General features: G+C 31.6%; 2 protein-coding genes across 5 annotated transcripts; both read right to left on the reverse strand.

The window, feature by feature from the left end:
- Nucleotides 1-10,830: 10,830 nt before the first annotated feature.
- LOC132716108 (interferon-induced protein 44-like) lies at nucleotides 10,831-73,858 on the reverse strand. 4 transcript variants are annotated; one of them, XM_060699284.1, is made up of 7 exons: nucleotides 73,672-73,858; nucleotides 49,829-49,945; nucleotides 24,076-24,191; nucleotides 20,143-20,319; nucleotides 14,516-14,644; nucleotides 12,816-13,002; nucleotides 10,831-11,546 (listed from the first exon to the last, which is right to left on the reverse strand). In XM_060699284.1, exons 3-7 carry the CDS (start codon nucleotides 24,151-24,153, stop codon nucleotides 11,263-11,265), a joined length of 855 nt encoding a protein of 284 aa, XP_060555267.1. In that variant the 5' UTR covers nucleotides 24,154-24,191; nucleotides 49,829-49,945; nucleotides 73,672-73,858; the 3' UTR covers nucleotides 10,831-11,262. The 4 variants fall into 4 exon arrangements, with proteins under 4 accessions (XP_060555267.1, XP_060555268.1, XP_060555269.1 ...); XM_060699286.1 differs by lacking the exons at nucleotides 10,831-11,546; nucleotides 12,816-13,002; nucleotides 14,516-14,644; nucleotides 20,143-20,319; nucleotides 24,076-24,191 and adding exons at nucleotides 30,911-31,173; nucleotides 31,604-31,846; nucleotides 36,329-36,520; nucleotides 39,172-39,318; nucleotides 44,127-44,180; XM_060699285.1 differs by lacking the exon at nucleotides 49,829-49,945.
- Nucleotides 73,859-101,209: 27,351 nt separating this feature from the next.
- Nucleotides 101,210-106,162, reverse strand: LOC132716110 (uncharacterized). Its single transcript, XM_060699289.1, has 4 exons — nucleotides 106,078-106,162; nucleotides 105,145-105,290; nucleotides 103,018-103,260; nucleotides 101,210-102,476 (listed from the first exon to the last, which is right to left on the reverse strand). Exons 2-4 carry the CDS (start codon nucleotides 105,257-105,259, stop codon nucleotides 102,256-102,258), a joined length of 579 nt encoding a protein of 192 aa, XP_060555272.1. The 5' UTR covers nucleotides 105,260-105,290; nucleotides 106,078-106,162; the 3' UTR covers nucleotides 101,210-102,255.
- Nucleotides 106,163-123,330: the final 17,168 nt, after the last annotated feature.

Here is a 123,330-nt window from a genome sequence, read left to right on the forward strand (position 1 = left end):
TGATAATCTTATTTTATCTACATAATTGATAATGTGAAAAATGAGCCAGTTTATAGTCGATTGTTCTTAAACTTAACCGTTGAGAGAGGTAACGACTGAGACAGTGTCACTTACTTCATTTGCTTCGCCTCTGTTAAAGTTCAACTCCGCCTTAAATTGTCGCAAAATTTGATATTTGCTCCGTATGCTAGCTGACGGGGTGGAAGGAAACTAGGACAACTTGATCAATATCACTAGTCGAATCATTAAATTACAAGTTACAAAGACTAAACCACACCCATTTTCAGAGAGGCGGTTCCCCTCAACGGTTTTAAAAAAAAGTACCCAAAACTCTTCGTACTGGTTACGCTATGGCCAGTTAGGGGAGATCACTCAAAATCATTCGAAGATTATGCAAGTCGTTCCAATATTTAAATTGACATATTCTTGGCAAATATAGTCTTGAATTTATTTTAAATATACCAGTCATTTCAATTTTACTTGTTATCCAATTTATTTTGCTTCGACAAAACGTTTCAATCTTTGTCGCAAGAGACATCATTTCAGAATTTCAGACATGGCATTACTTTGTGAATCTATGCATTAGGTTCTACTTTTTCACAAAAATATGCAACTTAATTATTAAACAACGAGCACATACCTAGAACATGGAAAAGTTGATTTGTGCTTCGGATATTCAACTGTAATTGTAATAGAAAAAGATTTTCAATGCTGAAGTGAATGCAATAAATGTTTTTATCTTTAAACATCGAAACAATTACTGTATACCAATTGAATTAGAGTGTAGTTTATAGTAATACTGTATGCATAAACCTGATATTTCTAAACATGAATTAAGATATTTTCAAAATCATTTTTGTAAAACTTGGTTAACGAGTTGAGGGTATGTTTCTGACTTACGTTAGGAAACGTAACTGGATTGTAACAGTAACAGTAACAATGACATTTATCTTTTCTACTTTTGTACGCATCTACAATTCTACATGCCAAATATGAAAAATATATAAGATCTTGGTATTGTCCCTGTTCATAAGAAAACTTAAATATGTTTTATGCCCCCGTCATATAATGGCTGGGGCATATAGTGTTACCCTGTTCCGTCATTCCGTCCTTCCGTCATCCTTCATTCCGTCATAATCAGTTTCGTTCATTATCTTAGTACTGGTTGCACACAATCAACTCAAATTGGGCATATGGATATGTCATGAGAAAACACAGGTCAAATTTGAATTTGGTCATGGTTCGATGATTCTCGACAGAGTTATGCCCCTTTTACTTGAAAATAATATGAAATTGTCAATTTCCGTTCATTAACTCCCCAACGGTATTACACAGTCAACTCAAATTTGACATATGGATACGTTAAAGAAATGCGCAGGCTAAAATTGAATTTGGTCACGGTTCAATGATTTTTTGCAGAGTAATGACCCTTTTACTTTGAAAATAATATAAAATTTTCAGTTTCTGTTCATTATCTCCCCAACAGTGTTGCATATTCAGCTCAAATTTGATGTATGAATATTTCAAAGAAAGGAGCAGGTCAAGTTCAAATTTGGTTATGATTCGATGATTTTTGGCAGACTTATTCCCTTTCACTTTGAAATAATATGAAATTTTCAGTTTCCGTTCATTATCTTCTCTAGAATATTACACATTCAACTCAAATTTGACATATGGGTACATCAAAGAAATACGCAGGTCAAGATAAAATTAGAGTTATGCCTCTTTAACTTTGGAAAAAAGGAAATTTTCAGTTCCAATTCATTATCTCCCCAACAGTTGTACATATTCAACTCAAATTAAAGATATGGATATGTCATAAGAATGCATTGGTCAGTTTCCAATTTTGTCAGGGTTTGATGATAGCTGACAAAGTTATCCCTCTTGAACGTTGAAAAAAAATCAGAAATTGTATGTTTCAGTTCATTATCTCCCCAATGGTTGTAAACATTCAACTCAAATTTAGATACATTTTAGGAATAAGAAGTTCAAGTTTGAATTTGGACAAAGTTATCTCCTATGAATTTTGAATTTTCAGTTTCGGCAGTCATACTTTTGTGCAAATGTATGTAGCTATTAATTTGGCTAGAAATATGCAATATGCAATATGCAATTTACAAATTTTAGTAAAACACTGAATAGTGAAAATGGTTTCTGTTTACATTGAATAGTTTTAAGGGCTTTGAACTTAGAATGAAAAAAAATTGTGCAAACAAATTTGGAACTAAATATTATAATATCTGAATTTTTGGCTGCATACGGGGGCATCCGTGGCGTGACGACACATTTCTAGTTAATGTAAGATTTACTGTTTTATTGTTTACTTGTATTTACATAAAAGTTTGTATTTAGCTAGTCAATAGGTTAAGAAATATTCCAAGTATTGAAACAAAGTGATCCCTCCGAAGCATTAATGACAACAAAATTACATGAAAATTACAGACTCGGTTTGATTCTGGTCATGAGGGATAATGCATAAGTGCAGCATTCCTCACGGCCCCTTGTACCATTAGTTTTGAGAAATGTCAAATTATCTTTTCGTGAAAGTATTCAAGAATGTGGTCAGAGTTATGTAAGTATTAATCGGAAATATATCCCAGAAATTCAATCGATACGTATATATCAATTTGAACAATTCTGGTCAATTCTATAAAATATGACCAGATTGTATGTCCGGAAATATTGCAGTGTTTCCAGTTTCATATTTACCCATTTTTTATTTAAAATTGACCTACAAATACAGTAGTTTGACTTCAATTCATAAAACTAAACAACGGTTTCTTTCCATGCATAATATAGGCATTGGAAATGACATATATGTCCAATCTGTTTCATTTTAGGGCTGAAAAAAAAAGATTACAAGATAAGGGGCTAATTGTGTAATTCTAGTATGAATTTGACAATCAATGTCTCTAAAAATCGATATTTAACTGTAAAAATCTACTATCAGACTTTCATATTCAGAAAGCAATAGTCAAACATAACCTTCTGTATCGCAGTATTAGAAAGTTAAATAATAATGTAAATTATCAGTTTCCAGTTTCAAACGTGTACGTTTAAATTGAATAGAATAATACATTTTTCATTTAAATCTTATATAACTAAAGTGCCTTTGAAATAGCTTAGTTTTTCCTATTTTGTTATTGTTTCTAGATGGGTTGTTCTTATTTGAATACTGTCTTATCACTCAAACGATTTTTTGCTGCTTGTTTAAGTTTGTCTGTTGACATTTTTTTTCTGACAAATACAGGCTTCTTATCCTCTTACATTTTACACAGTTTCTTTTTAATTAGATTTTTACCATTTGTTTGCTAGTAAGGGACAAACATAATATCCCTAATGTTCTACATTGGCGACCTTCACCATTGTGATCATCATTTAAGCATTCTTTGAAAAAGACTTGTGGTCTTTTTCACCCTTTAAACATCAATTTGAATCCATTATCTTTTAAGTGGCACTATGCTCATTAAATGTTAAAGTGAGTAAACACTCTGGTAAAAGTCAAAATAAGTTTACATTTTGCCATAATTCCTTAAAATTTTATAATATACGTCGCATGAGCTATAGATATATATATCATGTGGTCAAAGGAAAGTTTTGAAAATATCCATCCAAATTTATCTATAACGTACAAAGTATAAAAAGAATGGGGCAGTCTTTATATTTTAGGAAGACTTATATTTTATCCAACACATTTCTACAATATCAGCTGTTGGTCACTCACTCAGTCAATCGTATGAAACAGTTGTTAATTCATCTAAAATTGACCATAATGCCACTTTAAGTTATGTACGTGTAAAATGATATAAGAAGATAATTATGAAAAGTAGTTAGATATATAAGGCACGATTCAACAAACGAATGGGACCCAAGGATCGGAAAATGTGTTGATCATACATGTAATATTAATTATAAATAACCCTAAATAAACCTCCACTATGAGTGATAGTGACCTATTATGTATCATTTTGTTTTATACTTGTATAATGTGCTGACTGCTAAGAATAATATGTTTATAAAAAAGCTTTTATTAAATATATAACACTACATGGTATAAGTTTGTTTTAATGTTTTATGGTATTTTATTATGATAATGTGATGGTTTGTTTAAATGAATAAAACAACATCATATTTGTCGTGTTATGTTATGTTCATGGTTGCAACGACTTTATGTGTTATCGATGATGCTTATGTTACTTTACTTATTAACACATATATCTTCAATCGCACTCAGAGTTCTTTGGAAAACTTATGGTCTATCTAAAAACATAAACGGTAACATGACTCGTCAGTTTGCCATTTTATTCATGGACAAAAATGGTCTTTGTGAAGTTTTTTTTTTTTACAAATCAAATTAATGCTACGTTCCGAGCATTAATTGTAACACATATTTCCAAAGATATAAACTTCGGTTATATGAAGTCTAAATACAACACCTGTTCCAAAAATGTATTTAACATGAAGATGTTAAGAAATAATTTGCATGAATCCGGGACCATTATGACTGAGTAGTTAAGGTTGCTGGTCTCTCCTTGGGCGTTGGTCAGCTATTTTCAAATTCAGGAAGATACTCAACTCGTAATCATAATCATTTTCATGTTTAAATATTTAATTTTGCTAAAGCTTGCACTTTGAGGTGGGGATTTTGACAAGTTGCACATATTTTTATTGTCTATGAACAGATTCAACCAAACATAACCTGTAGTTTTTAAAGGTGTTTTAATATTCTTATGCTGCCTATTTGCTGCTTTAAAAAATCATCTAGAAGAAAAAAATAAAATGAAGCAGCTTTTTTGGTAACTATTCTTCTGTCATTGTGTTGTAACATAACACACACGTATTTATCGAGATACAAAAGAGAACAGTAATTCAGGGAAATCAGTATATAAAGTATAGTCTAGATCAGTCTTCTGTGTTTCAAAATAAAGAGTAAGAATCTAAACAGGACTTAATGATTAAGAAAATGACCTAAAATTTATCAACTAAACATGTAATTGTAAAACCATGTATTGTCATTTAATGAAGTCATTGTAGAGAATTTTTGTTGCCGTTGGTTTAGGGGTTTCAACATTTAACATATCGAGAAAGGAAATGGCTGAAATTTAGCTCAAACACTATACAATTAAATAATGTTGACCAATAATGATGCAAAACATATATACATCCCCTTGTCCGGACATTTCGTTACTGGCAAAGGACTTATGAAAATATAATATATATTTTTAAAGTAACCATGTAATATTTATCACCTCAATGTAATGCTGTCATTAGTGTATGTATTGAACACCTCAAATAAACTTAAATAACACCGAATTTTATATTGACTAGTATACAGATGAAAGACAACAGGTATGATTGGTGACGAATGCGGCTGCGAGGTAGACAAGGGAGGGATAGTTTCTCATCCAGAAAGCGGTTACAGGTGCCTCGCCTCCCTCTTACATAAAGGACAATATTGGTGCAAATGGAGGATTTTGTTGTATGCGGACAAGGGAGTGACAGTTTCCCTTCTATCCAGAAAGTGGACACGGGTGCCTCCCTCTAAAATAATGGACAATATTGGTGCAAAAGGAGGATTTTTTTGTCTTCGGATACACAAAATATTGTTTTTAATTAATTGAAAATATAATCCATATAACCTGAGAATAGTATTCAGAACCAGCGTTGTCCCTACGTCCTAAATGTATTCCATTTTATTAGTATCAATATGAAGTTGGCTCCTTGTGTAAGCGAGATATTAACATATCAAATATTTAACATATAGGACCGTTATAAGTCAGAATTAGAGTTTCTTTAAAATATTATGTATTCTTTATTCATTTAAAATTGACATGAAAAAAGTAAAGTTTTAAAGCTGATCCAAGTTTAAAATTTTTTATGTATTGAACCGCAGAATTTTTGTACTTTAAATATCAAATGTACAAGGTCGGTGCAGAAACTGGTCTTAAGAGAAAAGGTTTTTATCAGAGCCATTCTTTGTTTTTAATTCATTTTTACAGCCTCGAACTGAAAATAATTCTTGACGAAAATCAAAAGAGCATTATGATAAGATAGTTACGGAACTAATAATAAGTTTGCACATTATCTACAGACCGTTTGGCCTTCTAAAAAACATAAGCCTGTGCAGGCTACGTTCGTTCATATATTTATGACATAAAACCATACAAAATGTGTAACAGGATCTTTAAAGTGTTAAAAATTAAGTGATACATTACTTTAACTTAAGTTTACGGACATCATTATCTATAACTCCTTTTTATTCATTTCAAAATTTGTTTATCACTAAATGTTACATTTTATCTATCTTCCACAAAAATGAATTTGTAGTTCAGTTAATTTCAGGGGTACTTACAGTTTGTTGTTGTTATTCATATCTCTAGTTAAGTATTTTTGGATATAAAATACCAGCAGGTTCAAAACTAGGTTACATGAAAATGCATTATATTGTCAAATTCATTGAAAAAAAAAGAAACTTAATAGCTTATTACTTTCATACGATTAGCAAGGTTAATACAATTTAAATATGATTTAAAAATTGATTCTATTTGAAATCAGATAATCGACCATAAAAAACATTTTATTTTGTTGAAACTAATTTTATTTTTACAGAAAATGAATTTTTCTGTCAAGCATAATAATCTGAAGAAAATATAATCCTCATAAGCTGTCTACGTATGGTTATTGTTAATGTTGGTAGGTAGGTAACGACTTTTTAAAATGATGAATACTGCTTACTGCTTTAGCCGGAGATGCAAGGAGATGGAGTGTAATTTGCACTTACAAATACCGTCAATGAACAAGCTCAATCAAACCGAGCTTGCAACGTTTTCAATTTTGTCATTTTGGTCAATCTTTAGCGATAACGTTTGCTCTCCTTTTTACACATTCAGTTTCCCGATCTTTTATGTGCGCCTCAATATTAGTGGTTTTACTTTATGGAATGTTACCCAAAGTAAAAGTTAATAGCTTCTATCAAACAAAAGTGACATCATCTGTAAAATATGGACGATAGCTACTGCTACTACTGCTAGGCATAATGATTGACTTACTAAAGTAGAAAGAACGAAATAATTAATATGTTCGTTTACTATACACAGTAACTCCTAAACTTTTGTACGGTGTGGAAATAACGGGAACACGTCGCAAAAAATCTATATATATATATATATATATATATATATATATATATATATATATATATATATATATATATATATTTATATATATATATATATATATATATATATATATATATATATATATATATATATATATATATATATATATATATATATATATATATATATATGTATGTGTGTAAAACAGAGAGCAAGCAATATGGCTGTCCTAGATGATTGTGGAAGGCACACTCTGTTCAAAGCAGCAGCAAAAATGTATTGAGTACTAGATCAAGATTGTAATTCTCTTGCAATTTTGCTTTCGAGGGATCACTTTGTTTCCAGATTTTTAATAATGCTTTGATAATAGATTTAGACGTTTTAGATGTTAATCAACTGAAGAACGTAGGGATAACGTGCCGTGTTTTGTCGCAAAGGTAGGAAAATGTTGACTGAGTAACAGTTTGACTTCTATATAAAATACTCATTCTAACAACATGCCAAGTTTAAAATAATTCTATTGAACAGGTTTAATTTTGCCTATATGTCTATATGAAAACTTCCGAAAACGTCCTAATGAACTTTAGCAAAAATAATTTTTAATATTACATCATATGGCGAGTAATAAGATTAATAATCGTCAGGCGATGTGTAATAATCTAACCTGTTTTAAGAATGTTATAGGACTTACTGTTTAATTAATTAATTAATTAATTAATTAATATTATAAAAAATATTTTGAGACAACCTCGAAATATTCTCTCTGTTGTTTGACTCAGTCAATCGTTATCCGTACAAGATTATCCACCTATTTAGGGCAACATTTACAATGATTGGTTTCTTTGTAAAATAAAGTACACCAAATATATTACGTTCAAAGAAATGATCAAAATAAAAAAACATATTGCAAAATTTCTTGTTGCTGCTATGATAGAACATTTCTAAACGGAAATTGAAAAACTTAAGCTAGAGAGCAAATACATATAGTCAATTTTTACAATAAATCGATCATTTTTTACGACATGTATTTCACGTTTACTCAAGGATGGCGCTGACCACTTTTCTTCATAAAAATTGTAAGTGCCAGGGAGCTGTTACAAGTATGATTGAAAAATGCTTCAAGGTTTTAGCAAAAGGCTTAAAACAACGTTTAATATATAGCTAAGTGTCTACATGTATAAACACAGGTCCTACATTTGATTAAAATACACCAAATTCAGAAGTGTGCTTCATAAAACTTAGATAAAAAATTAAATTTTTACTGTTGCATGTCAAGATGCAATGAATAAAGCAGACATAAAAGTATAGCAAATCTTATTATGATTAAGTCTTCATCTAACAACAGTTCTATATTTATAATATTTCGTATTTTAGTATATCGCATTACACAGGGGACCATATTGATAAAGATAAAATGGAAACAATTAGAGGTGTATGGACAAGGCCTGCTCTGATTATTATTTTCAGGTTAAATGGATTACATTTTCTGCAAGTTATGAAAAATATTTTGTGTGTCCGAATATATTAAAAATGCTTCTTTTGCACCATCAGTGTTCATTGGTTTAGAGGGAGGTGCCCGTACCCACTTTTTGAATGGGAAACTACCCCACTCCTGTCTATTTCGCAGCTGCATGCGTCATCAGCCAAACCTGTTTTTACCTGTATGTGTCTGTATGAAATCTGGTATTATTCAATTTTTATGAAGTATATGAAGTAACCATCACATACACTGATGATGGTTAAACATTGAAGACATTAATTTCCATAATTACTGGTACAAATATAATTTTTTACAACTCCCGTGCTTATAATCTATCTATTTCATTAAAATCTAATGCTTAATAATGGATCTAATATCCGCATATGGACGACTGTATGCATTTGACCTTTGGTGATTTCGAAAGAACTTACCGAACAAGAGGTTGTGTGTATGTTTTATATTTTTACTGGTCATTATTGTTTGATTGTGTTTGAGCCTATTTTCAGCCATTTCCTTTCTTGATATATTAGATATTGAAACCCGTGGACAAACGACAACAAAAATTCGCTAAAACGACTTCATTAAATGACAATGCATGGATTTGAAGCTAACAACGAACTATATAAGGGAGGAATAGCATTTTGTTTTAGCTTAAATGATACAGATTTATATTCCTGAGTTTACTGTTATTTTGTTTACTTTATATCGATTAATTCTTGTATATTATATAACAAGACAAAGGCAAAAGAATAGTTACCAAGAAAGCTTTTGTCTTTATTGTTTTACTGCTGGATCATTTTTGTTGCGTGTGTATAATAGGCAACATTGACATATTGAAAAATCTTAAAAATACTGCAGGCTAAGTTTGATTGAACCTGTTTATACTGTTAATAGACATTAGAAACAAGTGTATGCTTTTAATTTTCCGCCATATTTTGAAATTTTTAGCGGAATTTAATATTTAAACATGAAAATGATCACGGTCAAACCGAGTTGGATAGCTTCCTGAATTGCAAAAAGAAAAAGAAAGACGAATTAGCTGCCCAACGCCAAAGGACAGAAAGCAACATTGACTACTTAGTCATTTGACTACTTACTTCATTTCTTACTGGTTTTAAAAGTCTTAAATATCCATTTTGAAAAAGAAACACATGTTTAACACAACTAGGGCATTACCTGATACAAGTACAGATCGGAACGTAGCACACACACGCACGCACGCACGGACACACACACACACAGGCACACATGCACGTACACTGCACAAAGGACATTTTGTTTTATATGTGTAAAATGATGAGTCATGTAACATTCTGTTTGACTATTGTTTTCTGAATATGGAAGACTGACAGTAGTTCTTTGTAAGTAAAATATTGATTAGACTGCCAAATTTATAATTGGAGACGTATAAGCTCTTCATAATCAGAAGTGTACACGATGAGCCTCTATTTATGAAATAATTCAGCCCTAAATTGAAACAAACTGTACATACCATTTCCAATGCCTGATTGTTGCCTTAAAACTACTTAAAACAAAAAGTTGATTAGAATTATTAATGGAAGTCAAAACACTGGCTATTTACGTGTTGCAAGCAGCCTGTTTATCCGTTATGCATCGTAGCGTTTATAAGTCAGTTTTTAACGGAATAGAAGTATCTTAAGATCGACTGCGATACTAACTTACAGAAATTAACAATTGTCAAAATATAAGCGCTGAATTAATTTAACAGAATAACTAATTTATAAAAAGTATGAAATGCTTTTTGACTGTATTACATGTCTGCGTTTGTGTGTTTGTTTATTGAGCTCCCTGGAAACACTACACTATTCCAAAAGTACAATCTTGTTGTGTTTTGTAACCAATGGTGAGAACTGTACTCATTATTATTTACGCAATGGCACGTCTGGGATGTATTTCGGATTAATAGTTTCATTATAATGTAACCTATTCTTGAATACGTTTACGAAAATTTATGTTGACATTTCGCGAAAGTAACTGGACCTTTAATATATTTCTTAAGCCAATTACTAGCTAAATACATAATTACATGTAAATTAAAGTAAACAATGAAACTGTCAATCTTACAAAGAAAAACAAATTTAAGTTTTTTATGAACAATGTCAATACCAAGTCCTTTTATCTTATGCATATTGAGCAAGTAGCATTGTAGACTCGCACAAAATATCATGGAACATAAGATAGAAACATACTCTAGACATACTCTAAACATGCTTTATTCAATCCTTTCTGAAAAAAAACCCCAACAAATTTTATTCTTTGTTAGCGTGTCCACGTTTGTGCAATTAACTATAAAAAGCACTCTCATTCAATTGATTTACAGTGATTGAAAGATATGTTTCGATGTTTTAAGATAACAAATATTTATCACATTCATTTGTAAGTATAGTCAATAACTATTCGAAAATATAATGAAACAATAATACAGACTTGATCGTTACCATTCATACTCTCTTTGATTAACAACATGATGTGTTATCGCATGTACTTATAGTAATAACTATTTGTCAAGAACATTTATATCACAATCTACAAAAGTGTATAAACTAATATGCTAAAAATAAAAAAAAACCACACCATGATACAATAACCAATGTGTGACGTTTTAGCAATTTATAAGCTATGTAAATATTTCATGAAATATTCTCATTGTCCTTCCTTGTGCTGAAGAAAATATTCAATTCTATCTTCTGCATAGTTCTTCGCCTGCCTTAGGGCAATCAAGAGCGGGATATTCATCTCATTTAGTATGTCAAAGTCATCCACATAGTTTTTGACTGGATGAATGGATGCCTCTTCAATCCCAAACTTCTCAGATGCTGTTTTCACGATTTGTTGAACGGCTCTGCTCCTAAACACATTCTTTATGTTGTTAGCCACCATATCACAAAGTTTATCAACCTTTGTCAAAATCAAGATCCTGGGAATATCTAAACAACATATAAGTAATACTATTCATTAAACAAATACACTGTCCGTCTATCTGTCAGTAAACGAATGAACACAGGGAGACCTAGATTTTGTCTCATTAATCCGAAACTAGAAAAGTACGTTCTGATACTCTCTCTCTAAAAAGTAAAATACAGTGGTATATAAAGTTCTATCATTCCCGGGCCTATGTAGTCTACTATTTTGTACTTTATTGATATCGAATGTACTGTTTTTTGACAATTATGTACTTAATTAATATATCGGAAAGATATCATGCTTAAAAACATCGCACCTGATCTTGACAATTAATGCTGGCTTAAAAGACAAGATTTTCTGTTTAATCAAGCATTATTATTTTTTATTTCAGCAACATAGTTGTTGTTTCACAAATCTTAAAAAAAAAAAAACATTTTCTAGCCGAAGCTAACTGCCATGTTTTGTATGTTATATTATTGTGATTGTACATAATTCACATATTTAGTGTATATATACAATACTAAATGTATAACAAGTGCACAGACAAAACTGCAGATAATTATTATATAAAAGCAATTTTAATTGTAGTGAGCACAGGTACTTGGAACAAATTATCTTCAATGCTCTATATGCCCTATATACTACAGTCTTATCATAGCATATTGCCCATATAGAACACCGAAGACAGTCTGCCTCAAGTACCACCTGTAGTAATGAGAAAGTGAACACTCTTTCTAGTATGCTTAGGAGTTGTCGCCCTTAAACCAATTATCTAGTAAATTGACTATTTATGTTTCAGATAAGATATAATAGTAATGCATAATTGCTAGAAAGAAAAAGACTTTTAAATGTTAATATGAACAAGTTCTTTTATCGTGTGAATTCTTAAGTTGTTTTTTTTTTTTCATTGATTTTAATACTTCAGGTCTAACCTGGACAGGTGAATTTCATACTTTTCATAGTCAAAGACTATTTAAGTTAAATAAAGTATTTGTTATGTGTTTTTAAACTTGTGTATGCCATGAAACGGTAAGAGTGAATGCACGAAGTCATATTGAAGTTTATCATTACTAAGCCTTTCTTGATTAATTGTAACTGTAGAAACAGGTCAACTGTATTTAAATTTAGAGTAAGTATATTAATAAAAACATAACTGTTTCGAATCTGTAATGATTAACATCAATGAAAACGTATACGTTTACCTAATAGTGATTACAACTATTGAAATTACAACCTGTAACATATGCAATTTTTATGAAAAAAGATATCGTTATTGTAAAAGGAATCCTTACGCTCATCACAAAGTTTGACTTGCAGGTTATCAATTTTTTCTACCAATTCGTCTGAAATAGTTGAATTGATTGATGTTGAATCAACAATAAAAATAACGCAATGCATCTGATCATTCAAACCCGGCTCGTCTTTAAAAAAGCGTTTGCCTTCCTCTCCGTTTTGTTTTATTGACTTGACTGGATCAAACTGTAAATTTAAAAAAAAAGTTGAATTAATTAATTTTAGGAAATTCATCAATGGAAATTGAAATGAAGACTCAAATAAAATAAAGGAATATTTTAAGTGACTAAAATCATTTTTATCAGATTAATAACTGTGTCTTTGTTATAGTAATTGAACACAATTTGATTTAAAACTATATAAAGTTTTGGATTGTATCTGTTTATTTGCGACCAGGAAAGCAGTGGATCAGGGAAATAGATGAATATATGTCAATTATATACGGGCACAAAATTGTATTTATTAAAATCAGTACATTTTAATAGAATTTCATCATTGAGCATTTATAAATTAAACACATTTTTTTAATATACTGGGATCCTTCATATTACTGGACAAAATATGATTTTTTTTTTCGCTATAACTTTTAATTAAAACCATAAAAAGCAATGAAATTTAACCCAATTGATGTTTGGTTCTTAATACTCGCAAACGTTACCTAATCAAGCACAAAATTTTACATACTGTCCATAAAAATGTGTCTACAAAGTCGGGAATTATAGGAGAAAATAATCGCGTAGACAACTCAATTTACCGGTCATAGTGTATAATAATATCTTGAAGTTGTGAATTGAAATTAATATTTAGATAATCAGCAAGGGAACTACTACTGTTGAATGTTAAATGTTAAGATATAGAAAAACCCAAAGGATGTCACTAAAAACATTAACGGAAGCCATGCTTATTACGAAGAGGCCTATATATAGGGTGTAATGAAAATTCACATAATTAACTCAATTATCGCATTGATTCATCATTAATCAGTAAACGAAAATTTTGATATTCATTTGTAATTCTGTTCTTTGTCATACAGTTTCATTTTGGTCATCATGAAGCCAGTAAAATCAAGACAATATATTTTATTTACATTTCAAGTAGAGTTTCCTCCCTTGGTTTTAACAATTGGGCGTGAACCGTTTCCTGATTGGATTTTACTTTGCAGTTCCCTATAACATACTACAAAGAAATACTGTCTGGATTGAATTTAGATATACTTTTTACTATTTAAATATGTTATGATTGTCTGCTGAGATAATGTAAAGAAAATATATAAATGAAACCTGTCTAAAATAACCCATTAAGGGCCTCAATATTCGGGCATACGCAAAACACATAATTCACTGGCATGCCCAGGTATGAAATAAAATAACAAAACGGCATGTAAATAAATAAAAAACTGAATCAACAATGTTTACATGAGAGTGGTCTTGTTGTTATTTACTTTGAAATTGAAAGTGTGTGTGTAATTCAGACCGGATGACTTGAATTGGAACAAAAATAAAGCCTTATTCGAAATGAATATATTTCGTCCGGTAAACTGATTGTCCGGTAAATATGTAGGTTCCCAGTAAAGATACATGTGTACATGTAGATGAAGTTTCACATCATTTGTGATTCTATGAATGAATTGATATTTGGATATTAAGAAATTATATTATAGACTATTTTTGTGTCGCAATTAGAAATAAATTGTACTTGCCACGTATCCTTCCATGATATTCCCTTTGATCAAGAACAATAAATCATCTATGAGAAACCCTTCTTCTTCAGTTTGTGCCACGCCAACACAATCAAATAAACGTAAGTTCCTACATCGATATTCATCCAACTGTTAAAATAAGTAAATAGCTTATTTATTTTTGGATCAAAGATACTATATATCCTGAAACAACATTACGTGTATATCATTTCGCCGGTAAATATTCTATTAAACACCTCTTGTATTGAAAAAATAAGGGAGAATTAGCCTCTACCATTCATTGAAACATGAAATTGGACATGATGACTGTATTTGAAAAGAATTCTTCCGTTTAAAGTTTCGTCTTGAATTACAACATGAAATATTGACCTGTTTTAGTAGCTATTACGTGAAAATCTATCATTGTACTTACAAAAGATGCTTTAGGATATCCAACAAATAAAATCATTGATCATAAGGATCAGTCTTCTTAAGCAATTGATTGAATTGAAGAGAATGAAGTATTCAGACTCAATTGTATGCGATGCTAATATCTGAACAATAAACCCCAAAAACATAAAAAAATACAGAAAAGATAAAAGAGAATGTGTCTGTGAACTGAAAAAAGAGACATTCAAAACCGAACCATTTACCATAAAAAATCATGAATGAAGTCGTTGCTATTTTTAAATGTTCTACCTTATTATGTGATTTAGATAAAAGCATTTATCATAAGTTGCTCATGTTGCGCATAACTAAAGCGTTTTAGAAAAGACAAAATTTCTATTAAAGAACAAAATGATTAAAGCATAAAGGAGTGTGAGGGGGGCGAAACGAATTCATTTAAAGTAAGTAACTAAAATTATAATATCTCTGTTGTTTTTTTTTCTCTTCAGAAACGTTTAAACTTCAAACTTTGCATATTATACACACATTAAAACTCATGCGTCGGTGTATTTACATGTCTGACTAATTAAGATCATTGCAAACAATATGTTATGTTTACCAGTAAGATTTTGCAAGAGATAAAATAGCAAAAACAGTCCGCAACCATATCCAGCATCACATAATAAGTTAATAGGCATATAGTATGGTATCTAAGGAATATAGTGCAAAATAAGAGCCTACATAGGTTTCAATGAGGAGTAGGAGTTGATTTGATGTCGGACACATTTGTATTCATTTGATGTAGTTACGAAATGCCAATACTAATGTATCATCCTTGTTGTGATCTGTATGCATTTGTTGCGCAAACAAATTTCTTACCAATTATTAAAAGATAGCATTTTTTACGACTTCAATAGATATGCTGAAACTTTTTCTGGCAAATACATATTGCTTACCCATGACTTTTTAACTTCCATGTTTTCCCACTTTATCATTTATGTATATAAACAAACCTCCTTACTTAACATTCCTCAAAATATATTTAGATAAAGTACCGAAATTCCCTCAATAAATCAACAAAAGCTGGCTTTCAATGTAATTTGAACTTTACAAAAAACTTAAAAAATCCTCATAAGGATTGAAAAATAACCCATGATACACAACGTGTTCAATTAAAAATGGATCTTGAACAAAATTCAATATTGCTTAAAATGCGGAAATCAATGTAACCGGCTGGATATGCATGCTAGCTTTACATTGATACATTGATACATTCAATATAATCCGTTCACTTAAGCTGTATTTATATCGTGCTATTTATTATTTATTCCCATGCATAAATGCAGAAACTGTCTACAATGTCCTGAAATATAACAATTTGTATGTTATGTTAGTAAAATATGGTCATATTTTAATAATTGTTGACTTTTTGGCATTGGGTATAAAGACATTTCTGATGAAATCTGTTCTATGTATGCACAAAATGAAATGTCATTTTGATCACGTATTCGTTGCTTTAATAAATCTAATTGCGGGTTAATTACGACTGAAGATTAATGCCTGGCGACCTCAAGCAGCTTAGTATGTCAAGATTGTTGTTAAAATAAGTGTTGCTAGAAATCGAAATGAAATAGTTGATACTGATGCAAGTAAACCACTAGGCAAATAGCTAGTACTGTTAACACTTTATTAGGAGCAGCTTATATCATTCTCAAACGTGTTTTGTGCTACCTTATTGCCTAAAAAAGAAATGTCCGAATCACAATGCACTGTCTTTTCAAAATGTCGTCACTGCTGATGAAACTTTGGTTAATTTGAGTGACTCCAAACGCGAACATCAAAACAAGATTTGGGCTACAAAATCTGGCAAAAGACCATGCATTGTAAAAACAGTATTTAATTGATCGGGTCAAATAATTTTACACTGAAAAATTGCAGTAGTGTAGTTTTAAAGAGTTTAAAGGGTAAAAGAGATGGTACAAAACTAAACCGTCATTCTAGGTTGAAAAGGGTCACAATTTTGTCAAAACCCTAGACATAGTTTTGTCCTCTTGTCTGGAAATCGGAAAACTTGTAAGTAACACAATGAACACAACCGTCCATAAAAGGCTATACAATCCGAGCCTTAAACCTTTTTTTAAATTTTTCGTTTCTAACGATCCTTTGGGATTCTGGTTGTTTATATTCTCTTTAAATAGTTTTAAATAATTTCATTATTAATCATTATTTATCTAGTGAGATCCTTAATTTAATACCTGTAAACGTGACAAAAAGTTTCTAATATTGACGATTTTTTATCGTTTTTAAACTCAAAAGTACTGTTAGAAAAAGAAATTGTAATTAACTAAAACATGGTTGAGTGTCATCATATGAAATTGTTGAATTCAATTTAATTAAGGTATAATAAATACAAGAACTGTCATTGTAAACAAACAAATGTACCCGTTCACTCCTTAAGTAGGACTGCCATGTAAAATAACCTTAACCTTGACTTGAATCACAGGTACGGTTCAAATATCTTCTCACTCAAATAATTTAACAAAACATATTTGTCAATTATTTACAAAACAATTACTAGACACAGCCATCAATGTAGTATTTCGACAGTGTTAAACTGTCGACAACAACTTTGAATGTGACAATATTTCTTTATGTTCTACATGCGCATTGCTAGTCATTTAAAAATTTATGGATGACAGAATGTATGACAGGATGTACTTTTATGAAACTATAACCATTTGTGTCCTATCGTGACCTTAATCTACAAGCTAAATTTCATCACAAAATGTTTTAAAGACGATTATCTTTAAACCAAGTTATAACAAAATCTGTCACTGAATGACAAAAATACATGGACTCAACATGAATATCATAACACTGGTATATCATGACTTCCGACATTAAAGTAAGAACTTGAACTTTAGGATGCTGAGCTACATTTATTTATTAAATATCATCTTAATAAGCTGCATAATAATGCATAACTACATGTATCCCAAATAAACGGAGAGGTTATACAAAAGAGGAAAACCTGTTCATAATCATCAAGTCTTACATACAAGTTGGACCTTTACCTTTGACTTTTATCCCAGTATTATCCTCATAACTTGTTAAACATTTTAGCAAAATGGTTTCCAGATCCACACAGGAATGACATAAGTTTTAACCAGACACAACCATAAATGCACTTGTAAAAACAAATTCATATCATGACTTTGGAATTCATGTGAGACTTTGACATTTGATGCAGGGACCTGATTCATGCCTAAACCACGTTGTAATTATTTCAAACACATTTATGTTTAATTATTTTTGAACGCATCCAGGAATAATAGAATTGTTGACCAGACAAGAAAAACAGTGTACTTTCATAACAATTATATCATGATATTTTATCACGACAATTGTGACCTATTCCTTGCAGGTAGGGACCATATATTGTCATAATGTCTAATGTATCTATGTATAAAAATGTTAAGTTCCATCTGGGACTGTCAATTTTGTTGACCGGCCACTAACATTAGTATTTCTTTATCAAAATTCATATCATGACATTTAGTCTGCAAGTGTGCTCTGCACGTTGACATATGCATAATTATTCCTAAATCAATCCATCAATGACATAATAATTGATCGGGCACGAACATAAGTGCATTTTTATAAAACATTGCAGTCGGAGTGTGACCTTCACCTTTGAACTTAGCTGTTGCACGTAACACATTGCCCCAAATTGCTCCACATTTATACAAAATTGTTTTGAAATCCATCAATAAATGACAACTTGATGAACCAAATACTTTTGGACGGACGGGAGGATGGACGCTACTTAAACAATATGCTTCCACATTTTGGAGGCATACACTGTTAAGCATTAAATATTAAATATGCGTTTAAGACACATGGCAATGATCTCTTGCCTCAATCCTATCCTTTATTGATATCATTATTTATATCTTCTCTTATACGACCGTGTTCAAAAGTAAATTATCTTACGTAGTTTCCAATATATATTTATTTTCATTTTTGATAGCATAATGTCTCAGATTTTTTTTATTTGTGCAGCAGCATTATTCAATTTACAATACAACAATTTTTTTAAATTATAAAACAGCAACGTAAATTCAACAAAAATTCGACACAAAAAGATTACAGTCTCTTTTGTGTTAATTTGATTTTTACCGTTACTTTGATACCGATTTCATTTTAGAAACTTAATTACTGACTTAAATACAATAGCATATTTCAAATATGAGAAACAAAAGTTTACTTGATTGACCTGAGGCGTAGCGCTAACCTGGCATCTTGCATTATCCTATGTGGTATGCAGTAAATAACAACTGTAATGTATTCCTTTATGTATTGTCTAATATTTTCTCTATAATACCATAGATCATGAGCTAAAGGAGATATATTTGTAAAAAACTATGAGGGGCGTTTGGTTATTTTGCCCTCCATATCCAACAATCGACTAGCTTTTGTTATAATCGTTGATGTGCTTTTCATGTTGATGTGCTTGTCATCGTTTCAGCGAAATTTCTGTCGCTGCACATTTTTGGTTTACACATTGAATGTTATGAAAACCTTAGATTTGTGGACGATTCCCTTAATGTTTTCAACGGGGAAATTATATGTTATAATTTTGGTTTGGTTTGAAAATTATATTCCATAATCATCCATCATCAGAACTTTAAAAATAGTTTTTAATTGTTCACCGTCCCAAAATAACTTCAATGAGGAAATGCCTTATTCAACAGCATTCGTGTAAGCGTCTTATGGCCACCATGTTATTGTGAATCATCTTTAGAAATACACCAATATTAGATTCGTCATTATATGGACGTTATTGTCTTTTTTCGTGTGGGTAATAATACTAAATTGTCAGCATATAATAATCTGGGAGTCATTATTATTCTAAAATTTGCTTCGATATTACAAGTTGGTAAATTGTTTATATTTCACAAGTTTTGAAATTATAGGACAGTTTTGTACGTAATGGTCTAAATGACTCTGTCACAGTATCACAAATTACCAGGCACCAACCAAATATCATTCTCTACACAGTGTTATAGATAATACAATCAGGGTTTTCATATAGAATGGTCTGTTGACGGGTCGCAGTATAGGTCTCAGTTGCTCACATGACTTCGCTAAAGCATTCAAAAGAATGGCAACCATACAATGACATGCCCACTTTAAACACATCCTCCCTTCGTTCATTACATCATAACTATTCATAACAATATATATCAAAACAACCTTACTGTTTTTGTCCAGGACTTTGTGAATTTTCCATGTGCTGCTGCCATGCCATATTGTCGATTTTTAACAATGCTTATAATAGAATTGATAAAACTGGATTTTCCTGCTCCAACTGGACCTAGAATCAACACATTTATCTGCTTTTCTTCTTCTTCTTTCATTACTTCCTTTTTCATAGTCTGTTGAGTTAAAAATAAAAAAAATAAATCAGTTTTATCTTTTATCATTTCATTATCAATTCGTGTTCATCAACTGAAGCAATCAGTTTTATGTTTTATTTGACTATTTTTTATGTTATGTGATATATAAGATATAGACTTCAGTATTCTAAAAGAACTGGTGTCATCTATTTTGTCTCAATGCACTTTTGCATTTCAGTATTTCAGATTCTATAATGATGTGTCTCAATATGACTAATTATTACACAAGTCATGTAGTGCGGGGGGGGACTATTGATTATTAGAGTCAAAATAGGATTCTATTTTGTTTTTCAAACAGTGATCAATTCAAACTTAGTAAAGTATCATTCAACTACATGGAAATACTGCCTACATATTCAAACATTTTGAATGTCATGTTTTACCGAGTGTTACATTTTCATATGTTTTAACAGATCTTTTAAACATTGTGCATATAAGGTTCGTCCCACGATATTAAGCCTACAACAATGCATAACATATAATTATACAGAACTCTACAAGCTAACGCTTCATGCCCATAATTTAGGCTTTGGGTAGTGTAGGTTCCAACGAGAAAATTTAAATTGCATTTTCGTTTTAGGTTTACATTAACAAAATGACATAGGAAGAAGAACGATGGGTGGGGACTGACTGACGGACATGTTTATAATTTGAATTTATTTTGCTAACCATTTTGTTCTTGCTTTAATTTACTTAATCACAAAACTTAATTATTTTGATACCTAAACGGCCGAAATATTTGGTATGTTATTCCTCAGTTCATCCTTTTTAAAACGTTATGGGATCAAAGAGCTGCCTTTTATAAATTCAGTCTCGCTCTCTACTTGAAGAACTGAGACTTGGCTTCGCAAACTATTTGTTCGAGTATCAATTGGCCTACTCTCTCAAGAACAGCATTCCACTGTTTTCATTCACATGTATATACGTATCAAAGTTATGAAGTTACACCTCAGAATTTCATTAATTATATCCCTAATCTTCTGATACTGTTTAATAAAAACAGTAGTAAAAAAGTAAAAACATCTAAATAGTTACATTCATTTACTTTAGTAAGATCTATTGAATGAAGAAATTATGTCAGAATGGTTTCCGCTCATTATCTTGAGAACCATTTGTCATTATAATTCACATACTGATTTGTCATAATAAATACAATTAAAAGATGACCCCTACTGATTTAAGGATCACTAGCTCAAAGGTTAAATCACAGAGGCATTAAATGTTAGAAAGATTTTTGCTAATTATCTTGAAAACCATGTATCACAAATTCTTAATTATTTCCATATTAATTTGACCTATGTAGTAAATGGTGTCCGCTCCTTATCTTGAAAACTATTTATTATTATTTCACATTTTTCACATACTGATTAGTCGTAACTATTAGATGGCCCCTATTTCATTTTGGGGCTACAAGCTCAAAGGTCATGGTCACAAGGGCTTTAAATGACAGAATGGTTTTCGTTCCTAATACTTATGAAAGCTCTTTTTCAGTTTCAAATCATATAGTGGATGGTTTCCTCTCATTATCTTGAAAACAATATATATCACAAAGTCTTCATATTTCACATATTGATTAATCATATGCTGTTAGACCACGTGGTTTCTGCTGATAATCTTAAAAACTGTTTATCACAAACTGAAAGTATTCATATTTCTCATTCTGAATGGTCATAACTAGTTGATGACCCCTATTAATTTTCGGGTCACTAGGTAAAAGGTTAAGATCACAGGTGCATAAAATGTCAGAATGGTTTCCGCTCATAATACTTATGATGGCTTTCATTCATAGCAGTATGCACATGTCAGATAATGAGTTGACTATTATCTGTGTACTTAAAGTATCATGTGCACACGTGTTTAATAATATGCTATCTATATATAGTAAAATTTATATATTTTGTGTACTAATCAGCTTCCATATTTACACTGTGTAACACCCTTCATTGCTGAAACTGTTTTAGCAGTGACTGTTATTATACAAATGTTTAAATTATTTCTGTTTGGGTACATCATTATTTGTGCAAAGTGATCAGTAAATATAAAATAAAAAATATGTTAAATATATTAAACTTTTCTAACCGGTATAAATAGGTATGTTTATAATTTTGACAGTATCTGTGACTGTAAACGTATCTACTATAATGTTTGCTTCGGCCTCTTGCGACATATTTTTGTATAATTTGGTTATTTGTGGTAGGTATCGGCGGTTGATTGTATGAATCAGGAATAACAATTTATAGAAAATCACGCGTTTGGAAAGCAAAGCTCATGTGTAAGGTATGTTTTGACCCATTCATCAAGAAATATCCTTAGTTATATTTTCGTCTATTTGATTAGGAATTGCATGATTTTTATCTAAGGGAAAATCAAAAGAGCAGTCAGACTATATTTTATATTACTGCGGTTGGATCTTTGTTATTGAAAACAAAACTGTTGCCGTTAAGTTTGGAGAATTTTTGTTTGTGCGAATAAACAGCTGATCGAGGCTACAGGTCAGTCTTAGAATATCTGCATACAGTACAGATATCTAGTACTATATTGAGTATCAAAATTTTGCAAAAGACGAAGAGTGATTCTTATTTTAAGGTTCTTATGTGTATTTGAGTACACATTGCAAAAGTCATATTGTAAAAACAACTTTATTTACAGTAATCATTCTACACCATGATACATCCCAATTAAATTCTCCGAATCTGCATTAAGATCTACAGTCATTATGTTTTTGTTAATAATTTTGTTTCGGGTGAATAAATTGGTCAACTTCTAGTTTTTTGTGAAAGACAGCTTAAATGAATTGTATCTTTGCTTTGATAAACGTGATAGGTTGGTCTATTTAGATTTCACTTATATAGTTTATCTGAGGGCAGTTAAGGTTTCAAAAAGTTGGAGGTCAATAGATCTTGTTGTTTACATAATGAATTGCATGTCCTTAAGCAGTCCTTTATTATTTTACTTATGCTAATACAAGTAAAGATATGTCTTTAAATGAAAATGACGTGCTTCTATTGCACTTTATTATTTTCTTTTCATTCTCACTTGGAATTTACCTCTTCTCATTCGGTCATTGTGTTGTTCTGTACATTGCGAAGTCTTCGGTATTTTGGGATTATCATTTTGTTATTAAATAGTTTACGGAACGTTAATCAATTTAACGCCTCGTTAACTAAAGAAATTTAAAATATAGCTTTGAATAAAAATAAATTGAACATTTCGTTAGCAAACGAAAATTTTAATTTTAAACAACAGTTAAGCTAACTTGCCACTACAGATAACAACAAATTTAAACGACTGGACCATGATTGTTATTAACCTAATTTGATTGGGGCGTAATCGTTTACAAAAAAGCTAAACTTGTTAAATCCGTGATCGATAAAAAAAGATGACTGCTGTTTTTCGTTGCCAGGACTACCAAATATAATTAAAGCATTAAATAATGATTATTTATTCTAAATTTTTCTAATTGATCTTTTATTATTTAAGCAATGCACAATTTAGCACTACCCTTCCTATTTCTATTCATTGCTTAGTCAACTACTCACAAACACTTTCACACACACACACACACACACACACACACACGCACACGCACGCACACATACGCACGCATGCACGCACGCACGCACACACACCTATACACACTCACACAAACACGCTGTACTGGATAGGCAGTTAGCTAATAAGCATTTATCACTGGAAAGATTAATTGTTAAGTATCTGATATGCTTAAAACGATACCTCTATGTCCCAGGTTGAAGATTGCCGCCATGGTTGTGGAAAAGCCCATCTCCACAAATAACCAAAAATTCGGAACATGTTTGCTATCGCCTTCGCGTGGATTCAGATGTTTGACGCTGAAAAAGATTAAGTTTAAAACGATACTCTTCAGGTAATTTATATTTTTGTGTTTCTTTGTAATTGTATCTTTTTATATCAAGTGTCACAGGATAAGACAAATATGCAGCTCGAACCCGAACTGCGGCTCTACCAATTGAGCTATCCGGTGCCTTACACACTATCACCGCTTATAAGTGAACAGTTCATTGCCATGACATACTCGCCCAATTCATTTAAAATCTTCCTTGAGTTTTAATGGGTAAAGAGAACAATATAAAATTAGACTCGGAGCTTTATACCACTTGAGTGCCCCGTTGGGCTCAAAATGTCACAGTCTGAGGAAATTGTGATGTAAGACCAGGACTTGAAACAAGGGTACCGTTCCGCAGGTCTACCGATTGAACTATCTCTATCCGCTCACATACTAGTTTACCTAATTAGTGAACACATTAATAGCGGGACCGAGAACTTTTTTCATTACTGTTTATCCAACAACACAGTCAGCTTTAAAGAATTATTAAAGCTTGTAAATAAACTGACCTGTGATGTATATGTTGTCAAAGAATCAACATAAAATTGCAAACAAGTAATTCATTTTCGCAATAATAAAAAATATCGTTATGATTTATCTGTAAACATGCAATCTGAAAGAATAAAAATGTATAGCTCTTCAAAAAATAATAGACGATATCCCAATAGAATAGAGAAATACAGAATCCCTAAAGGAAGCCAAACACGACAAAATTGATGATGTTCCAGGCTTAGTTTGATTGAGCCTGTTCATGGACGGTAATGGAAAGTGCAAGTTACCGTCCACGCCCCCTAGCACCGGCTTAGGCAAAATTCAGCATTTAACACGAAAATGGTGAAATTTTGAATTTAGAAACATCTGCAGATGTGTTCATAACACATGTGTCCAAAACATTTATCCACTTTTATACAAGTTCATATTAAGGAACTGTAAAGGATATTTTCCATTAATATGTGCATACAATTGAACTAATATTGTCCTTGAAACATGTCATATTATTATATTACGAGGCAATATATATACAAGCATGTAGCATAGATTATGTGAGGAATTAAAAATAATTTTGTCATCTTATGGAGAAACATTTTATTGAAATTTATCCGAGACATGATTAATTTTAATTATCTTTACTATGGGTATGTATAACTGGCTAATAATGTCTAGGAATATATATTGTATTACAAGTTATTTCGGGCTTATTACTAACAGTTATAAATTAAATACAGTGCGTAGTATTCATTTCTAGAATGACTCCCCGTCAATGCATATTACCTTCACTTTACAGAGTATTCAAATAGATTTTAACTTAAGGGACATGGGTACAACCTCCCCCCCCCCCAATGGTCAACTTTTTTTTCTTTCTTTCTTTTTCTGTTTTTCATAATTTGTGTATCTCTCAAACCCTCTCTGAAAAAAGTGTTTCATTTTCATTATATTATAATAGATATTGATTGGCAGATTTACAGTTTTGGTACTTAATATTTTCATAGTGAAATAAAATCAAAACTACACGGTTAAAAAAAAATTAAATATTTGACAAGATCAACCAATATACGTTTAAAACAATTTAAGCAAATTACAATTAAATGAGTACAGCCCCTCATTTTTGTAAATTTAATCTATGATTTGAATAAGGCTCTCTAAGTAGGAAAATATTTAAAAAGTGTTAAAAATGGGTGGGGTATGGTAACATTTTACAACACATATAAAATATTTTGAGTAGAAACAATTATTTTGCTTTTGTGCATTTTCGCCTGAATTTCTTTTTAACAATAATCAATAGAAACACATTTATCATGATGTAAATATTATCGATAAATAGATTATTAAGGGTATCCTCATTTCTGTAAAAAAAATTCTTACAGCTTTAGTTTAGAACAATGTCCATAACTTGTTTACCGTACGGTATATTGTGTTTAAATTTTTCTTACATGTGTGCCTTTTAAAGCAAAGGCATATAACTGATCTATATTGCAAGTTTAAAAAATCAGTACTGTGCCCACAAGAATTCATACAAAAAGGAACCTTTTTGGCATCATTCGATTAACGTGTTTGTTCAGTTATTAAACAAACACATTTTATGATCTTAAATAGCTTCAATCTTATTGGTTCAAATAATAGCCCATAAAACAAATTATAAAAACATATTAAATGAGTGTGGTATCATATTCACTGGTCGAATTGGAAGTTACAAATCCACAAATAGAATCAGGCTTATATTCAATAACCATACAGCAAAGACATTTAATTGAGTGTGCGTAAATATAAATTCACTGATTACATCTAGTACCCTATTCACTGATTTTGATGTTTTTCATCTACAATAGAATAAGATTCAAATTCAATGACCATACAGCATACTCTAAAATTGTTCCATTTTGTTCTTTCTGGTATATTTCTCGATTAAGAAATTATGTATACTCAACAAAAAAGTAAAAGTAACACCACAAAAGTAATAAACTTATGACTTGTTTAAAATATTCAGTTTAACCTTTTGGGTGTGTTCTTTTCATCTAAGGGTTTATTATGTAATTATGTGATATATGAACTGATTGAGTGGAAATTGGAACTTTTTTTTCATTAAGAATACACAATTGTATTCAGAAAAAATAGACATGTGTTTTAAAGTAAATGTAGTCAATACGAACAGATATATCCAGATGCAAACATTGTCCGATAAGACAAAGTGTATGCCCAGTCCCTTTACATTAGCGTGCAAAAACAATCAAGCCAAATGTAATTGTCGTAGTCAATAATGATTTTGTCTACAAACTACGGTGGCACAAAGGAGACATGTGTGTGTTTTTATTTATCTCGTGGCCACGAGATAGCTAAGTCGTGGCCACGAGTTACTAAGTCGTGGCCACGAGATACTATGTCGTGGCCACGAGTTACTAAGTCGTGGCAACGAGTTACTAAGTCGTGGCCACGAGATACTATGTCGTGGTAACTTAGTAACTCTTGGCCATGACATAGTATCTCGTGGCCACGAGATAAATAAAAACACACACATGTAACCTGTGTGCCACCGTAGCAAACAAAACAAGTGCAATTGGATAAAACTTTTATTCCATTAATATAATATAATTTTGGACATTTTAGTTATCTTAAAATAAATAGAAAAAAAAATTAAGATAATTTATAATTGCTTTTTTTTAATTAAAAAGTTCATAATTGGCTTTGACTATTAAGTACGAAAATGCGTCAGCATGTAATACAAAACAAAATATATATTTTCTACTTTAGCTCGCGATTCTTGTCTATTTATATACAATGATACGCTCCAAAGCATCTGATTTCAAATGCTATCATGTCAATATCATGTGTGTAGTCAACTATTTAAGAATTTGAATCACTCATTTAAAGGTACGAGTAACTTTGTGTAAAATATGGCTTAAAATTTTGAAATACATAAAACATTGACCAACAATATAATGCTACTAGTATGTCAACGGCAATTATAAAGTATCAGCCTAAACTGTTTCGAGATGGACGCATAAAACAAAATAAAATTGGAACGAGTCGATTAAAGGTTCCTGTATGTCTGGTAGAAAACGCATCATAATTACTGACAAAAACAATTATAAAGTCAAGCTTATCATTGACAAAAAACAAGACTAACACTTACCCAATATTGCACGGATATAAAAAGGATCAACGTACTCGATTCTGAAGAATAATTTGAAAGTTAAGGGTATAACTGAAAACCCTTTTTGCTAAAAGTCTGCTAACACAGAAAAATGAAAGGAATTAACTCACTTGTGATACACACATCAAACTGAAATATGCTTATGCAAATAAATTTTATTACAAATTAAAGGCATGAAAAAACTGTCTCTAAATATTTTAACGGACACATAGAAAGTTTAGTAAGTTAAAGTGTATATACATTCATTAGTGTTTTTCAGTTTGACGTGTTTATCAAAGAAGAGGGCCAAGATGGCCCTAGATCGCTCCCCTGACTCATCAAGCACATCCGAGCAATGTCTTAGACAACCATAAAAGTTGACCTAGAAATCATCAAAACAAACTTGCAGACCAATTTCCAGGATATTTGGATAACAACAGTAGCCACTAGAGAGTTCAAAAGATTTTCTATTTTAAGCTCCTGTGACCTAGTTTTCATCAGATATACTCATATTCAAACTCCCCCAAGCAATTGACTAGACAAGCATCCTGACCAAGTTTGATGAGAGTTGAAGCAAAATGTTACCATTAGAGTATTAGCAAGGTTTTTCCATATTTTGGCAGTGTGAAGTTGTTTTTGACCGCATGTGACCCATAATCAAACTAGAAATCATAAAAAACAACCTTTCTGATCAATTTCTAGGATATTTGGATCAAACTGCACCCACTAGAGTGTTAACAAGTTTTTTTCTTTTTTTAGCCCCTGCAACCTTGTTTTTGACCGGAGACTACCATAATCGAACTTGACCTAGAAATCATCAAACCAACTTTCCTGACACATTTCCAAAATATTTTATATATCTTTAGCTTATGTGTCCTAGCTTTTGGCCGGAGATGAACCTTGTTAAAACTTGACCTAGTAATCATCAAAACAACCTTCCTGACAAATTTCGAGGATATTTGGATCAAAACTGCAGTCACTAGAGTGTTAACAAGCTGTTTCTATTTTTAGCTTCTGTGACCTAGTTTTTGACCCGAGAAGACCCACTAATGTCAGGATATTTGAGAAGACAAACGATATTATTTCGTCTAATTAGGTCTTGATTTTACTCTTTATAAATCATGCATGTATATCATGCAAGTATGAATTTCATTTTACCATTTCGACTGTATTTAAGTCAATATGGAAATAAATATGTGTATAGAGAAAAATGTTGATACGATATAATTCTTAAATCGTTGATGCATACTATATATTTATACATGTTTTGTTTAAAACAGGATGAAAACGCGAGGAATATCATTATGTTATAAGTTATTGGAGAGGTCATCAGACCTCTCCACAGTGTTGAGGTTGATTGCTGTTGGCATCCATTTTTGCGTATAAAATTGAGTTTAATGAATCTCATTTACAGACTAAATTCATTAGAACCAGTCTACAAACATTGTTATGCGCATGATTCACTTCAAAATACGACTTTACTTAAACAAAAAATTAACTTTAGACCGACTGTAGTAAATTGTGTATTGTTTTGTGACCAGCGAATTCGAAAATATGTGACAGTAAACATTTTTTATAGCTACAGTACTGTTAAATTTTAAAAGGAGTATTGTTGTTAGGATAGTATATCTGGCTAACATTTTTTACTTATTTCGTTGTAAAACAATCGGGTCATTAACAGTCCAGGTCATTGGCACAGCTCAGTTATATTTAGATATGATCATCCCTCATCACGCAACCAGTAGAGGTCGCGTAGAGGCACGGTTGTTCTAATTATGCCAAAGTTGCGCAACAAAAGTCGCAAACTTAAAGTACTATTTTTCAGAAAAAAATCTTATATACCATAAAGATTTAAAATATATATACTTTTTACAAGTTTATGCTGCCCTAAGTTGCACAATTTTATGCAAAATTGAAATGACTTCTTTAGCGACGAATGACTGCAAAATCAAAACGTGCAAAAGGTCAGATTTAAATTTTGAATAAAAAACAAGTTAATCGTTGATTGGGTTTTTAAGTTGAGCTAGAATACTGAAAAACAAAGCATTTATAAGCTTCGTACTCAATCCTTTTTCAGCAATTCATGTTTGTATTAAGTACATTGTTACTTGTAGTATCTGTATATATACTGCTATTTTTTTTTCAGATGCAATGTTGAACAAATGTTTTGCTATTGTGTAAACATGTATATTTATGTATTTTTGTACTTATGTTTGTATTGCATAACAGTCAGTACATCTGAACTATTTGTGCGCCATTTTGAACATTGATAAGGCATGTCAGCACGCGCAGCATTCTGCAAGTGGGTCGCGCGCCAGTCCACTTTTGCAAATAAAAACGCAAGCTGTAAGCGCTTTTTTTAGATTATTGGAGTTGAAGTGTGGTTGTTGTTTGTTTGAGTTGTTGTAGTTTAGGTCATGAAGCTAAATATAGATCTGTATTTAAATGTAAAATTTGCTTTTAGACTGTTGCTAGTATATGATTATGGTTCATTTTATTTGAATTGATTTTATAATTATGCTTTCACTTGGACTTAATCTATACAAGTATAGAGTTCTAAACGAAAACGTGTTTAGACAGGTTTCTGTTAAAACAGAGTAATTTCGAGCACTTTTTATGGAAATTTTGCTGCTTCTTAAACTTCTGGACACCTCGCCGATTATTCCTACTCCTAGAGACTGACGGAAATAGTCGGTATGTTGCTTTTGTTTGCAAATGCAATTCGACTAATTAGAAGTTCTTACTTTCCTGTCATTTGAATAATTTAATAAATCTTCAACAGCTGTAAAAAGACCCCTACGCATGCATGCAAGCAAACTTGTTTAAATACTGCTTAAAAATGAATCTATTTATTTGATAAAGCGTTTTTAAAAAAACAAAAACATCTTATGAAGACATTAATTTCAAATGTGTTTGAAAGAGTAAAAAATAAATAAATAAAGAAACGTTTTTGTTCGATTGTATTTCGATTATTTATATATTCGCATAATAAAATATATATTATTTTCACAAGCGGTTACAATTATGTTACAAGTGTCTCTCTTATTGTTGCATTTTCATTACATTTAATCTTCAAATTTAACAGTGCAACATGAATTTAAAAAGTAGACAGTCAAGGTAAATTAAGTATTGTTAAAATGTTTGATAAAACGTTCCAACTGAATTCTTGCATCTTCATTATCCTGGCATCGGTGAAGTTTTGCGTCCATGTCAACAGCTATATCAATAAATTTGATGTGCCGATACTTGTCTGTTTTTGGTAGTTTCTGACTTGTTTTAAATATAGGTAAAGACCCTTCCGAACAGGAATGAAGAAGAGCAACAGCGAACCTGACGTTCCCTGAAATCAAAGTTCATCTTTGAATAAGACTCAGATATTAGTATTACAATACAATAAATGCATATAACTACAAGAATTTTGTCTTTTGTGAATATGACAAAGGTGATTATCGATACAAATCCGTGATTCCTTTTCAATATGTTTGAGGACAATTGAACTAGATAAATATCCCCATTATAATCAGACTATTAACAATTTCATATGATTATAACATTTGACTATACAGGCTTGCTTATAGCATTTTAATAGAAGCAAATATTACAAAAGAGAAAATAGATTAAGTAAGAATGCTAAATCGGAAAACTTTGGCATGGTCTATGATCGGTTAAATGGACGGTATTTGACAATGCAAACTAACATCCCACCTTTACCACCGATCTAACAGAATGCAATATTAAGCATGCATAATTTTATGATGAAATTTACAAACCAGGCATGTTTCGAATTGCAGCGTCAATGCTATCTTCGGGCCTGGAACATATTGGGCACACAACAATCAAAGGGGAATCCTTGAGTAAACTTCCAACATCTTCGCATAGTTCACATTCGTATATGTTGTTTCTTACAATACCTTTGAAAAGGCCATTAACCCACAAGGCGAAAAAAGTAAAGATGTGAGAACAAAAACCTTTGTCTTTGTTTTTTACCGCTTGAGAGAACAACTTCCTAAGTACTGGAATAAAAAAATGAAGTAGCCATACATAAATATACATTTTTTATCATTTTTCTAACGTTTAACATGAAAACTAAACTACGATGAACACACATATTTTTAACCGGAAGAACATTGATAAGGTTATTGTCAAAGCGAAAGAAAGCAAGTCGATTGCTTAAATTCAATAATAATCGAAAGTTAAACTTTAAATATCAAGCTTAAACAAGAGCCGGTTGAACCGGGTGATGCTCCCCGAAAAAGTTTTGGACACATGAAGGTATACATCTTGTAGTGTCAGGGTTATGTCACAGACAAAGTTCAAAGTATAAAAACAACACAAATGTTGCGCGCGACATTTTGTCCAAATATGATGATCGTTTCTGTGAAAAAGTTGTAAAATCCCAAATAGCGAAGTTATGAGCTGTGACCTTGACCTTCAAGTTAGCGACCCAAATGTTGCGCGTGACACATCGTCTCAATATGGTGATCATTTCTGTGAAACAGTTTTAAAATCCGACTTCAAATAATGAAGTAATGAGCCAGACACGATTTTGCTGCAAGGTCATGCTGTGATCTTGACCTTCAAGGTAGCGACCCAAATGTTGCGCGCGACACGTCGTCTCAATGTGATGATCATTTCTTTTAAATAATTTTAAAATCCCACTTCAAATAATGAAGTTATGGACCTGGCACGATTTTGCTGCAAGGTCATGCTGTGACCTTGACCTTCAAGGTAGCGACCAAAATGTTTCGCGTGACATATCGTCTCAATACGGTGATCATTTCTGTGAAATAGTTTTAAAATCATGCTTCAAATAATGAAGTTATGAGCCAGACACGATTTTGCTGCAAGGTCATGCTGTGATCTTGACCTTCAAGGTAGCGACCCAAATTTTGCGCGTGACACATCTTCTCATTATGGTGATCACTTCTTTGAAAAAGTTTTAAAATCCGACTTCAAATAATGGAGCTATGGGCCGGACACGATTTTGCTGCAAGGTCATGCTGTGACCTTAACATTCAAGGTAGCCACCTAAATGTTGAATGCAACACGTCAATTCAATATGGTGATCATCTTTGTGAAATATTTGTTAAAGCCGACTTCAAGTAACGAAGTTATTGGCCGGACACGATTTTGCTGCAAGGTCATGCTGTGACCTTGACCTTCAAGGTAGCGACCCAAATGTTTCGCGTGACACATCGTCTCAATACGTTGATCACTTCTTTGAAAAAAGTTTCAAAATCCGACTTCAAATAATGAAGTTATGGGCCGGACACGATTTTGCTGCAAGGTCATGCTGTGACCTTAACATTCAAGGTAGCGACCCAAATGTTGCATGCAACACGTCAATTCAATATGGTGATAATCTTTGTGAAATATTTGTTAAATCTGACTTCAAGTAACTAAGTTATTGGCCGAACACGATTTTGCTGCAAGGTCATGCTGTGATCTTGACCTTCAAGGTAGCGACCGAAATGTTGCGCGTTACACGTCATCTTAATATGGTGATCATTTATGTTAAATTGTTTTAAAATCTGGCTTCAAATTATGAGGTTATGGGCCGGACACGTTTTTGCTGAAGGTCATGCTGTGACCTTGACCTTCAAGGTAGCGACCAAAATGTTGCGCGTGGCACGTCGTCTCAATATGGTTATTTTTTTCTGTGAAAAAGTTGTAAAATCCCACTTCAAATAATGAAGTTATGGACCTGACACGATTTTGCTGCAAGGTCATGATGTGGCCTTGACCTTCAAGGTAGCGACCCAAATATTGCGCGCGACACATCGACTCAATATGGTGATCATTTCTGTGAAATAATTTTTGAAATCCGACTTCAAATAACAAAGTTATGGGCCGGACACGAATTCGGGAAGGACTGACGGACGGACAACCTGACGAATTTTCGGGGAGCATAAAAATTAAAAGAGGAACATATTTATAGAATGAAGCTATGCAAGATATTGATCTTCATTTAAGATCTTCTATGTTTACAATTAATTATCACTGTAAGGAAAAAATTGCAGACAATGCCTTAAAAAATCACAGATAATATAAAAACGTGATATATTAAAGTATATGTATTTGGCCACTACATGCTATAACATACTAATTATTATTCTAATCTCTCTGTCGTATAATGTAAGACTTAATGTTCATTTGTATAATGTTTAAATGTTTAAATATTGTCATTGACCTGTGAAAGATGCCAAATATTTGATCTCTTTGTGACCCTGTTGTAACTTTGTACCACTTTAGATTTAAATGACAACATAATTCGATTGGGTCATGCATTTAGAGACAACATGTTTTCTAATCTTATTAAAATACTTCAACTTATGCTCCTATATCATTTTTTAACCCCAATAAGTTCAAACCATGGCTTCCGATATGTATAGGTAAGTGTTTAATAAACTAGTTGGACAAGCGTGCCGCAGGTACGCAACCAAATATATTTGTTAATGCGTATTATTAAACATAAACCAATTTAATGATCAACATTATTTTTAAACCAAAAACAAGGCATTTTTACATTGTAGCCGATAGCCCCACCTTTTCGCACATGCACTTATATTCTAAAAGTTGCCTACACCTTATCTACATGTCATTTTAGATAAGTTAAATAAATGGCCCTTTCAACATATAATCAGCCACACTTTTCCTTAAATGTCATATTAAGATTGCCCCGAATTTATACCTTTACCAACAGACTATATCAACATTTTAAACACCTGTTAATAAGAGTATCTAAGTGATACATTTCTGTTGTTTTTTATCCATATTTTTAAAAAAAAGTTCTGGAAATGTGTTCAATGTATTCAAATAAAAATCAAAACAAAATACGTTTAGTTAGGCGAATAAAACATACATGCACATTTAATTTTTTTAAAATCCGGATTTGGAATAAGCGAAACGAGCCCTATTTATCTTTTATATTAGTTTTGTGAAATAGTCTAATTTTAACTATGATATAATTTGTTTTCGATAAATAAGCAATATATTTATATATCTTCGTGAGTTTAATTCAGTCAAACACACAATTTCGTAGTATTTGAAAATTGCCGTGCAGTTTGGGATTTTATTGAATAAAACAGGTGCTCTTATTAAGATGTTATTGTGTAACCAGACCTGCATAAAAATGTTCATTTTGAAAATGTAACACATTGCTCTATACACCTTAAGGTTTTTATCAATATCTTAGATGGGGCCATATTTGGTGTTTAGTGAACCTTGCTCTTTGTGAATAAAAAAAAACGGAAAAATGTTACAATTAGCTAAAAACAATAGAGTTAATGAAATGTATAGATTCTTTTAAAATAAATGAAAAATGTGAGAAAAATAGACTTGAAATTATCAGTTATTTTATGCAAGTTATTCACTAACATTAAAAATCCCTATTGATTGCTCCTGTGAAAAACAAATCACTTTCTTATTTTTCTGTGTATCAATTTAGGTCTACAGGTAGTGCGGTCAATTTACAATGAGTTTTTTCGAGCCAAAAATGTAATCTATCTAGGATTGTAAATGCAGTTTATTCCTGTCAAATGAAGAAAATGATGTTTTGCTTACTTTTTTCTAGAAAAAATGAAGTTTAAAATTGTCAGCGATTTATAACAGACAATTTCTTAGAGTTAAAAGGTTAGCAAGAAGTTACTGTGTAATCATTTGTCTCTGTGTGTCCTACGTGTATTATCTATGTAATAACTGTGATTGTATCCTCAAATTGAGAAACACCTGACCTCGCCTAATTACTTTTTAAGTAAGATAGATAGATACTTTTATTTCCTCCAATATTTGAAGAGCTGATACCAAAGTGTTGACTTGAAACTCCGCCATACCTACATATTTTACATTTCAGAGTACAAACTACACTTCTAGCTACTCCCTAATTTAATGCATTATTGAAATTAGTCAGACTGGTTAGACGACTGATTTAGTAGATTTAACTTAGTTAGTACACATTAACAAACGTTAGACTCAACAGAAATTCGAAAAATACTGTAATGTGATTGGATAAAAAATGTTGATATTTTAGTCAGTTTTGTAGCAATATAAGCAATATTAAAGTTCGCTTAGTTTTGAAAAAATTATGTAACTCTAACATTATTTTCCTGCAATTATTTATATCAATATACATGTATATCAAGCAGTTGCAACAAAATGTAAGTTGCTTTTTGTTGAATGAAAATTGTTTTGAAAAGTGCTTCCGAGGGTTCACTTTCTTTTCAGAGATTGAAATGTTATTTCAATAGAAATTATGAATTAAAGTTCTCTGTTGAATCTGACCAAAAAAAGTTGTTTTCATAATATCTATACATTTCTAACTTAAGAAACAAGCACTTATCATTTTTTTTTAAGAAAAGAGAATTCAACATTACGGTACTTATGTTATACACATATAATTGTTGTGTTACATGGAGAGTTTGTATTTAAAAAAGTGATTAATAGATTCGCTCTAAACTTTACCAAATCGGACGCAAATAAATTTCTTAAATACTTACAATACACGCCAATCACCAACCCTATAACAATTCCTTTTCTGGTCTTGACAAAGAATCTTTGGAGTGGGCATTCCTGCGATAGTAAAGTTGAGATTGCGGTTCGAAATTCCTCTGACTTTTGTGTTTGTATTGGTATTAGTATTTGAACAGTCTTTGATTGACTAGCTTTTCCATAGAACCATTTACAGAGTACTGGAATAACAGAAAATGCAATGGATATAGCAATACAAACTTATATTTTCTTTTATAGTTTTAAGGCACATTTTGCTTTCAAAAATAAACACATCGTTTCTTCTTTACAAAGGGCAAACATCAGGTTTATAACGATTCAATAATGGTTCTAGCGCATGTAAGATGGTTATCAACGGAATAAGTAAGCTGTAAATATGAAAACAGTAGTTATATAAGTAGCAAAATGTAGTTAAAGTAGTATTTTGACTTCCATACAAAATTGTTAATCACTATAATTGAACTAGTTGCTTATATCAACTACAGCAAATGATAGTTCAGCTTCTTTGCCCATGAGTAACCGTTTGCAGACACAAAAACGTGATATGAGAAATAAAAGTAAACAAGAGGGCCATGATGGCCCTAGATCGCTTACCTGACCCATCAAACTCATCCAAACAATTACCTAGACAAGCATTCTGACCAAGTCTCATGACAGGTGAGTCAAAAATGTGACCACTACAGTGTTAACAAGAATTATCCATATTTGAGCAGTGTGACCAAGTTTTTTACCCAGGTGACCCATATTAAAACTTGACCTAGAAATCATCAAAACAAACTTTCAGACCAATTTCCAGGATACTTAGATCAAAACAGTAGCAACTAGAGTGTTAACAAGATTTTTCTATTTTTTAGCTCCGGTGACCTAGTTTCACATGCGATTTCGAACTCATCCGAGCAATTACCATAGACAAGCATCCTGGACCAAGTCCTTTGATGATATTGAGTCGAAAATGTGACCACTAAGAATGTTAACAAGGCTTTTCAATATTTTGGGCGGTGTGACCTAGTTTTCATCCAAGATGACCCATGTTCGAACTTGATTTAGAAATCATCAAAACAAACTTTCAGACCAATTTACAGGATATTTGGATCAAAACAGTAGCCACTAGAGTATTTACAAGATTTTTCTATTTTTAGCTCCTGTGACCTAGTTTTTCATCCGAGATGACCAATGTTCGAACTCATCCAAGTTATCAACTAGACAAACATCCTGACCAAGTTTGATGATGATTGATGCAAAAATGTGACCGCTAAATGTTAACAAGGTTTTTCTATTTTAAGCTCTTGTGACCTAGTTTTGCATCTGAGATGACCCATGTTCGAACTCATCCGAGCTATCAAATAGATAAGCATCCTGACCAAGTTTGATGATGATTGAGGCAAAAATGTGACCGCTGGAGTTTTAACAAGGTTTTTCTATTTTTAGCTCCGGTGACCTAGTTTTTCATTTGAGATGACCCATTTTCAAACTCATGCAAGCTATCACCTAGACAAGCATTCTGACCAAGTTTGATGATGATTGAGGCAAAAATGTGACCGCTAGTGTGTTAACAATGTTTTTCTATTTTTAGCTCCGGTGACCTTCTTTTTCATCCGAGATGACCCATATTAAAACTCAATCAAGCTATCACCTAGACAAGCATCTTGACCAAGTTTGATGATGATTGATGCAAAAATGTGACCGCTAGAGTGTTAACAAGGTTTTTTCTGTTTTTAGCTCCAGTGACCTACTTTTTCATCTGAGATGACCCATGTTCGAACTCATCCGAGCTATCACCTAGACAAGCTTCCTGACAAAGTTTGATGATGATTGAGGCAAAAATGTGACCGCTGGAGTTTTAACAAGGTTTTTCTATTTTTAGCTCCGGTGACCTAGTTTTTCATCTGAGAGAATGACCCATGTTCGAACTCATGCAAGCTATCAACCTAGGACAAGCATCCTGACCAAGTTTTGATGATGATTGAGGCAAAATGTGGCCGCTGGAGTGTTAATAAGGTTTTTCTATTTTAGCTCTTGTGACCTAGGTTTTCATCCGAGATACCAATCGTTCGAACTCATTCTAGCTATCAACTAGATAAGCATCCTGACCAAGTTTGATGATGATTGAAGCAAAAATGTGACCGCTAGAGTGTTAACAAGGTTTTTATATTTTTAGCTCCGGTGACCTACTTTTTCATCCGAGATGACCCTTGTTCGAAATAATCCGAGCTATCACCTAGACAAACATCCTGACCAAGTTTGATGATGATTGAGGCAAAAATGTGACCTCTAGAGTGTTAACAAGGTTTTTTTATTTTTAGCTCTTGTGACCTAGTTTTTCATCCGAGATGACCCATGTTCGAACTCATCCGAGCTATCAACCAGATAAGCATCCTGACCAAGTTTGATGATGATTGAGGCAAAAATGCGACCGCTAGAGTGTTAACAACAAAATGTGAACGAACGACGGACGGACGTACGACGGACGACGGACAATCATCGATCCTAAAAGCTCACCCTGAGCATGCTCAGGTGAGCTTAAAACATAGCTGAGGCTCTATTTGCCTTAAAAGTGTAACTAGAAAACAATGATCACCTGGGCAATCGTCAAAAAGAAAGTTGGTCACTGTGTTACATTAATTTATTTTTCGAAAGGAAAATTACTAAAGATGTAAAGTTGTACACCTTAGAGAGACTGAAGATCGATTTATTTAAGTAAACATTAATTCATTCAGAAATATTAAGTGTTTTATGGAAATCTTGTTTTTTTATTATAGAATATGAACTGATGCTCATAATTTCTTCTTAATCGGACCTATTAATTGCTGATATCATGTTCAAAAATACTTACAATACACTCCGCCGCCAATCGCCAACCCTATGTTATTTCGTTTTCCATACAACCAAATAAAGTTGAAGTTATCTTTCAGCGATGAGCATTCTTGATTAACGGCTTGAAGTTGGATTGCACCCATACCACAATTTTCTGTTTCGTGTCCTGTCGATTGACATAGATAAATAATCAAAACTTTTGAACATATTTTTCTGTAAGGTAAAGCGACAACATTCTACTATTGCAGGAAATAAGAATAAAACCTTTGATTTAATCACGGTATAGTATTATAATGAAAGACATGTAAATAATACACACAATTACATATAAAACGTACAGTATCTGTGATCTTAAGGAAGACACAACAAATCATTATTTTTCTTCCATAAGATTTATTGTTTTTTTTATATACTATCTTAAATTGTAATCTGTATAATACATGCATTTATTTAAAATGAATTATAATTGGCAAGTATTTAAATGAACATAAAAAAGACCAGATATACATTTATGGTGAAATGTGATCTTATGCCTTCTTTTCAGAAGCGGGTAAAAATACATCTGAAATAACAATATTATACACTATAGAGATTAAACCTGTTAACACAAACGTTTCTCAATGGGTCTCAAATAAAGGAATTTCACTTCTATAATTGAATGTAACTAGATAGGAGAGATCCCATTGATACAATGAAAACTCCGCATTATATTTATACTGCAGACAGAAAGTTTTAGTTCGTGTTATATTAAATTGCACTGATTTATTCGACAACATATATCCTTTATTTTGAACCGAATGAAGGTAAATTTAGCATCGGCGTTTGCCCTACCTTGACGCTGGCATAGCATTAATAAAGACTATTGCTATAAGTCATATTTAAAGTTTGATTGCGAATCAAGAATTGTAACTTATATTAATTGCTCTTGACTATAGTCGTTTCCCGAGAAGCGATCTGACAGACACACACGATGTCGGTGTTTTGCGGTTATATCATTTTGACCGCAAAATCTATCGCCTTAGTTCTTTTTTGTTTTATTTTTTTTATATAAATAATTAAAAAACAATATAAGTTAGTCTTTAAAAAAGAGATGTCTTGTTACGAGGGCAAAATTAACTATCAAGACGTGGTTTGATGTGAGTTACTGAAAGATGCTGTTGTGAATAAAAGGTTGATCATTTAGAATGAAGATATTGTGTAATATCTACTGACTGTGTAAAATATGGGATATAAGAATGTGATTGCATTCATACGGTTTAATCTCCTTTTGTTATATCAACGTTTTTTTCTTCCTGTGAAATGGATCAAAGCCGACCATTTAAATAAGAACTTGTTTGTTAAACACACATGCCCCGGGTCAGATTCTTGTCAGTACGGAAAATTGCTAAAAAATGTTAACACAGTTATATAACTTGACATAGTCATGACGTTTTATTATCGTGAAAAATAGCAGTTGGCAAGTCATTACTATGACTTGTGATGAAGTTGAAAAGTATTCAACTTTACCATGAATCCAGCAACCCAAAACTCCATCCGAACTTTAAGGACCACCTTAGGTATGTTCCTTGTATATATGAGACATTTGTAAAAAACTTCAATAGTTAAATAAAAAAAATGGCAAACAATTTTTTTGTCATTACAAATAACATTGACTTTGTAACTCCCAACACTGGACTATTAAAGGTATGTTTCTTTCAAATATGAAAAACTTCAGACTATAAATAAAGGCTGTATTAGTCAATGTATTAAAAATATAATTCTGGCACCATTTACTTTGACCTACTGACCCCTTACTCAATCAAAAATGTATGGAAGATACCTTGTAACCAAATATGAAAAACATCTGTCAATAATAAAAGGCTATATGGGCTAGAGGGTTACAAACTATTTTCAGTATTGTTGACCTTGCCTGAACTGACCCATAACTCAGTGCAATGAAGAAAGTTATCATCTTTTCAAATATGAAAAATATCAGTCAGAAAATAAATTCTGGAAACAAAGTGATCCCTCGGAAAGGCTGTTTTAGCCAATGTGAAGAAGTCTATTATAAGTATTCTAGACTTTGACCCACTGACCCTTAGTTCAATCGAAAGGAAGAATAGCATGCAAGTTATCTTCACACCAAATATTTAAGACATCTCTCCATAAATAAAGGCTTTAGGGGCAAAAGTGAAAACATTTTATTTTATGCACTGATGACTCTTACTCAATCCAAAGGATAAGGCCATGGAAGTTTTTTATCCTACCAAATATAAAGACAATTTATTTTTGGCATCCTTGACCTTGACACACTGACCCCCACCTCAATCTAACGAAGAGTATCATGTAAGTTATCTTCCTACCAGATATAAAATACGTCTGAAATATATAAATGATGTTTGGGCAAAAGTGTAGAACCTATTTTATGCACTGGGGTCCTGGACCAAACTTACACCTAACTTTATCCAAAGGAAGAAAACCATGCACATAATTTTTCAATCAAATATGAAATACATCTGCCAATAAGTATGGGCTGAACGGGCAAAAGTGTAAACATCCTTTTTTAGCACTGGTGACCTTGACCAAACTGACCCTTACCTATATCATGCAAATTATCTTCCAACAAGATATGAAATACCTGTCTCTGTCAATAAAAAGGCTGTATGGGCAAACGTGTAAAAAGTCTTGTTTTTTGACACACTACCTCAATCAGATGAAATAATACTATGCAAGTTATTATCCTACCAGATATGAAAGACATATGTCCATTAATAAAGGTTGTATGAGCGAAAATGTAAAAAGCTATGTTTGGCACTGGTGACCTTGAAACAACTGAGTCCTAATTCAATCCAAATAAAAAACACCAAATTTTATATAGTATTACCAAATATAAAAGACATTTGTCAATATAATAAGGTTAATACACCTATAAAAAGTAAAACTCTATTTTGACAAAGGTGACCTTGAACAAAATGATCCCTAACTAAACCCAAAGGAAGATGACCTCCCGTAGGAGTTTATATTTAACATGACTGACATCAACTAAAATTGAAGGCCGTATCAGCATAAGTTGATTAAATTTGTTTTACACAAGTGACCTTGACCCTTTACTCCATTAAAAGTCAGGAGGACCACCTACCAAATATGAAAGATATCATAAAATAAATGAAGTAATTAGGTAATTTAGTAATGTCCGGGGAATTAAAATAAATATATTTCAAGGGACAAACCATGATTTATTTATCATATAATTTCTTTCCAAACTTGAAGCTATACTTTCCTTCTAAACCACATCTTTATTACTGAAAGTAGTAAGACATTGATTTCTAAAACAAACTTCAAATAATCAATTAAGCAAAGATGTTTGATTTTTAGGCAGTATTTGTCAAGATATTTTCAATTCCCAATAAAAGATGTAATGAAGAATGAACTATTTTGCTTCTCAAATCGACCTCTTGGAACCATTTTGATTCCATGATGAAAATTGCATACGAATTTTGCAAAACATTAATTGTGTAAGTCGCAATCTTTGTTAGTTTCAAAGTAGTTACACTACAAAACTGGTAATTGTAAACATTTGCACCAACAATTTATCCAAAATCTACCTTGCGCAAGATATCAATTTATCAGTGGTGTATTTGTTTGTCAAAATAGAGAGAAATAAAGAATCCCTAAAGAAAGCCCAACAAGACAAAATTGACAAAGTTGCAGGCTCGGTTTAATTGAGCCTGTTGATGGAAGGTAATGAAAAGTGCAAGTTACCGTCCGCGCCCCAAAGCACCGGCTTAAGCAGAATTCAACATTGAATCTTAGTAATGGTGAAATATGAATTCCGCGGATATCATGAAACCTTCAAGGTGACTCTTCAATGCGAATACTTTGATTTTCTTGGTTAAACAAAATGTAACGTCCGAGTATAAGATAACATTGAAAAAGTGCCAATCAGTTTGAATAAAATGAAAAATCATTACAAGAGGGTCATGATGGCACTGAGTTGCTTAGCAGGAACAACCGTTTATCCCTAAAAGGGCCAATCAAATTAATAGGAGCATATTTGATGAAAGCCTACCTAAGAATTCTGCAGACACATTTTGTGAGCATCAATCATTTACTTAAGTAGAAGAAGGTGTTTAAAGGGTTTTCTTATTTTAGCTTTAGAGTTTCCTGAAAGGGGCCAATCAAATTAATATGAGCAAACTTTATAAACTTTATAAAAGAGTACCTAAGAATGCTTAAGAAATGGTTGGTGATCATCCATCAATTATTTTAGTAGGAGATGTTGTTCCAATGTTTTTTCTATCTTTAGCTCTGTTGACCACCTAAATGGTCCAATTGAAATGACATGAGCAAACTTAAGTGTGACTGTCACAAAGATACTATGGACCAAATTTGAAGTAAATCTGCCCATCAGTTTAAGAGAAGAAGACAATTGCTGACGCATGACGACGGACGCCGGAGCATCCACCTTTGATACTAATAGCTTACCCTGGACCTTCGGTCCTGGTGAGCTAAAAAGCAGACAACATATCCTAAGGGTGACTCTACATTATTCAAGTAGGAATATTGGAACCACCCAACTAGAAAAATGCCAAAAAGTAAAAAAATAAACTACCACAAACACGTACAAAATAAGGTGCTGAACGATCTTTAAGGATCGGAAATAAAACATCCATGCTTGAATGTACGGGGCGACGTTTTACAGCCTTCACGCGGCACAACCAACGCTGATGTGGCGATAAATTAGAAATATCACAGATATGACGACAAAAGACATATTTAAGAAGCAAGCAGGCGACATATCCTAAGGGTCTATTTGGGTCTATCTAAGAGTTAAAATCTATTTTGAGACCTTCTAATTAAGACGTTTATGAAGTTGGACCATTTGAACAATTAAAGTAGAGCTTCAGTCTGGAAACATCCAAGAAAAATGTTATTACATTTATGGGGGAATTTAAAAAAAACATAAACAAAAATAAGTAAAACAAACAAACAAACCTCAAGACGGCTGCTGAATTATAGTATTGGCTCTACATCAAGTGACACTGCAGCCTAGACACAGAAGATACATATACTATTTACGTTGTGACACAAGACATTTGCTTTGTAAAATACCGACAAAGGTCAATTTGACGTCACGCGACATGCGCAAGTTACTACACGTGGACATTTGTGTGTTTATAACTTAATACTTAATACTTGCCGTATTCATACTGTGACATAGATAGGTCACAAGACCAGTATGTTTAACATAACATGAAATATATATGCTGTGTACCAAAACGTACTTAGAATTAAACCAGTACACCCGAAATACTCCTCAGACTAATTTATAAGTGTGGAAGTATTTTTCTACGCCAAGCTTAGAGATTGTCTGTTTACAATTAAATACTATTTCATGCTTGCTGCAGCACATAGAAATATTGATTATATTTGCGAAAAACATTGTGTGTACTTTTTCGTCATAAAACATGTTTTCAAATTTTATTTGTAACAAAATAACATGTCTTTTGAAGTTATAGAGGATAACGATATGATCCAGTTTTTACGGAAAAAGAAGAAGCTTGTATCATATGATTGATATTCACATTGTGTAAAGGTGTCAAACAGTCTTATTCTTCATGTACATGTTATTTGAATTTAATTATTTAAATCTAAATGTCTTATCTGAGTCATTTTATATTTTCGCATCAGTTTCTGTCCTACGGCCAAAAAATTATGAGATTTTACTAAAAATTCAAATGGACACAAAATGTTCTGCTGACATCTAAAAATATAAACAGTAAAAGTAATATCTGATCCCTAGCTATAAAAAGATAAGACAAAGCCTCCAATATAAGGAAAAGTATCTAAATAATAACACACGAGGTGACACAAGGGATCATCTTGTTTGTATATTTTGAGAAATGCATACTTCTGTTGGCAAGTATTTACGTATTTTTTTGTCCAACACTCCTGTAACGGGTAGTATACTTCAATAGTCAGTTCTGTGCTTAACACTCCCAACGAGCATTTTATAAAATATGTTTCAAAGTCATTATGAAGGATTTGCATCTATTAGGGATACATTGTTATTACTTTTAGATTTACATTGAATATGTCACTCATGTACAGTCACTTCTGTTAGGGCTAAATTTGTAACAATAGTAACCAAATAAGTTACATTAAATACATTTATAACAGCTTTCAGTTAATTTAAAAGTGTATTTTGTAGAAAATGGCATTTCAATTTACTGTATAAAGTTTTTAAAGTTTTCAGATTAAACATAAGAAAAAATGGTTTATATTGAATATGTCACCCATGTAACAGTCACTTCTGTTAGGGCTAAATTTGTAACAGTAGTGACCTAGATACAGTTATAACAGCTATCAATTAATTTAAAAGTGTATTTTGTAGAAAAGGCCTTTAAATTTACTCTTTAGACTTTTTAAAGTTTTCAGATTAAACATTAGAATTATGGTTTATTTTTTAAAACAAACGATATAACATTATACTCATTTTGCATAAAGTTCATGCTCTCCGAAAGAAGAGCATATAATCAACGTCTTGTCCGTCTGTCCTTCTGTCCGTCCGTTGTATTGTCCGGAGCAACCCTTGGAATCCCTTCGAGATAATTTGTTTAAACTTCACATAGTGGTAGAGGACACCAAGGTTGAGTGCAATGTCAAAGAACCATAACTCTATTTTCCCCATTTTTGAATAATCTCCATTTTTAGAAAAGTATTTTCCGGGTTATATTTCTAAATCTATAAGTCTTAGAGATATCACCATGAAACTTTGTGGATAGATAGATCTTAATGGGTAGCTGTGTATTGCACAAGATCAGTAACTCTGTCATGCCTATTGTTGGAGTTATTACCCTTTGTTTATTTTTACACTTTGAACTTTGCCCGGGACATAACTCTAAAATCATTAGAGATATCAACATAAAACTTTGTAGGTAATTAGATCTCATTGGGTGGAGGTGCAGTGCAAAAGAAAAATTACTCTGTTCTTCCCTGTCTTTGAATTATATCCACTTTTAGATAAATCTTGTCCAGGTTATATCTTTAAAACTATAAAAAGATATCAACATAAAACTTTGTAGATAGAGATATGTATATGGGCAGCAGTGCCGTGCACAAGAACCGTAACTCTGTAATGCCTAATTTTGGAGTCATTGCCTTTTGTTCATTTTAACACTTTGAACTTTGTCCGGAGCATAACTCTAAAATCATTAGAGATATCAACATGAAACTTTAAAGGTTATTAGATCTCATTAGGTGGAGGTGCAGTGCAAAAGAACCATAACTCAGTTTAACCACATTTTTGATTATCTCCCTTTTTAGACAATTTTTGTCAAGGACATAACTCTTAAATTAAAAGAGATATTAGCATGAAACGTTGTAGGAAGATAGATCTAAATGCGTCGCAGTTCAGTGCAGAAGAACCGTAACTCTGTTTTGCCTAACTTTGGAGTTATTGCCCTTTATTTTTCTACACTTTGAACTTTGTTCTGGATATTACAGTAACTCTAAAATTATCAGGGATATCAACATGGAACTTTGTAGGTCGATAGATCTCATTGGGTGAAGGTGCAGTGCAAAAGAACCATAACTCTGGTTAGCCCTGTAATTGAATGATCTCCCATTTTACAAAACTCTTGTCCGGGACATAACTTTATAATTATAAGAGATTTCAACATAAAACTGTGTAGGTAGATATATCTCAAAAGGTACATGTGCAGTGCACAAGAACCGTAACTCTGTCTTGCTTTATGTTAGAGTAAATTGCCTTTTGTTTATTCTTATACTTTAAACTTTATCAGGGTCATAACTCGGAAACCAAAACAGGTATCAACAAGAAACTTTATAGGTAGATAGATCTTATTTATTAGAAGTCTAGTGCAAATAACAGTTACTCTGCCTTGCCTAATTCTGGTATTATTGCATTTTGAACTTTGTCCAGGAACATAACTCTTAAACTACAAGAGGTGTCAAAAACCTTTTCGGGGAGCAACACCCAGTTCAAACCGGACTCTTGTTGTTACAGTAGTGACAAAATGTGTTACAGTAATTACTTATGTATAGATAATGATACCTTATCATAAGAAATTGTCAAAAGTGACTATATCCCATGTATGCTAACTGTCTAAATGTCTAAATGAATGTTTTTAGTACGAATGTACTAATTTCTCAGAAATATTTGTTAGGGTGGTTCTTATAGGCTTAAACATTGTTACACAAGTGACAAATTAGTTACTGTACACGCGTGTAGTAAAAAGAAAATTGTTAGTAAGTAATTTTGCAAACTTATTTATTCTTTTATGAATTCGAAAAAAAAGACAACAACAAAAAACCTGTATTTTTATGATTTCATCTATATGGTTGTAAGTCAAAATGTGACAATAATTGCAGATTTTTTAAATGCAGAGTTTACAATTTTCATTTAATTTTATTGTAATTAATCCTTCCGAGATCTTACTTTGTTTCCATATTTTTATACACAACAGCAAGTGTCAAGTGCCACGTGGCAGCTGTAAAAGTTTCGTTGCACTTCAATTCAGTGTAGAAATATTTTTTCTGGTCATTCGGGATCATTGATGAGAATATTGAGTGTTCAGAATTGAATACCTCTCAAGCTGGTGTTAGGGGTCGTAAAGGATGTTGCGCATTATCCCTCATATATGGACAGACTCAATCAAACCGAGTCTGTCTGCAATTTTCACGTAATTTTGTTGTGATGAATGCTTCTGAGGGATCACTTTGTTTTCAGATTTTAAAATCATTTGTTTTATAATTGGTTTAAACATATTTGTTTAAGCTCGATTGCAAAACAAGTTCTTGAAAATTATATTTATCATTTTTTAGCCCGCTTCCTGGAACCAACCAGTACTGGTGTCATATGGAGAAACATGGTCGTGACCCGAGTAGGGCTCGAACCATTGATATCTGGGTTGAGAGGCAGACACCTTGATCACTAGGCCACCACTCCCCTTGTTTTGTAATTTATTAGTGATAGAGATTGTGTTATCTAATATTTTCAATTACAATATTGTGTTTAAGTATCAATTGATGTCTGGAGAAAAAGTATTGCTTAAGAAAATTTAAAACCGCGAACTTGAAAGTTTTGCAGGCTCAGTTTTCTTTAAACGATCATTCATGGTCCTTTAAAGTGCACGCTACTGTTCACGCCCCTACCCCTAGTGGGGACTGATTATGGTTTAGTGAAGAGAAGATGGTATTTGTAGGTAAGTAGAAAGAAGTAAGTCAGCAGAATAGTTTAGGTATTTAAAAAGAAGTATTCGTAACATGACAGTAATCAACAGAAAGTTGTACGTCAGATAGTAATTAAGATGAAAGTCGTGGGTCAGTAGAAAACTGTTAGGCGGTACATAATTTTAACTCAACTCAGTCAAAAGTTTTATGTCGACAGAATGTAGTAACTTAAGTGGGAGTTGTAAATTAGTCTAAAATCGTGAATAAGTAGTAAGTAGTAAGTCATCGTAAAGTTGTAGCAGAAATTTATGTCAGAAGTTTAAGCCTTAAGTCTGAAAATGTAGTTAGTCAGTAGACAGTAGGTAAGTTGGAATTAGTTAGAAAGTTGATAGTCTGAACATAAGTTATAAGTCTGAAGAAGCAAGCAGAAATAAGTAAGTCAGGCAGAAGGGAGTAAAGCAGCAAAAAAACATGATTAGTTTATAAGAGTGATGCCAATTAGTTTATAAGAGTGATGCCAATGTAAAACGGTAATGTTGTTCGCATATTTAGAACGACATTGAATATAAAACGGTCCTAGCATCTAAAAGTTGTTGATGACTTGAACAAAAAGAACAAAATTGATTTAAAAGGTTTTGATAAGCATTGAGTGTTTGAAAGTATTTTAGTCCAATGTGATTGTTCCATTTTTTAAAATTCTTTAAGTGTCATTGAAAAATGTTCCGTTAAATCAGGGTTCTCAAAAAGATTCAAACCATAAAGAAATTTCATTAAAGCTGACTCATGAACACTAACCTATTCTTAAAACTGTTTGTGCAATGTGAAGATCTCAATTTTGACATTCATAAATGTCTATTTCCCATAAACTTTTTCAAGTTATCTTATTTAACCATACATTAAATAATTTATTAGCATTTATGAAAATTTATTAATATAAAATGTGGGGAGAATAACTGTGACAATATGTTTGGTTATTGACATAACATAAATGTCTTACTTTAATTACCTTCTTGTGTTAATAAATGTAATATAAAATAGAGAAGTACTATAAGTTTGATGAAATTGCATGCATGCATATTTTTGTCACTGCTGTAACAGAAATGTCTCTCCTGTAACTAGAATGTCACTCATGTAACAATATGTAAATTACATTATTTTTACCACGGTCTTGTCAGATGATAATCAAACACTACATAATAGCTTTCAGTTGATTTTTTATCTTAACATAAAATAAAATGGATATCAATAAAAGTTTGTCAAAATAAGTCTTTTTATATATTTTACCAAGGTCTTATCATGGTATTGAAGTAACAGATCATAATCTCAGATGAATTTTACATCTTAAGACAGTATATAATTACATCAAATGTGCTAATTTATATAAATATGATATAAACTCAACAATACAAATATTTACGTTTTTAAAATCCAGGTGTATTTATCACCTAATATTCATATTTGGAACTTTTTTATGAAATTGTTTGAAAAGAATAATACCAAACCTTTTGAATGAAACCTGTCTAGGATGTTTAGTCACAGTATCCTCTTTCTAGCTGTTAAATGTAAAAGTGTGTCAGGATTGTCATGAGAGAAGTAGTCAGGTTATAGTCAATTTTCGTCTGAAAAAAATAAATAACACAATTAAGACATTCTAAGCTTGCGAAAATAATTATTCATCATTGAGAAATATCCCTTATAACACCTCAAAATTTTTATCCCTCATAGAACATCTAAAATTCAAAGATATTCAAACTGTTTCGAAAAAATAGCATGATTCATCTTAGGAAATACCCCTACTTCAGGCTTATTGTGTACAAAGATTTTTAGATTAAAACAAATACTACAGCACCATAGCTTAGTTCGATAATCAAAAAAAAAAAAAAAAAAAAATACTTACTGAAGAAAATTCATAATGATTTCTTAATTTTCGTAAAGTATATGAATTTTGTTTTCAAAATCTAATATGAAACAGGTTGTTTCTTTTCTTATTACATTTGATTGAAAAATCATTATCTAAAACATTTTTTCTACAAGACGTTACATACAATGTTTTTTTCAGGATTATAGTAAGCTTTGCAAGAGGTCTTTTCTTGCACCTATGGTGGCTGATTTGTTCCATTCGTGTTTTCGCCCCGCGACTAAAGTCGAAAATTAACAAGTTAAAATGGCGGGGGGCGCGGAACAAAAATTACATTAATTAGTGAGGGCGTGGGGCGAAGTTTAATAAATAAAACATCGTCGATAAAAAAGTCGATAATTAACATGTTAAAATGTCGGGGCGCAGAGCGAATATACGGTAATTAGCGGGGCCTTTAATAAACGTGTTTTCGCTCCGCACCCCGGTCGTTTTTTTTCTTAAATCTCGCCCCGCACCCTCGCTTATTAGCGAGTTTTCGTCCCACGGCCCCGCCGTTTAAACTTGTCGCGGGGCGAAAACATGAATGAAACAAATTAGCCACCATAGGCACCATCTTTAAAGAATGCAGTTTTCTTTGGGCACAGGCACTACAGCGACATGTAAATTAGTTAGGCACACTTCGGTTACTTGCATTTTTCAGTATTTTCGATAAGTGCTGTTTGTGTGTGTTTGTGCTGTATTTAGTTCCTTCTATTTGATCTTTTTAAAGATGGTTGGTACCGAAAATTTCTAAAAAAATAATATTGAATCACACTGTGATATGTTTGGGGTCAGGATGTCTTAAGGGTCGACGTGTGAAGATGCCAAAGTATCAAGGGGTCTATATGTCGACGATTGAAACCTGTTTATCAAAAAAAAATACGTCAAAAGACAAATTAAAAAGCAGGCAACATATCCTAAGGATTATTGTAAAGTATATAAGTAAGAATACTGGAGCCACCCAAGTTGAAAAGGGCCAAAAAGAAGGAACTAAAAGTACCACAGCAATAATGTTGTGTTGAAAGCCATAGTTGATGAAGAATCAAATTATACCGTTGGGAAGATAAGCGACATATCGGGCCTTTTATGCGTTTTCCATATTGAAAGAAAAGTAAAAATAAAGAATGTGTGCTACTGTTGGATCCCGCATTTGATAATTTCAGGGTAGAAAAGGCCACGGATACATTCAAAGATAAGACCCTAGAGGATGAATGTGGCTTTATTGTTTAATTCCGACGATAAACTTAACAACAAAAGTGTGGGTAGATGAAAACAGAGATCGTGAAGTCGTTGTAGCAGCTTTATTAGCGCTCTTTGTTTTGACGGTAAATTGCTCATTATCGATGTGTTTGAAAGGGGAACTGTCCCATGAACATTTTACCCAAGATCAAGAATAAATTACTCCATGATAATGCACACGCGCACCGGTCAGTCTTAGTTAAAGCTTATTATCCCCGCCGAATAGTCCTGTCCGTCTGTGCTTCAGTTCGTCTATCCTTCTGTCCCATATTTTTGTCCTGAGCATATCTCAAATTTTTTTGAGGTATCAAATTGAAACTTCATAAGTGGATAGATCATATTGAGGAGGAGTGCACTGCTAACAAATGAAAATTCTTCCCTGCATAATTTTTCAATTATTGCCCTTTGTTATTTTTCGAATTTAATTTTTGTCCAGAGCATAACTCAAAAAGCCTTTAAAATATCAACATGAAACTGAATGGATAGATCTTACTCAAGAGTTGTGCAGTGCATAGGAATGATAACTCTTCCTTTCATAATTTTGAGTGTTTGCCTTTTGTTATTTTTCATACTTTATTTTTTCCTGAGTGGAGCATTTATAATTTTTGCCCTTTTATTTTCATACATTTTGTCTGCAGCTTATCTCGAAAAGTATTACAGGTATCAACTTCATAGATAGATATATTTCATTGAGTTATTCCAGTCATTGCCCTTTGTTATTTTGCATGCTTGTTTTTTGTCCAGACAGTAACTATTAAGTATAAGGTTATCAGTATTCACATAAGTTTCAAATCTGTAATCACTTCAGTCAACAGTTTTCATTTCCAAAGACCTCTTAAAATTAAATTATGCGTTTCTACTACAAATTCTTATTTTAATGAGCAAACACATTCAGAGGGGGTGGTCATCTTAAGATTGTTTAGAGAACAGAGAATTCAGGTTTTGCTACACCTAATTTAAAGTCCTGACCTCTACCAGTGTATAAATAGCGTACCCAAAGAACACTTGTTTTCGGAATGGATTTTGAAGCTGGAAAGGTGTGAAGAAGTCCATAGTTAATTTTTGAAGAACTCTTATTGGCGTCCGCGCCGAAGCGCAACGCCCTTAATTGAATGAAATCAGAATTGTGAATGGGCAATTGCAACTTCTCGGGCCTAATCGTCTGTCATAATAGCCGATCATTCCAATTGGTATAAGGGTGTTTGATTATCAAAAATGAAATGTCGCAATATGTACAATGAATAGCGAACTGCAGAATTTCGCAATGCAAACATATCTTATTTTGTTTATGTAACGCTTATCAAACGAAGTACTCGACATCAGGCGAATACATCAAATGATATAAATAAACTTAAATGATCTTTGCTCAAAACATCATGCCGTATGCTGTTGCAATAGCCGTCAGTACTAGCATTTTAAAAGAACTATATCATTGGGGTAACAAATACATTTTAACAATGCCTAGTTAAAAAGAATAAACCATAAAATGTGTTATTTTTAATGTTTTTTATATGTAATTCGGAATCTGCTAATGGCATACCATGTAATGTATCGTCAATAGATAATATCCATCAGTTTCTTTTATTTTGACTTTGTTGCTTCAATAACATTTTGTATTCAATAAGTTGCTTCAATAAATTCTTCTTGAATATGTTGCATGCTTAGAAAAGTTCCTCTTATTCTCAAAATAAGTTCTTCTTATTATCATGCGTTGATTAAATAAGCAATCGTATTCTCAAAGCGTTTCGTTGCTTTCAATGCATTCTTGAAGTAAGACAAAGTTGTTTTAATAAGCTCCTCTTTTTTATCCAGATCAAGTGAAACCGTATTGAACTGAACCACTTTTCTTGTTGATTATTTGTCACAAGCATTAAAATCTTTAAGAACGTGCTGCCATTGCCACTTATTAAAATATTCCCCTCGCATTTTCGATGTTTTAGTTGCTAATAAAGGTAAGGCAGATTGACATTGCCAATAGGCTTTATAAATGTGCCAATACAAAAATAATAAACTTGTTCGTACCAAGGAATAAAACCCATGTTTGCGGATCTTCAAAAACAGTTTTTACAAGACTCTCCGAATCAATCACCTTGTATTGCACAGAAATAGAGAAATACGGAATTCCTTCAGAACTTTCAAACGACAAAATTGAAAATATCACAGGCTCAGTTGGATTGAGCCTGTTCATGGACGGAACTGAAAGTGCAAGTGACCGTCCAGCACGGTCTCAAGCAGAATTCAATATTTACACATATAATATCGTGCAATTTAGAATTTAGAAACGTCCGCAGATGTGTTCATAAGGCAATTATCACGGAACCTTCAATAAAACACAATCGTGCCATTCCACGAAAAGCGGCGGTTTGTCCCTGAGTAAAATAATGCGTGTGCCCTAAACGAGAAAAAAATGGGCGAAACTAAACAAAATGGAATTCAAAGGAGATCAGAGGTTATGAAGACTGCTTTTCACAGATTAGACGTCAAAAGACAAATTTAAAAAGCAGGAACTATATGTTTTGGATGATTCAACATTATACAGTTATGAATATAAGAACCACCAACATAGAAAAACATCTAATGAAAGGAACTAAATACACCATAAACACGCAATCACACAACAATTATGTCGTGCATAACAATCTTCCATGTAACACAGAACCTGTCTCTCATTTTTATTATAATCCAGTCCGCATATAGAAAGTTCAATATAGTACATCTTTTTGCAAATTGCGCATTTTGATAAATAGATTAAATGCATAGTAGAACGAAGTATAATTAAAAGCAATAACATTTAAACAAACCATAGAATATAGAAAAAAATACACCTAGAAAACAAGTTACAAAAAGACAATAACAACATTAAAACAACAACAAAAATGCATATCAGATCAAATTTGCATCTAGATAATACATGAAGCTACTAGCTTTGGGCGGCGGGTAGGAAGAAACAAAACCCAATCTTTCGTCAGCAACTATTTTACTACACTTTGAAGAAACGAACCTATGTATTAATTTTTAAAACCATCTTCTGAAACTCACACGTTTGAAACATTTTATATGGAGTAACAAACAATTCAATAAACGCTTTTTTGGATTGTTATTCCAATCAATTATATTTTTTAGAATAAAAGATATATTATTTTCGTGCACAGCTTCGATTTACAGAGGGTCGAACGTATGGCGGTGCGATACTTTTTTAAGCGAGGTAAAATAGTGCACATATTTTAGACTTATAAAAATGTAAATGTCGTTATTAAAATAGCAAATTTTGTGTGGCAGATTTAGGGCTCTGACCTACATGCATTTCCTCGAAGTTTAGGTACAAATTAACAATGGTTAAAAAGTTATTGAAGGAAAATTGACGGTAACTGATTTGTTTCCGTAACATTATTTGTCTCTTCCTCCAACATTATTCCGTATCGCACCATTTGACTTCGCTTAAAAAGTATCGCACCGCTTACGTTCGTTCCACTGATTAAAAGAAAACACAAAACATTAAATCATATAAAAATTATTGAAACGGGAAAAGTTGAACAAAAGTGTCTTTCTATTTGTTGCATTTCGTCACATGTGTAAACGTTATGACTGCATTGATAACTAATACAATGTATATCAAATGTATTTATTGTCAAACTTTGATTAACAAATGTTTTATGACTGCTATATCCCACAATTGAAACATGTTACATAGCACATAGAATTTATTTAATATACTTTCAAGTTGAATTACGTATTGTAAAATTTTTCGATAAAATTGCGTAGCTTGATTCTTGCATCTTCATTCATCTGGCATTGGTATAGTTTTGCGTTTATGTCGATAGCGATATCAATGAACTCAACGCTCTGATACTTGTGCTTTTTAGGTAGTTTTCGACCTGTTGGAATTTTAGGTAAAAATCGTTCCAAACAGGAATGAACAAGAACAACAACAAACTGGTTCTTCCCTGAAATCAAAGTTAATGTTTGGATAAGGAAATACATCGTTGCAGGCATTTTGGCTGATAGTGTTAAATGTTATTCATTTATAAAGAAAACAGTGAAGGATGGATGCAAATATATTCTACGACACAACAAAAAAGGAAACACCCTAGTAGAAAAATATTACATAAATAGCCTCATCATCTATGCGAAATTTATTTAATCAAAATAAAGTAAATTTCTTTCTCTACATTTTGCACTAGACCGAATAATTAGAATATGATTTTTACAATTTCATTTGATTCTTACTAGTAAGTATGGCAGCTTGTTAAACATGATAACATATCCCATAAAGAACTCCAAAAATAGACTGGAATCCTTATACAATATTCAACATTTTAGCAAATATATGGTTGCATGTACCAACCATGCTTTAAACAATACTTTTGATACCTAAGCAAGATAAATTAACTCTAACACTTGATAGCGGTGAATAAAAAATAAAAAATATATGACATAGCTTACAATAAAAGTTACGAATCGCAGTGTCAATGTCCTCCTCGAGTCTGGAACATACCGGGCACACAACAATTAGAGGGAGCCTCTCCAGAAGACTCCCACCTTCACCGCATAGCACATATTTATACAATGTATTCTTGCCAAAAAGTCTTTGCAATAGGGGTTCCCACGAGACTAAAGTTGAAATTGCCGAACAAAATTTTTCAGACTTTTCTGTCCGTACAGGTATTAAGATTTCATAAGTCTTTGTTTTTCTTGTTTTTCGAATGTACCATCTCCAGAAAACTTGAAATATAGCAGAAAAAGCAAAGGATATAGGTATAAAAGACTTATAAAAGTGTTCCCAAAATGTAACAAGAAAGTCACGAAGAACCTAGTTTGCTCACCTGATGAAAAAAATCGTCAAAGAATAAAATAATCTGTTACTAGGTTACAACTTTGATCCTAAAACTGATGTTCCGTTATAGCAAAATATTTAATTTACGATTTTTTTCAAAAGTCAGAGCAAGGAATAATAATAAAAAAAAACAACCCCCCACCCCACCGGAAAAAACAACAAATAACAAAAACGAACATGTCATAGATATTTTAGCCTTTCATTATATACAACATCTTACGTAAAAATAGAAACAATTGTTCAATGTAAAGAACCACTGGCTAATAATCTATACTATTTATCATCTAAGCTTTTCGCCGCTTACCCAATTTTCGAACCTTTAACATTACCATAATGTTAAAATAATAATACTGGCCTGAAATAAATGCAAATCATTTCATCTTTTTTTTTTTGTTTGTTTTTTTCAAGCGAAAATATCGAAATGTACCGACTTGAGCGTACTTGATTCTCAACACTTAATAGTGCTGACATCAATGATCCCGAAGGACCAGAAAAATATAACAACACTGAAGAGAAGTATGGGACAACTTTTAACAGCTGCCATACGGCATTGACACCTGCTGTTGTGCAGTATATAAAACTGGAAACAAAGTGCTCCCTCCAAAGCATTAATTACAACAAAATTACATGAAAATTGCAGAGTCGGTTTGAAAAGTCGGTTGGTAGGTTTTAATGAAACTTTTCAGCAGTTATTATTAGAAAATATAGAAAGGCAGAATCCCTAAAGAAAGCCAAACACGGCAAATAGAAATTGTTGCAGGCTCGGTTTAATTGACCCTGTTCATGGACGGTACTGTAAAGTGCAAATAACCGTCAACGCCCCCTAGAACCGGCTAAAGCAGATATTAACATTTAAACATGAAACTGGTGAAGTTTTGAATCATGAAAAGCAGATGTTTTCATATATGGAAAAATGTCCTGGTTTTTTAAAAATGATTTTGGTCTGTTAAAGAATATGACAGATTAATCTTAAAATAAACATAAATTTTAAAAGACATAACTTTTTCAATCATTTTGTCAATGGTGTTGATATTTTAGACGAATGACCCTTTTATGTTCGTTTACATAATTGTTCAGATTTTTCAAGTCGTCTGAACAAGAGCTTTAAAAATGTAAACGACATCCATTCAGCAATCGGTAGGTTTTGATTAAAATGAACAGCAATCATCATCAGGTGGTTTTACACTGCGCCAAACTCATCACAGTGAATTCAATTGATACTATAAAATTATGACCTTCACCAACTTCACGTGACGGAGGGTAGTAACACTAATAAAATGCATTTTCTTTTTGTGACAAAACAACCGTTTGCATGCTTTAATGGAAACAATGAAACCAAGATAATGCACAAACTGAATATACCTTTAGCTAACATTTTGAACATATTTATAGAAATATTTGACAAAAATGTTTGACGCTATTTTTTAAGGACGCCCACAGCATGGACGCAAGACGGACAAAATGTCCATAAGATTGTTCCTGTCAGGTGCAAGAGCTAACAATAGAATAAAGACTCAAGATGGTATTTTCCATTCAGTTGTTTAGCCAACAGTGATATTTTTAGCCAACTAGTGGTTTGTAATTTTTTTCTTTTTATCAAATATTTCTTAAAATTGGTCCGCTTTGGTAAAATACACCATCGCTGGTGCTAGAAACAGACAACAGTGCTTCCACTGATATGTCCTCCTGAGTAGTGTAATATATTTTAATGATAATGCAAAGAATGCAAAGAATGCAAATGAAAGGAATTATCCATAAGTGGAGCGTGGAATGTGGCTATCAGCGTTTAAGATAGAAATGACATCTTCTTGTCAATATCATTGCAGAATTTAGTGCAAATGAAACAGAATGCTCGTAGGGCTGTCTTTAACACAAGTGCTCAAATGGTAGCGGGCTGTTGAATAATCGCGGCGTTAGATTTTGATAAAACAGAAATGTTCCTTTTCTATAACTGATCAATATTGCTTCAAAATGGTGATTAAAACTTTAAAACAAATACAAAATTTAAGCGATTTTTTCAACAATCGCTTGATAAATTTTGATGAAACTATACAGACATTATGATAGCGTAGTCCGTTACAAATGCTCAAATGTTTCAGTAATGTGCCTAAAGAATATTTGATAATTAAATCATGTCCATATAGACCACTTCATCGAGTGAGCGAGTAAGGTTCATCATGCCCTCTTCTTTAGTAAAATAATGTTAATGCTTTTAACGTCTTCATTTTAAAATATGTCGATGAACTGCTAACCATGCTTTAGCATTCTCTTTTAAGACTATGATATTAAATTACAAGTTGATGAGATGATTCAATAAGTGAAATAAGTATAAAAAAAATAAATTAAATAACGATTTTAAGTCTTCAAAAATGTTTCCAGTCGATGAGTCTTTATCATTGTCACGCTTTCAACAATTTGCTACGATTAAATAATAGAAAGAGCATCGAAACACAAGGATATTTATTTGTTCAAGGGAGCGTGTTATAGACAAATATAGAAACACATTCTCTGTCGTCATAATATTTCTCCCCAGAAAAGACACCAATGTACGATAATCTGTTTCAGACTGTTTGTATTATATTTTCTTTCCATCGATAAAATGAGCCATTCAATGAGCATGCTCTAGACAGACAGTAAGTACGGGTAACTAATACATGTACTCCAGTTAACGCACTGTACATGTATTGATATACAATTTAACTTTGACACGTTTTCATTTGTAAAGTATCCAAACTATGATACAGTGAAATGAAAAACAACAGAAAGGGAGCAAGTAAGCATCTCGCTATTAACTGTACAACTCGCAATATACAGTATATTTGTTCTTTCCTGAACAACGAGCGTTTAAATTATTTCATTCGTTGTTATTAATAAAATAGTTTATTGAGATTATTGCTTTATTGTTTAATATAACAACATTTTCTTTCAATCGAAGAGGGCTTGTTCCTAATAAATAAATAACTATATAACAAAAGCTGCCGCGCTGAATATCCTTGTGACAGACAAAAATGCAATGCCACATAACAAATGTCTAACATTTGCGTATTGTATTTATCACGGAGTGTAATTATTCTTAAAACATTTTTTGGAAAGGGGCTTAAAGAATACTAACAGATATCTTTTTTTTAAATCGGATTCCAAAAATTTTGATATCAAGTACTTTAATACTCACAATACACACCGATTACCAACACTATTAAAATCCAAATCCACTTCCAAAAATCGTTCGATAATGAGCGTTCTTGCTTTTCGTCCAGTAGTGAATTTTCACCCATACTTCTATTTTCCATTTTCGTGTCCTTTCAACTGAAATCGATGCGCAATTTTAAACATTTGAACTTTTTGCTTCTAACAGCATTCTCATATTGCAGGAAATCATACAGGACTAGATAATTTTATCAGCATTAATTAATAATGGAAAGTGTATTTCGTAATACAGTATATCATATCACACAACATTAACATACACGAAAAAAGAAATACTGTATTTTACAGGAACAAGAGTTTTATAGCATTTACAAACTTTTTGTGATCTTTTATGCGCTTTCAATAGAGTCATTTATAAAATTTATGTTTACTTTGGCATTGTATTGTCTTGGTTTCGCTTTAGCTTTCAATTAATTAATTATAATTATTGTATTGAAAGTGTCTTAAGATATTTCTTCACTAAGAAGTGAGACTTTCAGAATGTTACAAAAGCTTTAAAGGGGAAATATTTGTAAAAAAAATCATCACAATATCGATGAATGCTTTAATGCAACCTCGAGGTCTCACTTTGGTTTTCGAAAAGCGAAATGAACCTAATTTCTGAGTATACTTTAAGTAAAATTTGCGTGCCATATCTCATGTCTTGTTCTTGTCAAATTTTAATATATCTTCAGCTCGAATGCGAAACAAATCGGTGCAACGTTAATTATTGCTTTCAACTTGCCGCTGCCTTGGACAAAAAGTGTCGTACAATGAATTGGTCTTTAACCGTGTGTCGGGGGAATCAATTAATCACATGGTTGAGGGTGCGAGATAAATATGATTGTGTCAATCTGCAGAACGATAGTGTTATTATATAAAGTATTAATGGAACGCTAACTTAAGTTAAAAATGTAACGGTTATAATGTGTCAAATGGGTCTAGTGTTTTCTTTCATTGTTTAAAATACTTGTCCTAAAACAAAACGACACGTAATATAATAAACAAAAGAAGAAAGAAGGAATGTTATATTTAATCATCATAGATATAGATAATGGAAAAAATTATTATTATCTGGGTCACTATGTAATCAACACGGTAAGAAAAAAACGAAGCATGTACCAAACCCTGTCCCAGGGGAAGCGGTGAAAAAAACTTAACAAAACATACCAAAAAAAAACAACAACAAATAAAAAACACGTTGATTAATTCTGATTATTTTGTCTACATTTTTGTCCATATTTTTCTATAATTATGACCTTTACACACTCTAGTTCTCTAGGTATAATGGGTGATCCCTCGGAAGCACTAATCACAAAAATCATATTAAAGACTGTATTTGGTTGTACATAAGGGATTATGAACAAGAAATGTGTCGAAATGACACAGGTGCCCCTACCAGCAGGACAGTATGACAGGGGGACAGACAAATAAAATTCTGCATGACTCTCCAAACACCTAAATGGTTTTGGGTATAAAACTGACACGTTATTTTTCCAATGTTGACATCTTGATTTTCCTGACTGCAAGTGCATAACTTCACAGTAAAACATACCAACAATCCTGTGAACATTATTGTCTCCGGGTCAAAAAGGCTGGAAAAAAATGAATCCGCACGCAAAACCCAATGTGCACAACTTAACATTATTAATTATTTTGCAAAGTGTGTTGATTTTAGCACAAGCACTTTTAGAGATACACATTACTCAATACTTTTGAACATTTTTCACTACGTCAAGGGCACTTACATGTACTCTACTAATTCTGATCAAATTAGCAAGTAAATTCCCAGTTGCACAATTTCATATGCTGATCGACATTTCTGTAAAGTTTCCTGACTCGAGGTAAAATACATTTTTGGCCATGGGCTGACAATTCTTTTTTTATATTTTAACTGAGTCAAGAGCAATAAGTCTACTAATACTGAATAAATGCACAACTAAGCGCCAAAATGCACATTTTCACGTGCTAATTAACATGTATGTGGAGTTAAATATTCAAGGTCAGATAGTTATTTGGCTACATACGACACAAGTTGAAATTACAAATTTGAAATAAATCAATGGCAATAACTATTCTAGTAATAAATAAATCCAAACATGCTAATGAACGTTTCTTTTAAGTTGCATCACTCATCAGTCAAATACGTGCAAGTTTTAACAAAGTCAAAACAATTACTATAAAAATACTTAATAAATTCGCACTCATGACCATGGTTCACAAATTTAAATAATGATTATCAATTCACCAGCTCTTTTTTGGTGTATGAACCTCGGTCAAATGCTTTTTGGAAACGCACGACATTAATTGAACAAATGCAGGTTTAAACTACGTTGTGGGTATTACTGGTCAATTAGACAATTCAACAAGGTGCACAACTACACATGCTGGCGTAACTTTCTAAAAAAAGTTTCACGCCTCTCCAATGCTTTTAGGGCTACACATGACACAAATTGCAAACCGCAAACGTTTGCCTCATCTATTCAAGTCAAGGGAAATAACTCTGACAAAACTAAAAAATTCACCAGCGAGACCCCGGTGCACATCTTCACATGCTGATCAAAATTGTTGTAATATTTGTTGACTCCAACTCAAGCACTTTTACAGGTTCATGCGACACAACATGAAAACGGATGAACTCTAGGAAGATCAAGGGCAAATCTTTATCCCCCTAATAGGCGCAAAAAAGCAACATTCCGAACCCCTCTTACACCGACTTGAGTACGTAGTACTCGATTTTGAACACGTGAGAGTGCTGGAATAAAAAAGAAGGACCAGAAACATATAACAACAAGGAAATGAAGTAAGCGGCAATACTTGTACAGCTTACACACGTCACTTGAATCATGTTGTTGTGAAATATATAATATGGAATAGGGTGATCCCTCGGAAGCACTTACCACAACAACATAACATGAAAATTACACACTCGGATCGATTGAGTCTTAAACCTGTTTTAATTTCTCACTGAAGTAGAGGGGGCAAACCATTCGACAGGTTGCTATTCATTTTAGTGTGTATGTTTCTACCAAAAAGCCACAGGTTTGTCGTCTTTGAGAAACTGAAAGGCTTGGCTTGACACCCTATAGTCTTTAACTGAACATCTTTTGAACGACCTGGGCAGAAGATAATTGAAGTAAAGTAAAATGTCCGATATGCGGAGGTATATGCATGAAGACCTTTTTGAATCTAATTAACACAAGAAAGCAAATGTCAACAGGACCGATTTTAAAAATGACAGACGTTTATATATATATAGAATAATGATTGCGTAGAGGATGACTGTTTGCTCTCGTATATTAAAAAACAGGCCTCATTTTGGCTAAGCAACTGGTGAGAATATTGTTTCAAGCTCACTCGATGAAATAAAATTATAACCTTCACATCAACAATTATAATTTTTACTTTCACTGTATGCTGAAATAAAAGTAAAAGAAATTTCCTTATATTTGATTGAATATCAAAACTTGTTTTCGCCACTGACAGCCTAAATATCAGACGAATTTCAATATATCAACGTGAAATGGTAATATTTATAAAAAAAAAAAAAAAAAAAAAAAAAAAAAAAAAAAAACGTGAATAATTGGTTGCTTTAAAAGAAGAAAATATTAAATTGAATGGATCGACGTAAGTGTTATCTTTTTATTACGTATGAAATTTATGGTTTTTGTTATCAATTTAAGCTTTAGCTTTATGTCAATATCGCAGTAGAAAAAGATTAAATAAATTAATATAGAATAAAATCGAGGTACCACATGGGGAAATCTTTAAAACATAGTCTCTGCATAGAAAAGTGTGAACTTATATTTCGTTCTTTTTTTGTTTTGTGAAATTTTCAAATATAAATTATGGGTAAATAAGTAATCTATTAAAGACGTGTGTTCGTTATCAAAATAATTTCTAAATTTTTGAAATTTGGTCTTAAGACTTAGTAATTTTGCAAAACTTTATGCTTACACAATATAACACATATATTTAATTATTAATTGTGTACGCTAACAAAACATAAACAACTAGATGCTACATCCTGAAGGCGAAAACTAAACTTTGAATGACGTACATTACTTTAATAAAAATAAAATGATGTCGTTGGTAAAAAAAATAATTTAAAAAAACGAACATTTTATATTTTATAATAATTTATTCTAAAAATAGAATTTGAACTACTTGTCATCGAAGATATAATCTATTATTCAACAAATTTACCTATTCACTTAACTCAACATAATGTTATATAATAAAGCGTTGTAATCTATTCTAAAATATTATATTTTTCTAAATATTGACCTTAGATAAATCGATGGCTGAACGCAACACTGGTCTAACTTGATTTTTACAAAATTTCAAGGAGGCTATAAAAACTTAATTAATTCTATAAATTGGAAATTTTTGTTATTATTTTTTGATTTTTATATCCATAGAAGTTAGAATTTTAGTTAAAAGGAGTTTCATAAATTAATATTGTTAAATAAAAAAGATATTTGAAAAGATATGAGTTAGATCAGTTTTCCATTTATAAATCACCAAATTTCAATGATAAATTTTCAGCAAAACTGGTCTAACTTGACTTAGCCCTATGTTGCATTTACAAAATGAGTTCAATAAGGCCATAAGAATAATAAATAAGTGCTATGTTTGAAAAAATAGGATGATATAATATAAAAAAGCTGTAACTATAGTATAACCATATTTTAGTATTATTTTAAAAGAAAACAACTTTCTATGAAAACCGACATGTTAATTTATACAAAATTGACATCTTTTGCAAAACATACTAGAAATCAGACAATCTTAAAAGTCAGTTGTTTTATCACATAAAAATATTTTAGAAAAAAATTCTAATTATAGTTTCAGTTCGGAATGAATGTTTTGTAGACAAGATAAGATTTTTTACATAAAGCATTATTCAATGTAACATTAAAATTGAAGCACATACTCATAACTGAAAAATAGAAGCATGTATATAAAACTTGTAATTCTAAAAACACAGGCAATATTATTCAAAATGAAACTAATTTTTGCCTATTGGATCTTCATTTATATTTTCAAGTTTATTTATGTCGTCAGAATTTCAAGAAAAATGTTAATCTTAGGAACATTTTGCATAAACTAAAGTTATCTCTCCAAGTTGCCAACGAAAAAACTTTTGCCTCTCTTTGTAATTAAACTTGGCATGGCACTTGTATCTATAGTTTTGTCCACCTTCCTTTCTCATTATCTGTTATATTCAATTTTTTTGTCAGATTTTTAAACATAAATTTTTCCCATATTCCTATTACAGTAATTCATTACATTTCTCTTTTATCCATCATCATTCTTACTTTTTTATCTAATATTTTCCCCATTTAATAACTATTTTCTATATTACATAAACATATTTTCCCCGTTTAATAACTATTTTCTATATTACATAAACTATCATTTTAACCATTCTCCACTTGCCAGCACTGACATCACCAGCATAATGATATCAAAAACCCCAATTTCACCTTCAAAATGATTAACAGCATTTTTATTACCATCACCATCCTCGGCTCTTATATAAACAGCATTGTCTCCACTAGCCCTTATTAACCAACATTACTATTCTGAATACTCATCTCACCCCCACTATCTTCCTCACCATCATATAAGCAGCATTGCCACCAAATTAGACCTCATTACATCAGTATTGTCATCAATCACACTTTTATCATCAGCATTGTCATCCTCAGCATATTCCCCTCTAACTATAATTATATCACCAATATTGTCCCCACTACCCTTATAATACCAACATTGCCCTCACTATTAACTATAATATCACCAGTAATGTCCCCACTAACCCTTATAATACCAGCATTGCCCCAACTAACTATAATAATCACAGTATTGTCCCCTCTAATCTTTATAATACCAGCATTGTCCCAACTAACTATAATATCACCAGCATTGTCCCCACTAGTTATAATATTACTAGAATTGTCCCCACTAACTATATTATCATCAGTATTGTCCCACCATCAGTATTATCCCAACTAACCCTCATATCACCATCATTATCCCCATTTACTATGATATCACCAGCATAGTCCCCATTTTAACTATGATATCACCAGCATTGTCCCAACTAGCCCACATATCATCAGCATTATCTCCATTTACTATGATATCACCAGCATTGTCCCCATTTTAACTATGATATCACCAGCATTGTCCCAACTAACCCTCATATCATCAGCATTGTCCCCATTTACTATGATATCATCAGCATTGTCCCCATTAACTATGATATTACCAGCATTGTCCCAACTAACCCTCATATCATCAGCATTGTCCCCATTTACTATGATATCATCAGCATTGTCCCCATTAACTATGATATCACCAGCATTGTCCCAACTAACCCTCATATCACCAGCATTGTCCGCATTTACTATGATGTCATCAGCATTGTCCCAACTAACCCTCATATCATCAGCATTGTCCCCATTTACTATGATATCATCAGCATTGTCCCAACTAACCCTCATATCATCAGCATTGTCCCCATTTACTATGATATCACCAGCATTGTCCCAACTAACCCTCATATCACCAGCATTGTCCCCATTTACTATCATATCACCAGCATTATCCCTTTATCAGCATTGGCCCCACTAAATATAATATATCATCAGCATTATCCTCACTTTTTTCTTAAACATTTCTTTTCTTTTCTTGTTGGGTTTTATGTTGCACTTACACAGTAGAGGTCATATGGCAATACTCCAGCTTTCCCAGTGGAGGACGACCTCAAGTACTCAAGTTCTGCTGCTTCATGTTTGTAACATCCGAGGTTGGCCTATAAGGAATTTACACCTGCTGCCGGTACAGACTGGAATATCTAACTTGAGGGTAATTTTTATGGCGGTAAAGAGACTGCAGAGTTTCCGCTACACAGTTACCCAAGAGCTAGATATTCCTGTCTGTGACAACAGCTTGTGTTTGATTTTTTTTCTCGCATATTACATATTAGTGATATTTCGTAAAGAAATGATGATTACTAATACTTTCATTTAGCACTTTTCCCTTATAGTAGCATATGACTTATGATGTCATCTTTAGAAAGCAATTCATTCATAAAAGGCGCTTGGGAATGACTTCATTAATAAGCATTGACTTGTTTTACATGGGGGATGTAAGACAGGTTTTTCTAGCACCAGTGTTAACAGATTAGATAATCCTATCTGATATGCAAGAAAAAATCTTTCCTGTTTCAGCGACATAGGACCTCAATTGTGTTGGTGCTGTAAAACCAACCAAACCAAAAGTTTTATTTAAATGATTACAAGCCTTGTACATACAGATACTTAAAGAAACTTCACTGAGGTCCAAAAGCGTAAAAACTTAAGATTTGAATTTCTGAAATGAATCAACTCGGGCCACATAAACAAAAAGATACACAAGAGATATAAAGAAATTATTCTTAACATGAAATTGAAAATTTTATCATGGTTCTATTAGTATCTAATTTGAGTTTAAAGCTGTACTCATATGCTTTTCAATATTCGGTCATTTTTATAGTTCACATAACTGCTCTGGAAAAAACTTAATAAATAATAATCTGAAAGTTTTAACACCACAAGTTATTTGTCCAGACCGTCATCAAATTGTACATAAATCTCGAAAATATATTTCAAGTCCCATGATGCCAAAATTGGAGTCCCTTTAAGAATTAGGAGTAAATTGTATTAAATAATAATAAAATCTTAAAAAAAATTAATAGATCACTATGATTAAAAACAACAACAAAAAACAACACAAATTGTCTTGTAAATAATTTTCATCAACAGTGAATTATATGATTTGAATATTATAATGAATCTTTTTGAAAGGTTAATTTACTATTATTTTTTATTTCAATCTTATAATTATGACTATGTAGAGATAATATAGCAATTTTAAACTTATTAAACACAAAATAGAATTAATTAAGAGCCATGGATTTACAATTCTGCAATTTTGGCAACAAAAATGGGTAAAATGTAGAAATAAGTATTTATGAATATGCCAGACCTAACTTAATATCTGCAAATATAACAATACTGATTTTTATTGTATTGAAATTAAACAGCAACACTCTGCTAACTAGAGTTAGTACAGTGTTATCATCCAATAAGTAAATTTTGATTAATGCAACACAGTTCTAACTTGAGTTAGCTCTCTGTTGCATTTAAGTTATAATCACATTTGAGATAGAGCAAAATGCCAAGTGGTAAATAAAACCCATAAAATTTCACAAATATCTTTAATATTTTATTTACTGATGTATTTCATGCAATTAGACTAAAAAATGCAAAAAAGTCATTTTTGAAAAAAAATCAAGTTAGACCAGTGTTGCGTTCAGCCATCGAAATATATATTCGATGCCATTTGTCGGCAATTATCTTTTCCGAAGTAGATCGTTTTGATCATAAGCTCAAAGCGTTTTATGTAAAATTTATATTTTTATAAAATCCGTGTGCCTTACTAAACAAATGAGAGTTCGTTCGTTTTGATACACGAACCTAAAATATTTAAACTTGAAAAGGGTTACATTTAGAAATCCGTACATGATTTGTTCAATATCTTACAATCGCTCCTAAACCAATAACTTAACATTTTAAATGCATTGTTTTGTCTTTTTAAAACGTGATATTGACTGTATTAGTTTATTACAGTATCTTAACGAAATCTCTATTTCGGAGCGGTATTTTATCTTAATGCCTTCATATAAATGGGTCATGAAAAAAGTTGTAATTTAAAGCTTTTGTATAATTATACGTTAAGATTGACAATGATTAGAAGATGATTGTTTTGTCTATAGTGGAGTTATAAACCGTGGGAATACAACGTTTTCAAAATTATATATTCTAAAGCGTTTAAATATATTGTAAAATGAAATAAATTTGCCCGTAATTTTCATTAATTTGTTCTCAAAATATTTGTATTGAACTCCAGGCCGCTTGTATTTGACACTTTACATAATACATAAATGTATAATAATAAATAGTTAACAGAAAAAAGAAAAAAAAATACATTTACATTATTACTTTCCTCAATTAATGACTCCGAAAAGTATTATAACGGTTGTTTTAGATTCGAAAGAAAAGTCCATTTCTTTATTTTGACTGTTTTCAATCCCCAACACGTTCATTTAAATTGTATACTGTGCTTCACACTTTTAATTTGCAGTTAGATTTGTTGGTTATTGTTTTGTCTATTGGCTGATGAAAGTAAACATGTTTTATTGAGTAGCATTTAGCTTTTAACATATTTGTCGCGAAAGTTGAGTTTTGAGTGATTATTTTCATTAGGAAATGCTATTTTAGTCGACTTAGCATTGATTGTTTACTTTAGCCATATTTGGTCTATATGGTCATTGAACCGTGTTTATGATGACCTATATATAACAAAAGAATATTGTCACCTGTTTATTTGCAACAAGATTTTCAAGATACTTGTCTATGTTAATGATCGTGTTGGTTACAACATGAATCATCTCGGATGAAAAATTAGGTCACAGGAGCTAAAAATAGAAAATAACCTTGTTAACACTCTAGTGGTCTCATTTTTGCCTCAATTGTCATCAAACTTGGTCAGGATGCTTGTCTAGGTAATAGCTCATATGAGTTTAAACATGGGTCGAATTGATTGAAAAATTAGGTCACAGAAGCTTATAATATAAAATATTGGCTAGTGGCTACTGTTTTGATCCAACTATCCTGGGAATGGGTCTGAAAAGATGTTTCTATGATTTTTAGGTCAAGTTTGAATATGGGTCACCTTGGGTAAAGAAAACTATGTAACACCGCCTAATTATGGACAAAAAATTTTGAACACTCTGGTGGTTAAATTTTGTACTCAATTGTCATCAAACTTGGACAGGATGCTTGTCTAGCATTGCTCGGATTGAACATGGGTCATCTTGGAAAAAAAACTAGGTCACAAGCTCGAATATTGGTCACCTGGGGTCAAAAACTAGGTCACAACGCCCAAATATGGAAAAAATCCTTGTTAACACTCTAGTGGTTACATTGTTTACTCAATTGTCATCAAACTTTGTCAGGACGCTTGTCTAGGTAATTGATCGGATCAGTTCCATGGGTCAGGTGAGCGATCTAGGGCTATATTGGCCTCTTGTTTATATAGCTTGCATCGGTATGAATTAACATTCATGTTGATAGCGATTGCAAAAAACTCAACGTGCTGATACTTGTCTTTAAGGTAATAACAAATATGTTGGATATTCAGGTAAAAGAACCATTCCAAACTGGACAGAAGAAAACAAGGAACTCGATGATCCCTGAAATCAAAGTTAATCTTAGCATAGGGCCTTTATATTAAAACTATTATTACAAATAATTAAAAGTTGAGAGGTTTTAGATTATGTTATATTTTTGAATAGGACAAAATGGAAAGATTGATACAAAACTATTTATGTAAATAGAAAAGGAAAGTACTTTTTATTATACTCGTTTTAATAACCCAATAATAAATTAATCTGTCAATATATATCTTAATTTAATTTTATTTTATTTATTTAAATTTTATTTTAAATTCTATCACTAGTTTGATATCATGTTTGAAACACTTACAACACATGCCTCTGCCAATCATCGACCAAATAAAAATCCATTTCCTGCTCAAAACAATCCAATTGGAAAACAACGTCCGAAATTTACTTTACGTTCTTTCTCATTTTTCCATTCTCAAAAAAGAACAGACACAACAGATGCAATACATACACAACTCTTTATTGTTGTTACATGATTTTGTTGTCCTGTTTGTTTTTCGACTCAAGAATACAAACATTTTTAAATACAATGTTGTTTTTTGCACATTTTCATTTTTGTTTTTACGCATGTAATATTTTTTTTCATATTGTTGCATTGTTGTTTATTTGTGTTTCTATATATTCGTGGAAATGTTTTATTTTTTTTTGCATTTATCATTGATGCTGTGTCCTATCTCCAGGCTATGAATAGACATGTACAGATCTATAACACGTATGCAATACTCAACAGTATATTGAATTATTATTCTCAACGTTAAGCAGTTAATTGAATGCAGATGTGTAACGGTAAATAAACATTGATTTCAATGATAGAAACATGTGTTTTGATATAAGAATATATATATTGATATTTTTGTTAGCTCTCTCCTTCTCTTCTTATGTGCACATGCGCTTGTATAACCAGAATTCGGCTATGTCACAAAGCGAAAAGGCTACATCGCAGGGATACAACAAGCAAAAATGTAACAAAGGAGTGTAGCTATGCAAACAAGTAATACACGATTTAGTCACACTTTGTAGTATTTGCATGTGAAACAGATAAAAAAATGAATGAACCGGACACAAAATAAATACAAGCATATGCTGATGTGTGCTTCTACAACTCCAAGAATTGTTTTCTAAGATGAAAATATGAGAAGGAAGGAAACAAATAATTATAGCGTAAAGTTGAGTCATGTACTGTTGATTCTTAATATATTATAACAAATGATTGCTTTAGTGTAAGGACATTTTTAAATGGTAGTGAAGTCAGTCTCAATCCTGATGGTACAAGGTTGTCTGTACCGCCATTTACTTTTTTTGTAGGTCAGGTACTAGGTTATCTTAAAATTCGGACATTTGCAATCAGATCAAAAGGCAGGATTGTCTATTTGCAGGATGTAAAGATTATTTTTATCAGCAAGCACAGCAAACAATATAAGTACTTGATATTCTTTTCTTCAACAACGGGTCACGTACTTTGTAATACCTAGTTCAATGTTAAAAAACATACAATAAGAACATTTATGTTATTTACAGGAATAAGAAAATTTGCTGTTTGATCAAATTATATGTCCTTAGTTAAGGTCAATTGCAAAACAAGTTGTGCAACTTGAATTACACGATCACTTGGTTAAGACAATGATCTCGTTACCACGAGGCCACTGGCTTTAGCGGTATTCACCGTATTGAAATAAATTATCCCGAAAGACAACAAGCAAAATAATAACACTGATATTAAGTACAAAATATGTGGGTAACATGTAGATCTCTAACACTGAAGTCTAAGTATAAGTTTTAATTGTACAAAATATGGGATGCAATAAATATGATATAAAAAAGGCAATTACATGTTTAAATTTCATTATGATGTCATTTCTCTCGCGTTTGATTATCTACTATGAATCCAAACCATCTTTTTAAAAAACTATCTCATGCCGCACGTGAATTTTTTTTGAAACAAGAATACAATATTGCATTCCTGAATACATATTCATCAACCGACCTAGCGATAATACTCCACGAGATGTTCAGAAGTTATATAATTTAGAATAAACGTGCCGAAAACATTAACGTATACCATGTACATTAAAATAATCATACATAGTATATCAATTCTATTTAGGTCAAAATACACACAAATCAAACATACATGTATCTTGTAAACACAAAGCCGTAAAAACATGATGGAAGGAATGAAATTATAACCAACTTCATTGCATGAAACTACATATAAAAAGCAATGGTAACGTAAATTAAAAACATTAAATTTAGTGTCATATATCTTGGGTGTTATACAAATTAAGAAATGAAATTTAAATGATTTATAACTCCAACAGATACGACCACATAACAAAATTTTCTTTGATTCCCATATATATTTTGTTGACTTTTAAAGAGAGTGCTTGTAAAAAATATGTCACTTTGTATCGATTGAAATTTTGAAATTATATAGCATTACCTATATTTTACACGTCCTATCGTTTCTATGTTAGAAAATACAAATACGAAAGTACTGAAGCATGTATTGTCAGGGATGTTACAAGGAACCGAACTCTTAAACTGTTGCAATCTCAAGTTCAACATTAAAAACGAATATTTGCAAGTCCTTTAATAAACAAATTCACGAAAATATACAAAATATCACACTCTGAAATCTGGGCCTCAAACTTGTAAAGTTTGAAATTGGTAAACAAGTTTAATTTGGTTTAAAATCGTTTGTGTTTGAACGGATTTTAGTCCCCGAAAGCTATTGAAGTATACAATCTTTTTTAAATGATCAATTATACAATGTTTGCTTTAGAATTTCAGCAGACTATGGCCTGTATCTACTTACATTCATCGCAATAGTTAAAAATGGCATTATGCAAATACTAGGCCAAGTTCGTGAGGTTCTAATAGATAGAATGCACATTGGTTTAGTATCCATTTACATTATCAAAGCTAGATTGTGACAACTTGGTCCGCTAAGTATTCAAAGAGAACAAAGAATGCGAAAAAATGAATACCAAAGGTCAAAAAGAAACAACCACGGTATTTGTTGAATGAAAAATACCAAAAAACAAAACAAAACAAACAAACAACAACAACAACAACAACAACAAAAAAAAACACAAAAAAACAACACAATATCAATCAAGATATTTTCTTCGTTTTTCATTAATTACATATAGTTTAACTTAATTAAAATGAAATCTCCGTGTTAATATTTAAAGTTGATACGTTGGAACTATAATGATTAATGTTTGCCCAATTTAGAAAAAAAAAGAAAATATACGCAAAAATATAAAAATAGGCGGGCAATATACTTTTATAAAAGTCTGCTACGAAATGCTATATTGCAATAAAGAGAGTATTATGTTTATGTACAAATAGATAAGATGCATTTTACTATAACTCAATAAAGTTAAACCGTCTGACTTTTGTGAAAATTAATCATGAATTATTTTTAACCAAACGGCAAGACTATCGGACGGACAGACGGAAAACCTTTATGTCCATCAAAACTATCGCTGTACAATTTGTATACACATGTGAAACATATATTCGGCATTATACGAATCGGGTTAGAAAGGACTTATTTTTGATTTTGGGAAACCTTATGTCCTCTTCAATATATAAGTAATTATCACAAACTTTAAGGCAAATACTTCTGTATCTTCATCGGACATTTTCACTTAACAAAATTGCTTAATAAAATATACCACAGTGGGTTTATCAAGAATTTGTTTAATTTATTTTCAACGCTTTCAAACTTTTAAGTGAAAGCGACATTTATGGTTACAAATTACATTTGAGAAAACGATTCCTTTGACAAAAACTTTTATAAACTCTCATACTTATTATAATTATAATACAAATTCAAACAAGTTGTTATTTCTGCTGAAAACAAATAAAGTAATATCGAACTTACCTTAAAAATGAATGAATATTTTTTTACAACACCTATAACTTCTATCTAACTTCTATCTATAACTATAACTGTGCACCTCTCAGATCGCTAATACAATGTATCGTTGCAATGGATCTGAATAATATTGAGACCTTCGTCCTATACAAAATTACAATTTTTGATTGTTTGCTAATATCGACGTGTCAGTCGTTGCATTATTCTTTGTCAAATGAATTGTTTGACTTAAAAATATATTTTTCCAATAAGATTACAGATTAGTAGCTCGTTAAACCTTAACATGAAACATGCTTTAGGGTAAATTGTCATAATTAACTTTATGTTATTGTATCTGAAAAGTCAGTTATAGGTAACAATAAATTGAAACACATTTTTAAGACCTCTAAAATCTGCCATTTTATAAATTGTATCAGCTTTTTATATTGATCAATATGTCTTATTTAACAGCTGATGTTTCCAAAAGCTACCAAAAACAAACATCTCGCTTTTTTCTTTTTACAGCAATTTATCACCCCTTGACAGCCATTGAAGATATAAGTGATAAATTGCATATATTTGGTAAAATTATCATATTGATAGGAAAAAGAAAACAAAACAAACAAAGAAAAAACAATTGATGGTTTAAGAAAATAAATCATTGTTTATATCAAGGTTTTATATGTCTTTAAATAGCTGTATTTATTTTCTTATTATATGTTATTTATTGACAATTATAAGTAACATTATTATGAAATGTTAATATAATTTGCCTATTCTGTGCAACATATATGATTACAGTTTTTAAGTACACTTAAGTTCAAGTAAACGTGTATTTTTTTATTCTCACTGCGACTTCGATATTACCCGTTTATACACGGGGCTAATTTTAACATTTATTGATAAAGGTCAGGGCAACAAAATGCATTTACTAAACGATCCACTTCGAAGGGAGTTTGCAAGTGATGGTTTGTCGAGATCGAAATATCGCTTCAATTTTGATGTCATTCTTTTTAACGGATGGTTTAATTTAAAATCATAGCATAGTGCAGGTATCAGATTCAAGTTCATATCAACGTGCAGAACAATTTGTGAATGAAGTGTATTAAACTTTGGTGTAGTTTATAAATTAATCCTGCGTTTTAAAGATGGCCAATATTTCATTTAAAATGACCATAAGAAATGCCACCGTTTCTTTGTCGTGCCGTTATAAAATCTTGGCGTTGTGAATAGAATAAGTGGTGAAGATACATGAAAGACAGTGGACAGATAAAACAGTTTTTCATTCTGCAAATGCTTGACTTTGGTCGATTGTTCATGGCGGGTCCTTAATTTGTTTCATGATAAATCCGTACAGATTTTCATTCGACAAATCTTCGAATTTTGACGAACTTAATCTATTTAATGATAAATTCATTTTAGCACCTGTGTAATTGATCTTAGTGATTTATAACTAGACTAACGTAAACGCAAGAAAGCAACCTGACGTTTGAACCTGTGTGATAAGCAAACGTTGTGAGCAAAAGTGTAACAAGTACTATTAACATCGATGACATGAGAAAAGTGAGACGCTTCTCCAACAGAAGAAACCAATCAAAGAACACGTAAGGTTCGAGGACTTTCCTAGGTATCTGCCTACACAATATGAAAGACAACGGTAAAAGTTACGGTTTCATGGCTTCATGTAATTATCTACATAACCACAATTTCAATCCAAAGCTAAAAGGACCACCTACAAATTTGTAAAATATTTGTCGATAAATGCAGTTGTAAGGAAGCGCAACGGAAAAATAGAGCCCATGTTTTTGTCAAAGAGCATCAAGATTTTCAACAATATGCACATAAATAATCACCATAAACTTCATCCATTGGACTATTAGTCGCTGGTATTTTATCTATACATATTTATTAAATACAAATCATTTGTGTTTGCCACATATGTGTAATTTTGTTTTTGTAAGAAATTCATACATTTTGTATTTATACTGAAATCAAGTGTGTACTTTGTTTCGTGTTTGTATTTGGTAGCTATTCTATTATCAAATTCCACATACCTATATGCAAACAAGGTTTGCATTGTTAAAAAGTTCATCTGAACACAGAAATGCTTTTAGAAGATTAGGTGGCCTCATTCGCTCTTACCTAATACAACCATTATGCAAATGTCCTCGTAATACACCAAATATGCATTTGTGGTCGAAAATTAAACAAAATTATTATTTCACACTTTTTGATATATCTTTGATAGTGAAGGCACTTGCTGAAAGTATGACTTAATAATTTGAATTCAACAATGGTGTGAATGTGTTATAAAGTTAAATTAACTACACAATATTGACTGAAAATTGTCACATTAACCGGATTTGTTTTACACACAACAATTTGAAAAAGAAATTTTACATAGCTATGTATGCTTATTGCTGATGTCATTTAAAGATTAAAAGGAAGTGCATTATACTTATGTTTGATACTTAAAGGGATACCCTTGCAAATGAATGAGACAATTTCAAATAAGTTTTTTAAGCATGATTTTTTTTCTGTACAAATACTATTTAATGTGAGTTTGAAACGTAAATAAATTACAAATGTTGAGCAAAATGAAGAGGCAGACAGAATCAACGAATAGTTTTAAAACAAATTATGTGACAATAACAAACACTGGAAGTTAAATAAAACCAGACATTGTAAATATTGTGAGATTAAAACAAGTCTGAGTCGCTTATTTGGCATGTCTTTTAACGTTTCCATAGTTCACTGTGATACTTATCGTGAAATCTAAATGCTCTAACCTGACCCATTCGGGTCAGTTTAGGAGAGCACAGTTTTTTCTTTATATGGAGAATTGTTTTGCTCCTCAGACTGCTTAGTGTATTCATTTCGAGGACATTTACAGAACATTGGATTATAAATTCAAATCGAAGATATGAAAAATAGCCTGTTTCTCCCTTTAAAAGTATGACTTTTAAGTGTTATGAATGTACATGTGGAGTTTATTAAAAATTTTCTCGTCATAAAAGTGGATGTTTGATGTTGCCGTCTCCATGGATTTGTTATGCAAAAACGTTGACTGTTTTGATCCGAAAATAGTTTTGAAATATTGTCTTAGCGTTCAGATATCTCGCTTAAGGTTTATTCGTTTCTTCATGGACACAAGTCATATAATTATTAGAAATTGGGAACTGTATTAAATTCATTATTCTCGTTTAACTCTTTGTTTAAAAAATATAATTATGAGCTTAGTTAAGTAGAAGTTTATTGCATAGCTCTACATGATATATTAAAGCAAGTTACGTCTTCAATTGACTTCTTTTCCTCTAACGGTTTAGTCTTTTTTTGTCAAAGTAATAACATGTTATGTACCGCACATCCTTTAAATGGTAGACAAAGTAACGATTAAATCGATTTTTATATCATTCTTTCTTAATAAATATCATCTTGGCTCTTCAACGTCTAATGAAAATGTCATATTCAAAATTATTGTAATTTAAAAATTTTCTTTTGGTCTTAACCATGTTTATCGGTATCATTAATAATCTCAGCCTGGAATTAATATTATATCAATCGATCATGGCAAGATACATCATTATGGCATCAATATTTTCCACATAACTGCCCTTTTCAGCACTTGAAAGTACTATCGGCACTAATGGCTTCATAATGTCTACACTTACAATTGGTCGTCATCTTCTGAATTTGGTCAGTGGGTAAAGGGTGCCAAAATAGATTTCTTAACTTGCTTAATACAAAACCTATATTTCTCGACTTATATTTTTAGATTTTTTTCACACTTGCTTATTTGCTGTTCCTTGCCAATGTCGAATAAACCTTAAATGGCCCGAGTTTGAAGTCACTGGATTCAAGGTCAAGGTCATGCATTTATATATGTTTGATAAACTTTGATTGGTAACTTGACCATGACTCACCGACCCCCTCCACTTCATTAATTAGCAAAAGGTCATGACATTCTTTGTATTTCACTTTAACGTTTTATAATAACACTGAAATGTTCTTTCTAATTTAAATACATATTTGAAATGTTTAAAAAAAGTTCTAATTTATGCCTTGGTTTGAATTATTCAAGATTTTTTTAAAATAATTTATATGTTACGTTTTATGTTCCTTACGAACATTCACTAACTAACATTGATCTTGTATGAATACATAGCTGACAAAATTTAAACAGTCTTGTATAATTATGTTTTAAATGCACTCATTGTAAATAAATAATAAACAACTGCGCATTTAAGCTTTAAGGTATAAAAAGTACCAAACGAATTTGGTCTTTTATCCATTTACAATAACGTCAAGATTTCAATTTGGTGATGAAAGAGATAAAGTAAACATGCAGGATTTAGTTTGCTTAGATTATAAAGCTTATGTACATTTAAAATACACTTTTATACAATAACTTATCGGTGGATCGGTTAAGTTATAATGAAAATATGAAAATAAGATATATAGAAGTATAAATAAAAGCCAGATACTAGTAATACCTGTAATATTAATGAATCCTTTTTCATCCATAGATTTTACTGTATTCTAGTTTTCTATATGACGAGACAAAAAGTCTCAAGGACTGACCTTCAACGAGCGTCAATGTTGCATTGTGTGATTGTCAGTTAATATTTACATTAATAGATTTGCTACTAAGCCATTTTCATTGTCAAGTAGAAATCAAAATTAATTTTCGATTTGTTCTCAGAGTGGAATATTATTGTATTATTTCAGACTTCATCTTACAGAGACGACAATTTGTCACATTTATATACAATCAGCTACTTATTATACTATGCACAGTCATACCTGTTAATAAGGACAACCAACGAAGGTAGCAACACGTTTATCCGGTAAAAGATGGTTTCTTTCTGTAACTAAAAGTGACCTTCATGGCAGCAACTGGGGCAAACATTCAAGGCTAACAAAGAATATGATTAAAGGTGAATCATACAACCGTCCGCCACCTTAACAATTTGCAAGTTAGGTTGTATTCAAATTGCTCTGAAGCAGCAAGGCTGCTGTTTGTTCGGTTAGTAAAATAAAAAAAAACTACGTGCAATGTCGCTGACATTGTTTCCTATATATTCAGAACATTCAGATTCGTTAGCCTTTGGGCCAATTTAAAGAAGGTGCTTTGAACGTGTATATATTGGGAATTATAATTAAAAATTTAAACAAAACTTTAGTGGGGGTTAAATTGGTTTGTGCTTATTTAAGGTCCTTTATTTTTTAAGGATAAATTTTTTTAAATTAAAATTTTCAAACTGCAAAAAAAAAAGAAAAAAAAAGAAAGAAAAATAAAGTGAGATTTTCGTATCCCTTTTCAAAATGTCTTTTCACATTATTATGAAATGGAATACATTTGATTCAAATCATTTTCAAATACAAATGAAAAATATTTAAAAAGAAATTTTAATTACCTACAATATAAATAACATAAATAAAATACTTAAGACATGAATGTTTACTTGAAATTTGCAACTATTCAAATATACATTTTAGAGTTATAACATTGCATTACATTACAAAATTGTCGGTAAACACCAATAACCCTATAACCTATTCCATTCATCTATAAAATCGGTATTTTTTATTAACACAAATAATATCTAAATTCAACTAACCTGTGACCAATATGCGTATGAAATATTTTTTTTTAAACAAATGTAATGATTATAAACGTCATATTTAGATAGAGATCCCGTTACATTACCGATAGCTTAATCAGAATTGAGAACTATCATTTGAACAAGTTATGGACAGGTATAAACACACAATTCAAATTTTTGAAGTAATGATAAAGCAAATTTATTGTTTATAATTGTAGATACACTGACATTGTTTTTTTTCAAACAGTAATGTAACACAATCCATCTTCAACAATATTACATATATTTATAACAAGAGCACCGCATTATGAGCCCGAAAGTGTTTTTTTTAGTAAGGATGAAACTAAAGTTATGCTCTGGAAACTGTTTTCAGTTTTGAGGTGATAGCGACCTTGAATTTTGACCGTGTGATCCCAAAATTAATAGGGGTGTTCTACCCAATATGGACAATCATCCTATGAAGTTTCAACACTATGGGCCAAATAGAAATTAAGTTATGTTCTGAAAACTGTTTTCAGTTTTAAAGTAATAGTGACTTTGACATTGTGACCCCAAAATCAATAGGGGTATTCTACCCAATATGAATACTGATCCTATGAAGTTTGAATATTGTAGGTTAATAGACCTCAGTTTATGCTCTGGAAACTGTTTTAAATTAATAAAGATCTTCTACCCAATATGGACAATCATCCTATGAAGTTTGAACACTATGGGCGAAATGGAACTTAAGTTTTATTCCGGAAACTGTTTTCAGTTTTTGGGTAATAGTGACCTTGACCTTTGACCTTGTAACCTCAAAATTAATAAAGATCTTCTACCCAATATGGACAATCATACTATGAAGTTTGAACACTGTGGGCCAAAGGGAACTTAAGTTATGCTCCGGAAAACTGTTTTCAGTTTTAAGGTGATAGTGACCTTGACCTTTGACTTTCTGACCCCAAAATCAATAGGGGTCTTATACCCAATATGGACAATCATCCTATGAAGTTTGAATATTGTGGGCCAAATGAAACTTAAAGTTATGTTCCGGAAACCAAATTGCTAACGGACGGACGGACAGACGGAGGACGGACGAACAGACAGCCGGACGGGCGAACGCCAGGGGGTATAACATAATATGCCCGAAATTCTTTTGGGCATATAAAAACGTCGAAATTTTAAATTGCCATGACTCTAAACGTGTTAAGATAGGGGAATGAATACCTGTATAATTATAAAATACATCGGAATAAAAATGTTTATTTCCAAAATGTATGAAATGTCTTCTTGCTGTTGGAATCAATATTATTTTCATTTTGCCATTTCTAAAAAATTAAGACAAACCTCAATTTAATTTATTATTGTGATTTGATTAAAAGCCGTTCTAGAAGTGTAACATTGGTTTCCTATTCACATTTATTCTGATGAGGTTATATTATTATTATCTTACCCATTGTGTTATTAACTTTTGTTTCTCTCATATTTTGGTCCAGAAGCAATTACATAAGTCCATTTTTTTAATGAAAAATAAATGAATTTTTTACTTTTATCGCTTATTGTCTTTATGATTAATATCTTGCAATACAAAATATTTGTTGTGATCTGAATAAAATAAAATAAAATTGCATATCGCTTTTAGTAAAAAGGATGCAAAAGATAAGGATTGTGTATTTGGTAAAATCATCTAACAGAAATTACTCAAGAACACACAATGTTCATGGACAGGTTCAATTAAAAGCCTGCAACATTTTAAATTTTGCCGTGTTTGGATTACAAAGGCATTCCATAAATAATAATGCCTATTGGATCCGAAAGTTTCACTTTATTTTTTATTGCAGTTTCTAAACCAATAATAAAACATTCCTGAAAACATGACATTATATAGCATAAACAACCTACAATCCCACTCACGTATGATTATTTAATATAATGTCATAATATGTATACGTTCTAAGCACCTTCATTATTAAATCCGTGCTAACGAATACTGAATGTTCTTAATATATAGGAAACAATGTCAGAGACACTGCATATAAAATAACCACAGTGCAAGTATTATTTTTATTTTACTTTGTGTACAAACAACAGCGCTGCTGCTTGGACAATTTGCAAATGCTGCTTGTATAAAATGGATTTATTCCGGCCAACAACATGAGAACGAAAAAGAAAAAAAACAACAACGGCATATAAATATTTGAAATATTTGAAGAATGTTCATTTTTTATCTGTAATGTGTGATGCAAGAAACCTTAGTGAAATGTTTCGGTGTTAAAATTATATTTATTCATTTTAAATACCAAACGAAGCAGCCTGGGAACACCACTGACAACTCTGCATGATAAGCGATTACGCTTTCGATCGTTACTGAGGTGGACCTTACGTCAAGTAAAATGTTTGATTCAAGAGTATATCATACTTAAAAATTGAAAACAATGTAAAAGTATACTAAATGAGTTCATTGTATGTCGCACTGCCTTGTTGGTCTAAGAAAACTTTACTTAACATAATATCAGTTTTGATGATTATAAAAATATAGATAAATAAAGAACGCACACAACGACAAAAATGTTAATGTTGCAGTTTCGGTTTGATTGAGCCTGTTCATGGGCGGTAATGGAAAGTGAAAGTTACCACTCACGCCCCCTAGCACCGGCTAAAGCAGAATTTAACATTTAATCATAGTAATTGTAAAATTTTGAATTTAGAAACATCAGAAGGTGTGTTCAAACGGCGGTTATCATGGAACCTTCATTGTGACTCTTTCTCGCCGTTCCACGAAAGCGACGTATGGCCCCCAAGAAAAAGAATGCGTGTGTCCTCAACTAAAAGCAATAGGCGGAACGAAATGAAATGAAATTTTGAAAGGGGACCAGAGGTTATGAAGCCTGCATATAACAAATAAGCTGCCAGAAGAAAAAATTATCAAGAGGGTCAAGATGGCCCTAGATCGCTCATCTGACCCATCAAACTCATCCGAGCAATAACCTGGACAAGCATCCTGACCAGGTTTCATGAAAGTTGAGTCAAAAATGTGGCCTCTAGAGTGTTAACAAGGTTTTCCATATTTGAGCGGTGTGACCTTCTTTTTGACCCTAGGTGATCCATATTCAAAGTTGATATAGAAATCATCAAAACAAACTTTCGGACCAATTTCCAGGATATTTGAATAAAAACAGTAGCCACTAGATTGGGAATAAGCCTTTATTTTTCTATTTTTAACTCCTCTGACCTAGTTTTTCGAACTCATCCGAGCAATTACCTAGACAAGCATCCTGGCCTAGCTTTATAAATAGTTTGATAACAATTGAGTAAATTAAATCTCCGACCTTCAAATAACATTTCTTTAGAAAATGGGGATATTATTTCTTTAATTTCTATGTAAGTTATTAGTTAAAAGGTTCATAACTTGTTTAACCAACTAGCATAAAACTAGTCATTTGCTGGTACAATACAGTTTTATTTAGTTGTACAAATTATCACCGAAACCATGATAAATAAAATACGATTTAGGATTTTAGGGTATTTTTTACGCCCCCGAAGGGTGAGAATAAAGTCGTCTGTCCGTCCGTTGTGCTTGTAAGGAGCAGAACTTGAACACCCTTGGAGGTGATTTGATAAAACGTCACACATTGGTTGAGGGAATTGAGGCTGAGTACAGTGTCAAAGAGTCATAACTTTGTTTTGCCCCGTTTTTTATTTATCTCCCCTTTTAGTAAATACTGTCCGGGACATAACTCTGAAACTTTAAGATTATCAACATGAAAATATGTAGGTAAATAGAGCTCAATGGGTAGATGTGCACTAAAGCTATAACTCTGCCTTGCTTTATTTTGGAGCAACTGCCCTTTGTTCATTTTTACACTTTTAAACTTTGTCCGGGACATAACTCTGTTTGGAATTGTGTTTGCATTTTCTTCCGTTTCAAAAAAATCTTGTCCAAGACATAACTCTTAAACTATAAAAAAATATCAAAATGAAACTTTGCAAGTAGATAGACCTCAACAGGTTGACGTGCGGTGCTCAAGAACCGCAACTCTGTCTCATCTAATTAGGAGTAATTGCACTTTTTTGTTGTTTCTTGTTTTCATTTTAAAATCTTGAAATTTGGTATAAATCTTTAAATTTAATGTTTGATGAATCCAATTGAAATCATAATTCAAATGGACGTTGACAAGGAACACAAATGATAAAATGAGCTAAAGACAATTTGATTTTATTTGATACATATGACACGGTATTGTTCAAAGAATTCATACATGTACAGAGGTACTTGTTCAAGTCATTGGCTTTTTAACCAATGACATGACTATGGTCACAGTTATGACCCTCTTATGATTTTTATGTATAAAGCTTGGCTGGCCAACTCCTCTTTTACAAATAATGCGGCTTTATTGAAACCTTACAGGGTTGATCGATAGCACATATTCTTTTGCATATTGCACGGGTTTTCCGGTTGAATGTTTATGACTGGCCCTTGAATAAAAAAATTTCTAATATAGATTGTCCGGAATACTTATCTTATACCATTAATGCAATTTGAATAAAACTTGAATGATGTCTGGCTGAGTTATGCTCCTTGAATAAAAATGTATGAAGAAACACTTTAGCGTTCTGATTGTACACGTGGGCATTGTACTATAAATTCAATGTGCTTACAAATTATTTTCTGAATAATAATGTCAAAATTCGACAATTTAATACCAGGCTTAGTTATTATCGTCTTATATTAATATTACGTGTTTTTCGCATGAATAACATTATCTATTTTTTTTAAATCTCAAACAAAAGGATCATGCTATGTCAGAATAGTTATAAAGATGGTTGTACATCAATGTGTAATTGTTAATTGTTTTAAAAGCATATCAATTCATGTATTGGGTCAATGACTTGTCACTCATTTAACAATTGATTAAAAAAAAGGTTTGATCGAACATACAACTTTAGGTATCCAAATGATACTTTAAATCACATTTATGGTTATTTGAAATAAACGCTTATCATCCAAAAGTTTTAAAATTTCATCGATAGGATACGCTCATTCAAACGTTCGCGTGATAATTATAATAATCAATTGAATTGTAACCTTTCAAATATCTTGTTTTCTAAATATAACCAAAACAACTTAAACACACACATACAATAAAAAGCTTTTGGATTTATTCAAAAGAGTTTTAATCAGAAGTAAATAAATATTAATTTGTTACTTATTCAGCATTTTTAGTTTAGTCCTAAATAATCGAACAGACATTTGATTTGCACCGTGTAATTATTAAAATATTTAATAGAATGATCTTAAATTTTACTTCTTCATAGTTATCTTTATATTTGTCATTGCTGATAAAAAGTTCATAATAAATATTTATAATTAGTGAAAATCGGTAAAACATCTAATAAAACAGAACGGTAGCCATGGCTAAAATTTAAAGCCTTATTTAAAAAAGATCAAAGTTTGCGTTTCCTGTTATGCAATATTTTAGACATTTAAGCAATTTACATCCATGCAATATATCAAATGCAATGCATGTGCAGCTGCATCTCGCGGGGGTCCCACGTGACATCAATTCGTCATATATAAAGGACAACACTGGTTTTAAGAAAATTAGAGAAAATTGTACAACCACTTCCAACAACGAAATCTTTTTATCCAGGAAACCAACAAACAGAGGCACGAGTGTCGGCTGAACGTGCATTGAATCAGCGTGCCAGCCCTTGAATAGCCACAGAAGATTTTTTTTACTTTTGTGAACACTTCTCTTGAAAACAAAAGTGTTTCTTTCATTCAATGGAAATATATACATCGATTGGTTCGAGTGAATGAATGAATTACAAATCAATCTTTCATGTATCATGGGAAGTAGAGCTAATGTTGGAACGGGAAAAACGTCCGCTCGAGTATTTCCGGTATGTGGATGATGTTTTGGGTATTTAAACTCATGGCATCGAGTCCTTATTTTCATCTTGTCATCGCGGTTGCCAGTTCAAAACCCATTGTGCCGTAGGAAGCGCCCACTTTAAGTGAACAAACAGTATACCAAAATAACAGATCAAAAATGTTTTGTTTTTAGCGAATGGATTCTGAGACTGGAAACGTGCGTAGAGGCCCATGGTAAAGCCCATGGTAAATATCTTGAAAGACTCTACTAATCGTTTTTTACAGGCATAACTTATAATAAAAATGCGCTCCCGTTGCCACTATTAAAATATGTCTTTCGTAGAATATATCATTGGCTTAGGGAATTTTGCTAAAGCCGTTGCTAGAGAGCGTGGACGGTAGTTTGCACTTGACAGTACCGTCCATGAACAGGTTCAATCAAATCGAGCCTGCAACAGTTTCAATTTTGCCGTGTTTGGCTGTATTAAGGGATTCTTATTATATCTATTTCTGATAAAGGACTGGAAAATCGAAACAGGCTTTATAGTTGATGCAATACATTTGACCCAGTTCATTTGACCAATTATATATTGAAATGAGTGCTTGATAGTTTCGTAGATTTTATCAAAGTTATAGAGTCAAACTCTCTAGCATTGAAAATTGTTTTTAATATCTTGTTTTACTGTACTTTTTTAGCTATGAACATAATCATATAATGCAAAACTTATTTACAGTAATCATAATAAGTTACCATGATTAAGAAAAAAAAAAAGAAGAACTACATCAATATACGACGGACACCATTCCTATCACATCCTCTTCGCTTTAAGTGTGACTTTGACTTTGGTGATAGCATCCCAATTGTTGCGCTATGTACACTGTCTCATAATGTTGATCACTCGGCTTAAGCAAAATTCAACATTTAACATGAACTAGTAAAATTTAGAATTTTGAAACATCCGCAGATGTGTTCATGTAGCGGTTATCATGGAACCTTCAATGTGACACGTTAGTGCCATTCAATGAAAAGCGGCATATGGTCCCCAAGTGAAAAATGCGTGTGCCCTCAACGAGAAAACAATGGGCGGAACTGAATAAAATGGAATTTTGAAAGTGGATCTGAGGTTATGAAGCCTTCATATCACAGATATAACGTCAAAAGACAAATTTCAAAAGCAGGCCTAATATCCTAAGGGTGATTCAACAGTATTCAAGTGAGGAATACTTAAAAAACTTTCCGGCCGAAGGTCGGTCTATATCAGTTTGACTTCCTGTAACATTTGCAGAGAAGAAATGAATATAAAAAAGTTTTCATTGGTCAATTAATAAATGCAAAATACAATCTGGGAATCTCAATGCCATTTAGATATAAAATGTAAAGGATAGATCTTGCCATCATAAAGAAAAATACAAAGGATAATTCAAAATAAAATGTACAGGACATAGAGAAAAAAAAAACTGAAAATGTTGCAGGCTCTGTTTGTTTAAGCCTTTCATGGACGGTATTGTCAAGTGCAAACTACGTTCACGCACATGCTTAAGAAGAATTCAACATTTAAACATGAAAATGATGAAATTTTGAGTTTAGAAACATCCGCAAATATATTCATATGGTGGAAAGTTCTTTACTTTTCTAGTCAAATTGCTCATGACAGATCGTGTGAGTTAATTTTTACGAACGAACTTACTGAGTTTATTTTACACAAGATTCAGTCCAAAACAAAACTTCTTAAGGCTTGGTATGCTTTCAACTTTGCACTTTACGATTATTTTTAATTAAAAGTATCCACTGAACTAACATATTCCTCAGATAATTTCATACATATATATTACTTAAATTTAATACCAGTAAGTGCAAAATCAATGTCCTGTTCGAACCTTAAAGACATTTGGCACACAACAACGAGAGGTAATTCTTCGTGTAACATTCCAACATCATAGCATAACTGACATTTATATGATATTTCTTTGCATATTCTAGAGATGGCAGAAGAAAATCCAATTGCCGTCGGTGTTTGTACTGGAATAAAAAATCTGGACTATTCCTTGGTAGCAGCGACGACAGCAGCAGAAATTGAAAAATGAGAGCAACCAGCAAAAAATGAACAGTATTGATAATAATGGTTTAGATGCTCTATTTGTTGATGACGTTTGAACTACAAATAAATATAAACAAATATCAGACACATTAGATACATTGTTTGAAAAGGTCGTTAAACCTTTAATGAAGATATGGAGCCATGAAATAAAATATACTAAGGCCAAAACTGTAGGTTACGCTAAAAAATACAAACGATAATAAAATAAATAACTTACAATTACATAGAAATGTCGTAGCATTTGAAGAAAAAAACAAGATGCGGGAATTTTTCATTGCCTTTCGTTTTGTTTTGAAATTGATCGATGGTTTGTGTGTGTGTGTGCGTGCGTGCGTGCGTGCGCGTGTGTGTGTACATGTATGTGTGTGCAGACACATACTTTTATAGTGGATAGTTGATAAACTGACAAAACCTGTATGTGATCAAAAGGTCAGTATGACATTTAACGCGAAAGTATAAATAGTTGACATTTAAATACATCATACATAAGGAATTGCGTCTGACTCAATAGATCAATGTAGTTCTTACTATATTAAGTTATTAATACATTATATTAGTTTATGAAGTAGGTCACATAAAAGCCAAAGGGGTTGCAACATCAAAAAATTTATTTGAGCAACACCATTGCTTCAAGTAGTTTATATTCAGCTGATCAATTTTATACAAGTTTTTTGTTATTTTTAGTAGATTCAGTTTTTTATAGGCAAGGAAAGACCACTTTACTTAGTTACTTCGGATTAACCAAATTCTTATATCAAGTGCTTTAATATTCATTTACTAACATCTAATCAGCCTCCTTAAACATTTCAGAATAAAACATCCACAACTGCTTTGATCGTTTTCTGGCTCTTGAGTTCCAACCACAAACCCGTTGTGCAGTGTGTTTATTGACCATTTTACTGTCTTAGCATTTTCTTAACAAATATAGAATATTTTTTGCTAGTAAATAATAAATGTTTCATTTAAGTTATATATCGATATATGCGCAATTTATTGAAATATATATGACATCGATCTCATAGCTAAAGTATGCTCAGCTAAATTTTTACCATAATTAATTGCAAGGAAAAATTAAACACTTTTTCGGTAAATGCTAATCATATTACTGCTCTCCTCCTGCATTGATAGGAATCAATGTTTTTTCTTGTTGTTGTTGTTCTTTATGCTATTTTTCTCTTCTTTTTCAATATTATAATAAGCAAACATTACAATGTACTTTCCGACAGTTGATATTTTATTTATGAAACTGTGTAATCATTCTATTTCATAGTGTTATTTAACTACACTTAAGTTATTTATAGTTTATTATAGTATAGTATAGCTATTTATAGTAAAATAAACATTAATACCTTTCATGGTCAATAGATAATACACCGGTTTTTAAAGGTGTTTTCCCTATTTGTTATAACCTGTGTACATATCAATATGACATTGTTTTAATATGTAATCCTGTTGTACAATTTTTATTTGTGATTAAGATAGACAAATAAAGAAAATGAATGCAATCAAGTACTAGATTTTAACACTTTCAAGTATTTAATACTAAACTCATAATTCACAAAAAGAGAAAAAAAATTGTCTTTGTTTTTTTGTTTTTTTTTATTTTTGTTTTTAATTTTGTCAATTGATTTCTCTTTTTGTTAATAGAATGCAGAATAATAGCCATATGCTTAGTATATCTTTCTAGCTGAAAAAATAAAAAAACTCGGTATTTTTTCTGCCTTGGATCTCTCCTTTTTGCTCAGAATAGTGTCCTATTTTATCAAATGCTTGTTTGTAAACAACTATATAAATGTTCTATTATATTTTAGATTCAAAATGCAAAGGCTTATGTTATGTTTATTTATTACCATCTCATATTGAATATTAAAAATATAGTCAAATATAGGGTCGATACCTTTCTAAACGAAAGTGATTGAATGTCTGTACATTTACTTTGTTATGTTCTATATTTAGATTGAGGAAAACCAGATAAGTCTTTACATGTTTCTCGTTATTTGTTTATTTTGACAGGTAGTCTCAATATTACTATGCTATTATTTGTTTTGAATATATAAATACATGCACTAGGATTTTGCAGTTATTAAATATTTATCCTTTGTAAATGAACATAGCGAACGGTATCGAGTTGTGTTCTAAGACATACTTTTAGCATTATTTTCTATACTATCTAGGAAAAACATGATATTTCAAAGTTTTTGTTATTCATTATTTTAATAACATAGAACATTGAGGTATTTCTAATAATCCTAAAATCGTTTCTGGTCTTAGGCTTACTGTTATCAACATGGCAAAACACATGATAATTTAAATCATACTATAGATATCATACTTGATAAATAGATATTTGAAACATAGTCTTATATTGACTGTTTAGATTCCAGTTATTTTTTTTATTCTCTTCTTTCATATTTGATGACGTAACTGTGTTGTGATGTCATTTGTTTTAACTGATTATCATGACTCATTATAATTAAAACAACAAAATTTTTAAAGAATATAGATCTATAGCCTACTTTTATAACAAGTTTCTTCATTTTTTTTTTTGCATATTTCAACTAATCAAATCCTAGTAACAGGTATTTTTTTTAAATTTATATCTTTCTGTTTAGCTGTTATATACGTTACATTCTATGAAATTCTTTTCCATAGTGATACGTTTATATATGAATTACATGTAGAATTACTAGCATCACTATGTATTACCATGTAGGATTATCTGTACGGTTTGATACAGATGCAAACAGCATAAACAGACAAACACACTCTAAAAAAACTCACACATTACCCTAATGTCTATTTAAATTTCTACATCAAACCTTTCAAAATTCTACCAGTAATAAATGACTTAATTTTGAACACTTTTAAAAAACAAAATGCCGCAATGTAATCTCATAATTTTCCGCAGTAAAAAGTAAAGTATCTTTATATTGTTGTAAACAATGATCAGTATATTAAGAACTAAATTAACATAAATCTCAATATATAACTCATTATTAATACTATTTAACCAATCAATACTTTACTAAATACTATATATGTATACAATTATGAATGTGTTTTTTTTTGTGTATGGACGTTTGCGTGTGATGTGCATTTTTGAATGGGCGCGCGCGGGCACTGTGTGCGTGCGTGCGTTTGTTCGTGTGTGCATGCGTGCGTGTGAGTTGGTGCGTGTACGTGTGTGTGGTGAGTGCGTGCGTGCGTGTGTGTGAGTAAGTGTTAGTGAAAACGACACATCATACATAATTATAATCCAAGAAAGATAAATTACAAACATAACTTCAGCCAATTTTATCCACCCATTCTTCAGAAACAGGGACATGTTCTCTCAACCGTGCATTTTTCATTCCTCTTATCTCCTTCTATACTTTCCTTTTACCTTTCTTATCTCATTAAATGTTTCACTTTTTGTCAAAGAATTCGGTATCGCTTCTAAAAACGGCATCTATGTAAACATTACTATGTCCATGATGTTTATATTTCTCTTTCTGTCATTTATTTCATCAATGACATAAATATGATAAACTAAACACACTCACCATCATAGGTTCGTACAAATATTTCGGGTTTTTTTCTCCACTTTTCACACATATTATCTTTCTGTTGGGCGTAAGTACTCTGTCACAATCGAACATTTGCTCTTTATACATTGAGATCATGAGTTCCTCAAATATTAAGGTCAAAAAACACCTGCCTCTAAAGAAATTTACACATTCAACCATTCACGCGTATATGATAATAAATGCTTTACATACAATGCATTGATATTTATTTCTCTTATGACTCTTTGTACATGGCTCGCCATTCTTTTGTTACAATGTGGAGATATCCATGAAAACCCTGGCCTTGTTTCCACAAGTTCTACTGAATCAGACGTTCTTTCGAGTTTCAGATATCATCTTTCCTTAGTCCATTTAAATGTTCAAAGTGTACGAAATAAAATGACCTGCTCTTTACTGAACTCAAAGAATTTGACATACTCGCTTTCTCGGAAACATGGCTTAACGACTCGGTATCGTCTGAGGACCTCTTGCTTTTGTCATTTCATGAACACGAAAGGAAAGATCGTACATTTGATTCTCATGGTGGAGTTATGTTATATGTTAAAAGCTACGTGCATTATAAATTTAAAGGAGATATGATTTAGAACTCAACCGTGTAGAAAATATTTGGATAGAACTCAGACTCGAAAATAACAAACGTGTCTTGATCGGTTTTTTCTATCGCGCTCCTAACTCCAACACACTTTACAATAATGATATTGAATACTCTAACTCATATGCTGTTGACACGGACATTAATGACATCATTGTTACAGGCGATTTTAACTTTGACGGATTGAATACTAACAAAAATAGAAAAATTCTTTCAATTTGTCAACAATTCAATATGGAACAACTAATTGAAGAATCAACTCACTTCACAGAATCGAGTCAGTCATTGATCGATCTCATTTTTCTTTCAAATGAAAATACTATTATCAAATCTGGAGTAGGCGAACACATCATTGACCAAGAACAGCGTTACCATGTTCCAGTTTTTTTTGTCTTTTTAAATTTCTCAAACCAAAACACTATGCTTTCAACGCACTATATGGAAATATAATCGTGGTGATTACGTCAAGCTTCGAAATGATTTTAACAGTTTCCAATGGGAAGAATGTTTCGATTTCAATATCAGTAAATACGCAGACAACGTTTCAAATCAAATTTTAATAACCTCTAAATATAATATACCAAAAAGGGATATATATGTAAGACCTCTAGATGTCCCATGGATAACAAATACTATCAGGTCAAATATTCGTAGACGTAAACGATTGTACAGAAAAGCTAAATTAACTCAATCCGATATGCATTGGGTGAAATTTAAACAATTAAGAAAACAAAAAGTATCTCAGATTAAAGAGGCGAAAGCTATTTATTACTGTAAATTATCGGACAAACTAAAACAGGAATCGTTATCTTCAAAAGACTGGTGGAAAAAAATATTACAATCTTTTATCTCACCTACACAGACAACATCAATTCCCCCATTACAAAATCAAAACACCCTGGAAACTGTATTCTCTGAAGACCAAAAGGCAAACCTATTGAACGAGTATTTCTTACATCAAACCTTTATTGATAATGCTGACTCAAATGTTTCTGACCTAGGTCCACAAACATCGTCCACTGTTATTAACGATCTTTTACTAACTGCATCTGAAACTGAAGATATTCTTAAATCTTTTAAAGTCGACAAAGCATCTGGACCAGATGGTATTAGTAATACAATTTTGTGTGAAGCTGCAAAAGAACTCTCTATTCCTTTAACTAATCTGTTAAATCAGTCTCTATCTTGCTGTAAAGTACCAGCTTCTTGGAAGGAAGCCCATGTTACTGCTATCTTTAAAAAAGGTGATGAATCTCTCCCTTCTAATTATAGACCAATTTCACTGCTCAACACTATGGAAAAAGTTTTTGAACGACTGATATTTAAGCATTTATTTAATCATTTGAACGCGAATAGAATTCTTACGCCTGTGCAATCTTGATTTATTCCCGGGGATTCAACTTTAAATCAACTTGTTTATATTTATGACATATTTTGTAAAGCACTTGATGACGGTCTCGAAGCTCGAATTTTTTTATCAAATGGTGTCTAATATTTATCCTACGGAGCTACAACTTAATAAAACGAATTCTTGAAATTTAACTACATCATTTTTGGATCTTCATATCACTATCAAAAACAATTCGATTCACACGAAAATTTATGATAAAAGAGATGACTTTGATTTTAGTATAGTAAATTATCCTCATTTGGGTGGAGACGTACCGCACGCAACATCTTACGGAGTTTACATATCTCAGTTAATAAGATTTGCTAGAGCTTGTAGCAACGTAAAGGATTTTAACGAGCGAAATATTTTCATTACCGGTAAGCTATTAAAACAGGGCTACCGCTATTATAAATTACGTAAATATCTTACAAAATTTTACAATCGTAACTTTGATTTAATTTCAAAATTCAATAGTGATCTAAAAACACTTCTGCGACAAGGGATTAGCCAGCCTGATTTTTACGGTGATGTTGTTTACAAACTTCGTAAGATCTTGGGTCATTGTAATTTTTCTGTTGTGTTTACTAAAATTATAAAACGTTTTATTAAAAGGGGTTATGACCCTACTATCTTAAGACATACCGCATGCTTAGTGTTCAACCCATTTACAGTTGGACACTACGCTTTCCTCTTTTGATTACATCTGACGGGCCAAGTGGAGACTATATGATGGACAGTTCTTAAAGGCCTTTGGGACTGAATTGCCTTAATGTTTGTCTTCTGTCTTGCTTCGTCGGGCCCTTGTAGGTGATTTTCTTGTTGCTCTGTCTTCCTTTAAGACATCGAGTACTTTTGTTATGGTCATTGGGTTTACTTTTATATGTTTCTACATGATCATTTTGGTGTTTTACTTATTTAACCTTTTGTAACCATAACAACTGTTAGAATTTCACTTGGCGGGGATTCATTTTATTTACACTGTCTCGTTTATAGGAACATGGTGGGGCTAAGAGCGAGGTTTGGTGCACCATTTAACCGGTTTAAACTCCCCAGTAGTCATTATTATGCTGCTGACCGTTCCAAGGCGGCGCCCCTCTGTGTTCCTCAGATGTATGTCTATGTTGTTTTATACTGATTTGGTGACACTTTTGCTCGTGTCTCTTGTTGTTTCTCGTCTACGGTAAGTATCTTCCCTTGTCCCTAGTTTTTATTTATTTTATTCCCCCCCCCCTTCCCCGTGTTCTCATGTCCCCTTCCCCTGTGCCTTTTGACATAATGGGCCTTATATTAAATCATTTATTTGTTTTGTTTTAGTTCCTTATAAGTTACTTATTATGTATTCTGATGTAGTGGTTTGCCTGCCCGTACTCTGCCTTGTGCCCTGTCCTGTTTTTCTTTGGAGTCTTCCTGGGCTCCTTGCCGCTGACGCTTGTTGCTGGGTCGGATGGGGGCTGCGTTTATTGAATGCCGCCTTTCCTTGTCGATCTTGTTTATCATATTGTATTCTTCGCCGTAAGCAAGGCATTCGATAAAGTGTGGCACAAAGGCATTCTCTGTAAATTAAAATATTATGGTGTATCTGGAAAGATCTTTGAATGGTTTCAGGATTATTTAAGCTGCAGACGCCAGTGTGTTGATCTAAGAAATGCCAAATCTTCTTGGGGTGTTCTCTCAGCTGGTGTTCCACAAGGTTCGATCCTTGGTCCTTTACATTTTTTGTCATCTGCATAAATGACATAGTCAAAGATCTTAAATCCAATATTAATCTTTTTGCTGATGATACCAGTCTCTATCTTGTTATTGAAAACCCACAAACTGCAGCACAACAATTTACAATGGAAAAATGGCTTGTCACTTTCAATCCGTCTAAATCAGAATCCCTTATTGTCTCTAGAAAAAGAAATTCATATCATCAACCACTTCAAATGCTTAATCAAACTATACCTGATGTAAAAGATCATAAACACTTAGGATTATTTTTGTCTCACAATTGCCTGTGGCATTCACATATATTCACAATATATTAATGAAAAAGCATGGAAACGGGTGAACATAATGAGAAAACTGAAATTCATGTTAGACCGTAAATCTCTTGAAATTATTTATATATCGTTTATCCGATCAATCCTTGAATATGCGGATGTGGTATGGGGAAACGCATTTCAGTATGAACTTGACCTCTTAGATAAAATACAAAATGAATGTGCTAGAATAGTGTCTAGTGCAACAAGACTAGTTTCAATTGAAAACTTAAATAATGAAGTAAATTGGGAAACATTAGAACAAAGACGTTATAAACATAGATTAATATTATTCTAGAAATCAAACATGGCATTGCACCAGAATACTTGTCAGAACCAATACCGTATCAAACAAACACTCGTTACAACCTTAGAAATTCCAACGACACTATTGGTATTTCAGCAAGGACATCTTTATACTTAAATTCGTTTTTCCCATCTTCAGTTCGTGAATGGAACAACTTGCCCCTTAACATAAGGAATTTACCAACCCTTTCAATGTTTAAAAATTATCTATCACGTGATAAGAAAACTACACCGAAATACTTTTATTTTGGTGATAGAAATCTTCAAATTCTTCACACCAGGTTACGCACAAAATATAGCTCCCTAAATTATCATTTGTTTCTTAAAAAATATATCACCATCGCCATTATGTAAGTGTGGTCAAATGGAAACTAACTTTCATTACTTCTTTGTATGCAATCGCTTTCGTACATGTAGAGAAAACATTATTGGGAAATCTAAATAATTTCGATGTTACCCTAAACACCACACTTTTTGGCAACCCGGACATCTCAGATACTGATAATGCCAAATTGAATATGTTTAAACATGTTCATACTTTTATCTCAGAATCAAAGCGATTTCTCTGAACTTAAAGTGAAACAGTGAGGCAATCTTTCCTTTCTCTTTCTTTCTTTTTTCTTCCTATTGTATTATTTGTTTTCCTTTCTTCTTTTTTCGTTATTATAGTTTCTAATTCTTATCCCGATGATTACTTATAAATATAACGTTTACTTCGTCACAAATATTTACATTCCACTTTTTAGATAATTGTACAAAATATTATATAATCAACTCATTATAAAGTTACACTGTTACACTAAAAGGAGAAGAATTTTATAAGACTTAGTCTTTCGTTCTCATCCTTTTCTTTTAATATATTATATATTTGTATTCTGATTGTATTGTTTTATGTATTTGGGAAATAAATATGTTTAAACTGACCAGACCGTATTTTCCCCTTGGCATGTCCATTAAATTAAAAACAAAAACAAAGAAATATGTTTTAGACATTTTAAACATGTATTTGTTATCGGGAATAGTTGCAGCATTGAATTTCCCATATTATAATAATCGAAAATAAAAGTATATTAATCAGATATCATATCATACTAACATGTCGTGGGTATTTTTATCTTTCCTGGTGGATGATGACCTCATGTTTCCCCAAACCAAACAGTTACTTTAAAAGTTACATAAGCATTAAAAACTCTTACAATAATCTGTCTTAAGTACTTCTTACAAATAAAACTTGCGAATATTAAAAAAAATATAAAAAATAACATAAGCATGCTCATCTTCAATATCTAAAATCTACAAGATCTAAAAAGAACATTCTCATCTAATCTAATCTGAGAGGTATATCATGTATTTAACTATGGTTCTTCTGCAGTATATATACTTCCCATGTTGTAATATGATATAAATATTCCCAAACAACAGGAAAAGGTGCTAACTATCAACGAATATAACTAAAGTGTAAACAATCAAACGTTTAATCTCATATAGCGGAATATGCGAATACCTAACTTCACACAAAACTTGAATTTGACTTGAAGATACAATGAAAATTCTTTATATTTTTAACCCAGTTTATATATGGCATAACATGCTATCTTTACAGACTCACAATTTCCCTATCATGAAATCTGTCAATTTAATATTATTTTATCTTTATAACGGCTTTCTAGACGAGTAATAAGAGACAACTAACAAGAGCTTTAATTTGTCATAGACTAGTTATTTGTTAACACTTCTCTTCAAAACATGGTCCTTTGGGTAACTATATTAAACAGTTGATTTCCAATGTAAGAACTATTTCAATTTCTTTAAAAAAGACTGTTTTTTGTTTTTCTAAGATATACATTCATTTTGTAAGCTCAAAACAGACGTTTGTAAAAGTGCAGTCATGTTAACAAACGAACCCCTGCTTAAACCAAAATAAAATTCGCAAAATGATATTGACAGCGTATGTTAGGAAAAGAGAAGATAGATTTACTTAAAACTCCTTCTACACGCAATTGTAGATAGTTCATCAGTTCATCAAATCTTTTCTGACATATTAGCAAATACAATTGATTCATTTTCACATGACTGTCGTCATGAAGGTATGTAGTCTCCATCATCTCTTCTGAGTTAGGTTGACATCCATTCTGTGAAATATATACATTTTTTGGATTGATTCTTAATTGCGAAAACGAACGGTAAGAAGGTATGATTGAGTTTACAAGGAATTATTTACCACAAACTTAAAGAGTTAATTAAGAAAATAGTGTATTTGTCAATAACACTATGCCTATTGAAACACAAACAAACAAAAAATAAATTAAAATAATATGTTGTTTTGTTTTCACCAATATAGTTTTCTATTGAAAAAACAACAACAACAACACCCCCCCCCCCAAAAAAAAAAACAAAAACACCAAAAACATCGCAATTTAAATTAAAGCTTTCAAAGCAAAACAATATGGAACAACACAGTAAGCAATATTGAAGTATATTTCTTAAAAATAACTTGACTGATACATATAATGTATTATAATTTATAATAATATATTATTTCTTATTTTATGACTTTTGACGGCATTCCATTCCCGAGCCGAGTTAATACCGACAGCAGATATCAGATTCTGATAACAAATATCAGAACGAATCATACAGTGTTTGATATCACAATAAATGAAGGTAAAAATAGATTGAGTTTATGTTTTTAAATGCAGATATAGCTGCGTAAAGAATACGGTGACTTTTAAACTTTAGTTTTCATATTATAGAAAAAATAGATAATCATTTTAAAAACAGACATTGCCGCTATTGATCATAAGTTAATATCGGTTTCCCAAGGATGTAACTGAATTTTATCACATACAAAAGATATTATTGATTGAAGAAATTATCGTGTAAATCTGCACTATGCACTATTCGTAACCTGTCAGGCTAAAAAACACTACATCATGTTATGCACGCAACTCATCCACACAATGCACAAGAACATTATGTTAAAGCTTGCAACTCAGCATACATACGTTAGGTGAAGATACGTATATCTACCACTAGTGTAAACACAATAATCCAGTGAGATTAGTAATTGTAAATTGTTGAAAAATTGATAAAAATAAAACTTGAAAATTACAAAACTGTAAAATATTTTACCATGAATATTATTTAATTGTTGATCGAGTTGAGAAAGACCAACTTTCCACCGACATATTTTTACATGCAATATTTGACTTATCGAACATTAAATAAACTGTCATCACCTCTGAAATAGATAAAAAAATAATTATAGACAATGAATTAAAACTACTGTATATACATATTAACTTTTTGTCATACTTTCTTGGAGTTATAAAAATATCTCACTCATCTGTACAAAAATGAACGATACATCAAACCATTCATAAATATTATGATTCAAAACTATAAACGGTATGAATTGGACGCCAAATGGCTCAATCAATAACGCGTTGCAATCACACCGGCTAAAGACAAATGGAATCCGATATAGTTAACATATCGACTATGCAATAGCTATAAAATACGTTATTCAAATTATATTGCTTTATAATGTTTTCATCGAAAGTCGAAAACCTTAAGAATTTAGTGTTTATATAAACGCAAATCATTGTAGTGTAATGGTGAAAGCGGTCCCGTTTTCGTGTCTTTGATAAGAGGAATATACATGTTCGTTTACATTAAACTCATCATCCTTTGTAATATTCATTTTTGATTTCTTTGGATAAAAGAGAAAAAATAAAATATCTTAACAATATTAAAATAAAAGTACAATTTATTTGGTTGTTATCTAATATTATTTCATAATTTTAGAAATATAATTTTATCAAAATTGTCAGCCTATTTTTTTCAGTTGCATTCATATCACATTGATATAAATTTTCATCTGTTATGTAAGCAATGTCAGTCAATTCAATGCTCTTGTATATTCCTTTGGAGATAGTTTAGAGGCTGTAGGTAATCGTGGTAGAGAACTTTCTAAACCAGTGTGGAGAAGGACAATACATGGTTTCGTAAGGGTTTGTAATATATACATGTATTAGGCTCTTTCATAAATATGTACAAACTCAATCGAACAAGGTCAGTATTTTAATGTAATTTTCTGTTTATTTTGCTTGTGATGAATCACTCTTATTCCAGATTTTTGAAATATTTTGTTAAACAGAATTGCAATGACACCGCTATCAGTCAGTATTGATGTTAAGATATGAATAAAAAAAGAATAGTGCATTCGCATTTACATGCTGATAAAATACTTAGTTTGTATTGAGCCCTTTCATGGCTTCAACAATTATATTTTGAAATGCTTATGTATCAGCTGCCACAATGAATTTCATTATAATTATGCGGTTCATAGCTTGTTATCTATTGACATGTTTTCGCTGCATTGAATACTGTAACAAGGAAATCCGTTTTTAATGGGAACACATCAGGATACAAAGATAACTCCGATTAATTTTCAGGTAGATTAAATATCACTTTGTTGTTAAAATATTACACAAAACCTAAAGAAGGATGCATGAGACGACATTTTTCTTGTCTGTTTTAATGACGAGAGAAGTGTAATTGTTATTATTTTACAAACATTATATTAAATTTATACATTCATAATCCTATAGATTAGAGTCTCCTTAATTGTTTTATTTCATTTTCATTTCTAAATAATTACGACTTTAATTGACAGATTTGCATTTATTTTTTTACACTTTGCTTATATATAGTAATTGATTTTAACAGTTGTCTATGTGCTTCTAACATCAACATTCATTTTATTCCAATTATCGATAGTGTTTACATTTTATTTAATAGTTACTATGCACTATGTGATTGCCTGCACTTTCTCAGACCAGCTTTGAGGCCTTCCATGAATATTTTGAAGTTGCCTAAACTTCAAATTCAAAAAAAAAAAAAAAAAAAAAAAATTGTTCTATATGAATAGCCAGATTGTCTACAATCGAACTCTTGGTTATGTTCGATTTTGTTTAGAAATTTCAGTAATTGTGTGTTATATTTTAAGATATATGATGCTTTTATACTCAGAAATACACACTATCATACAGAAGTAGTGTTTGACGATGGATTTAGTTTTGCAAAAAATGTTTCATTCCCAGCACATTTGCATGACAGGAGCACACGCAGTAAAAGTCCTCTTTCAATGTTGATCTTTGAATTTATATATGATAAACAATAATGTTGAGAAAGACAAAAGAACATGCTCAATTATAAAATAAACACATTTCGGACGCAACTTTAGATTTAGAATAATTTTAAATGGTCCAATAAATAAATTATAGAACACAAATGTATAGACTGAACATTTAAAATATACTAATAATTTAAACAAATGAATGTGTCACTAATTAAATTGAACAATGTACATTATTTAATACGTACTATAAAATACAATTTATAAAAATTCACATTTAACTTTATTGTATACATTCAAAATAAACGTAACCATTCTGAAGTTTCATATCCATAAATAAATCTAGTTTAGTTATCACATGAAAGTGTATACGATTCAAAAACTAACATTAGCATATTGTTTTCGATGGAGATTTGGACTACGTACAAGCTTCAAAAACTTGGATCTTGGTAGTATTTTTGATGTATGCACTAAAAGTATCACATGATTTATTTAAAAGAACAAGAATATCCTTCAATTTAAAGCATATCGCTGAGCGTCAACATTTTTTTCGATTGGATATGTAACCGTTTGCCTCTTTTGATTGTACGTGACGAACAAATTGGAAGAATCCATGATCGACAGTTCTTAACGCCCTTTTAAGACAAATGTCTTGTTTTTCGAATTCAGTCGTGATGAAGATATTTTGTGTTTCTGCATCACTTTAATACATCGAGAAAATTAAAAGCTCTTTCAAATAGACTCAGGGCCGGTTTTATTTATTGAAACTCAATTTCATGTAACAAAGGTTAATCAACAGTTCTATTTTATTTTGCACTAATTGACCATTATTATTTTTAATGGAAAAACAGTTTTACTTTTTTCCCGCATTTTTTTTTTTGGCGTAGCAACAATGTCAGTCAAGACTGAACAAATGTTTATACAACAGTTAGATTGATAAATTTAATCCAATATTAATAAATACATGTCATATATCTAGAATTGTGAATAAGATGATGTTTTACAAAAGTGGAATTTCAGCAAATAGACCAGAATGTTACAAGCTAGATTGATCGAGTATGCTTATAAAAACCCGTGACCAAAAAACAACAATTTTCACGATCAATTCGCATTTTCAAGACTGATTTGGTCTACCCTTATACATTCATGAAATAATGTTGCATTATTACAAAGTTGTGTCAAAATATATTTTCACTTGTTGTTGATGAATTTTATTCTTATATTATAGTATGTTTAACAAAAAGATGTTATCGTTTTAATAATTTCTATATCAGTAACATCGACCTTTTCTCTATGCCCCGTTTTCATTCTAGGTAATACAATTGAAATGTTCAAACTTACAGGTGATCAACTCTGAACAATAAAGACTTTCTGAAGAAATTAGAGCATTTGTATTGTAGCGCATCAATGTATAATTTGGATTTTTCCTCTGCTTTCCTTACTTAACCAATATGTTTGGATGATTATGTTGTTGTATCTTTGAAAAATATGCAAACATAAACAAATCTTAAAACAATCATTTGTATTGATTATATGAAAACAGAATAGATTATATTAAGTTTACGAGATACTTATAAATAATTCACAACATGATCTTAGTTTGATGACGTTGAAAATCAGTTTTGGAACTCTAAAAGAGATAAGAACTCTTATCGTTCGTTTTTGATTTTGTAAGCTTAATTTAAGTCTCTTTTCTAGTTTTCAGAATACTTATGGAATTATATGCATTGTCACGAACTGTTGCAGGTAAGTTTCATCAGAAAGCAACTCACAGACACTATGTTTTAGCAATATAAAAAAAGGCAAACGAAATAACAAAATACTGATTTTTTTTTTTGTTTTAGTACGACCATTTGAAAAACCGTAAAATGTTTTACCAGAAACAACTAAAAATTACATTAAATACGATACTTACAATAATTGATATGTCTTATAATCAAACAAGTCTATGATTTTATGTTTTCTCTCTTCAAATTATAAACTTGATACATAAGTTAATAACGATAATATCGAAATGATAGTAAAAACAGAATATCTTTAATTGTTTCCTGCAAAATCAAATAAAAACTTGTGTAACTTTCTTCTTGCAGTTTCATTCATGTCACATTGATATAGATTTGCGTCCGTATTGTAAGCAATGTCAATGAATTCAATGTCCTTGTACTTTTCCTTGTGGGCAAGTTTAGAAGCTGTGGGTATTCTAGGTAGAGAACTTTCTAAACCAGTGTGGATAAGAAGAACAGCAAATGGTTTCGTCCCTGAAATTAATATAAACCTTTGAATTTATGTTGGCTAAACAGACGTGCAAAATATGAATGTTTATTTTACATAAGACGGCAATCAATTTGATAGATGGAATCTATATTGGATAGTCATGGTAAAAGAATGAAAAAAAAAAAAAAAAAAAAAAAAAAAAAAAAAAAGAAAATGCCGTGGTAGAAACGTAGCAATATTTTAATAACCCACTATATAATTTAAAAGTCATCTATAAATATACATTTAATTTAATATACTGGGTCTAAATCATTACTTCATTTTACATTGAACGGTGAAATATAAAAATATGTAGAATCGGTCTTTTCACAATTTTGTATTATGTTTGTTTTTTTAACTCTGCAAGCTCATCAATAACTTTTAACAACATATTAACAGTAAAACATTTAAACATACCCTGCTAAAGATATTACTTTTGGCTCTTTTATCACGATAACTCATTTCAGAATTGAATTAGAAGTTTCTTTGTGGATATGTCTTGGAATTAAGTATGAATTTCAAAACAAAATAAGACAATACACTTACGAATTCCATGAATTGCAAAGTCTATGTCCGGTTCAAACCTGGAAGATATGGGGCACACAGCAATTAGAGGAACCTCCTTGAGTAATCTTCCAATATCATAGCAAAAATTACAATTGTATGAAAATTCCTTGCATAAAGATGAGATTGCCGAACGAAATTTGTCAGTCGTTGGTGTTTGTACGGGTATAAAAATCTGTACAGTCTTTGAACGCAGCCCTTTCTTGTTGGTCAGTCTTCTAACAACTGAAATAACGAGAAATGCTAATATTGTAAATATTTTTTTTTAATTCCATTTTAAGTTGACCGAATCGATGACTGGAAATAATTATGATGCATTTTTATAAAACTTTTAACCTTATAAGTACTAGCGAGACAATAATCTTTAAACTTCAAACTCATTACAAATTAAAGCACCGAGCTATTAGAAAACCTGTCTCTGTCAGAAAAATGACAAGGACTGGACATGACTATCAATAAACTATCAAATCATGACTTCCGATATTCTGATATGAACCTGACCTTTGGGCTGCTAAAGTATGTTAACTACATGTCAACAAATTTATAAGGAGGATGTTTATGCTTCCTTCTTTAAAAGTCCACACATGCATTGAAAAGCACATTATAAGACAAGCTATTCACAATAATCAAATTTTATACAATATATATTTCAAAATAGTGTAAAATCAGTCCGAACTAAACATCCATGCAATTTCATGAAAAAAAAAAACAATCATGACTTTGGAATACATGTTAGGTTAGACAAGGGCCTGATTCATGCGCGGAACACATCTTCATTATTTCAAACACATTTCTGCATTATACGCTTTAAATCCATCCAAGAAAGGACATACAGACGGACGGATTGAAGGACGGACAGATGAAGGAAATGATACTGCAAACAATATGTGTCATGCCATTTTGGGCATCATAAAACGAAAACCATGATGTTAATGATCACTCATGTTTTCAACCATGGGAATACAATATAATCATTATGGAACGGTTCCACGCTATAAATTGTGATGGTATCCAATGATAAGTAGATACATAAGGCCCTGTCAAATTAAACCGCGCTTTTACTTTGCACGTGTTGTTAACTTAAACAAAGCACCGCGAGATCAACAAAAATATTAATTCTTTTTGATGACATGGGGACTTCACGGCCGTTTACGACTTCCTCTTGCAAAAATAGCGTCCATTCAGAGCTTTGACGGCGTTATAATGCGTTCTTATGGAGTTTAAATTGGCAATTTTCTGCATTCAGACTGCACTACTACAGCGTTATACGCGATTCCACTGCGCTATGACGGCGCTCACACGGCACTATTGCGGCACTCACACTGCGCTGAAGACGTGCTTCGTGCATCAGTTGTTTAATCCATCCCAGACAAATAAAGGTAATAAGACCATGCCAGCTTAAAAATAGTAGTTGGAAAGAGTTAAAGTCTAGTCTGCAATTACAGACAATACCCTCGTCCTGGTTAAAAGGATATTTATTTGCAATCGCGCTTAATATATACTTTTATTTACGATGACCCGCTTGGAGAGCGCATTGTTTCTCGTGACAGCGCCGTAAAGTCGCAGTAAGAGCGCTTAATTAGTAAGATTAAGTTAAAAAACCGCCATAAACACGCAGTATAAGCGCGGTTGAGAAGCCGCACAATCTCCGTACAAGCACCGTTTCTTAAAACAACGTTTAGATGGTGATACTTTAGTTTTTTCAATGCCCTCCTGTTGCAATGTAGGATATGCTACTGGGTTGGGACGACGCCCTTACTGCGATCCAACTGCGCTCTTATCAAAACACCGAGTGACAGCCTTTATTTTAAGCATGCTTGCAGTCTCACTGCGCTCACCTTGGCGTTCTGAATTTTATTTGGACGCCGTGAAAACGTCGCCCAGGTGACAGGGACTTTATAAATGATTCGATTCATAAATATCCATGTAAAAGTGAGTTCAGGCAAACTGTGACACAAGTATCATTATTTATATATCGTTTCTAGAAGACTGCAATTGCAAAAATCAAGAGTTTCATAAAACAGTCATTATCATTATAGCTGTTTATGGAAAAAGAGGAAAGCAAAATTTCATCGGACGCAAACATTGTTAATATGTCCATTTACTTACAATAAATAGCAACTGCGACCACCACAACCATACCAAGTCCCTTCAAATACCAATTGCTGGAACTGATCGACATTTTTGTTTCTTGATTTAATTCAGGTAGATGATTTTCATCCATTACGCAATTTTCATCTTCCGTGTACTATTAACTAAAATTGATATTTAAGTTTGAATATTTTAACATATAATTCGGATCAAAATAAATCGTTTCATTATTGCAAGATATTAATTATCATGCAAATAATGAATAACTTATTTCTAATCAATTCAAACATGGGTTTAATGCAATACAATGTTGAGCCACAATATGAAGGAAAATAAGTAGTAACAGAAAGGATAAAATATAAACTAGAATTAATTTTTTATTGGCAAAACATCATTAGGATGGTCTTTCGAATAATGAATCATAATACCAATCACACAAATTGAATATAAAAACCACTTATTTTGTTTTTGTAAACTTTGTAATAATAAGATCTCCACGACTGAGTGATCAAGGACTACAAATTATTTCTTATTACCATTCACGATGGTTGGATCGACTCGCACCGGGAATTTTAGATTATTTCATGCGAGAAAGCTAACTAACTAGCTAACGGTCCTTCGGGAGTTCTATTTATGTTGTCGCTGACTACTTAAATTTTACACTAAGGGATAACATAGCTTTTTCCCGACTTCGACATATGAACGTTAGAGAGCCAGTGTCATTTACCCGCACCTCCACACACAGATAAAATAGCACATTAAAACCTCTATCTTCGCTAGACAACTTTAAGAAAACACTAATTTAATTTTAATAAACTCTAAAATGCATGTTTATAAAACGATTCTTGTTATAAAAAAGTGATTTATATTAATGATCATATCATCTTTTGTATTTTTTTTCAATTATTTAAACTCATAGGTATTATAGAGTACTAAACGTATCTTACGTACCTGTAAAAACGGATACTTTATCAACCATATATTTTACAATTTAACAAATATAACTGTAAACTTAACGTACTAATATAACGCCAATATAATGAAGTATTGCAATCGCGTTCAAAGGCATTAAGACAATCGTCTGTATAAATATACAATTCTATTTTTGGCAATATTGATCTATATTTAGTAAATTACAATAGACAATCGGTTTGAAAGACGCGTTACGGATTACTAATACATGACATAACGCTGTATGTTTTAATGCAGAATTGACAAAAAAAATCGTTTGATTTACTATTCCGATAAAGTAATGGACTTCCTAGACGGGATCGTAGGCTCGATGGAAGTTCAAACATTATTTTTTAAACGTGCTATTGAACCATGTGTACTTCAATTCTATGTGCACGCAAATCAAAGATTTCACTGTTTACCAAATACCCATGTCACATTACAAAACATTACCGTGACACAAGAAGGGTTCTGCCAATGATTCATGTGTCTAGGGGTAAACAAAATATATGCTGACCAACCGCCCTCTAGAGCGGTTATTTATCAAATAAATCGCACAATTGAGCATTTCAAAATAAAGTTTCCTATTTTTTTTTTTTTTTTTTTTGAATCCCCAGAAATGGAAATTTAAATTCATTCTAGCAGCAAGAAAACATTTTCCTTTTTTTCGTGGTAATAAACATTATTTTATTCAAATGCAATTGATCATATCGATATTCATTATGATCTTCGAAAATGTTTGGAGTGTCATGGAATGTTCGACTTGCATTGTTTTGAAAAATATTTTAATCTTGTTAAAGATGGATAAGGTTACAATGTTATTTGAAAATAATGTAAATGTATATACTTTGCTTTATAATATCTTCAAAAGCTTGTCATTAATCATTATTTGTGACCATAACTTGTTCAACCGATTGGTCTCATATCTAATTTAGATATCGGAGTTGTAACGGAATATCTGTTCAATTGTGTCGTTCTTTATTGTTAAACTTGTTTAAGCAGAAACAATAAGTTGTTTTTCTATGATATATTATCCATATGGGTAACGGATCAGTTGTTACAGATTGAGATAATACCGATTGTATTTGTATGAATAGAAATCCACCGATTGTATAGATGAATGGAATAAGGTTATTAATGTTACCGGAAATTTTGCAATGTATTTGAATGCTATATATTTATAAAAACATGTGTATTCAAATGATGACAAATTTCAAAGTAAACATTCATGTATAAAGTTTTATTTGTATTGCAAGGTCATTACATTTGTTGACGTTTTTTGTTTGTCATTTGTATTTCAAAATTGTTTTAAATTAAATGTTTTCGGTCTTATAATTATGTACACATGTTTTTTGAAACTTGATACGAAATTCTCACTATATTATTTATTTTCATTGCCATTAAGGAACCTTACAATAAATAAAGCAACTATTAAATATAAAGCACCAATGAAAATGAATCTGAAAACACTAGCCCTACCCAAGTTAAAATTGATAACTTGATAATTGTGTCAGTGTGTACTCTGTCTAAGTAGTAAGCTTCATTTTTCATGTAAACCAGACTGAGGTAAGCTTATGTACACTGGGAAGGAGACAATATTGGTCATTAAGCATATAAAAATACTACAGTGCGAAATGATGCATATTTTGCAATAAAATAAAATTAACTTAAGTTGAATATATTGACATAATTGAATAGCGGAAAATTTTCCTACCTATAAATTGTACCCGTCATTTATTAGAATTCAATGATAACAGATTGTCTCAAGATCTCAATAGTTTTTCTGGCGTTTATAATTATACAAATTTGCTAAAGTATTTTGTAATGTGGCTTCATTGAAGGTAGACGGGTACCATGTTAGTTTTTAGGTAAAGGTATATATAGAGTATATAAGTATAGAATGAGAAAAAAAGTTGCGAAATTTAATATAAACTATCATATATTTTATCAAGCGTTTGAATTATTATCAATCAATTAAATGTTGTGTTATATTTTATATTTGTGCCGTAGACTGTTACATTTATGATGTTAAATTATCATAAGTATAATATTTGTTTTATTTACAAATGTTAAAACGTAATAACAAACAGACATGTATATCATTTTATGGGGTATCAAGAAACGTTCCTTTAAAACTGTTGATGCAAACAATTGTTGTCGTGTCAATTATGTCTCTCAAACAACAGTAAGATTGCTTGCATTTTTAACAAAAATTAAAATGTAGGTAATTTGTAAAAGGCTTTTAGGACCTTTCTGCTTACAGACGTAATAACCCACACTAAATGTTGTTAATATTACAGAAGTATATACAACAAACAGTTGAAAAAAATTTCAAATTATGTTGATGAAACAAATAATTATAATGATCCATGTTTTCTCTTGTTTTTACGGTATTATAGTTTTCAATAAGACTATTAGGCATAAATCGTCAGGATTGTCCTTAAATGTGACACCGACTGATTGATTATTGATAATAAGCTATTTATATTATACAAAATTAAAAACTTGTGCATGACAAACTGATTTATACATATAAGGAATACCAACTAGTTTGCTGTTGAGGGGGAATAACTAATACTAATCATATTTGTTAAAAAATAAGCATTATCTCTTTTGATTGGTTTACACATATTTTTATTCAAGGTAATATTTACATGTTAATTATTTACAATTTAAGCAGAAAACAATTGGACCGAGAGCTACAATAGCTCATGGTAGTCCTGTCCTCTATATTGATTATAAATTTGCGCCATCAAATATTTGCCACTTGATTTGAAATTCCTATCAACAGATTGTCTTCAATAAAAAGGAGTCTTTCAATAATATAGAAACATATCATATCATAACTTCTGACATGATAGTATGAACTTGACCGGCGCAATGGTCAGCTAATATTTGCTGATGACATATTACAATCTTATATTAAGCAACATTTTTATGCACAGTCATTTCTATTTATGTGATATAGCTATGCACAAAAGAAGACACTCTTTAGACTAGCGTCAGGGTTGAAATTTATGAAACTTGACCCCTTTGCGCGAAACAACATCATGTGTTACGCATTTATGTCAAATTATTTTAAAATCCATACAGGAAAGGCAGAATTATTGACAAGACACCCGTTATTGACAAGACAGCCATCAATGCATTTAACTGAAAACAGTAATATAATGATTTTTGATTAAATGTATGAACTAGATTTTTAAGGTAAGGACCAGATTTATGCTCGCGCCAGACAGTGCGTTATGTAAAACAGAGTTTTGCATAATAACTTCTAAAACCAGGAATAACATAATTGTGGACCGAACATAAGTGTACTTTTGCAAAGATTCATATAACGCCATCTAATCTACAGGTGTGACATTGACTTTTGTGGTAAGGACTTGTTCTTTGCACTCTGCACGCAGTCATTATGTCCGACACATTCAATTCCAAAAATCTTTTCATCAATAATAGAATTATTGATCACACATGTACGCCAGTGTTCTTTTATTGAAAAAAAATCATAAATTATTTTCGATCTGACCTTGCATTTAGGGTATGAACCGATTCATGCTCGTCGTTATTATGTCCAACACATTTATGCAAGAAAGAAATTCTTAATTCTTGCATCGATCCATCAATGACAGTATTGTTGATCGGACCTGATTATCAGTGCATTGTTTATGTTAATATTCTTTGAAGTCAGCCTGTGATCTTAACATTATGACTCATTGCCACAATGTGCGACACATACATATTTAAAATCAATGTAAAAATGACAAAGCTATGGACTGGAAAATGTTCGGAAGGAAAACGACGGGATGGATGGAATGACGGTCACTACATAAACTATATGCCTCATCATTTTATGTGAAGGGGCATAAAAAATCTTGGTTTGAGTATTTGGCGTCTACCAAATTCTAAGTTACTTAAACTGCAAATTTAGATTAAGTCACGGAAATAAATACATTTTTTTCCTTCAATAGAAAGAACAAGCATGTGTTTTATAATGTTATAATAATAGAACATATTAAATGCTACATACTTGGCTTCCATACAAAATATTTATTAATGTATGCAACAGAAGCAAAAGATTGTTTAGCTTTTAAAGCAGACATTCAACAAGCGACCATCATTGTATTAATTCATTCATTTCCGGTTAAACGGTTGTTAAAATACAAATGATATATTTTACGTTTGATCATGCCCGATCTATTTATTTCCAACTTTTCATTTACAGGAAATACCATTTTAGACCTTAAATACAATACATAATTATAGAGGTTCAAAAATAATTATCAATTTCATTACTTAATTGATATATTTAATGTGATGGTGTTATTATTTTATCTCAATTAAATGGGTCACTAGGAAATACTTTAAATATTGTCGAAAACCTACTTAAATTACATTTGTTTGGTCTCTGTATTTGTTATTAAGATTTATATTATGTGGTTGATGCCAACATGGTGAGGTGTAAATTGAAGACATGATTAAAATGGTTCCCAAAAGAAGTAAGTTTTAAAATAAAATTCAATAGGTCGTCTGATCTTCAAGAAGGTTTTCCATGGCAAATTCCATTGTGTTATAGCGCACTTAACACAACATTGTATAAACAATAAAAATACAATGGAAATAACGAAATAAAACTTTCTTTTGAAAAAGTATCTTATATTGTTATAATTTAATTGGGTTTCTCTTATTTTGTCGTCTTAGTTATTTTTTAAACCTAACTGAATATGAGTATATGTCACTAAATAATGTGATGAAATGTATAAGTTGTGATGTATTGACTCGTGTAAAGCAGTAAAATTTACATAGGGTCAACTTGATCCTGTAAAAAACAATTGTGGAATTTTAAAATTTCTTAAACTCTTAGGATAATGAGTTAAAGGGTCTTGATAATAATATAAATGACTTATTCAATTATAAAGTATCAAATCTTAATTTGTGCTTGATCGTTGAAAATGTCAACTTAGAAAAGTAACCATAATTCTGCAAACATGTTCGCAAACTAATCTGCTATAAATAGTCAGCAAAATTTAATATATCAAGTTTGAAGCGAAACATTTTTCACGTTTGTTTTTATTTTTTGAGAAAAGGGCAAATATTGCAAGTCAAAAAGGGGAATAATTTAGCATTAATAGCTTATATTAATCGATATCATACATTATCTGCCCCTTAGAAAGCAGATTTCAAATTTAATAGTGAAAAACGTTTTATTTTGTTGTTGCGGGCTTCCTTTTAGGGTTTCTGTTTTCTCTATTTTAGTGAATATTTTTGATACTTTTTGACAAATGATCCTTTAAAGAAATAAATTAAGAAATCTGAAATGCAAAAAGGGCATAACTGAGAAAAAATTACTGATAGAGTTATCTGTCGTGTTAAAATGCATTTAAACAAATATTAAACAAAGTTTGCAGTAGGTTACTTTGACATATTTCGAGAAACTGACTTTAGAAACAGAGAATGAATAAAAAGGGTTATAATTTTGCATATGTGAAATATAGGATTATTTGCATTTCAAAAAGTGGTGCTACATTTGATTAATGTTCTTGTTCACCAAGTTTAAAGTGTATAGCTTTTTATGAAATATGGATCTAACATAAAGGTATATCATGTCAAAAATTCTTCGAAATTCTCGAAACGGAGGCAAAACCTAGTATATTAAACAACACAAACTAAGAACAAGTAAAAAAAAATCACCATGTGGCAAAAAAAAAAAAAAAAAAAAAAAAAAAAAAAATACAAGTAACAATATTTTTTTTCGCCATTCATTCAATACATCTGTTTATATTCATTAATCACATTGCAAACGCTTGAAAACATGATAGGCATATTTTTTTAGCATATTTTAGCATGCTTTTTTCCAATGCACGACCAGCACACACTTTTGCCAAAGCTTCACAGTGATATGAAAAAAAAAAACAACATTATTATTAAAAAACAACACCAAGATACTTATATCGATCCACCGTTTCGAGGATATTTTTCACCTACATTGAAACTATAAATGTCAAATGTAAATATTACAAAAAGGGGTTACTCTAATCAGTTTTCGCTATTTACTCAATAGCATAATTAAACAAAATAATACACATACAACAAAAACAAAAAATAAATGGCATATACAATGTACCTAAATAAAAAGACACATAATGAAGGGGTGGGCGAGTATGGTAGAATTCAAAAATTCATAAAAGCTTGTGATACAAACTGTGCAAAAACAAGTAAAACGACTTATTTATAATAACCGCGGATAAAACTGGTAAGGCATATCTAAACAAATCACCAATTTAAAAAGGGAGATCATCATGATTACTAACTAAAATAGATTTATCTAAACTATATAAACCAGGTACAGATAACAAACGTAACACAGTGTATTTTCAATCAAACATGATGATAGAAAGAAAGATAACAAGTAAGTGTAAATTTCGTGAATAGTATAACATTTAATAGTTGATTTTTATCATGTCTTTAATTAAATTCTTGGTTATATATATATGACCTCAAATGGCATTTAAATATTTATCTTAAACGTTAAGGGATACTCAGGCAAATATATGAAAAAAATATTAAAATGATTTAATGTACTCAAATCACATTTCCAAGCATGGAATTCTGTTTAAATTTTATTTATTTTGGGTTTGAAGGGTAAATATATCTAGATGTATTGAACGAAATTTACCGCCGACATAATCACCGAGTTTTTTTTTCTTTTCTTTTTTAAACAAGCCATGTGACTTGGACAAACCCTGTGAGTTACAATAACATATTTTGTGGATATTGAATAATTGAAAACAAGTCTACGTTATTCATTTGAAATGTTCTTTAACGTTTCTATAGTTCACTGTGGCAAATTATGTGAAATCTTAACGCTCTTACCTGACCACGCGGGTCAAGTTAGGAAACAAGCATTTATTCTTTATAAGGAGAAAAGTGGTGTTCCTAAGACTTTCTAGTTTATTTATTTTGACATTTATAGAAAGATGAATGAAAAACTCAAAAAGAAGAATTGAAAATTTTTTTCGTGTCTCCCTTTAAATGAAAAGTACGCAGCACCGCCATATATTTTGTAAATAGAAAATAGTAATAAGTAATAGTTATAATGTATTAGAAGTAAAAATATCATGTGTGAGTACACACATGTATTTAGTGTATGTATCTACGTACGTATGTACGCACGCACGTACGTACGTATGTACGTACTGACATGTTTGAAAAAAGTTTATACAAATAAATACCAAAAATAAGAAGATGCAATCTCTTTGTTACCTGATTCAATGTCTTAGGCGTTGAATAGTTAACTTTATCTTATGTAAAGACTAATGAATACGATAGGTGCGCTCATATCTCGATGCTTTTAGTAAGTGAAACATTATAATAGATCTCTCATTAATAGATAAGACTCATACTATACTACACTGTTAATATTTTGTATTAGTTCTCTCTCCTTCTTATCTGTATTTATGATAAAAAGCGAGTGGTGAGATCTTTCTCTCCTAGACTTCATATTTTTTTAGTCGCGACTACTGGTTAGTGCTTATCTGATACAAGTGGTAACGTGCGATGTGATAGACAGTGGTAATTGTGACGTAATACTCAACAATAGTATATATATGCCATATATTATGGTAAATTCTAAACTTTGCGTCTATGTTAATGAGATGTGTGCTGTCGAAATTAGGCAAATATATCGCAAATCTGTCATAATCCTTTTATGGTTGCTAGACAATGTTAGTTCTTACTTATCTTTAATAATCCAGCATATTATTTCTAGAGTCATATATCTCTCATATTTAAATATGACCAGCATTTTTATATTTGTAGATTTGACTTATAAGTGCTCCTCATAAATTATCTACTTCAAACGTATAACATGTGTGATATTTACTATAATACCCACACAATGTCACTAACTCGTGAATCCTCTAACTCAATATGAGTGCCCTCTCGTATTGTTACAAATCGTGTGAGTTTTAACTCTTGATATTCTGAGATTATAATGACTAGTAGATATATAAAAAATGAGTGCGCTTTCTTATTCTATCTTATCTGAGTTACTCGAATCTATACATCCTTGTTTCACTTGTACTTGAGTTTATCAGTTAAATTCAGTATAATCGAATTGCTTTCTGTGTGATTTAAAGATTTTTATGGTTTTATAGATTTAGATTATTTTCAATGAGATCACAGATAGTATATTTTTATTTTTCATTATCTTTTCGTAAATGCTTATATTTATTCATAAAATAAGATTAACCGAAGCATAATGTAATAAAGTTTGCCTACTCATGTTGCGACACCGTAAAATATATAATTATTACTCTATTTCAAGAAACATATATTATGTGCATTTTTTCTGCTCTCTCAATTATATAATATCTTGAGGCATGAATCATATAATCTCTCTCATATAAATGGAACAATGATTTAGTGCGTATAAGATGATTACGTGTTTGACATTGCTCAGTGATCGCGCAATTCTGTATCAGCTCTGCTGACATTATAGTGACGTTTCTCAGCGTATCACACGGGAAATGTGACTACCTCTCTCCAATGTAGCGCATAATCGTTAGTCTTGCTGTATATCAGTGATGAAAATATAGTTTAAGTGATGACTTATACTACTCTATATGCACGAAGCGGCAATTATCTATTAGTTTGATAAACTCATGAGCGAATCTACACGTATAATGTAAGAATTGTGACGTACCAAACTTCCACTCCTTTAGAATGTTAACTTAGACGATATAACGTGAAAGACTCAGTATCGATCTCATAGCTGATGTAGCACTTTTAACTAAATTATGGTGTAATGTACTCGTTAGAGTACTCATCTTAATATTCACGTGAGAACAGTTCTCGGGCTAGTTTAAATCTTACATTGCTAAAACAAGTGTTATGCGTGTGCTCTCGGTCGGGCTTGTTATAGTCTCTATGATAATTAGTAGAGTCCGATGTGAGTGTGAATTGTACCAAACATATGGAATTTCGTACATGTGTACGCTAGTTATTTCTCATGCGTGTCTAACTTTTTCATTAGATATATAGTACACTTCCACTTGCCAGTTGAATATTTACAAAATGTGATCGATCCATAGAGTACTCTCTCAGCTGTAGTGCAACACAAGCTGTGGATGCAACTGACATATCTACATATTCATCGTCTTTTGTGGTGTTAAGTCCTACATATGAAAGAAGCACCTGATGTTAATTGATACGTGACAATGACACTATAAACAAGGATAGAGTAGATTTGTGAGAGGCGTGACATGCCTACATATTACCGCCACTGTCGAAATGGTAGGTGATACTCTCAGCAATTTTATTGAAATTTAACCAGTATAATGATTGTATTAAACTGAAATGCAACTTACTCCCTTTATGAGAATTGTAAGTTATGTTTTCTACTATTTATATATAGTGTACTCTCAGATAGTGTCATAGATATCTCCATATCATAAAGTAGAATTTGGGCACGTGCGTATAATGGGTCCACGCAGCCAATAGATATATAATAAATAAAAACATCAGCAAATAACACTATTGTAATCTCGGTAACCGTTTTATTACTTCATTATTATATCTGATGTTACTCTCATACTCTGATAGATGGGTTACTCTTACTTCTCCTCTATATAATTTTAGATAGTTTAATGCGCTGATATAGTTTACTCTCGATTATTCGCTCGGTTTATAACAAGTTGTAACTGAATATACAACGGGTTGGAGACATTTATACGAGAATAGTATGGATCACAATTATACATTACAAGAAATACGTTTCTATGATATAGGTGAGTTATACAACTACTCTCTTCTATCGATATGATAACTCAGACAATAAAATGAGTTTTAGTGTTTTGTTTTACTATCTCTTATCCGATTTACACTCGTATTACTCATTTTCATTTGTCTGATATATTGTATCTCTGATATATGAAATCATATCATCATATAGCTCAGTACATAATATGTCTCTCTCGATCTGACTGCTCTCCTCTATCTTCTAAAAGAAGAGTATACATAGAACAATACATTATTTCTATGTGCGTACATAAGTACATGATCATTTTTGTGGAAATGAGTATATAGTGCTAAATGAGATTCAATTGGTGTTAACACTGGTCTCGACTCTAATTGGAACAATACTTATATTTTAATGTGTGTCAATTACTCATATTGATCACATTTTATTGCACGGAATTATAGTGTTATATTTGTGCGCTGTTAGAGATGTCTGGTAATTAGATTAGTTCCGTTACACTATAGATTAATTTTGATATTTTACATTTTTCTCTCTCGTCTCGTCGATCTTTTTTTCTTAATTAATAGAATCGAATTTAGTATATAATCTAATATTTGTCCTCGATAATAATAAGACTATGAAACGTTTTTACTCAAAATAAAAAATAAGACTATTAATAAAAATCTTGATGTTTCTTAAGATACACTCAGACTATATATAAATGTTTCCGTTTCTAATGGCAAAATATACATGATTCATCATCTAGTAGTCACTTATATTCATTAGTTTATAGGTGATTCGCAGTATTATGTTTTGACAATTAGTAAGTTATGATTATAGAATATGATAGTGTAACGTCGGTGGTGAGATATAACTCGTGTGTAGAGCGCAATTTAAAATGTCATTATATACCGTTACATAATCAGAGAGTAAACTCAGAAAGAATAGCGGCAACTTTCTCTACTGAACTTGATAATAATATAATATAAATAGTCTAAATATTGATATAACTCCTCATTGAACCTGACTATGGCGCAGTAGTAGCCAAACTCTATATATATACGTGAAGTTCCTTGTATACATGGAGTGATGCACGGATCATAATTGCCCGCGTCTCCATGTTCTTTCTAAATAATATATACCACGTATACATATGAATAGTAAAATTGTTTTTTTTGTAACCAGGCCGTTTAGCATAGATTAAATACAAGGTTCTTTTAAGTATTGTGAGGATGACTTTACTCAATACTATCATCACAACTAACAGAACACTTACAATATCAATATAAGCAACATGATCTACAGACATGACATGTAATCACACATGAACCTAGTTCATGTCACATAAATATACATTATCATATATCACACATCCCGTCGGCATAACACAATCAACTACACGGCTCAACACAACACATCAACATTAAGTATTTAATACAAATTACATTATGAATGTGAATGTTATATAATATTGAATAAGTTCTACTGATATTTAGTTAATCGCCGTAGATATATATAATGAGTTTTCCAGTTATTTTCTATAATTTATTTACACTTTCTCTTTTCAGCTTAAGAAATATCATCTTGCCTGAGAGGTGTTATTATCGGCTATTTTAAAACACCGTTTGGAGTTGATGGTCGATAGTAAATAACCTAGGAAGTCATCACAGGCTACTGTCGTTATTTTTTTCGCAATCATAAAACGTATCCTTTAGTAGAAATACCGAACATTTACATTACTATATATGTCGATTTCATATAAGGTCTATTCTATGTCAGTAATTCATATCCTTCTGCAACAATGCGTGTGTTCTCATTAGCGTGTTTATAATAATACATATATTGCAGATTGACTCTATTAGGTAGTGTGAAATATTCGAAGAGATCTATCATAACACGATACTTGTCTATGTATTTAGTTTAGACAAAAGAGACATATGTCAATGATTATGATTATTTTGTTTATATGATAATTTATAATATGAAAAATGCTCCAGTAGTATACGTGATTCTTGGTCAATCTTTGTTATTAGTGTCTGCGTGTAGTTTGATAAATATATATAAGTACTATATAAATTGTGTTTTTAAATATTAACTTTGTTTCCTAAATAACTCTCTCTCTGATAGACCTCTGTGTTAAGTTTTTATATTATTGTGAATTTGGACCAACTTGTAATAGGGGAATAAATAATAGAGATAACTCTCTCTCTTGTACTTTATATTTAATATGTCGTTAGATATATCGAATTATACATTAAGAGTTAACATCAATGTGAGTTTTATTATATAACAAATTGAGTTGACATTGACATGATTTACATAGCTTAGTTTTCAGTAATTTTATATCTGTAGTACGTTGATTTTGAGTGTCAGTTGGTCGTGTAATATTCTATACATACGTAAATAAATGTCTCGTTCGCTTTTTTGTGTTCTAAATCTATTAAGTAATATCTACTATTCTATTGGACAATGTACATAGCTACTCCTCTCTCACATTCCAGATAATCTCGTGATATAATATACAGAGTCTTTATATATTCTTACAACATAATAACAATACTCGTCATACTACTCTTATAAAGTGTGGACTGCGTTTTCGATAGTCGTCATATACTTCATTGATTAACAATGCTGTTAAATTCCAAAAAAGGAGGTTGTCTCAAATAGAAATAGTCTCTCAGAGTGTGCTCGTTCATGGTTTGCGCTTGCCATGGGTTTCGATTTCCTACTGCGCATATACACCGTCTCTCTCACTGTATATTATTGTGAATGAATTTATACAACTCTGTATATGCAAGAATTATGCTGAGATATTATATAGTAGATAAATATTCAGATAATGAGAGCCTCGAAAATCTCTTTTTTTAATGCGCGACACATCATCTTTACATGTGTATGAGCATATCTTGCCTAGTATGTGTTCTCGTTGATCTCTCTTAGCCAAATAGCGAAGTGCGTTTATCTGTTTACGATTATAGATCTAACCCTCTCATAATATAATCCTCTCTCTCTAGATAAGACACAAAGCCAATAGATAATCTATAGTGGTTGACATAACTCGCTTACTATCATTAGAGTCTTCTTTTAGCTCTGCTAGGATTTATGTTGTTTTATTATCATTACATTACTGTATTGTCGTATCATGAAGTACTCTCTCATGTCTTTCTCTGCTAAATTACCACAATGATCTCGAAAACAATCTCTCTACTATCATCATCTGTTTCCTCCTTATCGCGTTGTATGTATTGGTCTATACTCTTCGTCATAGCAATTGCAGATAGTGTGAATATACATATATGATGAATATTATGAGTCTTCTCTCTCTCTTAATTCATATAGGGTGCCGCTAATCTCATACTCTCAGCAACATAGACATGTGAGGGTGTGCTTTATCTACACGACTCGATAAGACTACATATCTCTCTCCTTTACTCCTCTCACAGATTCACATATATTACCATGTGTCTTTACTCGTGTATCTCTCTCTTATACACATCGCTCTCAAATGACTATAACCCTCTGAAGTACTCAATTTATTACAACATATCCTTTGTGAATTGCGTGAACATTGTTCAAGTTACTCATTAATATCTGAACTGAGTCTGTATCTCGTTCGCGATTGTCTCTCCTGCCACTGCTCGAGACTCTCCGTGCATCGATCTAGTGCTGTCACTGCATCCTGTTTCATAGATGATCGTATATGAATTCGTGCATGTGACAGTCAGTTCACCTAATACTGTTACTCGTACTAATTACACTGTCTCAATATTAAATATACACGCATATATAAAAATCCTCTCATACACCATTACATATAGAATTATACTCTCATATATGTTAATGATTTCAAAATATCAAGATCATGCCTATCTCTCTCTAAATGATAGTGATCACTACGTGGCACACACGTGTCATACGTCCGATAAACAGACAAATACCACAAGAATGTATAAATCTCTCTATATGTTAAGAATCATATTTACTTTAACGACCATAACACACATTTTCTTCTCATCTAATATTAGCAAATTATAACTTAAAAGATACAAATTTTTATCTATTATATACAGTTTTCATATATAGATATAATATATAATAAAATTAACAAAATCTCTCGTAGTTTATATCAGGAGACAATTGGTAAATACTAATGGCATATAAGCTCTCTCTCAAGTTAAATAATACACTACATTTATCACAAACAATGATACACATGCTCTCATTGACATCGTGTGGGTATTTGAATCAATAATACTGATCGAAAAAGTATATAAAGGATTTCTAAAGTACATATATACGCATATATATTTATTATTAATAGTGTATATTCATAAATCATTAGTTATTCGTGAACAGACTAGTTATTACTCTCTCGACTTTCGATAAAATAATTCCAAGGCTATTTTCCGTCATTCTTAGTCTGAAAAGAATTGTGACATATGCTGCAAAGCACATATCTTTTAGACTCAACATCTCATAGTGAAGCGTTCGGTTCCAAAGGTCGTTTTGATGCGAAAAAAATAACGACTCAGGCCTGCGGCCTTCCTGGTCAATTTCTACGCATCAAAACTCCAAACCGGTGTTAAATAGCCGATATACACCTCTCAGGCCGATGATATTTCTTAAGCTGAAAAGAGAAAGTGTAAATAAAAGAAAAAATCTGGAAACTCAATTATAATCTTCGGCGATCAACAACAGTGAACTATTCAATATTTAACATTCACATTCATAATGTAATGTTGTGTTAAATAACTTATGTGTCGTGTTGTGTTGAGCTGTGTAGTGTTGTGTTGCGACGGGATGTGTGATATATGATATGAATTATGTGACATGACAGGTCATGTCGTGTACATGTCATGTCGTGTCATGTTGCTTTGTATTGTAGTGTTCTGTGTTGTGTTGAGTTAATGTAAAGTCATCCAACTTAAAGAAACCTTGTTTAATCTATGCCAACGGCCTGGTTGCCTTAAAAAAATAATATTACTATTTTATATGTATATTATCGAACACGGATGCGGTTGATGTGTACATGTAAGCGAAATTAAAAAGGTGTTTTATATCCGATGTTTCGGTCAATGAGAATCATTTCATTATCTAATAAAAACACTTATCGCAAAAAGTATTATTTTTCGTCCTTAAGCGAAAGCATTAATGGCTTTATAACTATTAATAATAAATGTTCCATACATGTAATTTTAAACAATATACTTTCTCTATCTTATATTCATAGTATTGTATATTTGTATATTGACAAAACGGAAATTTATAAGCATGTTCTTAAAAAAATAATTTTATTTTTATTGCTTATTTATTAATACTTACAGATTTAATCAATTCGTATTCTATTTTATTTAAAAAAAAGGTCGCTAGATAGGTTATATCAACAAATATCAATAGGCTATTACTTTCAGCAGTCTTTCAAAAGGAAAAATACACTATATTCCGTGCAATAAAATGTGACAAAACGGTATTAAACATAAAAATAGATTCAATGGCTATCTCAAATTATACTGAATAATTACGAATAATTTCAACCGTTAGTAAGATATCTAAATAAGAGTATAACCCTTTTTTTTAATTGAATGTTATCGCTAATAATAAAATTTTACGTTTAAGATGGATTTTACTGATACAAGCTTGATATAAATGACAACACGTAAATGAAGTAGCGAGCTTCGAGCACCTGTTTCAAAACTTGTTGTTGTTGCTTCCGTTGCTGTAGTTTCAACTACCATTGCGTTACTTGTATCTGTTATTGTACTTTCCGTTATTCCCGTTGTTGTTTCTGTTACAACTGTAACCGTCGCATTGATAACATCCGTGCTACTTTGGTAGTAAGAGCTAAACCCCACCGAAGACGATAAATATGTAGATATATCAGTTACATCCAGTGTTTGTGTTGCAATTAATAACATCGGTTGCCTACTTTCATATGTAGGAAATTAACACCATCGAAGACGATAAATATGTAGACATGTCAGTTACACCAACAGCTTGTGTTGCATTCGTAATATCCATGCTACTTTCATATGTAGGACTTAACACCATTGAAGACGATAGATATGTAGGCATGTCAGTTACATCCACTGTTTGTGTTGCATTAATAACATCGGTGCTTCTTTCATATGTAGGACTTAACACCACAAAAGACGATGAATATGTAGATATGTCAGTTGCATCCACAGCTTGTGTTGCATTCGTAATATCCATGCTACTTTCATATGTAGGACTTAACACCATCGAAGACGATAGATATGTAGGCATGTCAGTTACATCCACTGTTTGTGTTGCATTAATAACATCGGTGCTACTTTCATATGTAGGACTTAACACCATCGAAGACGATGAATACGTAGACATGTCAGTTACATCCACTGTACGTGACATATTAATTAGTGAAGAACTTGAAGAAGTTGACATTGACCAAGTAGACAAATGTGTCATGATACCTGATCCACTCCAAGATGTATATTCTAGAGTGGAGTTTGGTACGTATAATACATTATCTGTTGATGAGTAAATTGTATTCGTGTGAAGTTCTGTCGAATCAACGGTCATTTCATATTGTACTGAAGAACGCGTTAAATTATCGGTCACTGGATTTCCGCGGGAAAGGGTACGCCTTTTTTTAAAAACCCTTTTTAAATGGAACGCGCACGTTTAAAATGCAAAACCCTTTCATTTTTTTTTAAAATTTTTTATTTTAAATTTAAAATCGCCCTTTAAAAACCTTACAAAACCTTTTCCCCAAATTTAAAAATTTTCAAATTTAAATTTTCAGAAATTTTATATAAAAAAAAATAATTTTTAATTTTTAGTGTTGAAAAATATTTTTCCATATTTCCCGTAAAAATAAGTCACTTCACCAAAAAAAAAACAAAAAAAAACCCCGTTTTAAACAACCCTTTTAAAAATTTAACAAACCCATCTTTTTTCTCCATACAAAAAAACCCAATTTTTCGAAAATTTTCCTTTAACCAGTAAAGAAATCAAAGGTAGCCTTTTAAAATTTTTATATAACCCACAAAAATTCATGCTTTTAACATGGGGGAAAAAACCCTTAGATTTTCAAGTTTGATTATATGGTAAGATACCGTTACGGAGTGGTCGAACCAAATAATGTTATATATAGAAAACATTTAAACATTATAAATATCAATTAAAAAAGTTCCCTTTCTGAAATTGAAATGCTTGACTAGTTTACGCATTTTAAGTAATAAACTAGCTTTGCAGACCTATACATTCTAAAGATTTGCGATATATTTGCCTAATTTTGAACAATTATATAGCCAGTTTAGATCCCTTATAATTACACATGAAAACATGTTGTATTTATTCATTTAAGCCAAAATGAATGCCTCGCACCGAGTCAGAGCACCACCAGTGTTGGAATAACATGACAAATGAACAGAGAAACAAGTTTAATGTCTTATCATTACGTAAAAGTTAATAAGACACCACAGTGAAAGATGAGTCACTTGCTGATTATACCTATGGATCACCAGGCGCACCCTATC

This window comes from Ruditapes philippinarum, unplaced genomic scaffold, assembly GCF_026571515.1.
Source record: "Ruditapes philippinarum isolate M1 unplaced genomic scaffold, ASM2657151v2 ctg4473_1_1_1_1, whole genome shotgun sequence".
Lineage (NCBI taxonomy): Eukaryota > Metazoa > Mollusca > Bivalvia > Venerida > Veneridae > Ruditapes > Ruditapes philippinarum.

Coding starts and splice junctions, on each gene's coding strand:
- LOC132716110 (XM_060699289.1), bottom strand. CDS start 105,259: ATGGATGAAAATCATCTACCTGAATTAAATCAAGAAACAAAAATGTCG. Junction 103,261..105,144: donor GGTCGCAGTTGCTATTTATT/GTAAGTAAATGG, acceptor TCGTTATTTCAG/TTGTTAGAAGACTGACCAAC. Junction 102,477..103,017: donor CTTTGCAATTCATGGAATTC/GTAAGTGTATTG, acceptor TATTAATTTCAG/GGACGAAACCATTTGCTGTT.
- LOC132716108 (XM_060699285.1), bottom strand. CDS start 24,153: ATGTTCCGAATTTTTGGTTATTTGTGGAGATGGGCTTTTCCACAACCA. Junction 13,003..14,515: donor ATATCATGGAAGGATACGTG/GCAAGTACAATT, acceptor TTAAATTTACAG/TTTGATCCAGTCAAGTCAAT. Junction 11,547..12,815: donor AGTCAAACTTTGTGATGAGC/GTAAGGATTCCT, acceptor TATGTTGTTTAG/ATATTCCCAGGATCTTGATT.